Source organism: Lithobates pipiens, unplaced genomic scaffold, assembly GCF_037356315.1.
Source record: "Lithobates pipiens isolate NorthernLeopardFrog02 unplaced genomic scaffold, aLitPip1_a1.2 Scaffold_19, whole genome shotgun sequence".
In the NCBI taxonomy this organism is placed as follows: domain Eukaryota; kingdom Metazoa; phylum Chordata; class Amphibia; order Anura; family Ranidae; genus Lithobates; species Lithobates pipiens.
The window spans coordinates 170,833,828-170,978,006 of NW_027507764.1; the positions used below are offsets into that span (position 1 = coordinate 170,833,828).

At 41.1% G+C, this 144,179-nt stretch overlaps 1 protein-coding gene across 1 annotated transcript; it reads right to left on the reverse strand.

Annotated features, from left to right (window-relative positions):
* Window positions 1–10,815: 10,815 nt before the first annotated feature.
* Window positions 10,816–117,352, reverse strand: TRIM71 (tripartite motif containing 71). Its single transcript, XM_077491470.1, has 4 exons — window positions 115,672–117,352; window positions 40,622–40,789; window positions 15,194–15,328; window positions 10,816–13,494 (listed from the first exon to the last, which is right to left on the reverse strand). The coding sequence occupies exons 1-4, from the start codon at window positions 116,461–116,463 to the stop codon at window positions 12,043–12,045; spliced, it is 2,547 nt and encodes an 848-aa protein (XP_077347596.1). The 5' UTR covers window positions 116,464–117,352; the 3' UTR covers window positions 10,816–12,042.
* Window positions 117,353–144,179: the final 26,827 nt, after the last annotated feature.

Sequence of the window (144,179 nt, forward strand, 5' to 3'; positions counted from 1 at the left end):
TTGGGGAGAGATTTCTCACCCAAGCAAAATGAAGTTCCTTAGTGTTGTAAAGCATTTCTATAACATTACTGAATTGAAATGAAGAAATAGTGACTGTTCATCTGCCTAAGAAACATTATTTTGAAGACATCTTTACATAAAGTATCTCAGCATGTTCTGGCTGCCTTTGCTGTCAATAATACAGTCAAGAAGAGTTAAAAACGTACGTGCCCTATATTAAAGGTTTGAGCTTCATGACATTCCGCGGATGTGTTCTACTTACTCCTTTTTCTTATTTTTAAATGAAGTTGACTTTTCCTGCTCAATTACAGTTATAACTCCAAAAGTTAAAATTCATGGGGGACAGGAACAGTAAAGATGGTGCTCATAATCAAGGTCTACAGTAAAAGCCTTTTTGAAAGAAATTTAGGTAATAGTAAAAAGCATAAGTACATGTTTGCACCCCCAACCTTTGCATCATATTCAGTAATACAAGTATACACTCTTTGGGGCATCAGTGAGACAGAACAAAGCTTTCACTGTCCAGGGCCAAAGTTTTAATTTGTATCCTTTGAAACTGTACACATGTACTAGGCCCAGCCAGAAAAAAAAGTAATGGCTCTCCCGGTCCTAAGCTTAAGGCACGTGTCCAGAACAGCCATTATTTTCTATGGCCTAGGCCTGGCACATGTCTGCAATTTAAAAAAAGAACAAACTGCATTGAACCTGGTCATTAAGCTTTCCACTTGTCTGAACCTGAGGACTGTTTACTTGGGCCTTGCTTCTTTTTCTTAATACACCAGCAGGGAATCTGGCAAGAGGGTGGCTGGTCTGTGTCTGCTCATGCATAGAGGACACAGACCGAGCCTGCTCTCCTCTATGGGCGGTCGGATGTAGAATGGACCACCTGTGTTTACACTCAACTTTTTAGCAGACAAGATCAAATTGTCCATTAGAGGAGACTGATAGAGAATCAGTCTTCCCATGTGAAAGGGCCTTACTTATAGTTCTAAAGTGGTCACCAGATCAAAACGTACTCAGTGGTACATCTCCTGTAATGCATAAGAAGAATCTGCCAAGAAAGCGACTGAAAGCATTCACAGTATTCTACTATTAGGCTTTTGGTCAGCCTAATGCAGGCAGAAAAGTACCACAAAACAAGATGAATATTTATCACAGTTAATGTGTCTTGTGGAGGAAACTTGTTTCTGTGTAAATAGATTGAATCACTCCAGGTTGGCACAGCTTCTATCACCACTATAAAGGAAGACTCATTCCAAGGATGAGCAATAGTATCTAGCTAATCCAATAATGAAGCATCAGACTTTTCAAAATTTGACACAATATTAAGGGCCACTGAACCAAGTTAGAGGCCTATTCCATAATTACAAATTTTAAATCAGAAACTCATTGAGTTACTTTGAACCCGATTTTAAATTGGTCTAGTAGTAATGGCAAACCTTTACCACAGCTGGCACACAGAGAGCTCTCTGTGGGCACGTAGGCCAAGTCACTGCCTATGATTGGTGCACTGAGCTAGAAGCGGGTGGACCGAGAGTGAGTCAGAGTGTTCAGTCCAGCGATCGCAAATAAAGAGATTCTCCAGCATGTCCCCTGGCCGGGAGCTTTGCTACAGCTGACAGCCATCACCAGCTCTATATAACAGGTGGGCGGGAAGGAAGGGGCAGCGCTGTGCTCAGTGGAGAGTTTGCGCTAGTAACGGCTCTGTGGTGTACCGAGATTTACCATTCAAGTGACTTTGGTTCTATAATCTCATGCCGGACGGCTTGGTGTAGTCTGAGCAGTGTTCAGTGTCAGTTCTGTCCCTGGAGGATGGGAAATACTAGGGGGCTCAGAGTGAGGTGTACAGGAGAGAGGGGAGGGGGCATTACTGTAGCGAGCCATATGTGATCTCCTTCTGGGCATCAGACATATGGTGGGGTGAGCAGAGTTCTGCCCCCCTCCATTTGGATGCAGTCAGATGACCTCTGACACACGGCTCGGTACACCTGTTGCAGTTTGGGCACTCGGGTTCAAAAATGTTGGCCATTGGTCTAGATGTAGCTGCTAATATGTAGAATGACGGCTACTCTTTAGTAAAAGTAGCGATTGCCATTCTACTGTGAGTTTGAGAAAAGCTTGCATTTTAGGTGGTGTTCTTCTAGAGGCAGTACGAGATGGGTTTCACCTATCCACCCCAACTCCCCCATCCTTAGTGACCCTTGAAGCAATAGTTCAGTTATGTATCCTTTTGTATACACTGTTGATATCACAGGTAGGACTTGGGACTAGGGGACAACTTATTGGCAGGTGTCCAGGTCAGTATTTTAGTGTTGAATTACATTTCTGTGATGTGATTTGAAATGAAGCACTGTTAAACGTTTTCTCGAACATTCGTACAGAAATTCAGAACAATTTTTCAACATAGCATTTGACCTTGTCATCTAATTTTGTTTGAAGGCCCTTCAAATTTCATCCAGACTTGCTACTTGAATGGAATCCTTGACATTACAGTAGGCATGATTTCACCCAAGCTAAAACCACATTCACAATTAGAATTTTTAGAAAAAAAATTCCATGCTGCGCCTTTTCTTGGCACTATGGTTGGAAACCCATCATCGATTTGACCCTGACTCCAACAAACAATTTGAAAATATTTTTGGAACATTTTTTCAATTTCTAATGGTATGTGGCCTGCTCAACACTATGCATGTTATAATCTATGTAAACAAACATCTACAGATCATAAATAAACTTCACTAATATGTGGTGCAATGTTTCAAAAACATTCAGCACCGACTCAGAATCAAAAACACTGCTTCTTGGTGCCCAATCATTCAACATCTAAAACGAAGATTTAAAAAACAAAAAAAACAAAAAACAAAACAAAAAAAACAAACAAACATTAAAAGCAGAACTGCACAACAGGCAGCTAACTTTTCTGGCTGGATTGTCAGACATTCATAATACCACCAGCCAAGAAAACCTTATAAAAAAATAAAAAATAAATCCCCCCCACAAAATCAATGCCAGGAGAGAAAAAAAAAACCCACAGGCAACCTGACACTGTCGTTACAAGCAGACAAACGCACACAGAAGGTAAAAAAAAAAAAAAAAAGCCACATTAACAATTTACATTCTTTTATTAAGTCCCCTCTACAATTTCATGCACATGATTCAGTCTGTAGAGGAGCAGATGCCATAAAAAAAAAAATAAAGAAAAAAAAATAAACATTTTCTACCTGAGATTTATGCAGTTTTAATACAATCATTAAGATAAGGTCTAAGACCATGCAGATACAAAAACACACCCAAAGCTTCTTAATTTATGTTTTAGAACCATAAGCGGTTACCCCTTTCAGTGCAGGCATGTTAAGGTTTTGAAAACCGAGTTTCAAAGTGGTGTTCTATAATGTAAATAAATAGGCTATATGCTGCATACATGCAGATGAGGCTAGTCTAACATGCATCACAGATGGCAGCTAAATGGCCATCTCGACAGCCTTGGTTCTGACAAAGTCATGGCCAGCACTGGACTGATAAAAATTAAGATGGAATGTGTCAATCTGCAATTTTAACCCGTAATTAAAATATATATTTTTCTCTCCCCTAAACAACCTTTAAGGGTTTTTAGAGGAAGGTCAATAATAATAATATAAAAAAAAAAAAAAAAAAAAAAAAAAAACACCCACATCCCCTCCTTGTACCATGACCACCATTTAAAAAAAAAAGAAGAAGAAAAAAATAAAATAAAAACGAACGTTAAAAGCTGGAAAATATTGGAGACGTTTAACTATTCTAGTACTATTGTAGAATGCTTTCATCATTTTCACAGCAAATCTCAGAAAAGTTAAAGATAGCTGGGTACCCATTATGCAATGATTATGGTCAGATAATGAGCCACAAGCTGAAACATAGTGAGGCCCCACAAACACAAGTTCTCTGAATGAACAATTGATATTGACCATATTACAATATTCCTGCAGCTCAATGGTTAGGCTAGGTGACATGATTGTTCCGTGAAGGCCTGGTCTTTATGGTGAAAGAGTGAAAAACATTGCGTTACAAAATTAAAAAGATACAAACAAGCTTGTGTTAGCTCAGTTCTCTTCAGGGATCCCCCCCAATGCAAGGAGCCACTAAAAAGTTGCTGCAGACTTTAGTTTTTTTTTTTTTATTATTATAAGGCAGTATATTTTGCCAGGTTCCCTTAGACTGGACTAACTGGCTGCCTAATTTTTTCTTTTTTTGTTTCTTCTAGGACAACATACAATGGACATAAAGTTGCAAAAGCAAACTGTGGTCATGGCACAAAAAACAAACATAAAATCAAATACAATCAAAAGGTCAGATTAGTTTGATCCCTTCACACAGAGTGATGACTTGTGGTTCTGCAATATCAAACTTGTATAAAGTATATTTTAAAGCATGCAAACTGAACTCTCCTGTGATAAAAAGGTTCTGTACACAAAAAATTGTCCTAACAGTAGACTGGTAAAGCTAGAAAAATATGTGAAGGTTAATCATTTGCACACCTTATGAATACAATGAATCTTTACTATAAAATTTGCACTATTCCTGAGTACCTATTAATAATTTGGTCTGATGTACATAGAGCGGCTAGAAAAAACAGCCTAAAACACAACGCCTTTCATTCAATAAAAAAAAAAAAAAAAAAAAAAAAGGGGGAGGAGCACTGCCACACAATTCAACAGTGATTATTGTTTTTTAGATAAACAAATCATATTGTTTTCTGGATTATTTGCTATATGAAAAGTCTTAGAACTGATCAGTGTTTAATAGAAAGAGTTGAGGTAGACCATTTATACCCTTCAGTGTTCTGAGTACTTTTCCCAGAAACAACATAAACAAACTGGACAACTTGAGGTAGATACAACTAAAGGTTCTAAGGGATGAATCTGAACAAAAAATGTGCAGTAGGCAATGGGGAAAATGTCTAGATTATCGTACAAGCTGGACTAGTGGAAATAAATGGTTATCCGATTATAGATGACTGAACATTGTGTTTTCTTAATCTTGTAGCTAGTCTTAGGAAGGTCATGTCCAAGTAAAAAATACAAATGGCTGCAAAATTGCAGGCTATTACACTGACCCACACAATTCAATAAAGTTTGAATCACTAACCTGAAGTATGCACAACAGGAAAGTCAGGTGTCTCCATTTGTATCCTTTTCAGATAAGTGTAAAATAAGGAATCAGGGAACTAGCATGTTTAGAATGAGAAATATCAGTGGTAGCCTCTAATGCCCGCCATAGACTCTTCGAATTCTTACGGAACCAACCCAAATTCGATCCGTGTATAGGCAAGCTGAATGTGTACCAAGTTGATTGATCAATCAACTTGGGTACAATCAGCCGGCCAGATTTTACTTGGAATTATCGTCAACGGCTGCTACAGCTGCTAGCAATAATCATTGTCTTCTCCTGGCAAGGGCGGCTTCCCACTCCCACCTACCGGGAGAAGACAATATCTCGGCAGGAGGGATTCCCCTATCACCACTGAGTTGATGGGGGAATCGTGCGAATCTCTTGCATCTATGGCCTGCCCAAGTTTCTCTCAGGAAAGGTTCATTAAGCCAGCTGTCAAGAGGAGTCATCTGAACCTTGTCTACTCAGAAAGGGACCTCTAATCTAATGCTGCAACTAAATCATTCCCACCTAGCAGAATAATACTTTATTTCACAAAAAGAAAATACTGACTGTTTACTCATTTATTTAAACAAAAAGAAAGAACGCCATTTACTATATGTAATGGTGGCTTCAGAAATTTGATGTTTTTTGAAGATCAGATCTAAAATTAATGTCAAATTACATTTCTGACACCTTTTAAGATGTCTGAAAACTTTGGCAACAAAATGGTAATGCAAAACTGGGTAACAAGAAAGAAAACCCTTAAAAGAGGACATTAAAAAAAGGACTTTAAAAAAAATAAAAAATAAAGTACAATAGCTGCTCTACAGAACAGAGTAGTACATTTCAATTTCAATATGACTAAGAAGTCTGTGCAGATAGAGAAATACAAAGACTGAGGTATCAAAAGGTTCAGATAACTGCAGTTACATACTTCCCTTCGACGGTTTTCTATAAAGAACTGTTTAGGTCCTTTCTGTACTCTACACAAACCCAAAAAGTCTTGTCTCGAGTTTACCGTTAAGCCAAAAGTTTAGGTATGGACTATTTTTGCAAAGATACATGGGTCTAGTTTGGACCAATGCAAGTATGCATGTGATCCAATTTGAGGCGCTGCAGATTGTGATGTCATTGCCTCGCTTATCCACCTCATCCAATCAAAAAAATTGCTTTGCATTTATTGAGTAATGGTGCTCAGTGCCAACTACAGTGATTCCCAGCTTCCACAGGGATCACACATACATACTTGCATCATTAGTCCATACATAAACTTCAGCCTCAAAGGATACCTGTACATGCAAGACAGGTAAAGCCTATAGATGCTCACAGGTTGCCACCACTGTAACACAATAAAACACAAGTAGGGCAATGAAACTAAAAACTATGATTGTAACGTTTCCATTGAAAAGGGATCACACTGATGTACACCAAATCGGAATGATGCAGAGATACAGAACTCAAACAAAACCATGCATTCATGCTGTAGGCAGCCAAAATTTTGCGTCAAGGTTCAAATGACCTGTTATCATTGCAGGCATGGATACAAAATGTCCTTAATGCATTTCTCTGTAAACCTGGCCTCGCATGTTACAATCAGATTGTACAATATAATTTTTAGGTTGAATTGTAAAAAGGTCTTAAAATATGCTGGGCTAAAGTATTCAGTTAGATCCTAAAATTGAATGAGGTTATCAAAAATAGTGACTGGATAACGTTTTTCTGATTATCGGTATATCCAAGCAGATTTCAACATGAGCGATCATTATTGTTCAGTTAGAATTTGTGTATGCGTGAGGGTCATTTACATGTTTTTGTAATTACCAGTCGCCTATAAAATTGTTACTGTTTGAGTGGAAACAATGCACAAATATATTTTACAATCAATATAAGAAAATTTGTTTGTAAGTCCAGATTGAACATGTATAATGAGCTTACAGAACAGGTTTTTTGACACAAAAACTGTTGTGGTGAAGAAGCCTCAGTACATATTCATAAAACAGACACGAGGCAATAAATCACCATCTTTCCATGTTGTTGCATTGAGACACGCTTGGATGGTTTGTTAAAGCATCTGAGCAATGCAAACACCAGCAGTGTATTTTTTCTTCAGTTACCATAGATGGACTACAACTCCTAGTTGCCTAGACATATGTTGACCACCACCTGATCCTGGCAATTCTTTAACATAAGCATTCAGGCAGCATGCAATAAACGGCAATTTGTACCAGCCACCAAAGATCAAACATGTGGTGGGTCACATTACATAAATTAATTTAAAAATCTTCAAGTCAGAACTTTAGAAGAGGAAAGTGGTAAAACATCTAAAAATGCTCAGAAGCTGTGAAAGGCAATGATTATCGCATGTTTTTTTTTCTTTATGTAACATTCTCCAACCACCACACTTAATTTTTAGTGTAACATCTACTACAGAAAATAAAAAAATGTTTTTTAAATAGTACTCCTAAACATTCTGAACTACCCCCCCCCCCCCTCCCTTACATAATTACGCACTAGATCATCCTTTGAAATATTAGGTTTATTGTTGCAGAGCTTTAATTGGCACTGCAACACTACAAGTCAGAAAAGTCAATCGAACTTAAAGCCCATTTAACTGTTCAGGGTTCATTTCAAAGAACAGATCCTATTTCTAATGGTTTGATACCAATGGGCCCAGTCATTTTCTTATTCTACACTTATCACCCTGAAGGGAAGAGCACTTACATAAATGGGTGTCAAGGCAGTTTTATCTTTGGTTTTTAGAATTCTTTGTAGAAAGCATACTCCCAAGGGGAGATATAGGAAAGCATACAGACACATACATTCACTGTCTTATACAAGTAGAAGTTAGTCATTAAGCCATGCTGTAAAACATGGCTGTAACATTCTACTGTGGATAAAGGTGCAGACCCAAAAATACATTCATATATTTACAGCAAAAATAAGGAACGTAATATGACGAGAATTTGCTGCGTTATTTTGGAGCAAAGGAAAAAAAAATTGAAGTCACCAGTTTAGGCAATTAAAAAATGTGTAGCAACGCTGGCACGTTCTTCTATCAAATTAAAATTAACCAGTCATAAGATGCCAAATTGGAAAATGCCCCCATCTCCTCTATAATTTCTGTAATTAGGAAAGGTTAAAAATAGACATATTACACTGCACCAAACAAATTAAATTTTCTTACTAGAGTGTACTAAATGCATAAGCTTTAGGTTTTCCAATGCTTCAGTTGATTTAATATTTTAGCCAGATTTGCACATTGGGAAAAAAAAACTATTTCTCACTTTAAAAAGAGTAACATTTGGCACAAAATCGGATTCAGAGTTTCTGAAAATAGATCAGAAATATTTTAGTTTTTTTGGCTAGATCCAATGCTTGAAACATATTCAGAAATTTTCCAGGGAATTTTCTACCAGTGTCCTACCAATCATTGGCTATTTACACAACTGTCCCTGTTCACAAGCTATTTCTTCAGCTTTATTCCAATATACACAAAGGGGCAATGGTTTTAAAGCCATGAACACGACTTTCAAACATCCAAGGGTAATGAGTCAATCACTGTCATTTAAATATAACAGGTACCTGGAAGATTCAAATGTAGTAAATGCCTGAAGATTATCAGATCCAGTGCTTGATAAATATGCCTAAAAGGGCTAAGCTTAGGCCAATGATCACGTGGTCAAATGAACACAAAGGAGGGGTTATAGTCTTCCCCAGTATTTTTAGTTAACGTGCCAAGAATAGAGCAATCTGCAAAAATTACACATGAACGTTTTTGAATGGGGAAACAAATCCAATCAGTCCATTTTTTGTCTCATTTAACCTCTCAGATTCACAAGAAACTATGTAGGCCCACCTAAACAAGCTACCAATATTACAGGACTAAAATCCTTAAATGCTGATCCATTTTGTTAATCTAACATATCAAATCTGAAACCAAAAATTGGATTGTGTGTTGTCAGCATTTAAAGTTCTAGGTATTTCATATGCCTGTCCAAAAGAAGATTGGCAGGAATACATTTAAGTCTCTTAAATGGATGAGCAAAAGATATATATTTGAGCTTTCAAGCCAGCAAAAAAAATATCAGCTTGAAAATAATAATCACAGCATATGTGATATGGCTGTGCTATCAAGGTGTGAGGCCTAGGTTGATAAAAACAGTTACTGAGGTAAAAACGAGAAGATATGTGACCATATGGCATATATAAAACTTAGTGTGAGCAAATCTAAGTGGACACAACATAGTGTTTATACATGCCATATTAATCTAATCGGGAACTGAAGGATAAAAAACAAAGAAGCCAATGCCTCTGATTTTTAGCTCCGATTTTAGAGAAAAAAAAATAAAAAATACTAGCCCCAAATATAGCTGAGCTGACTTAGTGTAGCTATAAACCTTATTCTCTTCCATAAAAAGGTGGCGTCATTGCATCTCTTAGTAACACAAGTTAAAAAAGCCACACACACATTTTAAAGGGTCAGGTTTCTCCCTTACTGGCTCGAGAACATGAAGTGCAGCCAGAATATAAATTGGAGTGAGCGATATAAAATTTTAATATTCCAAAAATAGAACTGCTGTTAAACAGATAACCCTTACATCTGCCTTCTTTAAGGAGATCAGGGATAGTTAGGATTAAAAATATACAAATGAAATAAAAAAAAAAAAAAAAGTGCAAAATTGGGAAAATATGCTCACAGCCTGCAAACATGCAGATCAGTTCATATAAATGCAACTTATTTTTTCCAAGGTAGGAAAGGAAATCTTTGGCTGGGGGGGGGCTTATCAATTTATAAAGATTTTAATTCAAAAATGAAATTTGCAAAATACACATGCTGTTTAAAATAAACTCCTCACACTTCTGGACATATCAAATGGAAGATTAGAAGGTTTGCCTTGAAATTGCAAAAAACAAAAAAAACTTTTCCCATTAGCATGAGTGCCAACTTGTAGTGTTATTTTAAGTGATCCACCAGGCCGTGTTGAAAGCACAAAGGCTCAATTCACAAAGCTTTACACAAGGATAATCTTAACATTGTTAGCCATGTGACTAAAATTTGCAAAATCGTAGTAGACTTAAAACTGTTCTCTGGTTTTACGTTCACTTTAAATAGTTTGGGCCAAAAACGCACCAACTTATGTACCTGCCAAGCGCCCTGTATAAACTGTATGTAGCCTCAGCTACATACAGTATATAGCACTGTGTTCTGGGTGTGAGACATGATCTACTCGCACCTGAAAAACAATTGTGCCAGTCATGGGTGTTCCCCATCAATGAATAAAAAGGATTCTTCTGATTGGCATCATTGTGACATCAGTCCACCTCTCTGAACTCCACCAATCAGAGGAAGTTTTGTATTCATTGAATACAAAGTTACTGGCTTAGTGCCACTCAGACCGACACCATCTTGTTCCGGGTGCGAGACAGGAAGGTTTACAAGTCTACATACAGTGGGCACACTTTAGTGAAGAAAATGGTACATTTGGACCAACTTGGCCCAAACAAACTAAAGTGAAAGTAAAACTAGACATCAATTTTAATTGTGGAGTCAAAAATAACCTACTTTTTTTGAACAAAGGTATTCTAATCCTGTTTTTTTTTAGTTAAAAAAAACCCACATTTAAAGGCACTCACTTGACTGCAAGAAATATTAGTGTAATTATTTTTATTTTAAATCAGCATGGTTTTTACAATTCTAAATTAAAAAGCAAACTAATTTGAACCTAAGCATCTATTTAGTCTTCTCTCTAATAGTGAAAACTATTAACATTGGTTTCGGCTATAAACATTCTGTCTACACTTGAGTCTTATCAATCGATGTGTCAGTGTTTTCTATAGTACTGTCCAAACAGACTGCAGGTAGCTACTGTTTAAAACAAAAAAAAAAAGAAAAACTATACTGTACAATACAGTATAATGTTTAGCTACATTACAGCAGAACTACAAAACAGCCTTCTGACTCATCTAGGCTCCGTAGAGTACAAGTTTTGTCCACCACTAGTGTAACCCCCTACAGAGATATACCACCACAACGGTCAGATCTGCCTAAATGTTGCTTAAATCCTGTTATGTACAGACAAGAAAATAATTTGACCTTTACAGGTTGTGCTTCATCTTACTATTCATCCCCTATAGGCTAATCAACAGGAACATATGTCATCCTAGTAACACACTCACACATTCATGCGTCGGGTGCCAAATGGAATTTGGAAAATTAACACAATTTTGAAGAAGCAATGGATTCAGACATTCAGCATCTACTACACTAAGCATCACATTACTTAAATAGGACATAGACATTGCAGATTTTAGAAAATTATTCTCAGTTACTGAGGTATGTGAAATTTGATCAGAATAAAATAAACACTGATGAATTTGCATACAGAGGTATCTTCTGTTCTGAAACGCACTGAGGTAATATACAAAGTGTCCTCTGTTGCAGCAGCACAGGTAAAGGAGGAATTTAAAAATTTGGTTATAGAGGACACAAGTGTTTTCTCCACAAAAAAAGGCAAACAAAAAAAAAAATATATCAAAAAAGTAAGTTTCAATAATATTCCTGGTATTTGTCTTTAAGTTTATAGCCCTTTTTGGCTTTATTCACAAGAGACATTCTCTTAGGAGGTATAGTCTTGTCTGCCTTTTGCTTGTTGTTCATATCTGAGGTAAGTTGAAATCAATATTTTGTGCAGGATAAGAAAAATAAAACACCTCTCCTTCTAAGAGGTTTTGAGGTAGATTTTCCTTCCCAAGTTTTGTTTTTATGCTTCACAGGCTCTACTTTTGCAGATTACAGTTTATGTTTGTAAGAAAAAAAAATAAAAAATAAAAAGGAGGTAGGTGCTCAATAATGTTGTATATTATATACTTCTTGAAAGTTTTTCCCTGAGACAGTTTTGTGTTGAAAACTGATTAGAAGGCAAGAATCCGATTATTACCAAAGTCGACCATGACAATTGTGCCATCAGGTGTAACAGCTATACCAGATGGGCGGTCCATCTGGCCAAAGCCACTTCCTTGAGTGCCAAACTTGCATAAGAAGCTTCCATTTGGCTCAAAAATTTGTACTCTGTGGTTTCTAGAATCTGCCACAATGATGCGTCCTTCCTGATCTACTGCAACACCTTGAGGCCGCAGGAACTGCCCATTGCCTGTGCCCTCAGAGCCCAAGAAATGTGCTGACTGGCAGTCTGGCTTGATTATAAGCAGACGATGGTTATTAAAGTCAGTGACAACTAAGTATCCATCTTGACTGAATGCCACACCACGGGGAGAGTCAAAGTGCTTCCAGAGAGCACCTTCAAACCCATACTTGTTCAGGAATGTCCCATCTGGACCAAATAATTGGACACGGTGATTTCGGGTGTCAGAGACAAGGATCTTCCCCTCCGAATTGACGGCAGCATCCCAAGGGTAATTAAACTGGCCATTCTTGGTCCCCTTTTCACCAAATTTAAGTAAGAACTGGCCCTCAAAAGTAAAAACTTGAACACGATGGTTGTCCTTATCTGCTACCACAATCCTACGAGAACTGTCACAGCCAACGCCAGCAGGGCGGTCAAACTGACCAGGTCTTGATCCTAAACTGCCAAACTTGTGATGAAAAGTACCGCAGGGCTTGAAGATTTGAATGCGGTTGTTGCTTCTATCAGCGACAATAATATATCCTTCCCTATCCACACAGACACCCCAGGGACGGCAAAGCTTTCCATCATGATCACCCTCTCCCCCAAATGAAAGGGAGGGAAGCCCAATCCCCAAGTAGCAACGACCTGACTTTACATTGACTTTAAACGGGCTGTTTTCAATGTGCTGATTGCATACCATTACAGAGATAAGGTGTTCTCCTTCAAGTTGTGGCCTATAACTAACCAAATATGTACCATTCATCTGATCAGTGACATCAGCTGCAAACAGATTCCCATCAGGGCCCATAACCAGCACAGTTATAAGGTCACCACCTGATAACCGTGCTTCACCATCATGGTCATAGCCAATAACAGTGAAGGATGCAACTTTGCCCTGAAGTGCTCGTTTTAGGCCTTCTCCTGTGGCTTTTGTTAGTGCTGCAAAAGCACCACTACTGACTAATCCCATTGATTTGATGGCAAGGTACAAAGCCTGGTCAGGTGGAGTGAACATAATCCTATCATCTTCTTGAAGTTGTAACAGACCTCTAGCATTTTTTAGATCTTGCACTTGAGCTAATACACGATCGCGGGCAATAAGGATATCCATTGTGCAGCCTTCTTCCAAGACCTGCTGTACTGCATTGATTGTGCTGTCTAGTTTGTTTAGAGCCTGATGAAGTTTATCAACCTGATGGTAGAGAGACTTTGCTTTCACTTGACGAATCTTTTCGACCTATGAAAAGGTAAAAAAAAAACAAAAAAAATAAATAAATAAAAAAAGGGTAAGAAACTTACCATATTTTGAAAAGAGTGCAACTTCGATAGGCAAGTACAAATCAAGTCTACCATTGACTAGTAATTTACAACTATGTCACCGGCTCACCCTCCAGCTTGCCGATTGGACAGTGGAGCATTACCACACATAAAATGATCTACTCCCTATGCTGCCTTTGTCGGCAAGCTCCTAGTGATAAAATTACAGCACTTTATAATGTCGCCAAGTCTGGCTGGATCATTGTGCAGCTATTCCAATGCAGGACTATGCAACAGGTTCCCTTTAATGCCAGCCCCCCCCCCCCCCCCATCTGCTTATAATTACTTTTCCTTTTTTCCCCATTGCCCAGCTTAGCAAAGTAACATGCCTGGTACTTCCTTTTATAAAAAAATATGCAGCTCCCTTCCCTTTTTTCCAATAGTACTGGTGCTTGATAGAGTGGAAAGAAGATCCCCAGCCCTCTGTAGTCTAATGCCGCATACACACGATCGGACTATCCGGCGGACAATCCAACGGACTTTGCAGCTGAGGTCCATCAGACTTTCAAGTGAACGGACTTGGCCACACACAATCACTCCAAAAGTCTGGCGGATTTGAACGAGATGACGTAGAATAAGGAAGTTCATAGCCAGTAACCAATAGCTACCCTAGCGTTGGTTTTAGTCCGTCTGACTAGCACAAAGCCTGATTGTCCGCTAAAAGCAGAGTCCAGCGGACAATTTTGAAGTCTTATTTCTAGGTCCGCCGGACTTTTGGGAAGAAAAAGTCTGCTGGAGCCCACACACGATTGAATTATCTGGCGGACTCTGGTCCACCAGATAGTCCGACCGTGTGTACGCGGCATTAGTCTCAACTTGGAGCTTACACAGTCTCCTTCCTACCACAAGGGAACATGGTGGCAGAGGAGTGAAAGGAAAGCCAAATATAAGCAGTTGTAAGGGCCTTCATTAACCATTCCCCAACCACGCTATAGCTAAATGACAGATGCAGCATGGTCAGTCAGTTCTGGGAGGGAGACTGATAACATTGTGGCGGCCCTTTACCACGTAATCAGCAGTGTCCAATCACAGCTGATCGCAATGTAAACAAAAGCTGGTTATTTGCATTGCTTTCTCTGACAGCACAAGGAGAGCCGATAACCAGCTTGTGTGAAAGGGACATCTACACTGATTACCAGTGCAGCCACAACAGTGGCCACCAGTGAAGGAGAAAAATTACCGGTTTGCAAATTTTGATACAAACCATGAAAAACTCTTCAAAATTGAGTCTTTATTTAGCAAAAAAACAAAACAAAAAAAACAAGCTATTTGTGTGAAAAAATTCAAACAAATGTAAATTGGGGACAGTGTAGCATGACCGTGCAATTGTCATTCAGAGTGCGGCAGCGGTGAAAGTTGGCCTGGTCAGGAAGAGGGGTAAAACTGCCCAGTAGGCAAGTGGTTAAAATGAGCCTGGTGCATTGCAGTGCATGGTCAAAGCAAGGGTTCACTCAACCTTCTCTGGGACAGAGACCAGAGGGTTAATGGTTCAATACTGTTAACACGATAAATGCTAATTAATTTAAATATGTGCTCTCTCTCAACAATTTATATAAAATCAGAGAGAGAAAAAAAAAAGGGGCGAGTGTTCTGTTGAACCTGAACAAAATGTTACCAACCTTCCATAGCAGCTCACATTCCCTCTCCTCGAGTGCTTTCTTATGCCTGGAAGTGACTGCTTTGATCTCAGATTGCGCTACTTTGGCTTTCATCTCAACTTGCTCTGCCAGTGCTTGGGCCTGCTCAAGACTCAGCTGCAAAATGAAACAAGAAACCATGTTCACAATTAAAATGTGCATTCTGTTACATGCTCCACATCTCTCCTAATGTCACACACACTGGCACCAGTACATAGGTCACTGTGTTCACAGGACCCTTCTCCTACACAACACAAAGCAGCAAATGGTTATACTACAACTCTTTCCGGTGGAAATCTTAAAAGTCAGCACTAGAAATGATACATCACGCTCTGCACAATAAGATGCAATTGGCAATATATTTAATGTGGAGCGTTGGACTTGACTTTCGGTTCATTTCCTAGTTGATCACAGGACATGAGAAGTATGAAAAAAAACACCATCTTTAAAAATGATTTGGGCAAATCAAGAAGTGCCAAATTATTTATTTTTTTTACAAAACCCACACAAACTTTTCTATAAAATATATGTTTCACAGTATGTTGAAGAAAAATGCATTATGATGTGTTGATAACTGTCTATATTTTGGTAAATGTTGTTGCAAATTAAATCAAGGTTGAAAAACAGATGCTTTTGTAAATTGCAGAAAGTTGGTATGTAGTATTAATACAGTTATAATGTGAAAAACAGAATTTAGATTGAATGGGTTTAAAATGTAACAGCAAAAATATATTCACACGCTATCAATATTTAATAAAGTTTTATTCAGAAGTATGAATAAAATATTTTAAATATAGTTGTATCACATGCACTTCAAAGCTCAACCACTGGGTGGCACTGTCAAAATATACGGGCACAATAAATCTATTATATTAAAAGCATTTCTCTAAATTTCATAAACACTCTAATACAATCACCTCCTTGACATTAAAATAAAAAGGATTCTGCAAATAACAGGAGTAATTTATTTATTTTTATTTTTTTAACATTGAACTGTAAGCAGCCAATTTGACATTATTTATATGCCTTAACCCTTCATTGTTTATGCAGTGCAATAATAGTAACTTAAAAGGGAACTTGATGATGGGACTGACAAAAAGCCATTCATCTACATAGCCGTTGTGTTGGAAGCAAAGCTGTGATCTGTGAGTGAAAGCTGGTTAAATATTAAACAATTACTACCTAGATCAAATTGTGAATTCTGATGCCAGCATGCATCCAGATGGACACTAATACAATGCTATTAAAGTACAACTTAAGGCAAAAATCTTTTTTTCTTTTTTTTTTTTGGTAGTTGAGTGGTTGGTTTTTATAATTGTCTGTACCCAGATTAGGAAAATCCACCTTCTCAATTTGTCATGTTCGTTATTACCACTGAAAGTGAAAGGAAAAAATAAAAAAATAAAAACAAAATCACAAATTTTGGGTTGTACCTAAAAGTAAAAGATGGGAAATCTTCCAAATGGGACGGTGGTTCTGATAAAAACCTAGGATTCCTTCATTTTCAAGAGATTTCTTTCCACTTGCTGATTTGGCTATGAAACCGAAAGTCAGGGGGAATTTCCCTAACAGGACTACTATAAATGTGAAGTAGACAGACTTAAAGTTAAAGCTGAACTCTGGGCACGAAAACATGTATTCAAAATATACTTAACTACAAAACATAGAAAATCAACTGGTAAGCATAAACTCCGAAAGCCATGGTGCTCAACCTGTAGCCTTTCGCTCCCTCCAATATGCCCCTCGGCCTCAAACGGAATACAGGCATGTTGGTGTGCTTTCAGAAAGTGCACCACACCCACAAGATATCATAAAAGTATATGGCAACGTGCAGCCAACTCACAGGAGAGCAAGAGGAGCACTGCACCTGTAGGTAAACTGCAGCGTATCAGTGGGAAAGTAGCCTTCTAGGGGGCTCAGGACAGTAAGTTCTCATTTACATTTGCGGTTTAGGAGTTACGATGGTGACCCCTGTCCCATGCTACATGGGGCCCACTGTGGCTTACTTGTCACATTCAGTATTGCAATTGGATGGGAGGGCCAGCATATACAGGAACGGGTCCTCTCCATTTTGCTCCTGCAATTGCTGAAAGCCGACTACTCTTCTCCATCCTCCCAGCATTTCGCGGCTGCAGGAAGAAGGGGCGGCGACAAGACCAGTCACCTTCCAGTGGGAGAGGAAACAGGCAGAAGTGACTGGTCTGTATTACAGAGGTAACATGGCAAAATGTACTACTGCACAGATATGGAATACACAAGTACGCCCAAACTTAAACAGCACTTGTGTGCAAAAAGAAAGAAAGAAAGAGAAAAAAAAAAAAAAAGAAAGAAAATAACAGTCTTGGATTAGAATTTGCTTTAATTCAAATATTTGTTATATTGCATCATAATACAATACAGAAATAAGGGCTCATTCACACCGTGTGCAGGAACCTTAAATTTTCTACATCTACAAAGTACAGGCCTCTGCTAGTGCACATGAAAAAATATTGTTTTCTATGTGACCCATTCACACCCAAACACTGGAGTGATGTGCAGCATGAAAACCTGCTGCATTTGTCACCACTGCACCAGGAGCCACTGCAGACATGAATGGATTGGTACAATTCAAAAAATATATATTTTAATTTTCCTTTAACAGTGCAATGTGCTAAAAACAGCGCATCACATGGCTCCCCAATTGCCTGGAAAAACTAAAAAGCAGCCCTAAAATTTAGTTTTTTGCATGCAGGCACAGAGTACCCTGGTTTCCTCCCACACTCCAAAGACATGCTGGTAGGTTAATTGGACCCCGTCTAAAAATTGTCCAAAATATGTGTGTTTGTAAGTGTGTTGGGACCCTATGGGGTAAAGGACCCCGCCATACCACAGATGTGACACAGGTGGCAAAGCGCCCTGAGGCGATTCAGTTCGCATAGGTATCGCTATACAAGTCACTTATTCATTCATAAAGCACTAGTGAGCTCGGCAACATAAAAAGGCCTGGATGTCCATGGAAGACAGTGGTGAATGATCGCTGGATCCTCGCTATGGTAAAACCCATTCATAACATTCATACAAGTGAAGGACACTCTCCAGGAAGTGGGTGCATCATTATTAAAGTCTACAATCAAGAGAACATTTCATCAGAGCAAATAGAGAGGGTTCACCACAAGGTATAAACCATTGATAAGCCTGAAGATTACAAAAAGCCAGATTAGACTTTGCCAAAAAGCTTTTGAAGGAAAAGAAGTGGAATATTCTGCAATGACCGAGTCAGTCACCTGATCTCAGCCCAATTGAGCATGTATTTCACTTGCTGAAGGCAAAACTAAAACAACTGAAGACAGCTGCAGTTAGAGTCTGGCAAAGCATCAGAAAGGAGGAAATCCAGTGTTTGGTAATGTCCATGGATTCCAGAATTCAGGCAGTCATTGCCAGTAAAAGGATTCTCAACAAAATATTAAAAAAATTAAACATGATTATTTATAATATTTGTGATTATATTAATTTATACAATTACATCTGAGCCCCTGAAAATGAGGGGACTGCGTGTAAAAATGGTTACAGTTCCTAAAATTTGTACTTGATATTTGTGTTCAACTCCTTGAATTAAAACTGAAAGTTTGCACTTCAAAATTCATTTGGATTGTTTTGTTTTAAATTGTATTTTGGTTGCATACAGAGCCAATAGTATGAAAATTGTGCCCGTGTCCAAAGTTATATGGACCAACTGTATTTAGATTGAAACTAAAAACAAAGTGGGGGCAAGTACTTATGTAGTGTGGCAGCAGGCACCTAGAAGCTCAAAATCCACAAACCTACGTGGAGAAGAAATTTTATTGTGAGCAGTGCAGTCCACCTCTAGGATTACTGGAGACATTTCGGTAATATGATGGTGGGCAGCAATGTCGTCAAAAATATGAACTTCACACGCACGCACAGGCAGAGAGGGAGTAATCACTAACACTAGGGGGACTTCTCCACCAATGTAAACGTGATCTTTACTTAGACCTAGTTTACACTTGCGATTGAGGGGTGGTAAAAGCAGGCAGTTTTTCCATCAAAAATTCCTCCACCACAAGCCGCAAGGGTAGCTGTACAGGGGTATACACATGCCGTGTCAAATGATTTGCCCCCCGCCACAGCATTTTGTCGCAGGCTTTTAGTGTTTAAAAACAGGTAGTGAGGAGGTGATCGCACTTCAGAGGACCAACACAAATGTAAACAAGCCATTACTACCAGAGTAATTGATCACCAGTGCACTGATGCATGTCTAATCTGGCTGCCATTGCAACAGCATGCTTCTTCACTAACCAATCTGCCTAAAATCCAATGTACTTCTAGCTTCCCATGTGGGCTCACAAGACAGTACTGAAATCCCAAATCAGAACCAACTTAGAACAGGAACATAGCGAAGGAATAAAAAGATAAAAAAAGTTTCATATTCCAATGGTGATTCAATTACCGTATTTATCAGCGTTTAACACACACTTTTACCCCTTAATATCAGGGGAAAATCATGGGTGTGTGTTATACGCCGATCCCCCCGCCGATCTGCGCTGTCTGTGGAGCGGCGCCGACATTTACCGAGCCGAGTGTATTGTGTATTCGGCTCCGCTCTGTCACGCCCAGTCCCGCCTCCTAGCCTTTACGTCCCACCATTGGCCCGGTGTTGTGTCCATCACAGGAGCCAGTACAAGGGGCGGGACGGGGGCGTTACTGCGAGTACCCTCGGCCCGGTCTATGTCGGCGGCGGGAGGAAACGAAGATCGCGGCGGCGGCGGGAGGAGCCGAAGATCTCGGTGGCGGCGGCAGTAAATTTAAAACTAAACCATGCTGCAATTTTGGGGAAGCCTGCAGGGGGACAGTGCAAGGCTACATTGATGGGCATTTAAAATGTAAGTTTTTTTTTCCTTAAACTTGCCTCCTAAACGTGTTATACTCCGGCGCGTGTTATACACCGATAAATACGGTAGCTGCTGAAAGTGCTTAAAATCTGAGGGTTTAACCACTTCAGCCCCGGAAGATTTTTTTACCCCCTTCCTGACCAGAGCACTTTTTACAATTTGGCACTGGGTCGCTTTAACTGATAATTGCGCGGTCATGCGACACTGTACCCAACGTCGCCCCCCCCCCCCCCCAAATAGAGCTTTCTATTGGTGGTATGTGATCACCTCTGCTGTTTTTAAAAAAAAAGTGACAATTTTGAAAATTATATATATATATATATATATATATATATATATATATATATATATTTATTTTTTTTATTTTTTTTTTACTATAAGAACATATACAAAAAAAAAAAAAAAAAAAAAAAAAACACACACCCATCAGTTTAGGCCAACATGTATTCTACAAATTTTTTGAAAAAAAAAAAAAAAAATCACAATAAGTGTATATTGATTGTTTGCGCAGAAAAGTTATAGCGTCTACAAACCATGGGAAAGATTTATGGCGTTTTTAATTTTTTTACTAGTAATGGTGATGATCTGCCCTTTGTAGCGGTACTGCAGCGGACAAACCGGACACTTGACACACTCTTGGAACCATTGACATTTACACAGCGATCAGTGCTATAAATATGCACTGATTACTATATAAATGTCACTAGTAGCCAAGGGGTTAACACTAGGGGTGATCAAGGGGTTAAAATGTGTGTTCCCTCAGTGTGTTCTAACTGTATGGGGGATAGGACTGACTAGAGGAGGATTTGTGTGTGCACTTAGTACACACACAAATCCCAGTGCTAATCGTGCACATGATCACGCGCCACCAAACGCGACTGCCAGCTACGCGTACCGGGTGGGCCCTATAGCGGTTCTTAATAGGTAACCCTGTACGTGTACTGGGTTTCGCACAGGTGTGCCATTCTGCATCCGTAAAAAGACGTGAGCCGGTCGGGAACTGGTTAAGCAGTATTCAACCCAAAAAATTATTTTGCAGCTTACCAAAATATTAGATGTGATGGCTGCATTAGTTCCTTTTTTAGGTTTTTCCTCTTTTCACCTGGGGATATGACCAGTAACACAGCTCCCGTGTTAGGGCAGCCATACACGTTCAAATCTATTCAAACTGTTAATAGGCAGGCTGAATGTACCAAGTTGATCGATTAACTGTATTGCTACTACAATGTATTGCTAGTGGCTATAGCACTTGCAAGCGATAATCTTCTCCCGGCAGGGGGAATTGCCAATTCACTTGTCTTTCAACAATGTATGGCCAGCTTTAGTGAGTCCAGATCATTCTGGATGAAGGAGGAACAACAGGGAAGGGATTGTTCCATGAATTAGCACATTTGGATACATTAACAAAGTGAAACCAAACTGTCTAAAAAATAAAATCATAGCCATCACCTCTAAGCCCTTGTACACACGGTCGGAGAATCCGTCGGAATGTGTCCTATCGGACCGTGTCGCCGGATAATCCGACTGTGTGTGGTATGCATCGGACTGATTCCGTCGGAATATCCGTCGGACCCAATTTTCCAACATGTTGGAAATATTTCCCGACCAACTGGCCGATCGGACATACTCCGATCATGTGTAGAGAATTTTGATCGGACCAAGTGCCATGCTTGCTCAGATCAAATTCCTACATCAAAGCTATTGGCTACTAGCCTGAATGTAGTCCCATCGTAACGAAATTACGTCATCACGTTCTGAAAGATCGGATTTTTCGCCAACTTTGTCCGACCGTGTGTATGCAACAGTTTCGGACAAGATCAGACGGACAAAATCCGACGGATTTGGTTGTGGAAATCTCCGACCGTGTGTACAGGGGCTAAGAATTGGTAAGCTGCAATATAATGAATGTTTGGGTTTAATATCAATATCCATCATACAGATAATAAATTAAATTATTGTATATATTAGACATATCCTTTGGTCTGTGGAAACCAGCCTGACATTTTTTGGCTAGGTACTTTACTGATAAAAATAGATGCACTGGAAAACAGCAACATTCTACATCTTCGAGTACCAAGACCAAGTTCTCTGCATGAGCACCTGACAAGAATAGCAATAATACATTGTTACTATTGGAATGTCTCCATTAACTATATGAAAGCCTTACCAAACTAGCTACACAGTGGAGTTGATTTACTAAAACCGGAGAGTGCAAAATCTGGTGCAGCTGTGCATGGTAGCCAATCGGCTTCTAACTTCAGCTTGTTAGAATTAAACTTTGACGATAAAACCTGGAAGCCGATTGGTTTCTATGCAGAGTTGCACCAGAATTTGCACTCTCCAGTTTTAGTAAATCAACCCTATAATCTCACATATAGCTATCCATAATAAAAGCAGGCTAGGACACCACTATTGTTGCCACATAAATCTTGTGTAGAATTTCCAATAGTAGAGGACAGGGGTGGTAGGGCACATTCAACTGGGGCATCGTTGGTAAAGCCGCTATTTTTAGTGGATGCTTTATTGTTGTTTTAGCTGTGCTTTTACCCCCCACTAGCAGCCGATAAAGACTTAAAAGCGCCGCTGCCCAATGATTTCAATGGCAGGGACGTTTTAGGAGCGTTGTGGTCGCTCCCGCAACGTCCATAAGATGCTGCGTGCAGGACTTTTTTTCCCCCCTGTCCTGCCACCGCACCAGTGTGAAAACACTCGGCCTTTCACACTGGGGTGGCAGGGAAGTGTTTTATGAGCGCTATTTTTAGCTACGGAAAAATGCATCGGTGTGAAAGTAGCCTTATGTTTTTGCTTGAATTGGTCGCTAAAGAGCGTATTCTTACTATGCCAGTGCCCAAATTAAGGTTACAAATTAATATAAATTTCACTTTAGAGACAGCCGTGTTAAATATTCTACAAATCTGAAACGTTAGGTATTTGTAGATTCCTGCAAACGTGATGAAAAATTCAACCCTTCTTTTAGTTAAACGCTTGGCAACCACATCACTTACATGTACAGCAGCAAGGTATCTCTGCTGCGCAGGATCACGTACCTAGTACATATGCCTGCACTTCTGGGTCAGGGGCGCGAGTGCACACCACCGCCGTCGGCCAGCTCTGATTATACCCAGCAGAAGCCAATCTGCTGGTACTGTGGACTATGGACTATGTCCACCAGCACCCGCCGATTGTTGGGTAGAGAGCCAGAATGGCGATCTGCTTATGTAAACATAGCAGGTTGCTATTCTGTCAGAAGGGAAGGCATAGATCCTGTGTTCCTGCAAAGCAGAAACATGAATCCATGCCTTCCCCCTAGTAAATTCACCTCCCTCACATTACACCAACAGTTAACCCTTTGATCGCCCCTGATGTTAACCCCTTCCCAGCCAGTGTCATTTGTACAGTGACAGAGCATATTTTAGCACTGATCACTGTATTAATGTCACTGGTCCCCGAAATATAGTCAAAAGTGTCAGTTGTCTGCCACACTATTGCAGTTTTGCTATAAGTCGCTGATCGCCGCCATTACTAGTAGAAAGTAGTAGTAGCAGAAAGGAAAAAAAGTTTTTTCCCCAAAATGATTTTTGTTTTGCGTGCCAAAAAAACCCCCAGATCAAATACTACCAAAAGAAAGCTTGGTTTGTGGGGGGGGGGGGGGGGTATAAATAATATATAATATAAACATCGTCACATGACCGCACAATCAGTTAAAGAGAAAGTTCACCTTTACAAAAAAAAATTAAAATCTGTAAGGCAAACTTTCTGTAAAGCTGAAAAATCGTAAACAGCATTTGTTTAATGATCTGAATCATTTAAGTGTGACAAATATGCAAAAAAATAAAAGTAAAAAATAAAAATCAGAAAGGGGCAAATACTTTTCACACAAGTGTATAATATACAAATACACATATATATACACATATACATACATATATATATATATATATATATATTTTTTTTTTTTTTTTTTTTTTTATTACACACACACACACACACACACACACACACACACACACACACACACACACACACACACACCTCTCCATCTACACGTATTGCGGTCAGCAAGTGGTTAAACTTTTTGCTTTTTTTATGTAACTTTATTGCCATCACAAAGGGGTGAACAAGCCCCCTTGTGATAGCTTAGGGCAGTGAATAGTACACTTTATGGCGACATAAGGGGTGTATTATTCCCCGATGATTCCCCTGCCCTCCAAGGCAGCTGACCAAACACTGGAGGAGAAAGGCAATTTGTGTGGAGGGCAAATTATGAAAGTGAAGACCTTGCTAGGAAGGAAGTACCGAGGACGACTTTTGTAGATACATGGCAGTGGAGCAGATGTTACAAAAAAGCACATCACAGTCCTCGTAAATGACAAAGTGTACAATAAAAAGCCACTACTGAGAAAGCTCCATGGGGTTTACACCTAAATAGATTGGTGACTTGTAGGAATTTACAGCTATTGGCCATTTTGTGTATTATCTGAAGAAGAAAAAAAAACAAGCACAGAGCACTGCTTATCTGATAGCCAGCCTTTTCTATACATGACAGGATGCAGAGTGGAGTTCAGTGAATTCATCTGCACATAAGTACAAAACATTTTTTGTGTGCGTGCCCTAATGACCTTTCTGCACAACCAGCCCTGTGACACTTTGATGTGGGAAGATAACAGAATTACTTCCTCTGTGTTCTGCTAATGAGCTGCCCCACTAACAACCTTTACAAAAGGAGGAAAAAAAAGCCACTAGCCACCATGCAGAAGGACAGCCTACAGGGATGCAGGGGGTAGAAGGTGCCAAATTACCTCATTTACGGCATCCTTTTCAAATTTGTGTTTACTCTAAAAGAGATTTCCTTCTAACTCCAAGAAACAAGGGTGAGAAAAGCGGCACAGAACTGGCTTTTGTCTTTGCTGCGCCTCTAATGCTAATGGAAAAGGCCCGTATAGAGCTCACAGATGGCCCAAACTATCACGGGTTTACATCGCATAGACTAATTATAATGATCCAAAGTGTAACAATCAATCCTATTAAATTGAACAGGCACAAGAGACTTTTGTAAGTGGATGTGTGCCTGTATTTAATTCTCCAAGCTTGTATACATGCAAAATATCAGTAGGGGGTCATGTTTTATGATGATTAGAAGACAGGGACCCCAAGATTCGAATGGAATTTTAAATTGTGCATCCGTTCTAATGTAGATCACTGACTAGTAACACTAGACTTTTATAGATTAGTATTCATTCTTCTCTGCTTTCGCATGCAACAGGAGAAAGCTAATTTTTATTACAAAGCATGGCAATATGAAGTCCATTTTTTGAAACCAAAAGATCTACTACTAACAAATTAAATAGTGAAAATGGCTGTAATAATCCACAATATATGCCAAATGAACGCACTGGCAATTTAATTTAGGAAGTACATAATCCATATAACATAGTTGCAATGTTACCACGCTGAACTTCGCCCTAAAAACGGGACAGTTGCAGCCCTCCATGTCAGAGACGCAGATTACCCTTATCCTTAAGCCCCATAAGGATTTTCTTCTTTGTGACTCACACTTAGCAAAATTAGCGAATAAACTCAGATGTAAAGATTCTAGCCAAAGTGCTTGCCCGACGATTGAATACAGTAATGCAGGTGGTTCATGATACCATGGCCTCTTGGGCCATTTTGGCCCTTGACGCTTACAAGGCCTTTGATTTGGTCGAATGGCCGTATCTATTAGAAGTCTTGGCTAAATTTGGATTTGGCAACACTTATCAGATGGGTACAACTACTGTATCATAAAACCTACAGCTAGACAGAGTGAATGCTTCCATATCCGATCTCTTTCTAATAAGGAGAGGCACCAGACAGGGGTGTCCTGTACAACAGTGTAAATTTGCTGTCCCCTCAAAATAACTCAACGCAGCCATTAATGTCTAAACTGCTGGAAACAAAAGTAAGTACACCCCTAAGTGAAAATGTCCACATTGGGTCCAAAGTGTCACTATTTTGTGTGGCCACCATTATTTTCCAGCACTGCCTTAACCTTCTTGGGCAAGGAGTTCACCAGAGATTCACAGGTTGCCATTGGAGTCCTCTCCTCCATGGCCACATCACGGAGCTGGTGGATGTTAGAAACCTTGCGCTCCTCCACCTTCCATTTGAGGATGCCCCACAGATGCTCAATAGGGTTTAGGTCTGGAGACATGCTTGGCCAGTCCATCAACTTTACCCTCAGCTTCTTTAGCAAGGCAGTGGTCATCTTGGAGGTGTGTTTGGGGTCATTATATCCGGAGACTGGGCCGCAGGGCAGTATTCTAAGAGAGGGGATCATGCTGTGCTTTAGTATGTCACAGTACATGTTGACATTCATGGTTCCCTTCATGCGCTCTAGCTCCCCAGTGTCGGCAGCACTCATGCAGCCCCAGACCAGGAAACTCTTACCACCATGCTTGACTGTAGGCAAGACAATCTTTGTACTCCTCACCTGGCTGTCGCCACGCACCCTTGACGCCATCTGAACCAAATAAGTTTATCTTGGTCTCATCAGACCACAGGACATGGTCCCAATAATACATGTCCTTTGTCTGCTTGTCTTCAACTGTTTGCGGCCTTTCTTGTGCATCATCTTTAGAAGAGACACCCTTCTGGGACAACAGTCATGCAGACCAATTTGATGCAGCATATGGCCTGAGCACAGACAGGCTGACCGCCCACCCCTTCAACCTCTGCAGTGCTGGCAGCACTCATACGCCTTTTTCCCAAAGACTACCTTGGAATAGGACGCTGAGCATGTGTACTCAACTTCTTTGCTCAGCCATGGGGAGGCCTGTTCTGAGTGGAACCTGTCCTGTTAAAATCGCAGCTCAGTTTCACGGTCCTGGCAATCTGCTTATAGCTTCGGTCATCTTTATGTAGAGCAACTATTTTTTTTTTCAGATCCTCAGAGTTCTTTGCCATGCGGTGCCATGTTGAACTTCCAGTGACCAGTATGAAAGAGAGATAACACCAAACCATAAAACACACCTGCTCCTCATTTACACCTGAGACCTTGTAACACTAACGAGTCACGTGACACCAGGGAGGGAAAATGGCTAATTGGGCCCAAATTGGACATTTTCACTTAGGGGTGTACTCACTTTTGTTGCCAGCAGTTTAGACATTAATGGCTGTGTGTTGCGTTATTTTCAGGGGACAGCAAATTTACACTGTTATACAAGCTGTACACTCACTACTTTACATTGTAGCAAAGTGTTGTCACAAGAAAAGATAGAATAAAATATTTACAAAAACGTGAGGGGTGCTACTGAATGTACTTGTTTGTGTATAAAAAAAACAAACACACAACATTACCACGCTGATTCTGGAGCTGGCTCGGGCACTGATGATCACTGTGTTCGGAACAAGGAAAGCCATGGGGAGGCACCCACCTCCAAGGTCGCAGGGATGGAGCAAGCCACTAAAATTCCAAGCCGGCGTGTGTAGATGGCATCACAGAAGCACCTGGGGGAAGCGCGGTACCCGAAGGTGCTTCCTGCACCTCCCCCCATGGCTTTCCTTATTAGGGACACAGTGATCAATCAGTGCCCGAACCAGCATGGAAACATTGCAACTATGTTATATGAATTATGCACTAAACAGCAGCACAGTAGAGCTGTGGATCATATACACTCCATAGGGGAGGGGGGGGTCATTAAAGCTAGTAGCACCTGGAACTCAGTTTTTTCGGATCCACTACTGACCTAACCCCCCCCCCCCCACCACATCATCGAACCTAAAGTTTACCCAAAAACAAGAACGTAGCATATTGTAGTTCACCAGCCCTTGGCTGTGCATTAATGGTTTTCCTTATTTTTACCTGGAGATGCCGCCATCTCTGGTTAGTACCGATAACGTTTTAGAGTAATCGAAGCTTACTGCAGATCACTAAGCCCTGGATAAACACTGATGCATTCCAGAACGCATGGATTCACCTGACAAGTGAAATTACAAGATTTTTTAATGAAGGCTGTTCACATATGCAGTGTAATTTTAAGATCCTGTACGAATTTGAATCCGTGCAAATTCTAGCTACATTGATTTGAATGGTAACTGCATGTAAAGACTTGTCCTAAGATAACAGGATTCCAGTAAGTTTTCGGGGTGAGACAGATAAAAAGGGGTTTCTGTACTAAAGCTTAAGTGTGCAAAATCTGGTGCACTTCTGCATAGAAACCAAGTAACTGCCAGGTTTTATTGACAAAGCTTAATTAAACAAGCTGAAGTTAAAAGCCTATTGACTACCATGCAAAGGTGCACCAGATTTTGAGTGCGCCAATTTAGTAAATTTACACCAAAGAGACAGAGAAAGATAGAACAAGAGCCTGCAAGTGAGCTCGAGCAGGAGCCAAGGAAAGAAAAAAATCGCAGCTGCATCCAAATCACATCCAAAACTGATTACACTTGTATCTGAAGCACATCAACTGGCAAAGCAGCTGCTCCTTAAAAAAAAAAAAATAAATCACACTGCTAAATGGATTCAACTTGCATCGCATCAGTATGAACCTAACCTTAAAGCTTACTGGATTTCCTGAAGGATTAACATCTCTCTTTCTCGGTGTACACTCAGCTATCCTCCCTGTATGCATCAAGGTTTCACATTTCTATTTTAGCCAAAAGTCTACCTTTACATATGACAGCCTCAGAGACTTGCCCATCAATACTAGTTAAAGGAATTAGCCTTCTAAAATGAATCTATACAATTATGCACAGTAGCCACACTGAGCATAAACACACAAAAAATTTATTTGCAAGATCAGTAATATACGTTTTCTATTTCTTTACTTGTATACATAGTTTTAGACTCATGTGAAACATATCAAAAGGAAAACCGGGACTTGAAAAGATATGATAATCAAATGCAGAAAAGTGCCAACAGGACACACACTGAAGAATGAAAATGAATCCTACTTCTGAATGGTGTTCCATATGGCATGAGTCTGTTTTACAAACATCCCCTAAAGCTTAATACACAACCGTTAGTTACCATTAAGTAGATAGACTCCGAAATGTCCTCGAAGGGCTTTTTCGGCATAGTGTGGAAGAAAAAAATAAAATAAAAACCACGGCAAAACACCTGTGTAACCGTTATATTAAAGAAATCATGGATTTATTTTATGCTATTCACTTGGAGCTTCCAACAGCTTGTTTTCATAGGTCTCAAAGATCATATAATTATAACATTCAATCCATCGTTTGAAAATCCGAGTTAAGAGTACTACATCCTGAACCAACTCCATCCAAAAAAATTATAAAATAAAAAGTGTTATCCATCTATCCGGACATCCATTCATCAATTTGCCGGAGACTAACCAAAACAATCTAGACATCCTTCTAAAGGAAAACAAAATCTGACTATGCTGACATCTTCAAGTGTCCAGAAGCTAAAGTTTGCCAAACATGACTCAATATTTGTCCAATTTGTGCCAAATTGGGTGAAATATGAGCTGTTGGCACCACCTAGCTCCCCCAAAAAGTAAAAACTGAACGAGTTGGTCGGAAAATTATTGACCAAACAGTGACTGCATCCAATCAGTTTATTTCTGTATTCAGACAGCACTCCAGATTCCTACATTCACCCTGTTTAGCAAGCTGAACGATAGAAATCTAAAAAGTGTATATTATTGGAATTGAGTTATTAGCAAACCAACAAAATACTTAAAGATCTCATAATTGGATCTGCAAACATACATCATTTTACCTTACAAGAGTACATTGGTAAAGAACAGCAGCACCACTTATTTTAACAGATAAAAAAAAAAATTATATATATATATATTATATATATAAATTTTTTTCCTTTGAACGATCAAACATTTGATGTTGTGTTCTAGGAATATTACATTTCTCACAAACTGCTAGATAAAATTTAAAGGTATCAAGACAAATCATTGGTTAATTTGTGTGTAATGGTAGCCATCTAGTAAACTGATTAAGATTTAAAAAAAATTGAATTGCTCAGTTAAAACATCCATGTAAAATGTGTATTGCTGAACACCTGCCATTTTAAAAAGGTTTGAATGACAACTGGGAAGTGTAAATAAATTCAATGGGCTGTCTTGGCCTTGTCGAATTCTCTTTTGTCTTCCAGTGTTCACTGGGTCACAGAACATCTTCATTTGATTTGGAATTAGGCATCAATACAACAATGCTGAAAAGTGTGGCAAAGATTTTGGATTTCGACAGTTGGGTAATCATGAGCCATAGGTCAAAGCCATTTATTTAAAAATGTTAGTTTTGAATCAGTCAGGAAAGATTAAAAATCTGTGCAATTTTTTATGGCTTAAGATATCCGCTCAGTAGGGGTCGACCGATATAGTTTTTCTCAGGGCCGATAAGATACAGATTTTTCGGTTGCCTTTCAGGTCGATAGCCAATATTCTGTAGATTTAAACTTTTATTTTTACACAGTCTTTTTAAAAATACTTTTTGAATTTCCCCTCCTGCTGCTTGTAATGAGCCGCAGCAGTTGTTATTACAAGGAAGCCGATCGTCCGCTCTGAAGAACAGTTCCCCGGGTGATGCCTGCAGCATTCCCCCCCCCCCTCCCCCCGGTGCAACCACTTGAAGCAATATTGGCAAGTTTGTGCACAATACCGATGCTGCAAAAATCGGGAATTTTGGCTGTATTGATAAAATCGGTCGACCCCTACCCTTCAGTTCCTTTAGCATTGCTACAACTGGGAGGTATATATAAATCTTAGTGTCCTCACTTCGCATATTGCCTATTCTAGTGCCAACCATTTCATATTTCAAATAAAATTTTAATATTTTGGATTTCCAATCTCTTTCTGTCCCCGTGATAGTCACAAATAAATAGAGTGAGCAAATATAATGGGTAGGTACACATACAGCAATAAAATCATGCAAAAGTTTTGAAATTGACAATTTCTCAAAAAACGAAAACATTTTGGCTATAGGCGCGTTTCAACATTTTTCCCGCCACAGCACCCTTTCGATAAAAAAAATAATAATAGGTTTGCACAATCGTGAAGCATTCCAATTAAAAAAAAAAAAATCAAAATTTGTACTTCTTAATGGGAAACCTGAACTTGGGATTTTGCACACAACAACCTTTTTGAAGATTAATTTCACAGCAGAGCCTCCCCCTTATAAACATCAGAAGCACCCCCCCCCCCCCAAATCACATCAGAGTCCTCTAATCACAGCAGACATGCTTTAAGGCCCCATTCACACCAGAGCGTTTTATAGCTTGAAGCCTGAAGCCACAAAATGCTGGAGAGGAAAAAAATAAATTATTCTCTATGGAGATGGTTCAAATCTACACTCCAAAACGCCAGAAGCTCCAAAACGCCTGCAGCTCAAACAAGTTCTGGAACTTTAGGCAGATTTGGGAGTTTTTCTGCTTTTTACATTGGTGACCTTTTGATCTGTACAAAATCATGGCAAAAAACGCGACTTTCTGCCTGAAAACCCAACGCTCGGGTGTGAATGGAGCCTTATGTGTGATTAAAGCTGCATAGTGCGTTATTTGAAAGACAGGGCAGCAATAGAGGAGTAGATCTAACACCGAATAATGAGAATAAGGAGGTGTGCTCATCTCGATTGAAATCACGTGCTGCTGAAGCGGTCTCAGACTTTCTTCTTTATTAAATTGTTAAATTGATATATTGACAACTGTATCTTAAAATACTTTTTTTTTTCTTGCAATAAAAAAAGTTGCACAGGAGGTTTTAGGGGCCTAATAGGTCTAATTACAGTGAGGGGAAAAAAGTATTTGATCCCCTGCTGATTTTGTACAGTTGCTCACTGACCAAAGGAATGATCAGTCTATAATTTTGATGGTAGGATTATTTTAACAGTGAAAGAACAAAAATATCCAGTAAAACGCATTTCAAAAAAGTTTGAAATTGATTTGCATTTTAATGAGTGAAATAAGTATTTGACCCCTTCGCAAAACAGTACTTGACTGCAAAACCCTTGTTGGTAATCACAGAGGTCAGACACTAGTTGGCCACCAGGCTGCATACATCTCAGGAGAGGATTCTGTCCCACTCCTCTTTGCAGATCCTCTCCCAAGTTAAAAGGTTTCAAGGCTGATGTTTGGTAACTCGAACCTTCAGCTCCCTCCACATATTTTCTATGGAATTAAGGTCTGGAGACTGTCTAGGTCACTACAGGACCTTAAAGTGGTTGTAAACCCTTACAAACCACTTTGACCTACAGGTAAGCCTAGATTAAGGCTTACCTGTAGGTCCAAGCAATATCTCCTAAACCTATATGGTTTAGGAGATATTTGCCCGAAAATGGGCACCGCTGTCTACGGCGCGCAGGCGCACTAAACGCGGCAGTTCCAAGAATGGAGCTGCCGCATTTGTTGACTCGAGTGCGCATGCGCGGGAGTGACGTCATCGCGGCTTCGCCGAATGACAGCGGCGGAGCTGCGAGACGCGACTCCCGTGCGCATGCGCGGGAGTGACGTCATCGCGGCTTCGCCGCTGTCATTCGGCGGAGCTGCGAGACGCCACCAGCAAGATGGATGCGCCGGACTACAGGGGACAGCGGCGACTTCGCTGGCTCCTGTGTCAGGTAAGTGACACATAATGGGCTACTATGCGATGCATAGTAGTCCATTATGCTTTACCTTTGCAGGGAAAAAAAGAGGAAGTAAACTCATCAGGGTTTACTTCCTCTTTAATGTGCTTGTTGAGCCAATCCTTTGTTGCCTTGGCCGTGTGTTTTGGGTCATTGTCATGCTGGAATACCCATCCACGATCCATTTTCAATGCCCTGGCTGAGGGAAGGAGGCTCTCACCCAAGAATTGACAGTACATGGCCCCATCCATTGTCCCTTTGATGCAGTGAAGTTGTCCTGTCCCCTTAGCAGAAAAACACCCCCCAAAGCATAACGTTTCCACCTCCATGTTTGATGGTGGGGATGGTGTTCTTGTGCAGCATTCCTCCTCCTTCAAACAGGGCAAGTTGAGTGCCAAAGAGCTCGATTTTGGTCTTATCTGACCACAACCCTTTCACCAAGTTCTCCTCTGAATCAGATGTTCATTAGCAAACTTCAGACAGGCCTGTACATGTGTTTTCCTGAGCAGGGATTTCAGTTTGTGGTGTAATGCGTTACCAATTGTTTTCTTGGTGACTATGGTCCCAGCTGCCTTGAGATCATTGACAAGATTCTCCCGTGTAGCTCTGGGCTGATGCCTCTCTGGTCTCATGATCACTGAAACTCCATGAGGTGAGATCCTGCATGGAGCCCGAGACTGAGGGAGACAGACAGTTATGGGTTTCTTCCATTTGCAAATAATTACACCAATTGTTGTCAGCCTCTCTTCAAGCTGCTTAGCGATGGTCTTATAGCCCATTCCAGCCTTGTGTAGGTCTACAATCTTATCCCTGACATCCTTGGGACAGCTCATTGGTCTTGGCCATGGTGGCGAGATTGGAATCCGATTGCTTCTGTGGACAGGTGTCTTTTATACAGGCAACAAGCTGAGATTAGGAGCACTCCCTTTGAGAGTGCTCCTAATCTGAGCTTGTTACCTCTATAGACACCTGGGAGGCAGATATCTTGCTGATAGATAAGGGATCAAATACTTATTTCACTCATTAAAATGCAAATTGATTTATGTTTTTGAAAGGTGTTTTCTGGATATATTTGTTGTTATTCTGTCACTGTTAAAATAAACCTACCATTAAAATTATAGGTGATTTTCAGTGGGCAAACATACAAAATCAGCAGAGGATCAAATATTTTTTGCCCCACTGTATTATATAGTCAGCATTGAAGATGATCAGAACTATTTATGGGTATCATTAGAAGGAATGATCACGGACACGTTTTTTTTTTTTACTGAACACAAATAAGTAAAACACTGGTAAGGGGAACAGAAAGAATAAAAGATGCTCACAGCTCCTGAAGAGTGAACTATCCATCCTTCCACAACGAGATTCCAAAGAAACTTTTATGACTGAAGTTAAATGCTTGAGTGATTGACTCATACTCACTCTGCATGTTTGGTGGTGAAATTCCTGAAGAATAAGATGTCGTTCCCAGCTCACTTGGTCATTCTCAGACTATACTGGCTGTTTTACAGGTTTTTCTTATTTTACTCCTAAAAAAGCTCAGTCGCAGTCACGTACACATATGGTGCATCATGACAGCAAATATATAGTGAATGTGAACACAATATTCAGAAGGTAAATCGTTAGGTAGCCATATTAACCCTCAACTGCACAGCTGAAACTATGCATTTTTTTGGAGGGGGGGGGGAGAAGAAAAAATAAATAAAAAAAATAAAAAGAAGTTTACTCTGGCATGTGGATACCAATACTTAAAAGGGGTAGTAAACAAACTTTGCCTATTTTTACCTTTAGGTAAGCTTATAATAAAGCTTACCTGTGGGCAAAATGAATATCTCCTAAACGTGGACCATTTAGGAGATATTTCAGCGAGCAGTAGCCGGTGACGTCACCGGCACATGTGCTCTAAACGGCACGTGCTGTCCCTGCAGAACGGACCAGCTTTAAGCTTTACTACTGCTTTAAACATAGTGCCAATTATTATTAACAATTGGTCTCTGAACAATCCTTTTTGGAAAGTCAAATACAACATAGATTTCGGCTTAGCCTTTACTTAATCGTCATTCTTTCGCAGAGAAATGGGGGGGGGGGGGTAAAGCGTGACAAACTACTCTTTTATTGGCTATACCAGGGTTCAAATTCATCCAACCAAAGAGCCCCTGAAAGCAGTTGAAGGACATCTCACCTCTTTAAAAAGCTTGACGAACCCATCCCTGCTGTCAAAATACAATGGTGTTGGCTAAAAAAATAAAACCCACACAACTGTATAACCAGCTTTATTTATACAGTAAAAATGAAACCACGACTTAAAGTAGTAGACTTCTAGATCACAGTTAAAACATAAATGCTGCCCCTTTGGTGGTAAACTTTTGCAAAATTTGAAAAGTCAATATGGCTTACTGAACTTGTGCTGTAAATAGGTCTTTTACAGATGCCTCTCAATGCAGACTAAGGTATGGAGAGCAGAGGTTTCAGCAGACGCATCTCACTGTGTGCAGTCTGCATGTCCTATTGAACCAAACCGAATACTTCTCACCAGTCAGACACAATAACTGCTTGCCGACTGGCTCACAGTGATAAGTCGGCAGAATGGCACTCCTGCGCAAAACGGACGTACCTGCATGTCAGTCTGCAAAAGCAAGATAGTGGGGGTGGAAGCATGCCTGCGAGTGGTCCCATGTCCGCCGGTGGCCCGTGATCTCAGCGACAAGGCAGAATGAGGCATTTCCCTGTTCTGCCTAGTGACGTGATCCCCATCATCGGGAACAGTCAGTGGTAGCCCATCCCCCTACAGTTATAGAACAGGGGGGACACTTAACCCCTTGATCCCCAATAGTGTTTAACCCCTTCCCTGCCAGTGATTTATACAGTAATCGGTTGCTATTTTTAGCTTTGATTGCGGTATAAATGTCACTGGTCCCAAAATAGTGTCAAAAGTCTCCGATCTTATTCGCATGTACACCAGAATAGACTACTTTCTGATCTCACATGCCCAGCTACATGCGATAGGGACCACTTCTATAGGGGTTAGGACGTGGTCAGACCACGCACCCATTTTCTTGACTTACAATATATCGGACGTTTCCACACCCAGAAGGTGGTTTTGGTGACTGAATGAAAGTCTCCTACAGAACGCAGAAGTGCTAACAGAGGTGACCAGAGTGGTGAACCTCTACTTTCAGGAAAACGGCCAACCAGACTGTGACCCCGGGATCTTATGGGAAGCCCATAAAATGGTCAGAGGAATCCTTATCAAACATGGAGGCCGTATTAAATGGGAACACAACGAGCAGCTATCCCAACTACTACAGAAACTGACCGCAAATGAAGCTAGATACAAAACATGCTCCCTCCCAGTCAATGGAAGCCGACCTCGCGATTTGTAGGAAACGGATCGCTGACCTTCACTACAGAGCCAAAGCTGCCCTACAGTTCTGCTGGAAAGCGACCTACGAGTTGGGGGACAAATGTGGTAGACTACTTGCGAGAATGGTTAGAGAACATAAATCCGCCACATACATTCCTCACATTAACACATCAGGGGTCAAAAGGCAGCCCTTCCCAAACAAATTACCCAAGAGTTCGAGAATTTTTACTCCGGTTTATACAACTTAATCGCCAATAGTACCAACCCTAACAGAAATGGAGGAGTATGTTGCATCCTCCCAAACACACTACCTCCCCTCGGAAGTACGAGCGGACTTAGACTCCCCCATTACCCTGCAGGAACTTCAACGCGCGGTTGGAACAATGAAACCAGGAAAACCCCCGGGTCCTAACGGCTTTACATTGCAGTATTGTAAAACGTTGCTCCTGATCTTGGGGCCACATGTGATCACATTGTTTAGCGCAGTGGGAGAGGGTAGTCTGTTTGCTAGAGATACTCTGGGAGCCCATATTTCGGTGATTCACAAAGAAGGGAAAGACCCGATGACCTGTAGTAGCTACAGACCCATATCACTACTAAACGTGGACCTTAAGTTGTTTACTAAGGTCCTAGCGGCCCGGCTGGCGCAGCACCTCCAACAGCTTGTGCACCTTGACCAAGTGGGTTTCATCCCCTCTAGAGAAACAAAAGACAGCACCACCAAGGTGCTCAATCTGCTATATATTGCTTGGCCCACAAATACCCCATGTGTGCTCTTAAACACTGATGCTGAGAAGGCATTCAACCGAGTAAACTGGTTATTTATGTTTGCAGTACTCGAGTAGGTCTGGGGGAGGTGATGTTCCGTCGAATAACTGGAATATATACAAATCAAACAGCCCGAGTAAAGGCAAATAGAGTTTTGTCTGACCCTTTCCTAATAACAAATGGGACACAACACGGATGCCCCCTATCCCCCCTCCTGTTTGCCCTCTCCTTGGAACCCTTCTTATGCAAGATCAGACTGAACCCTGACATACAAGGTGTCACAGTTGGACAGACAACAAAAGATCTCAGCGTATGCTGACGACTTGCTCTTTTCGCTAACCATTCCAGGGGTGTCCATACTCAGAGAATTCGAGATATATGGGAAACGGTCTAATCTAAAAATACATTTTTCTAAGTCAGAGGCATGGGAATCTCGATACCGACTCAATTCTATACAATCGAGCTTCCAGTTCAGATGGACGTCCTCCGCTCTAACATACCTAGGTATGAAAATCCCACCCGACCTCTCACGTATTTATGATAGCAATTTCCCCCCGCTGCTAGCAAAAATATGGGAATCATTAGATTCCTGGCACAAGGGTCTGCACTCGTGGTTTGGGAGATGCAACTTACTGAAAAGGAGTATACTGCCGAACTTTTTATACCTCTTCCAAGCATTACCGATTAAGATATCTCTCACTTACTTCAAGCAGGTGCAGGCCCACCTTCAACTGCTTTGTTTGGGCACACAAAAAAAAAAAACATGCATTCCCAGATCTCAGCTCATTTTACCAAAACACCTAGGAGGCCTAGCGTTACCAGACATTAGAAAATACTACCAGGCAATTCACTTGGGCAGAGTAAGACTGGACTCGCCACCAAAAACGTAAGTTATGGGTACAAATTGAACAAAAATCTACCATCCCCCTAAAGAATGCGCTATGGTGTAGTGACTTCATACCCCAGGAGACAAAAAATCGCACCTCGATATGCAACACCCTGCGGCAGGCTTACCAGGCTGCTCTCCAGACCTCCCCGACAACTAAAACATCGCCCTTAACCCCAATACTAGGTAATCCCAGATTCCCTCCTGGGTTTTCACCTACGCAAATTTCAAACTCTAAGAACCTCTAACTGCACAACAGCCCCGGACTTTGTGACATAGGGTAGGTGGCCTTCCGTACCAGAGCTAATGGACCCAGCGGGTGCATTCATGCTCTTGTTTTGGAAAGCAGTACAGATTCATCATTTCCTCCAAACTATCCCAAACTCTCCAAATTATACTGCTCAGAAACAGTACCGCTCTCACAAACCCTTTCCAAAATGTACGCACTCTTAAATACGCCTCTCCAGCAACCTATCCTGACATGCATAACAAAGTGGGAGATGTACCTTGGCCGCACTTTCACTACAACACAGAGGCAGGGCATGATAAATTTCTCCCGCAAATCCTCAATATATACTAAAATTCAGGAAAAGGCAATTATAAAATTCTGACGAGGTGGTATTTAACACCCAGTCGCTTACATATCATCTTTCCTGATACACCAAAAACACTGTTGGCATTGTGGTGAGGATAGAGGGACTATATTGCATCTGTTCTGGTCCTGTAACAAACGGACACCAAACTCGCACCATCTCTCAAAAGTTCACAGACTTTCAGATCCCAAACGATTCGGCTTTCTTTCTTCTTCATATATCTTCTATATCCCCCAGAATCTAAAAAAAGTCTATACTTCGACACTTAACAAATGCAGCCAAATCCTACATCCCCCTGCTCTGGAAGCAGCAATGTCCACCGACCATAGCAATGTGGATACGAAAAGTAGAGGCTAGAAATAAGATGGAAGACTTGATAATGACGGCCCAGGACAGACATGAAACCTACAACAAAACTTGGACCCTTTGGAACACGTTCATACACTCAGAAGAGGGTAAATCCCTTTTGAGAGATGGCCCCTCCCAACAAATCTAAGACGATACCACCACCACATTAATCTACACCATAGAGCAGTACACACTGAAACGTCGCCTGTCCCAGCCCTTCCTTCCCTTTCCCCCTTACCCCTCCAGCCCCCCCCCCTTTCTATGCTTCCCCCTCTTTTTCATTCTTACCTTTTCTTTTTTCTTCCTCTGCCGGTCGCTGCCCCTAACCCACCCACTCTACTCTGCAGGTAAATAAACCATGGGAGATTGGAGACATGGATTACAGACTATCTTAGACACCTATACAGGATCGCACGGAGACTGGTCACTCAGGACACTCCCAATTTAAGTATGACTTTAGAAAATAAACGCTACTTCATGTTATGTTATGTTGATAGGAGGCTGCGACCTTCACTTTTCTATGTTTCTACCGTTTCTTTTTTTAGGGGCTTTGCCCCATGTTGAAAATCCAATAAACAATATATTGGGAAATGTGTACAGTATTCCTTATCTAAACAATAGAAGAAGCGGCGCTGAATATAAATCCACACCAGTGAATTCAAAAATATTAAAGATAATAGACCCAATCCAGTGAACATGAATTACTAAATGTTACTACACTGTGCAAGCCCTGCCCCGAGCATACAGAAAATAGAAAAAAAATGAATAGTTTGTATCGAAATTAATTAACACAAATTATTATATAGTACATATTACCAGAAGAATAGTGATAACAAATATATACGATCTGTTGAAAAAAATATCCTGTGACTAAATATTATTCAACACTAAAAATAAATAAACAAGTAACGAGAATCAAATGAATTGTTTCAAGTTCTATCAAACAATGTCCACTTCCCAAGAACATTGTTACCAACACCACTGTGAAAGCTCCTGAGAATATAATGTATCCCAGTAAAATCATAGTCCATACGTTGAATCTTCAGATCATAATCCAAATAATGGAATAGTGAAAAAAGCGTTTAACCAGTGTCTCTTGAATAAACAGCAGATTACATCTACACTCCTCCACCACACCGCTCTAGATGTGACTCCTCTCCCCTTATGTGATTACACTCACCCGCTGTATATGCCTCACACTTTCGTGTTTGGCTGGATGTGCTTTTTCACAATAGATGGAGGGAAAGAGTAAGTGTGTCCTTGTTTTACAATATATTGGGGAAAAAAAAGAAAAAAAGTCTCCGATCTGTCCGTCGCAGTCACAAAAAAATAATAAAAAATATGCAAACCAATCAATATACGCTTATTGTGCTTTTCGCTTTTTTTTTATACCAAAAAACATGTAGAAGAACATATAATCAGCCAAAACTGAGGAAGACATTTTTTGGGGGGTATTTATTATAGCAAAAAGTAAAAAATATAGCTTTTTTTTCCAAAATGGTCACTTTACTTTGTTTATAGCGCAAAAAATAAAAACCGCAGAGGTGATCAAGATACCATCAAAATAAACCTATTTGTGCAGAAAAAAAAGGTCACTTTTGTTTGGGTATAGCGCCGCACAATTGTCAGTTAATGCGACGCAGTGCCGGATCGCAAAAAATGCTCTGGTCATTAAGGGGGTAAAATCTTTGAGGCTGAATTGGTTTAACTTGTAACAAGCAAGGGTGGGCGGGCAAGAGAATATAGTGAATATTGCTGGCAGCTATAGCCGCTGGTGATAATCCCATGCAAACATCTGACATGCTGGTTGTAACCAAGTTGATCGATGAATCAATTCGGGTACAATCAGCCTGCCCATACATGGTTGAAATCTCGCCTCTGCTGAACCGGTGGAGATTGAAATAGCCTATGGCTGGCTTAAAATGTGCTGGGTTGAATTCTAACACATTGTCAAGGCAACACATTAGAAACATGAAATTTGCCAACCTGGATTGCTTGACGCCCCTGTTGAGCATCTGCCAGAAGCTGAATCGTAAGTGTCCTTGAATCCTGAAGAGCATCTTGGAGGTAGACAAAACTGTGTCCAGCATGACGTCCCATAGTGCACTCACGACATATAGGGATAGAGCATGAATCACAGTAGAAATGTAGAACCTGTAACACAGCAACATAAACTGAAAGTTAGATGGTCATTCATAAAAAAAAAAAAAAAAAAGGAAATATAAATGATATAGAATAATATTATATACATATATATATACACATATACACACATATATATATATATATATATATATACATACATATACACACACACATATATACATATACATACATATAAATAATATACACATTTTCTAGGTGCTGTAAGAGCATTAGGATACATTTAACCCCTATTTATTGCACTCAGCTTGCATGCTGACACTTTCCATTCATTATACCACGGATACTTCTTTTGTATCACTTTACAGAGGATAGCCAATCATTCACATCTGTCCCTGCCCCACATAATAGGTTACAACCCATCGGGAGAGATTTACTAAACCTGGAGCAGCTGTGCATAGTAACCAATCAGCTTCTAGGTTGCATTAACGCTTAATTGAACAAGCTGAAGTTAGAAGCCAATTGGTTACTACCCACAGCTGCACGAGTTTTTGTGTGCACCAGTTTAAGCAAATCTCCATCTTTATCACATTCAAACAAATGTTCGCTCAACTGTGCCAATTTTGGGCAAAAGTCAATTAGCACACCAATGTAACCAGCTGCAGTCTCTAGTCTAGGTGTACTAGACATAGACATAAAAAAGGTCATCATTGTACACAGGGTGCGTCTAGTACATTCAGTCCTTCTGCCCTGCTACAGGGATCCCACCCATCACAGTACACGGCAATTTAGTTCTGATGAATCATAGCTGCATTGTTGAGTACACAAAGATCCATGCAGCAGGAGCTGTAAAGAAAAAAAAAACAAACAAAAAAAAATAAAAAAATAAAACACACACACACACACACACACACACACACACACACACACAGCAATCTGGCAATGTTTACCAATAACTTTGCTCAGCTGCATATACAGAAAGATAAAAATGAAACATTTTCATATCTTTCAGTTTATTCATTTACAAATCAAAAGGGATTAACTTCTGAAGATGAAGTCAGTGAGGCTGCCACTGGGGCTACTTCAAGTGGAGCACCATTCAGTGCAATGGAATCCTTCTAATCAGACTTCGAAAAAGGTTCCTGCACTACTTGGGGGCGACTTCTGAATGGCTTGCTTTGACTTCTATTAACCCCTTCCCGACAAGCTGCCAGAGTTATACTGCGGCAGGAGGCTCTCTTAGGAGAGCCGTCGTACCTGTACGCCGGCTCTTTAAGACATTCTAGCACATTGTGTCCCCAGAGCGGATAACCACCAGGCACCCGTAATCGCTTGCGACAGAGCAAGAACAGGGATCTGTGTGTGTAAACACAAAAAACCCGGTTCTGTCAGGGGAGAGGAGACAGATCGATGTTCATACAAAGTATGAACAATGATCTGTCTCCTCCTCTAGATTAGCCACATTCCTCCCTCCCCACCCCCCCCCCAGTTAGAACGCATCTAGGGAACACAGTTAACACCTTGAGCGCCTCCTAGTGTTCATCCATGCCCTGCAATTTATACTGTAATCTGTGACTATGCTTTGTAGCAAAATCATAAAAATATTGTTTTAAAAAAACAGGACAAATTACAGAATAAAATGCATTTTTTATGTGCAGCAACACGATTTAACACTGCTCAAAAATAAAATAATAAAAGAAAAATTTAATTGTGTTTAGTTTTATCACGTTTAATTGTCTAAGGATTGTGGGAAAAAAATGAATTTATCGGCGTATAACACGCACCTTTTCCCCTTAAAAGCAGGGGAAAATCGCGGGTGCGTGTTATACACCGATCCCCCGCAGTTCTGAGCCTCTGGGGAGCTTTCGGCCACCTCCGGCGGCCGATAGCTGCCGAGCAGAGCCGAAGGCCACCGAGAACTACCACGCTCCACCGAGATACACCGGACATCCGGCTCTGTTTCTCGGGGGCAGCATTTAAAAAAAAAAGGAGGCAAATAAAACAAGGCTGCAATGGTGGACAAGGCTGCATGACAATGCTGCAAATGACACCGACAAGGCTGCAATGATGGACAATGACAAGGCTGCATTGATGGACATTTAAATGTACGTTTTTTTTTTTTCCTTAAAATTCCCTCCTAAACTTTGGGTGCGTGTTATACGCCGATAAACACAGTAAATAAAAGTTGCAGGACAATATTCAGGAAAACAAAGCCTTGTTTGTCTGTCTTTTTTTTTTTTTTTTTTTTTTTTAATTAAAAGAATAAACCAAGTTGGCTCAAATGTTAAAAAAAAAAAAAAAAAAAAAAAAACACAACAGTTGTAAAAATTTGAGCCGACTTGGTTTATTATACACACATACATACACATATATACACACACTTACACACACACACACACACACACACACACACACACAAACGTTATCTCAAGAAAATGACAAAATGATAGTCGATATAACAGGCTCCCTACATTTCATCACCTCCTATACATACATTATACAAGTGAACATACCACAAAATATACCCAAAGTTTCATATCTGTCAACAAACCATAAATCTTTACATGGTTAAGTTACACAGGAAATGCATCACAAGTTCGATTTTTAGGATGTCGAAGAGCACCACAGCAGGTCCGGTGTTTTCATACAGTTCATAGAAATCAGAGATGACCCTTAATATAAAGGCTTGTGGCACACATCTGGTTTCCTAGATCTGAAAAAGCTGCTGGTAAGCCACTTTTGACTCCTCCTGTGCACAGATTATATAGTAAGGCATACAAGCCACAAAACCGCGTCAGCAGCTGCTCAATTTCTTTCAGTAGTGGTTTTGTCAAGGGGAATATCTGCTCCAGACAACTGCTGCCATATTACAGACATTGCACGTCTCTCCCCCTATCACACCCAGCTAAAGATTCACAATTTTTAAAGAGTTCCACCCAACGTTACAAGGTGGTCTTAAACTAAAGAGCACCCCTAGTTTTTGGATAGAGAATAGATTTTTTTTTTCTCTCTACGTTTTAACCACTTAAGGACCAGACCTATTTTTCAGATGCGTTGTTTACAAGTTAAATCTGTTTTTTTTTTTTGCTAGAAAATTACTTGGAGCCCCCAAACATTACACATTTTTATTTCTAACACCTTAGAGAATAAAATGGCAGTCGTTGCAATACTTTGTCACACCGTATTTGCGCAGCAGCCTTACAATCGCACTTTTTTGGAAAAAATACACTTTTTAAAAAATAAAAAACAGTAAAGTTAGCCCATTGAACGATTATGTTACGCTGAGTAAATTGTTACCCAACATGTCACGCTTCAAAATTGCACCCGTTCATGGAATGGCGACAGACTTTTACCCTTAAAAATCTCCATAGACGAAAATTAAAGAAATTCTACAGATTGCATGTTTTAAGTTACAGAGGAGGTCTAGGGCTAGAATTATTGCTCTACCGATCACAACAATACCTCACTTGTGGTTTGAACACAGTTTTCATATGCGGGCGCTACTCAAGTTTGCATGCGAGCTCGGTGGGACACGGCGTGTATTTTCTTTTATTTGAGCTTTTATTTTTACACTTCAAAAAAAAAAAACCTATGTAGATGGGTGGGGGCCATCTTCCCCTCACTTGTCTCCATAACCAGCTAGTGACCGGACCCAATCGCCGCTGCCGACTGCTCCGGTAAGCGGTGGAGGGCACCGGAGCGTGGCGGGAGGGGGGGGCTCTCCCGCCGCTGATAAAAGTGATCTCGCTGGGAATCCCCCACAGGGACCACTCTTATCAGAAACTTGCCAGCTGAAGAAGATGTTACCAGGGTTATTGCAGCTAGCTGCTGCCATAAAACAATATCCTCCTTCAAAGGAAGTATATCGTCCCGCGGCGGTCCAGAAGTGGTTAAAGTGGTTGTAAACCCTTACACACCACTTTTCACTACAGGTAAGCGCATAATAAGGCTTACCTGTAGGTACCGTGAATATCTCCTAAACTTGCACCGTTTAGGACAGGGGTAGGCAACCTCGGCCTTCCAGCTGTTTTGAAACTACAAGTCCCATGAGACATTGCAAGATCCTGAAAATCACAGGCAAGACTCCTAAAGGCATGATGGAATTTGTAGTTTCACTACAGACGGAGGGCTGAGGTTGCCTACCCCTGGTTTAGGAGATATAAACTGTATCTGCATGTGCCGACGTCATCGGCACATGCACACTGAAGAAATGGCTCACTCATGCCATTTCTTTAGCTGCTGCACAGTGACCGGCGGCTCCCGCGTGGGAGTGAGGTCATCGCAGCTCCAGCCAATCACAGTGCCGGAGCCCGGGAAACAACTCCAGAGAGACATTAACGTACACAACAGTGTATGAGGGCAGCTGTACCGGCTTCAATCTAAGGCAGTGGTTCTCAACCTTACTAGTGCCGTGACCCCTTAATAAAATTTCTCAAGTTGTGGGGACCCCAAACAGTAAAATTATTTTCATAGCATGGGTTGTCAGCACCCAAGGCAAGACAATTTGCGCCCCTAACCCACGGACATTTACCGCTCCGAGTCCCTTCCACTCGTACAATATTAAAACCCCTTATGGCACATTTTAGGATGTACCATGCTTGGTTCTCCTTTCTTCCCCTTTTCTCTCTCTCTCCATTATAATTTCTTGTTTTTGTTCCCCATTCCTCTCTCTAGCCATCTTTCTTTTATTCTTTCTCTCCCTTTTTCTATGTTCCTCCGCCACTTTTCCTCTTCCTTTCCATGTATTCTCTTTTTATTCCTTCTCTTACTCCTTGGTGGGGGGATAAGATAAATGGCAGTGCTGGTGAGGGGTGGGATCAGTGGCAGTGCTAGTGGGGGGGGTGGGATGAGTGGCAGTGCTGGGGGTAGTTCTGATCAGTCAACTTAGGTGCTCTTGATCAAATGTCATCTGCTGATCGGAAAACACTAGTTGGAACTTTAATGGAAACTATAATCACAGATAGTGTTACTCACTGTGTCTCCGGCTTCACTGTGTCTTGCAGTAGTGACACCTATGCTGAAATCAGGAGAGAGGGTCTCCTCCAGCCCACCTCACTTCATATTCCTCACCAGTCAGCTGATTTCTAGTCTCTGCCCCCCCCCCCCCCCCAGCCATGCTGTGAACTGAATAGGTGGCTGCGAAGAGGCTAAGTGGGTGGCCACGGGCTCCAGGAACACCCCAGCTGGGTGGCCTCGAAATGGCTGGGAGAGAGGCGAGGGCTTCAGGAACAGCCCAAGATTCGGTGACCCCTGGCAAATCACCATTCGACCCCCATGTTGTGAACCGCTGATCTAAGGTAAGATTTCATAATGAGCTAGTATGCTATGCATACTAGCTCATCCCTTTGTCTTGCAGATTATTATTTTTATTTTTTTAAGGGATTACAACCACTTCAGCCCCAGAAGATTTTACCCCCTTCCTGACCAGAGCACTTTTTGCAATTCGGCACTGTGACGCTTTAACTGACAACTGTGCGGTTCTGCGACATTGCACCCAAACACAATTAACATTTAACATCTTTTTGTGGTATTTGATCACCTCAGCGACAATTTTGAAAATTATAATATATATATATATATATATATATATATATATATATATATATATATATATATATATATATTTTTTTTTTTTTTTTTTTTTTTTTTTTTTTGGTGTCCCAGAAGACGGCGGCCATTCAGAAAGTGATGCGCAGTAGGAAACCAGCTGTGAAACCTGAAGGCTCCACTGCCGGTTTCCCTTAGCTGCAAAGGCGGTGCCTGCACCTGAGCAGTTGGATAAAATCGGACTTGGGGGGCCCGACGTCACAGGCTTTTAATAAGTGTTCTTATTAAAAAAAAGGCAACAGTTACAATACTTTTAGCTGCTGACTTAAACAAAACAAACAAAAAAAAAACCTTTTGAGGCTGGAACTCCGTTTTAAAAATCTATGACTGGTTTAAAGAACAACTTCAGAACTTTATAACCTATTAACATCTGTTTGCAGGTTACTAGCTAGGCATGTGGCTAGTATTCTATGCTCATAAAACAGACTTTGATAATTGTGCTTTGTCACTGTGCCCGCCACCAACAGACAAGGACAAAATGCTGAAGATGAATCACCACACCAAAACTTTGTTGATTGCAATACATACAATAATTATTATTCAATCATATGCAAACACACACACACACACCTACATTTTAATACTAATTATTCATACACACAATTTTTATCCCGTTTGCACTATTATGTTGCGTCTTTCGCACTCTGTTTGCAGGTCTAAGGCAGTTTACCGCCCCTCATCTGCTCACTGGTAATTTAACACTGCCAGAGGACATATCCTCACCTTTCCACGGACACATTGGGGTTGATTTACTAAAACTGGAAAGTGTAAAATCTGGTGCAGTTGTGCACGGTAGCCAATCAGCTTCTGACTTCAGCTTGTTCAGTTAAAAGGGCAAGTTGACCTTTACAGAAAAATCTGCAAGGTGAACTTGCACAGGATGCCCACCTTACAACCCCTCCCCACCCCCCACATCCCGCTGACCTGGAGTGCGGCGATCACCCGCACCAACACATCGGGTCGCCGCCTCATCGGTCCGGGGCTTAGAAATTTCCTGCAGCTTAATCTCCAAAACATACCTTATCAGAAGGTACGTTTAGGAGCATTCTAATTGGTCAGCGCCGACCAATTAGAACTTGCATAGCCTGTCCTGACGCCCAGGGCGAAGAAGAAGGAAAGCCACAGTGATTTCAAATCCCCGGACCGGTACTGTGGCGATACGAGCTGTGAGTGCAAGGGATTGCCGGACTCCAAGTTAGCGAGATGGGGGGTCCAGTGTAAGTTCACAGTTACAGATTTTCTGTATAGGGGAACTTATACTTTAAGGCTTAATGCACACGGGACGTTTTACAACCTCTCCTGAACGATTTAACTTGACAGATCGTAACCGATGTTTAAAACGTTGGTTTTGCCAGGTTTACATGCCTTTTTTTTTTTTTTTTTTGAAGCGTCAAAAATTTAAAACGCCTGTAGATCAAACTTGGCTAAACGAGAGTTACCGTAATTTACAAGCCGATGTTCAGAGGCGTTTGGCATTCAAATGCCTCTGAACATCAGTTCTGAACGCATTTAAAACTTTATCTAAAAAACGCTTCTAAACTCAACCATGTACTGATAAGATAACAGAGGAGGGTTCAGGGGTAGCTGAAAAAAAAAAAAAAAAAAAAAAGACCCAGCTGTGCCTAACATGTCCGTTGACCAGCAGCAATGTACGTGAAGCCTTAGCTTTGACAAAAAATAAATAAAAACCTGGAAGCCAATTGCTTTCTATGCAGAGCTGCACCAGATTTTATACTCCAGTTTTGGTATATCAACTCCATTGTGTCTTTTTTTTTTTTTTACAGCATGTCGCTTTTGGCCAAATTTTCCCTATAAATGTGAATGGGACCACGATGAAGCCATTTCTATATCTTCCCCCACTGCAAAAAAAAAAAAAGGCCTATAGAAGAAAGAATATCACCTCCAGTCTGACAACTGACCCCAAAAAGCAAACTGCAGATTTTTTTATAAATAAAATCTGAAAAGTAAATAAAAGAAATAAAAAAACCCATCAGTGTGAATGAGGCACAAGGCCTTGGGTTTAGATTCTCACCAAGGATATTGTTTGCATGAAACTGATATGTTCTCCTAGTGTCTCTAGGAGCTTCCTCTGGGAATCATACTGATAGGTAAATTGTCTAATGGCTTTTACCCAAAATAATGGGTGTGTAGTAAAGATAGAATTTGATTCTGAGCGACATAGGGCAGGGGACAGGGACTAACGTGAACAGTTCATGTGGAACTTCTGACCAAAAAAAAAAAAAAAAAGTTTTGGGGGGGGAAAAAAAAATAAAAATAAATTCACTTTGGTAAATCCATAAACCCCTGTTAAATATATGCAAAGTTAGCATTAAAACATATGCATGCATTGTATTAATGTGCGGTAAGAACTGCAGCTATCATCTGCAGCCTCCAGACAGATTAAAGCACACCGATACACAAGTTGTTTAGGGGCAAATTTGGAGGGGGGGGGGGGGCTGGGGGGGGGGGGGGAGAATGAAAATCTTATGAATAGTCCCTTTAGTGTTTATCCTTCAGATACAAATAAATAGAGATATATATCTATCTCTATCGATCTATAATTTTATTTAACAAATTAAAGAGCTTTAATACCCTATAAATGCACAATTAAAATGTTTGTGATTTTTTTTTCCTCCTCTGCATTATCAGCCAATTTGCAGGCGCAGATACAGATTTCTACAATCTGGAGTGGCTGCAACAATCAGACTACAAGTCACCAAACAGGAAAGAAGCTGTAAAAGACATTGCACAACAGAGGAAATTCCTGGGTGGCATCAGCCCTGGCTACTTTCTTGTCCATCTGCTCCCTCAGGAGGGGGAGCTGATGGATATGTCCCCGGGAAACATGTGGCAATCCATCAACATGTGATGAATGGTCACTAGAGTTAAGCCCTGACCTGACGCTGTGACCCTTCTTGCATCACTAAAGTGTTTTAATCCATCCCTCCTTCCAGCATAAGCTAGATAGCCAGGGGCGGAAAAAGAAAAAGCCAAAGGCCGTCATATGCTGCCCTCTCAAGTGGATGGTAACAAAAGTGGAAGGCTTGTCACACCAGTACGCTGGCTGCTGTACTGTGTATATATAGCATAAAAACACATTTTGCAGAAAACACAGCATCAGGTCATATAATCATAAAAGGGTAAAAAAAAGTAATTTGGAAATAATTCTCTTGTTGCAAAACTACGTACACTGAACAGCCAGCTAAATATCATGCAACACAAAATACATCTGACCTAATAAAATATGTACATCAATCATACAGTATTGCCTGGTTTTCAGTGCAGGAAACTTTAAAGGGGTTGTAAAGCTTTGGTTTTTTATTTTCTAAATAGGTTCCTTTAAGCTAGTGCATTGTTGGTTCACTTACCTTTTCCTTCGATTTCCCTTCTAAATGTTTTTTTTTTCTTTGTCTGAATTTCTCACTTCCTGTTTCTCCTCAGTAAACTTCACACCATCATCCAAGCGGTGTTTAGTCAGCCAGAACAGCTTACTGAACAGCTTACTGAGGAGAAACAGGAATTGAGAAATTCAGACAAAGAAAAAAATAATTTAGAAGGGAAATCAAAGGAAAGGGTAACTGAACCAACAATGCACTAGCTTAAAGGAACCTATTTAGAAAATAAACAAACCTTTACAATCCCTTTAAGGTGTAAGTGTACATTAGTGAACACCAAGTCCCAGCTCCCACCTATACTTACCTCTGTGGATGAGCTGTCAGCGTCCTCCCAGCTGCATCACAGTGGTCCAGGGTTTTGAAATCTCTGCCCCTCTACCGCTTACTGCAGGGCTTCCAGGATTGATCAGAGGGATTTATGATTGGTCAGCGTTCGCACAGAGCATCACTCTGATCTGTCCCCGAAGAGAAAAGGGGGGTGGCAGTGGGGCTCCCCTTCAACCCCCATACTTACTTGAACCCAATCTTGATCCAGCACTGTACTCGAGATCAGCGGCGCTCTCCTCACTGGATATCAAATCCATTGAGAAGGTCAAGCCTAGCAATGTGCACACACAAAGCCCATCTCAGGAGCGAGCCCGCAGCGTCTGCCCCACTAGTAAATGGCTTACTACGAAACAGACACAAAAAGGAAGAGTTGAACGCACCGCCATATGCGAGTGAGTGAAAGAAATTCGCTCAATTTTCCCATCAACACAGATCGTGTTGATGCGGGAATCCCTCTTGCCGAGCCATTGTCTTCTACTGGCAGGGGGGTGGGGGCAGGGGAATTTGCCCCTGCTGGGGGAAGACAGCTATTATCGCTAGGGGCTATAGTAGACGCTAGTCATAATCGCAAGAGAATCTGGCAGGTTGCTTGTACCCAAGTTGATCAATCAACTTGGTACATTCAGCATGCCCATTAACGGTTCGACTCGAACCGTGTATGGCCAGCCTTCGTTCAGAACTTATGTCTGGTTTTACATTGTTGTATGTCCCTACTTGGAACATTTCCCCTTCACACCAAGATAAGACCTTCACCAAACTATGAAACACACACACGCACGTTTGTCTTTAAATGCAATAAGCCAATATGCATTTTAGTTCAAAAGCTGCAACAATTTTATAAGAAATGATCCAATACTTAGTTAATAGGAGCTACAAACTCTTAATATAATGTCTAAACCTAGATTATTCAAATTAAATAGATCAATACACTATTAAATATTGTGCGTTGATGAGCTATAGTCACTATTCTGTACCATAAATGTATCCTTTACCAACAAACAAAACCTTTTGATTTCATCCTATTTTCTATGTGTCTCTGAATGTTGAATAGCAGGCATTGGAACTTGATAGCATGCACACGGAACCATAAACATAGGATGGGAGAAGTCCTGTTTTATGAATGAATTTCTGCTCAAAATGAATGTGTTCACAAGTAGCACACCAATGCTAAATCCATAGAAATTACTATTAACAAAAACTAGGAGGCATATTTAAAAGATCCAAAAATGACAAGAAAGCCAAAGTTCATAGGCAGCAAAAGGCCAGTAAACAAAAAACCCAACATGGCAGTTGACCTGCGTTTTTCACGCTCACCTACAAAACATGGTGGCCGCTCATGTTTGTCCGTAGTTTAACTTGCATTACATTTGCCAGCCAGTGCCCAGTTTGCATCATGCACCCAAAGTTTTTCTTTCCAAACAACTGAGCTGATTTACCAAGAGTTGAAGATTATTTCAAATTATCCAATATGTGGATGAAATAAACTGGAATTAAATGCGTGAAGGATCTCGACTCTTAGTAAATCAGTCTCAACATATTTTCAAAAAAAACAAAAGAAAAAAAAACAAACACACAACATCCACACACAATCCATGACCATTTAGGTACTAAAAATCTTTTAATAATGAGATTTAAGCAAAAGCTGTAAATGTTTAAAACAAGATGATTTTTAACAAAGTTTTTTTTAACTGTGCAGAATTTTGCCAATGGTCAAGGAGTATCAGAGAAGAAGCAGACCTGGTTCCAAACACATTTATTATATTTTTCTTTCTTCACATTTGCAGTTTCAGTTCTGGTACTTTACAAACTTGTTGGTAGGCCCCGATTGAAGTAAACGGTTTTAAATTATTAAATTTTATATACGGTTTCTTTTTTTACTTTGGGGATTCACATCTGTCACCTTTTTGACAACAGCATTACTGGTCTTTCAGGAAACAGTACACAGGTCAGATAGAGATTGACACGAGTAGGAAGGTCAGAGGTGATAGCAGTTTTAAATAATCAATAGGCCCAGCTGCTACAAAAGCATGAAACCAACCTGATTATGTAAGGAAGGCTTCATTTTATCATGTTGCAGGGGTAAAATGTAGGTCATTTGTCATTAGCGTAAAAAGCATGGGCAATGCATCCATTAAATGAAAACAGTCATTCTATGTACCACAAGAAGATAGGAGGTATGAGTTTCATCTGACCAGATTGTATAGAACAATACACGATGGAGCATAAGGCACTCTAGCAGAAGCTGAGCTTCTGACATCATGTTTGATCCTTAGCTAGAAATGACACAAAAAGCCACATCTGCCTTACAGGATGACAAAAACAAAACACATTGAACCCACATCTAAAAATAGTTCTGATAAGTGCACTAGATTTAATGCATAGATGTTCTCCATTGTTTAAGACTATTTTTTAAATGTAAAAATGCTCACCGTTTAGAACGATATTCTACGTTTTTTTTCCAAAGTCGCTCTTAATTTACCTTGCAGATCTATAAATAGGGCTGCACACATTTATACAGCCCCAAATCCAAAAAAGATGGGACACTGTGTAAAATCTACATAAAAAACAGAATGCGAAATGATTTGCAATTCTCAAAACCTCATATTTTAATATTGTATACACAATGGAAAACATATCAAAATGTTTAAACTGAGAAAACGTAATTTTAAAAGGGAGGGGGGAAAAAAATGGTAGTGACACGTCTCCAAAAAGTTGGGACAGGGCAACGAAAAGCTGGCAATATAAGTGGTACCAACAAGGGCTAGAGTAACATTTTGCAACCAATTAGGTTAATGGACAACAGGTCAGTGGTTCATCAATCTAAAAAGCCGCGCCTGCTAGCCCTCCAGTGGATCTATACTGATATTTTACATATAGGCATGTGGATTTTTTTTTTTTTTTTTTTTTTTTATGAAATCAGGCCTTTGCCTATTACCAAATGGGCATACAAGTGAAGACATTAGAAATTATACCTGTATTCTAAATCTGTATAGTACATTGTTTGATACAGGTTACTGAACACTTGCAAGTATATTCAAAATCCTATGCTGCATTCACCTTGGGTATTGGTGCTTAACTGGCCTCCCCGCAGTCCAGACCCTTCATAATCACTTAAAAAAACATTTGGCACATCTTGACAAGAATGGGACATCAGTCATCTCCCAAAACTCAAGCAACTGGTCTCCTCCCTGCCCCAACTCTGAAAAGCGTTGCGGTCATCAATTTCAAAATGTTGAAATTGAGGACAGCAACGCTTTTCAGAGTTGGGGCAGAGGACAAAGATGTTGCCACCTCACAGGCGGCCATTTTCTTGGTTAGTTTCAGAGCGGAATAACGATCTCTGCTCAGAATATTGTGCACCGGACTCCATTCAGTTACCAGTGTTGTGTCTAAACAGCAAATCGTCAAAATCTGCAATTCTTAATGGTTTAAAGAAAACAGAAGTGACACAGGTTGTTCATTTTGCCAGGTTTGACATTGTCAGAACACAGACAGCAGTAAAAAAGAAAAAAAAAAGTCAGTTTGGCAAGTGTCACAACATTCCTCAGCTGCTGAACCAACTATTAAAACATTGTAAGGTTTTAGTCTTTAGATCAAAGGAATGAACTTCAGCCTGTAAATGAGGGAAGTTTAACCTTTAAAAGACGAAACCTTTTTCTGACACTTGTTGGGTTTCAAGATAAAATCATAATTTTTTGCTTGAAAATTTAGAACTAGGGTTGCATCGATACCGAGTATTTGCAGAGTACTTGTACTCATGCAAATGCTCTCGATACCTGGACATTCAGGGGATGATCGACTCGGTGGCAGGGGACGTTATCGCTGATCTCCCTGTGTAGCTTTCAATAAAGCAGCTGACAACTGCTTCTCCTCTTCTCCCCTCTGCAGCTTTCAGCTGCTTTATTGAAAGCCACAGGGAGATCAGCGATTTTACACTTCCCCCACCGCCGCACAGATCAGGTACCCTATATCCTCCTCCAGGTCCCCTCTGTACTCCTCCGGTTTCTCCCCCCACCCCATCCTCCTCCAGTCCCCCCTTTCCCAGATCTTTCAGGATGGAGAGAGGTGGAAGGAGCCAGTAAATTTTATGTACCGGCTTCTTCCTTTTCTGAATGGACAGAGTCCACTGACCATCCATTCATAGCTGAGCATCATAAACTGGTTCAGTTTATGAATGGAGAGAGCCGCTGTCTCTTGTCCATTCAGCTTCTCTATCCTCAGTCCCTTTCCATGTCTCAAAAGGGGAGATGTCAGGGGTCAGTTTCTGGAAAAAAATTAAATTATATTATATACAATAAAATTGTAAAAAAAAAAAAAAACAAAAAAAAAAAAAAACTGTCAGTTCACGCCTCATCAGTGCTGCATATTAATGCCATTGTCGCGACATATATATAAAAAAAAAATATCGGTAATCAGTATCAGCAAGTACTTGAATAAAGGTATCGGTGCAACCCTACTTAGAACCCCCAAGCATTATATATTTTTTAGCAGAGACCCTAGAGAATAAAATGGTGGTTGTTGCAATATTTTATGTCACTCTGTATTTGCGCTGGGGTTTTTCACCTTCCTTTGGATCAACTGTGGGTATAGGATTAGTTATATGGGATTGTATGACATTACTTTTTTTTTATGGTTGAACTAGATTGACTTGTGTCTTTTTTCAACTCTATTTACCTATGTAACTTGTCTACTCTGGGATCTGTGTGCAGAAAGATGTATGCATATCATGCGCATAATTTAGCGAGTATTAAAAATACATGGGTAAGCCAGGGTAGGATGTAAAAAACAATCCAAATAATTTTTACTAACTGTGAAATCATTTATATTGGACCTTTGATTTTTTGGAACATTCCTTTTTTTCAAGCATATTTGTGCCATTTGAAGAGGAATTTGCCACAATGATTAATGGTTGCCAGGCTCCATGGTGTCATCACGTGCCCTGCAGCTGGAAAGCCTTCCGGACACTACATGAGCTACAGAAGCACAAAGGAACCCATTGTCCTGCAATAAAAGTACAAAGTGTCTTATGAAACAAACATGAAACTTGGAACGAAAACAGGGATGAGGCCTTCCAAACGTTTTCTTTTTAAATAACTGTCCTGGCAGCTGGTTTAAAGTTAAAGAGAAGATCTCTGAAATTCCATTGGGGTCAATAGTAGTTGGCATAATGATTTGGGCATGACATTAATGGGGTCATTAAAAAGATCACATACGGCATTTGAAAACCATGTCCTAATTGATGTCACAATACATTTGTACACAGTTTTTCTTTCTACAACTCGATGACATCTAAAAAATTACAAAGAGGTTAGATACACCATAAATAACTATTTTTCGCCTCCGTCTATACAGTGCATGCTCGGTCCTTTACTTTAATAAGTTCCAAGTGGAAAATTTCAATATACAAAACATTTTCAAATGCTAACTGTGTAGCACTTCCAATTTGTGACTTCATAGCAATGCAGACATTTAAGCGGGCCATACTGTCCACATTACAATGGGAATATGCAATCTCTATTGAAATTTACACGGACCGCAGCACTTTGTGTATGGTGTTCATTCAGGTTTAAATTTTTGTTCTGTAAAGGTGAACATTTTAAAGAGGAACTTACACACAACAGAGAGGGGGTTAGGAATGAAATGGAAGAAAATGGCTGGGGGTGATGAAGATCTACTTTAAAAAAGCTAATATACTGAAGCTTAGAATTACTTAGACATGGCGGCTGTATCATTTTCTGCCAGTATCACACTTCCTGCCTTGCAGCGATGATGCTCACTCACTATACTGCATATTTGAAGAAACCGCATGGTCACCTTAGGACAAGACTACAATAATCTCCGCCTCTGCATACCATTGAGGGCCTTGTCCTCTAGTCAGATAAGTGGGAACATGTAACTGGTAAGAGTGCAGCAATACTTAAACTTCCAAAATGGGACCACTAAGCATAGTTACAACAGTAAATTTAGATACCTTGACAGGTATGCTGCTTGTTTTATTATTATTAAATTGTTATAGACATACAAAATCTTCCATATCATTCCAAACATATAAATAAATAAAAAAACACTCAAAAAAATACATAAACACATACAAGTATAAAAAGAATGGATACTACACCCTTAACTTTCAAACCTCCCCCCCCCCCCCAAAAAAAAATCTTCCTTCCCTTTCCCTTTTTTCTTAATACTACATTTTTATATTCAGCCCTTCGACCCCCCCCCCCCCCCCCCCCCAACTCTTTTACCGTGAAGTGCCTATCCCCCCATTCCTCCCTCATTTTACTCTAGCCAAATTGTTTCTTTAGTGGATACATCTCCCCATTCCTTCCAAATTTATTACGTGCTCTTAACAAATTTCATATATACTGTATAATTCATATTTATTACATACACACACACACACAAATTAATCTGTGACCCACCCATGCCTTTTATATTTATTTATGTGGTGGAGAGTGTCATCTCTCTACCACCACTATATGCCCCTAACAATCGTGCAAAAAAAGGAGAGGAGAGAAAAAAAAAAAAAAGAAAAAAAAGAGAGAGAACGTTCAGGTGTGCCTGTCAGTTTTTTAGGCGACCTGAAAGGGACACTCCATAGATGTGGTGACATGTCCCCTGACATCCGACCTGCTCCAATCTGAAAAAGTGTGATGGAGGAAAAACCTATTTTCCATCCGTCTGCAGATTGGGTGACGACGGACTCTACGGTCCGTCTTCATCCGATCCCCATAGGGAAGAGTGGCGCTCTGACAGGTCGGCCTCTGCACAGTGTGCAGAGACAGACCTGTCATCTGCCTGCTCAGCTGGGATCGGAGCAATCTCCCACTGAGCAGAGCGGGCTCCGTACATGGACACGTCCGCGTGAAGGAGACCTAAGACTTTATTTTTCATTGCTTCAGGCAATGCCTGATTCAATTCTATTTCCCAACATCCAAATGGACACATGGACACATGGACCCGTCATCCAATTGGGACATCACTTCCGCCTTTGATAGACTTTCCAAAAGCTGGCGATCTAGAAAACAATCAATTATCGAATAAGAGGAGTGTACTTGAGAATATATGTGGAGTCCCTCCCCCCTAGGATGCATAATTCTCCACTAATTGCTGCTGATAGAATTTTTGTTTGACAGCTTAAAGGTTTTCCCCCTTCGGAATGGAGGGATATAGGTTGGGTATCTGGGGTTGGCTCAAGCAGAAAATAAAATCTTGTGCCATAACCACTTTCCCCTCCCTAAAAGTGAGTGAGTATTAGGGCAGTAAACATTAACAAATGTATACTCATCATTAAACAGGGATCCCTTAATAAATAGGTACCTTCCTTCTGAGTCAGAATCCATTGCTTTTAAAGTAAATGGTGTATTCCTGTCAAAACCTATTGCTATTCCTTTGGATCTCTTATTAGGAGAGTATCCACGATACCAAGCTGGAAAACTCTGAGCTTAATCCAACCCTGGAAGACCACTTGAGTTGAGTCTCTTGCAGAAAACAATATTTGATGGCCAGCTTTTCAGTTCCTGCATTATTATAGCCTTTTGTTGGGGCTATTTAAACCTCTCACATTATAGGTAACTTTAAAGGCTTCATCTCTCAAATATGTGGGGCATGAGTAACAAAAAAAATAATTAACCATAGGAGGAAAATATGATTCTTCCACTTCCAATAGGATGATCCATTCAACAACAAAAAAACCCACTAAAAATACATAACTCACCTACACAACCCCATATATTTTCCCCCATTCGAGCTTCCTTATACCATTTCCCGCTACCCCCTCCCACCCCTGCATTGAATATCAATAAAATACGCCACCGGGCTGTCACCCAGATTATAGGCACCCCGCCAGACAGGGCCTCCCTTGGGGGGGAGGGGGTTGTATGCCTGCGTGAACCCTCAGACCTCATCCCCTATCTGGAAATGGTTCTGAGGGCGCAGGCAGGCATTGCCAAACCCCAATGTGGCCCTGAGCGAAACTCCCTTCCTTATCGTCTCATCTCCCCCTAACCGCATCCGTCACCGATTATCTATTATCTCCCATTTTATTTCTATTATTTGAGCTCTATACTTTATTCCATGATTGATGTTTTAGCTTCCCCCATTCTGTTTTTGTTTTTTCCCCACATTTCCAAGTTATCCAATGGCAAATCTAGTTTGCTACAAAATTCAAGTTTTCTGGAAATCTCAGTGTAGCCGAGACCCCTTGATTTTTCGCAATTAGACAAGCAGGGAAACCCCACCTATAGGAGATATTTTTCCCTTGTAGCTGTGTTATCAAGGGTTTCAAAACCCTCCTGCAGCCAAGTCTCATAGTTTCATAGTTAGTAAGGTTGAATAAAGACACAAGTCCATCCAGTTCAACCTGAGTGAGTGTCTACAATAGACCATATCCCTGTACATTGCACACTCACATTGGTCCCTACCCTCAAGGTGCCCACAATCCAAGGTCCCCATTCATATACTAGGGCCAATTTTGGACAGAAGCCAATTAACCTACCTGCATGTCTTTGGAGTGTGGGAGGAAACCGGAGTACCCGGAGGAAACCCACGCAGGCACAGGGAGAACATGCAAACTCCAGGCAGGTAGTGTTGTGGTTGGGATTTGAACCAGCAACCCTTCTTACTGCTAGGTGAGAGTGCTAACCACTACACCACTGTGCCGTCTCTTGTGATAAGTCTGTGAATATCAGTATTTCAACTCCATTAAATTCAATCAGTGCAGCACTTCTTATAACATATGAAACTTTTTGCTTTATTTCATAGTGAGAGAATCTTGCTATTACATCTCTTGCAGTGTCTGCTGATGCGTAATTATTTTTTTATTCTATGTACTCTTTCAAAGCACATAGGGGACGATAGTTCTCTTTTCAATATTTTGAACACCTCACGAACCGTTTTCTCTAGGTCGGTATTTTTCATGGACTCTGGCAGGCCCCAAATTCTTAAGTTGTTACGTCTGTTGCGATTTTCTTGGTCTTCAAGCCTATATCAAATATTCATGCCAATCCAGTTCAGCTCTCTCCCGCAACTCCATAACTGCTTTATGATCATCTAGGTTCTTCTACCCTTTCTATCACATTCTGTAAATTCATTCTTGTAGCATACAAATCTCCTTTAATTGTGCACTCTAAGCGAGACATCTCTACCATCTTGCTTTGTAGGGAGCCATCTGTTTCGGTTTCTTTCTCCATTCTCTGTTTTTGATCTGTGGAACTCTTTCTCCCAGATCAATTTTATTCATCTGCCCCTCTGACCCGTGGATTATTTCCTCAGCACTCTCCACTGTCTGTTCCGTTCCTTGGTCCGTTTTAGACAGCACCATATAGGTCTTTATGGAATTACAACTCCCGCTTTCTGCTTGATTGGTTTTGACTCCTTTTCTCACCATCTATCAAATTATTTTTACTCTGTATGTTCATCACCCAAAATATAGGCTCTTACCAAACAAGCGGGTGCTTACACAGGGGGAAGGCTATACCAGAAAATTTTCCGAAAAATATACAAATAATAATGCAAATGTGCGGTTACTCCATGCATATGTTTAGACCTTTCTACACATTTTATATTAAGGCGGGATGGTGCCCACTCAATATGTAAATTAATAGGCCCATATATAAGCATTCCAGTTAAATCTCCACATAAGTAATCAACTGCCAATGAATTACAAATGAGTAAGTAAAATATTCAGGTAGCTATACAAATCTATGCATGATCCGTATACAGCCTGTATCTAAGTAAAGATTCAGGAGGACAAAAAAATAAAAATAGAACTACAGGGGGACAGAAATACCAAAGAGTAAGTAGGCAATTGTTTTTTCAGATGTTCAAATGCGTTCAGATCTACTCAACTTTATAAAAATGTTAAACTGCTAATATATATATATATATATATATATATATATATATATATATATATATATATATATATATATATATATATATATATATATATATATATATATACATATATACATATATATATATATATATATATATATATATATACACACATATATACATATATATATATATATACACATATATACACACACACACACACACACACACATACACACACACACACACACACTCTAACAGAACATGAAGGCAGATCAATATATATATATATATATATATATATATATATATATATATATATATATATATATATATATATATATATATATATATATATATATATATATATATATATATAAAATCTACCATTTCTTAAATATATCTCCTCAAGTGATGAGAAGAAAGAAAAAAATAATAAATTAGAAATAATAATAATAAAAAAAAAAAAAAAAAAAAAAAGGTAAAAAAGCAGTTGCAAACTTATGAGTTCAAGCAAGCTGAAGCAGTCCAAAGCAGTCCTCCTACAAGCGCAAGATAATCCTTCCCTTGAAATAAGGCCTCGCCAGCTAATTGCCCGATCAAAACTTTGCATTAGATATGCTTCCGTACTATATAATAGTTGGTCAGCCAAAAAAAATAAAAATAAAATAAAAACACCCCCCCCCCCCAACAATTTTTTACTTTAAAGTGATTGTAAACACGTACAAACCACTTTTACCTACAGGTGAGCCTATAAGAAGGCTTACCTGTATGTACTGGAAATATCTCCTAAACCTGCATGGTTTAGGAGATATTTACTATATACACTTGCGCCATTGTCGTCTGTGCATGCGTACTGAAGAAAGGGCACAGATGTGCAGTTTCTACAGGGCCCATGCCGTGACCTTCAGCTTCCACTCGCATGCGCGGGAGCGATGCTACAGGACTCCGGCCAGTCACAGAGCCGGAATCCATGGCCCCGGTGGGGTGAAGATGGCCCGGCCACCAGCGGGGACATTGTAGGCTTAGGTTTTAGGTAAGTGGCACATAATAGACTAGTATAATTCGCAGGGAAGAACATCAGGGTTTATGCTCCTCTTTAAGCTATTCCAGTCTGGTTCAGGGAAATAAAAAATAAAAAAAGGGGGGGGTTAAAGTGGAACTCCAGGAATTTCCTATTTTGCATATTTACATTGGTGCAGCCTGGCTCAATGAAAGTATTCATATTTGTCATCTAAGCGGCCACACTGTACTGTAGCAATTCGTGCTGATAGCTGTGGTCTAAGTGCTTCTATAGCAGCTTTCCATCTGCACCCTGAACACGGGGTTGGTCGCTTGCTACCAACACCATGCATTTCCTTTCCATTGAATATACGGAGGTGGGGATTGTGCAGTAAGGTCTTACATTCACTGAAAATGAATACAACGCCAAGGCTCGACAAATCCCAGGCACCAGGTCACCATTGCGACCAGAGGTTTCGACCTAGCGCCTGAATTCTGCACACCCCGCCCCCCCCCCACCCCTTGGTGCCACTGGGTGGGGGGGGGAGGGAGCAGACATGTCTACTCTCCTCCTTTTTAGCTGTTGACCTGGAAGCGACCTAAATTTCTGAGTCCCCATTGACAGTTTCCTTGGCCATCAAGGGCGGGAAAGAATGTAATGCCGTGCACTGTGCATTACGTTCAGTAGAACACGGGGGACATGCAGGGTCTTTTTTACAATAAAAAAAAAAAATTAATTAAAGTTACACCCAAGCACATAAAATCCACCCCCCCCCAAAAAAAATTCAGGCCCCCTCACCCCAACATATACTCACGTAGAAACAAATTTACGCAGCGGGGTGCCTACGCCTGAAAACATTGATTGTGATACACATTATACATCATGCGTGCCTCAGAATGAAAGCAATAATTCTAGCACCAGACCTCGTTTCTAATGCTAAACTGATGACCTATAGGAGGCATTTAAAGGGTTGCCTATGGAAAATATAGGGTACCGACATGTTGGGTATCTATTTACACGGTGCAACCTCGGCTTTTATAAATTTTAACAAAAAATTGGTTAAATCATTGCATGTTTGTGGCCCCTAAAATTAACTTTTAATGTGTTTTTTTCCTGAAATGTACCTTTTCGGTAATATTGTGTCACATAAAAATTGGAACTAGCGCCATTTTATTCCCTAGGGTGTCTGCTTTCAGAAAATATATAATGTTTGGGGGTTTTATGTAATCTTCAGGCCAAAAATGTTTTTAAACATGTACAAAAAACACGAAAAATGGCTAGGCTGTAAAAAGGGTTAAAAAAAGGACAAGCTTACTTTCGAGTACATGTTAAATCTGTAAGATTTTGTTAGTAAAAAAAAATAAAAAATAAAAAAACGGTCCAATTTTTTTTTAGCTAGCTCAGATTCAAAGCAAATATGTCAAGCCCCGTACAAGGCACTCACCAAGTGAGCAGACCTATGTTTTTGCAGAGAAGACATAGAAGCAGCACCCGGAAGATCATCACTATCACTGTATGAAGAAGGTGGTACACATTGTAAGCATCTAAACAAAGATACATCCATGCATTTTATCTGAATTTGTCTTGATCGGGAGAAAAAGACAACTCCAAAGTAGTGTGCACTAAAGACCATTTTTTTTATGGGCAAGAACCCTACCAAGCAATTAGCAGTAGAGGATGGATTTTTAAACACACTGTACCCAGCACAGAAATAAACTGCCCTCATAGAAAAAAGGTTTAATCATTTATGAAGTCCTCAGCTCATTTCCCAGCAAGGACACCATCTGCATGGTAGGATACTTGCAGGTAGGTTAAATGCCCAATTATGTGCAAAATTGACCCTATTATGTGTGTGCATATGTATGCAAATAACAGGCTAAACGAGAGAAATCTACACATGTATAGCCAACTCCGGGCTCAACAAGAGATAAACTGATCTATTCCTCTAGCCACAGTAATCAGTGTAGATGGGTCCCCCCGCTGCCTGCTATTGTATTCAACAACCACTGCTCCAACAGATTCTGAATAGTCTTGCAGTTCCTGCATCTTTTTTGAAGGAGCTGGCCACAAACTGTTTGGATGCAGGCACTATTTAGCCAATCAAAAATGATCCAAAATTCAAGTTCAGTTTGAGCTTTGGAGGGCTAACAGGCCCTCCAAAGCTCAAATTCCAGCAGATTCAGCAAGATCGGCCAAATTTTGAACCATGTATGGCCACCTTTAAAACCGTAAGCTTCTAGATGGCAGGACAACGGATATGAATGTACGGTATTGAAAAGTGTCGCGTAAGGTTTTGGTGCTAAAGTACTTGTAATAAACACATTTGTGGTTTTCAGTGATAAAATGTATGTGGAGTGCACAAAAAATAATAAACTTTAACGTCATTATCTAAAGCAACTTTAATATAAAACAAAATCAGCTGTGTATATTCTAAGAGATGCAAAAATCGATTTAAAGAAATCCTTAACATCTTTATGGTTTGTGTAACCTTGCTTTTGCTAAGCCCATTGAATTATTATGAAAAGCAGGCACCTATAGCAGTGAAAAGGTTAAAGAGGACAAGTTTCTCCCTGGAAGCAAATTCCAGTGTTAGGCTAGTCTTTGGGTTAAAAGAATTTCTTGTTACCATTCTAAGCTTCCCTTGACATCCCCTTGTCTGCATATTTAAGTTCTGGGCTAACAAATCCCCATTTGTTCCCCGTATACGCTTCATTTATACTTACACTCCAGAATCCAGTCCCCTTTCCACTACTGAAAACAATCACCATCCCTTTGAAGGATCCCAATACTTCAAATGCCAAAAAAGCATTCCCCTCTTTCCTGTGCTCATTCAGGGCTGAGGTTCAAAAAGTGCCTCAAAAGAAATCTCAATATCTGCAAGAACATTTGTGATTCCTACAATATTTGAGCCAGTGCCAAAAAACAAAGATATCACATTTAGCATCTTCAGTCAAAACGTAAAATTCATCAGTGGTTTAAAAAACGTGAGGTGTTCACATAGTTACGCGGAACACCTAGTCCATCAAGATTTTCCATGGCGTCCAGATCATTGTTTTATACCATAAATTGGTTTATTTCTCTGGTCAGGAGACATGTTATTTTATATGTAATTCATTGGCTTGTACATTATCCTCCCCCTAGGAAACAATAGTGTTAGCATTAATACCTTTCTTTTCACATAGTTAGGCATATGCTAAAGCTGAAGTCCAGCTTTTGATATACTTTAGTTTGTTTGGGCCAGCTTGGTCTATACAAACTATGTCCCTCACCAACATGTAAGGCCACTGGGCGTGCGGTATAAACTGTATGTAGCTTAGGCTACATACAGCATGTTCGTGTTCCGAGTTCAAGCCGAGACTTCCCATCTCATACACCGAACACAATAGTCTGAACGGTGCTCAGCCATTCAGAGAAAGCAATATATTCTAGCATGTTAGTGAGGGACATAGCACTTTTGGGCCAACTTGGTCTAAGTTACAAGCACCGATCTCCCTGTGTAGATTTCAATAAAGCAGCTGAAAGCCACAGGAGGGAGGAGAACTGGCTGGCAGCTGCTTTATTTAAATCTATGCAGGTAGATCGGTGCTTGTAACGGTCCCCCACTGCCGCGCTGATCATCCCTGACTGCCCAGGTATTGGATTAGGCATCGGAGCATTTGCACAGTACAAGTACTCGTGAAAATGCTTGGCATCAGTGCAACCCTACTTACTACACATACAGATTTATAATTTTGTCCGTTGTTTGAAGCCAGTTCAATACTTCTAGTTCCTCAATAGCAAAACAAGAGATGTGCATATGTAAAATAAAGAACACCTTAAAAAGAGAAGTGTGGTATTCTAAAAAGATAAACAAACATACTCACCCTCAGAGTCCATTCACACAGGGGCACATTTGGAATCCGACCTCAAGTCAACCCAAGTTGCCTCAAGTCGTGCAACATGATAAAATCAATGTAAGTGAATGAGAGCCGTCTTAATGCACATTACTGAAGTTGCTCCGAATTCAGAAAAGGTTCCTGTACTACTTCAATCTGACTTCGAGGCAACTTGTACCCATTGATTTTAAGTCTGATCCCCTGTCTTAACTGAAGCAACTTTCCAGGAAGTAAAAATTGTTTTCTAGGCAAACCCCTCCCACAGAGCTGATTATTATGCGATTAGCCACTGGAAAAGTCCCCTGTCCTGGAGGAAACTTCAAGTTGCTTGTAAGTTGCCTCAAGTCGTGCTGTGATTCATACTCAAGTCGTGTCCAAGTTGCCTCCCAAAGTTTCACTGGAACTCGTGTTGCCCCTGTGTGAATGGACTCTCACTGTCCCTCGCTGGCTCGAAGACAGAGAACTGAGCGATCTCATGACCGCTGATCACTCAGCTCTTGGCCCACTCTTAGCAGAGAGCAGTGACTGTCAGTCACCTTTCTCTGGTCCTCCACTAGGACTGCACAATCGTTAAAAAAAAAAAAAAAATAGTGATCACAATCCAAACACCCTCTTGATCTTAATACAGCAGACAGCATTTCTTTGATTCTCTGCTCAGAGCTGTCTAAAGAAAAGAAAAAGAAAAAAAAAAAACACAACTCGGCAAGCAAATGTTTAAACAATGATAAAAAATAAAAATACATCTCTCTGTTCTTTTAGATGAACAGGATGATCTTTGGTCTGTAAATGAGGTCAGTTTAACCACTTAAAGACTAAAAAGTAGAGTAAAGTTAGCCCAATTTTTTTTTGTATAATGTGAAAGCTGTTATGCCGAGAATCGTGATCAGAACTGGTGCTAGACCAGTTCCAACCTGTCCGTTCCAGGATAGCTAGGAAAGGCCAAAAACATGAAATCATGATCTTTACATACATTCTATGCAAAACAAAATGAACCACCATATTGGGATAACATTTCTGTACAATTCTAGTGATAGTAAAACTGTTGTTTTTTTTTATTTTTATTTTTTTATTTTTAGGGAAAAAACATGTTATACTTGATTGCTCTGTTGCAGTGGATTTGCACAGAGCAGCCCGGATCCTCCTCTTCTTGGGTCCCTCTTCTGTGATCCTGCCCCCTCCCTCCTGTTCAGTGCCACCCCAGCAAGCAGCTCGCTATGGGGGGCACCCAAGCTGAGTCACAGCTCCCTGTGCCCATTCAAACATGAAGCCCTGACCTGGCCCCTTCTCACCCCTGATTGACTAGCTGACTCAGCCAATCGGGAAGGAGAATCTAGGATGGCTGAGACACTCGTGGACATAGCTGGACAGGGGGGGGGGGCCTTAGGTAAGTGTTTAGGGGGGCTGCGGCACACAGGCTTTTTATCTTAAGGCATAGAAAAAGAAAAAAGTAAAAAGTTAAAAAAAACTCTGCCTTTACAACCCCTTTAAAGCGGAGGTCCACCCTAAAATGGACCTCCGCTCATCGGAATCCCCCCCCCCCTCCGGCGCCACAATCGGCACCTTTCAGGGGGGAGGGGGGTGCAGTTACCTGGATAATCCAGGTAACTGCACCCACTTCCGGGCTAGCGCTCTGCGGAACGAGCGTAGGTTACGCCTCCGTTCCGCAAGCGCCCGCCCCCTTCAGCAAGTGCCCCGCTGCCTGCTGGGAAACACACAGCTCCCAGAGGCAGCGGGGACCGTCCGGATTGCGCCGCGCGGCTCGCGCATGCGCAGTAGGGAACCGGGAAATGAAGCCGAAAGGCTCCATTTCCTGATTCCCATACCCAAGATGGCGGCGGGACCCGGCAGCCGAGCGAGCGATCGGCTTCGGGTGCCGACATCGCGGGCGCGCTGGACAGGTAAGTGTCACTATTTAAAAGTCAGCAGCTGCAGTATTTGTAGCTGCTGGCTTTTAAAAAAAAATAAAAAATCGCGGAGTCCCGGTGGACTCCCGCTTTAAGGAAATACGGTTTACGTCTAAGGTCTGTGTGGATGAAGCAAATGCTTTTTGCAGTAACTTAACAAAACAAAAAAAAAAATCTCTCCAGCCATAAGAATGGAGGTAATCATGCACTTGGAATAAATGGAATCTAACCAAATAACCATAACAATTAGTTAAAAAAATAACCTAAAATATATTTAAAAAAAAGGAAACAAAAAAACGTCTAGACCAGGTTTTTATTTATTTTTTTTAAACTAAAGGAATTTATAGCCCCATAAAACGACCTTGTGATGGTATACTCAGTTTGAAAGCAATGATCAATGCATTAGGAGTGAACACACAAAAAAGGAACATAAAGTAATGTTTTAAATATATATATTTGTCGGGAACCGACCAAGATTCAAATTGGGTACAACCAGCCTGCCAGATCCTTTTCATTCCTATAGCCGCTAGCAATAATCAGCGTCTTCTCCCGGCGGGGATGGCTTCCCCCGCCAGGAGAAGACAACTGCTGATTCCCTAGTCCACACTGTGTGTTAAAGTGGTTGTAAACCCAATAAAAAAAAAACCTGCAAGACAAAAGGCTTACTTACCTTAGATTGAAGCCCCCACAGCGTTCCTCGTTCACTACACCAGCTGGCCACATTTCTCCCCGGAGTTACTTATGGGAATCGCAGCTCCGGCTGGCCAGAGCCGTGATGATGTCACTCCCGCGCATGCATGCGGAAGCCGCCAGTAACAGTAGTATAACTGAAGCAACGGCACGTACTTGCCGTTGCTTCAGTGCACATGTGCCAATGATGTCGGCACATGCAAATATCTCTTGAACTCTTCAGGTTTAGGAGATATCCAGGGTAGCTACAAGTAAGCCTTATTAAAGGCTTACCTGTAGCAAAAAGTGTGTTGTAAGGGTTTACAACCACTTTAATTGTGGTTGCAGGAAAAATTCCCACCGTATATGGCTGGCCTTCGGGTGTAAGCATGACCTTCATGTATTTTTGTGTATTTTGTAGAAGATGGCTCCTTTGACTTTTACTGCTCCTTATACAGATACAAATCAAACACCTTAGCTTTCCTAGCTTCTTGAAGAAACCTCAAGCAAATGAGAATGAAAGCTGAAGACATTCAAAGGGTAGAGTTACAACCCCCCATCTTAAACCACACACACACACACTTACTCATGGGGGATAAGAACCTGTGTCATACTGGAGATTACTGGAAGTTAGCCAGTTCTTTTCAAGTTGATCTCCCCCCTCACCCTCCCCTCCCCCCCTGACAAGTGGCTTCCAGGAAACCCTGCAGTGAGTCACACTCCATAGCTTGATCTCACCAAAGCTGGGTGCCACAGAATATCTGAATTAAAGCCACTCAGTCCTACATTTCCTGCACATTATGTATCCTGATTGTTTAAATATCACGAGGAGTTGCGTAAACTAACATTCTATAAGAAACTACATGTGTCCTAAAATAGTATGGTTCCAAATATAGTGTCCGCTAAGCAGCATTAAAAAACTCAGATGTAGTCTTCTTGTAATATTAGTGCACTGTCACCCCAAAAACACCGTGCATGCAACGTTTTCAAAAACCCTGAAAAAACACCAACTCCTCTATGAGAAATATTTGATGAAAATCAATAAGTACAAGGGTGTGGCCAGCCAGCATCCAAAATGGCTGCAAACCGACCAAGCACAGCCTGCAAGTGACACTGTGGCAACGCTGTATCCTCAGGGCCTCGCTTACCAAACTCCAGCACCTCTGCTCGCTCTTATCGGATAGAAGAAATAAAGACTTCTAAAATTTAGAAGTTCAAGAAAGGTCTTGTACAAAAGTTGCCATATTCACACTTATTTTACAGCAAACAGATCTGTGTCAGATGCGATCAGATTCTAAACCTGTAAAAATGGTTTGCAAATTGTTGCTTTTAGAACATGAATTCCTTTTAGCCCCTGTACACGCGGTCAGACATTCCAACAACAAAATCCATCAAATTTTGTCCAAAACTTGTGTTGCATACACACGGTCGGACAAAGTTGTCGGAAAATCCGAACGTACGTAACGTGATGACGTTATTTCGTTACGACGGGACTACGTTCACGCTAGTAGCCAATAGCTTTGGTCTAGGAATTTGATCTGAGCATGCATGGCACTTTGTCCGATCCAAATTCTCTACACACAATCGGACAAAGTCTGATCGGATCATGTTGTCGGAAAGTTTTATAGCCCAGCTCTAAAACTTTGTCCGTCGGATATTCCAACGGAAACAGTCCGATAGAGCCCACACAGTCGGATTATCCGACAACATGGTCTGATCTGACATTTTCCGTCGGAATGTCCGACTGCGTGTACAAGGGCTTAGAGTTAAGCCTCGTACACAGGATTGGATTTTCGTCCGGGAATTGTGTGATGACAGACTGTTTGCCTAAAATCCGACCGTTCGTACGCTCCATCAGACAACTGTTAGCCAACTTTCTGCCAACAAATGTTGGATGACAGGCTAGTAAATTTTCAGCTGACAACAATGTCAGATTTTCCTATTGTGTGTACACAAGTTCATCACACAAAAGTACAAACGTGCTTGCTGGGAATCAATGCTCACCAAACACGACATTAGCATAAAGGGTGCCCAAAAGGGTGGTGCTCAAGAGCTGAAATGCCTCGTAGTATGTCACTATGTTCGTGTTTGTGGGCTGACAATTGTGCACCATTTGTATGTATGCAAGACAAGTTCCTGGCACACGCCCTTCAGACAAAAGTCTGACGCTTTGTCTGCAGAAAATCTGATCGTGTGTACGAGGCTTTAGAGTTAAAGGGGATGTTTCACCCACAGCAAGCAAAGTAAAAAAACTAAAAATTGAAGTACAAGGATTGTAAAATTTGTTGACTAATGAGAACGAAAGAAATGTGTAATTGTTTCCTGACTTTTACACTTTAACCAGTTGCCGACCGCCGCACGCCGATGTACGTCGGCAGAATGGCACGGGCAGGCATAAGGGCTTACATGTACGTCCCGGTGCCTGCGGCGGTCGGTTTTCGTCCGGGAGCGATCCGGGACGAGGGGGCGGCCATTCATTCATGGCCACCCCCTCGCGATCGCTCCCGACGAATAGAAATCCCCCGTGACATCACTTCCTCTCCTGTAATGTAAACACAGGAGAGGAAGTGATGTATTCTCTCCTCCGTGTCGGTATTTTTCGTTCCGACACGGAGGAGAGCGGATCGGTGAGTTGCACCAACACTCTACACACACAGTAGAACATGCCAGGCATACTCACACCCCCCCTTTACCCCCCGATCACCCCCCCCCCCAATTACCCCTGCCCCCCAGTCACAGTGACACCAATGTCATTTTTTTTTTTTTTTTGCATTGGTGTCATTTGTGACTGTAATAACTAATTACAGTAACTAATGTTCTAATGTACCCCCCTAACCCCCCCAATAAAGGTTTAACCCCGTGATCACCCCCCGTCGCCAGTGTCACTAAGGCTGGGTTCACATTGCAGCAGTTTATGAGAACGAATGTGATTCGCACCGCACTGCAGTGCAAATCACATCCGATCTCTGTGCGATTCGAGTTCAGCCATTCGCCGCACCCGCCGCAAATTCGCACGGGACCCTTTTTTTGGCCCGCAGCAGAATCGGATCGCATGGGTGTTCACACCATGCGATCCGAGTTTGCAGATCGCACTGCGATATGCGAACTGATCTGGGGGTGTCAGTAACATTTCACTGACACTCCCAGCAGTTCGCATAGGGCAGTGTGAACTGCCGCCGGGAGGCATGCGATGCGGGAACCCGCCGCGGATTCGCGGCGTTTCCGCATCGCTCCAGTGTGAACCCAGCCTAATAAGCAATCATTTTTCTGATCGCCGTATTAGTGTCACAGGTGACGCTAGTTAGGCAGGTAGGTATTTAGGTTCGCCGCAGCTTTTTATAGCGCCAGGGACCCCCATATACTACCGCATAAAGCCCCCTGATTGCCCCCTAGTTAACCCTTTCACCAGTGATCACCATATAACTGTTACAGGTGACGCTGGTTGGTTAGTTATTTTTTTATAGTTTCAGGGCACCCGCCATTTATTACCTAATAAAGGTTTAACCCCCTGATCACCCGGCGGGTGTCATTTGTGACTAATAACTGTTAGGGCAGTTAGGGTTAACCCCCTTTAGTTCTAAGGTACCCCCCTAACCCCCCCAATAAAGGTTTAACCCCGTGATCACCCCCCGTCGCCAGTGTCACTAAGGCTGGGTTCACATTGCAGCGGTTTATGAGAACGGATGTGATTCGCACCGCACTGCAGTGCAAATCACATCCGATCTCTGTGCGATTCGAGTTCAGCCATTCGCCGCACCCGCCACACCCGCCGCAAATTCGCACGGGACCCTTTTTTTGGCCCGCAGCAGAATCGGATCGCATGGGTGTTCACACCATGCGATCCGAGTTTGCAGATCGCACTGCGATATGCGAACTGATCTGGGGGTGTCAGTAACATTTCACTGACACTCCCAGCAGTTCGCATAGGGCAGTGTGAACTGCCGCCGGGAGGCATGCGATGCGGGAACCCGCCGCGCATTCGTGGCGTTCCCGCATCGCTCCAGTGTGAACCCAGCCTAATAAGCGATCGTTTTTCTGATCGCTGTATTAGTGTCACAGGTGATGCTAGTTAGGCAGGTAGGTATTTAGGTTCGCTGCAGCTTTTTATAGCGCCAGGGACCCCCATATACTACCGCATAAAGCCCCCCTGATTGCCCCCTAGTTAACCCTTTCACCAGTGATCACCATATAACTGTTACAGGTGACGCTGGTTGGTTAGTTATTTTTTTTATAGTTTCAGGGCACCCGCCATTTATTACCTAGTCTCACTAGTGTACCCCTAAATTTAGGGGTGTCTACTTTCCAAAATGGGGTCATTTGGGGGGGGTTTGTGCCATCTTGGCATTTTATGGCCTTCAAAACTGTAACGCCCTTAGAAAGCCTGAAGGCGGTGCTTGGTTTTCGGGGCCCCGTACGCGGCTAGGCTCCCAAAAAGTCCCACATATGTGGTATCCCCGTACTCAGGAGAAGCAGCAGAATTTATTTTGGGGTGTCATTTCACATATGCCCATGGCATGCATGAGCAATATATCATTTAGTGACAACTTTGTGAAAAAAAAAAAAAAAAAAAAGTTTGTAATTTTCCCGCAACTTGTGGCAAAATATAAAATATTCCATGAACTCAACATGCCTCTCAGCAAATAGCTTGGGGTGTCTACTTTCTAAAATGGGGTCATTTGTGGGGGTTTTGTGCCATCTTGGCATTTTATGGCCTTCAAAACTGTAATAGGTAGTGAGAAGTGAACTCAAAAATTTACGCCCTTAGAAAGCCTGAAGGCGGTGCTTGGTTTTCGGGGCCCCGTACGCGGCTAGGCTCCCAAAAAGTCCCACATATGTGGTATCCCCGTACTCAGGAGAAGCAGCAGAATTTATTTTGGGGTGTCATTTCACATACGCCCATAGCATGTGTGAGCAATATATCATTTAGTGACAACTTTGTGTAAAAAAAAATAAAAAATTTTTTTTTTGTCATTATTCAATCGCTTGAGGCAAAAAAATAAAATATTCAATGGGCTCAACATGCCACTTATCAATTTCCTTAGGGTGTCTACTTTCCAAAATGGGGTCATTTGGGGGGGTTTTGTACTGCCCTGCCATTTTAGCACCTCAAGAAATGAGATAGGCAGTCGTAAACTAAAAGCTGCGTAAATTCCAGAAAACGTACCTTAGTTTGTAGATGTGACAACTTTTGCGCAAACCAATAAATATACAATTATTGACTTTTTTTTTACCAAAGACATGTGGCTGAATACATTTTGGCCTAAATGTATGACTAAAATTGAGTTTATTGGATTTTTCTAATAACAAAAAGTAGAAAATATAATTTTTTTTCAAAATTTGCGGTCTTTTTACGTTTATATCGCAAAAAATAAAAATCGCAGAGGCAATCAAATACCATCAAAAGAAAGCTCTATTTGTGGGAAGAAAAGGACGCAAATTTTGTTTGGGTACAACATTGCATGACCGCGCAATTACCAGTTAAAGCAGCGCAGTGCCAAAGTGTAAAAAGACCTCTGGTCATTTACCAGCAAAATGGTCCGGTCTGAAAGTGGTTAAGCCTGGTACACAGTTTTTTTTGGGTTGAACGAAAAAAAAAAAAAAAAAGGAAGGAGGAGGAGCAGCAGACAGCAATCTCCCCTCATCAGAACACTTCAACCCGCGCGTTCTGCCATATTGGCTGAGAACGCTGGATGGGACCTGGTCGACTGCTGTGCAATGTTTTCCAGCATGCTCAAACAGCTTTTGTCGGACAAAATGACATACACACAGGCCGAATGTCAGTTGTTTTTTATAGAACCGGCCTAGACATTAATCTGAACATTCTAACAAAATTCTACAGGCATAAGGCCGCCATAAAACGTAAATGACTCAAGCATCTTACTCGCAGTTTGCTAAAGTCTTGCAGTGTTTGCAAAGGTTTTCCATAGTGATGTCCACTGCATAAAACATAGGTTGGAAATATACTAACAACTTGGAAATGCAGCTAACAGGCAGATTTTACAGCTTGAGACAGGCAGAGCGTTTAGAACGCCATTACAAGATGTAGCCTGCCATATACTGCAGGGCAATTTAGATCTGTTAGTGTATTTAGCTGTCCTTTGGGTTTCTTTTTTACAAGCTTATGTCCAGCTGACATTTTAAACAATTTTCTTCAAATTGCACAGAAAAGTTTTTGGGAGGCAATATGAAAAGGCCACCCTTCAGATAATATATAAATCACAGGAGTGGATGTTGGCTACGGATATCTAGATCACAGCAATGGCTCCGAGGGTCCCATCTAAATAATTCAATTGAAACAGATTCCTCAAACTATCATTAAATACTACTAAAGTATTCTGAATCTGAAAAGAGGAATCAAAATCAGAGGTTAGGGGAAAAAAGGTCTCCTCAAAAAGATGCCTAAGCTACTACCATAACATTGCCCATTTCTACTTCTATGGCAACCAAACCAACCCTTTAGGTGGTCTTACAGTTTGCGAGGTCTCATCTTTTTAGTAGAAACCTAAAAAGGCACGAACTGTAATGTGGTTTGCGACAGGGACAAAATGGGAGCAGCTAAAACACTTCCCTCCTTGGAAGGATTAATCTATATCTGGGGTAGGTAACCTGGGGCCCTCCAGCTGTTGCAGAACTACAAGTGCCATCATGCCTCTTGGAGCATTTGTAACTGCCAGCCTTACAATGCCTCATGGGGAATGTAGTTCAACAGCTGTAGGGCCCCATGTTGCCTACCCCTGGTCTACATAAAACAAGTAGGAAAAATTCTGCATCAACATGTGCTTCTGGCAGTCTTAACCAGTAAATCACCCCCTTCGGGAAGCTTTCCATTGCCTGATCCTTGTCCAAATATCGCACAGTTAAGAATTTCCTTATTGTAGACCATGCACGGGAATTTTGCAGTAGTAGTGACCGTGTATGGAGCAATGCATTGAAGAGGGACATTCCACTGGCTGCTCCGACGTGGCTGTGGGAGCAACAAGTTTGTAGTGGTCTCCTCAGTTTGAGTGGTCTTCAAAAAGGGCATTGATTTATGAATGAGGAAAATTTAAACATAAACCGCACTCCATAGGTTACCCTGGAACGCATACACACCATGGGAGATCCATACTAGGGAAACAAGGCTTTGTGCACATATAAAGGATCTGAGTATCTTAACCCAGCCATACACTATACAATCCCCCCCCTTTCAACTACATGCTGCCCATAGATGCGTGGAATTTCAGCCAGTTCCTGCTGAAACGGATGAATTTCAATCTGTCTATGGCTGGCCTAGGAATAGACACAGGCTATATGGATTCTACCTTCCTTGTAGGACTGAAACAACGAATCGATTCTGAAAATAGTAATCGCTTAATTTAATAATCAATTAATCGGCCAGTAACATAATTGGGTTAAAAAAACTAAAATGACCCCTTTATAGTACAAAAAGAGCAAATAATCACTACTGTAAATATTACTTTCACTGTTCTACAGTAAAAAAAATTAACCACTTACAGTAGTGATTATCTGCTTTTTTCTACTATAAAGGACTAATTTTAGTTTTTTTAACCCCATTATGTTACTAAACATCTTAGACCTGGTTCACATCTATGTGTTTATTGGTGCTTTTTGCAGAAACGCACTACAGTTCATTTACATGGTTTCCTATGGGACACGTTCACACGGATCCATTTTCAGATGAGCATATTCAGACGAAAAATCTTTGTACATTCGCTGAATGAAAGAAGTTTGTTCGAAATTTTCACTTGTTTTTAACATTCTGTTTTTTAAAATGAATGTCATTTCTGAACGAAAACCACATACACTGCCTGAAAATTCCTTTGACTAAGAAGTTTTCTATTATTTCCAAATTGTCCCGTGACTGTGGTTGAAAATGAACGTCAATTTGACCCACTTTTTTTTTTTAAAGGTTATTAACCGATTAATCGAAACAATAAATCTGCCAACTAATCGATTATATAATAATCGTTAGTTGCAGCCCTTGACATCAAATATTACTTTTTAATGTAATAAAAACTTGGACGGCATCAAGCACTTTGTGGATGTGAGGTGGTTTGGTTATTCACTTAGATGTATGGTTATTTTGTTTGGTGTAAAATGAATTACTATTGTTATCAGTTCTGCAAGTCAATACTACTATAAAAAGGAGGATTTCCACTCGTTTGAAAGTTTATTGAAAGTCAACAGCTACAAAAAGTGTAGCTGCTGACTTGACACTCATCTGTCCCACGATGCAGCCACCCAAAGCCTTGCTCCTCTCCCCCACGGCACCATCACTGCAAGTGTGAGCACCCGGCTGTGACAGCTTCATTGCTGGGTGAGCAAGCGATGCGATCTTAGTGGCCAGGCAATCTTCTGGGACCTGCGACATGTCCCAGAAGATTGCAGAGAGGGAGGGGGAGAAGAGTCGGCTGCGAGGCAACAACAGGAAGGGAGAGCTGGTACCTGGCATAACTAGGTACCCACTCCTCCCCTGAAAAAAATAAATGACATGCCAAATGTGGCAAGGAGCGCTTAAACAGAAGTTCCACTTTTAGGAGGATCTTCTCTTTAATAATCAATGCTATGAAATGTAGATCAAAACCGCAGACAGACATTCACTAGAAGAAGGAATTGTTCTTATAATAAAACAAATCCCAATTATAGTAATTTCAGAAAACTATCTGAGTCCGTCTGCTAGATATTTCAACAAGCAGGATTATGAATTGCAGCAATATGTAGTCATTTCTCCTGAGCATATAACAAGGAAGGAGGGTGGGGGTGGCAGTAGGGTTGGGGGGAATCAAGCCATTTACAAAAACCTATCTAGAGCTTCTTTAATTGTGTAACTGTGTGGAAAAGGTGGGCACAGACAAAACTTTCGAAGGTACTGGGTCTTCAATGGCATACTAGCTGCTAAACAAAAAGGAAGGAAAATAGCCAAAATTGTTAATTTCTTCCATTTAGCAATTTATGGAAAAATAAGTACCGTATATACTCGAGTATAGGCCGACCCGAATATAAGCCGAGGCCCCCAATTTACCCCCAAAAAAACTGGCAAACTTATTGACTCGTGTATAAGCCGAGGGTGAGACATGCCTGTCCATCCCTGTGTGTGTGTCCGTCCATCCCTGTGTGTCCGTCCATCCCTGTGTGTCCGTCCATCCCTGTGTGTCCGTCCATCCATCCCTGTGTGTGTGTGTGTCCATCCATCCATCCATCCCTGTGTGTGCGTGTCTCCATCCATCCATCCATCCCTGTGTGTGTGTGTCTCCATCCATCCATCCATCCCTGTGTGTGTGTGTCTCCATCCATCCATCCATCCCTGTGTGTGTGTGTGTCTCCATCCATCCGTGTGTGTGTGTGTGTGTGTGTGTGTGTGTGTGTGTCCAGCCTACCTGTGTCCCGAGCCTTTGTCCCGAGCCTCCGTCCCGTGTCGTGCCTTGCCTTCGTCCCGTCCCGTCCCGTCCTGTCCCGTGCCGTGCCTTGCCTCCGTCCCGTGCCCTCTTCGTCGGCGGCCATTGTAAAATTCAAAAGCCGCGCCTCCTCCTTCGCCTGTGATAGGCGGAACACTGAATTTCCCAGCAGCCTGTGTTCCGCCTATCACGGACGTCGTATCATCCTCGTCCGTAGTACGAGGATGAGAAGATGCCCGTGATAGGCGGAACACAGGCTGCTGGGAAATTCAGTGTTCCGCCTATCACAGGCGAAGGCGGAGCCGGAGGCGCGGCTTTTGAATCAGAATGGCCGCTGTCTGTCTGCTCGACACGCTGATCGAGCGGGCAGACAGCGATGACTCGAGTATAAGCCGAGGGGGGCACTTTCAGCCTCAAAAAAGAGGCTGAAAATCTCGGCTTATACTAGAGTATATACGGTAGTCTTCAGTGTACTATGATTTCTTTTTTTTAATTTTAAGTAATTTACAAAAATTTTAATTGCATTAAATTGTTATTTCATAGTTTGCATATAGCATAAAAATTTACAGATTGGTAAAGTAGCCAATAAAAGTGGGGTGAATTAGCTATAACAAAGATATCTGCTGTTGAAATAGGTAATCAGCTTAATAGAAAGTGCATTGTTTTTAATGAGCTGGCCAACTGAGCAGGAATACAAAAGCACAGGCACGGTGTAGAACCCCAAAGCCGTAAGCAGGGTCTTATGCTAGCCATAGACCATTCCAACCATGTACGGGCAGACTGAATGTACCAGAGTTGATCAAGCAATCAACTTGGGTACAACCAGGATTATACATGCCCTTACTGTTAGTGGCTATCATAGTCACTAACAGTAATAACTGTGTTCTGCAGATGGGGACGACTCCCCATGCCTCCTGCCAGGAGAACGCAATGGCTCCGTGGTTGCAGGAAAGAAAATTACTACAAATTATGGCCTGCTTAATAATGGATACACACGATACAGGAACCGGCCTACATTTGTACAGTGTGCATAGTTGCCTGTCCAACGACCAGTTTTCGTCGAAGAGCCATGCAGTGAAACTAGCATCTGACCTGCAGCTGGCATACAACGGCTGTGAGCACCGATAGGCTAAATAGTAGGGGGTGGGCAGTCTTCCATCTCCTCTCTCCCCCCATCAGAACATAAATCGCTCAGCAGGGGAGATCGATACACTAACGTCGTATAGTTAGCAGGGCAACCAATTTTTTTGCTTATGGGTTCACCCAAGCCATTTACTGGTCTGTATGTCCATTCAGGCACAGAACTGTGGTTTGGCCCCACCCCCTCTCTCTCCTGATTGGCTGACTAACAGCAGTGGGAGCAAATGGTGCTGCTGCCTCCTCAGCCAATCGATAGGGAGAGTCCTAGATGGCAGAGACACTCGTGGACAAATCGCTGTACAGAGATGGAGCTCAGGTAAGTATTAGGGGGGGCCTCTGTACACAGAAGGCTTTTTATCTTAATGCGTTAAGATAAAAAAAACTTCTGACTTTACAACTACTTTAACGGGGACACAGATGGCAATAGAAAGGGACAAGCATTCCGATTGCTATCTACACTATCCAAAACAAATAAAAAAAAAGTTTGGCCTTTGGTTATAGTTGAATGGCTGGATCTCCAGGGGAAAAAATACCTAAAAGGCAACCAAACACATTTAAAGGAATGGTAGACTGAAATACAATTTGGTTTTAAGATTTAATACCTCTTTAGAAAAAAAAAACAAAAAACAAAAAAAAAACAGGGGGGGGGGGGGGGGGTTGGGGGTCAAAGAAGTGCTAAACATTTCTATATATATTAATTGAAAATTAATATTCCAAAGAAATGAAAATGCGATTGTGTGCAAAAACCAAAACGTTACAATGTTAAAAAACAACTCTGTATGAGAGGGGGTTAAATATGCGCTCCCAAGAATTAATGTTCCTTATCTAAAGCAGGAGGGGTATAAAAGGAGGAGGTCAGAATAGGGCCACAACATTAAGCTACAGGTTTTTAATTGAATCAATATTTTAGGTCTGGAGGAGGGAAACATACTAATTTTAAAAGGGGAAATAGCTGCCATTTTTTCCCTTCTCTGTAAAGCCACCCCTTCTGTTATTTGTTAGAAGAGGGAATCACTAGCTTGGGGGGGGGGGGGGGGGGGTTGCAAGTACTTAGCTAAAGAATACATGCTTTCAGAGGGGAATGATGTGGAAAAGATGAGAAAAAAAAAAAAAAAAAAAAAAAACAGAACACTATTTAATTGCAAGAGTTAGCATGTTAATTTACTTAACACACTACTTGTAAGTATCCATTACTAGCAACACAAAGCAATACATTTTTTACAAAAAAATAAAATAGCTACCTAAATACCATACTGTCTTTAGCAGATAGCTTTATACATACAGAAAAGAAAAAAAAAATAATAAAAGGGGAGGGGACTATAAATTTGACTAGATATAGGACACTCTTTTGCCCAACACAAAGATTCACTAAACAAATGATACTTCGGAGAGATTTACTAAAACCGGAGCACCGTTTGTCGTGCCAGTGTGAACCCAGCCTAAAACCTGGAAGCCGATTGGTTACTATGCACAGCTGCACCAGATTTAGTAAATCTGCCCCTTTATTATTTTTAGTACAGGTATTTATATAGCACTGGTAATTTAAACAGCACTTGAAATACTCACATCAGTCTCTTCCATCAAGGAGCCTACAATCCACATTTCCCATCAATACATACAGACACACACACACACACACACACACACACACACACACACACACTACATCCAATTATTCTACCAGTACATCTTTGGTGTGTGGGAGGAATCTACAATACCAGAGGAAACCCACGCAAGCACAGGGAGAACATGCAAACTATGCAGATAGTGCCGAGAATAGGATTGCAGCAATGCTGCAAGGCAGAAGAGCCAACACAAAATTATTCAAAAATAAATACAAAACACTTAAAGTGATTATTTATTTTTTAAACAAGATTTAACAAACATGTTATGCTTACCTGCTCTGTGCAGGTTCCTCTTCGCTGCTCCTGGCCTTGCCCTCCTGTCGAGTGGCCCCCATAACAAGCAGCTTGCTACAGGGGCACCCGACCCAAGCTGCAGCTCTGTGTGTCCATTCAGACATGGAGCTGCCGTTCTGTTCCGCCCCCTTCATTTCCCGGTTGGCTAACTGACTTGATTGACAGCCGCGAGAGCCAATGGTACCGCTACTGTGTTTCAGCCAATCAGGGTGGAGAGTCAGGGATGGCTGAGGGACTTACGGATATCACTCAACAAAGAGGGGGCTTGATGCATTGGTCAAAGGGGGATACCTGCACATTTTACTGCTCCGTATATACAGAGGTATTATAGGAAATGTTTATTTGAAATGATAAAGTGGGCGGTACTCTGTTTCGGACTTTATGGCAGAACAATATGTTGTATTTTGCCTTACGGGTTTGTGTTCACTGTTCTATTTGTATTGTTATGTCAATTGATTCAATAAAAAACTTATTGGAAAAAAAAAACAAAGAGGGGGCTCAGGTAAATATTAGGGGGTGGCTGAGGAGATGGTCTCACACAAGTTTTTTTTTTTTTTTAACCGCTTGCCGACCAGCCGCCGTCATTTTGCTGCGGCAGGTCGGAACGATCCCACGAACCGTTGAAGCTATACGTCAGCTTGTGGGATTAGGATAACTATGGCAACCTAGGGCCTATGGTGCAGTCGGATGGAAACAAACTGTCAGCTTCCATACAATTGTCATCCAATCCACTGGACGAATAGCGAACGCATGCCATACGTCTGTTTTTAGGGGGTTTTAAACAGATCGAATGTCGGTGGGTGTCAGCGGACAAGAGTCCGCTGACATCTGCCGCTCCATAGAGAACGGGTGATTCGATCGGATCCGCCTAAAAAACGGACAGGCGGACCCAATAGGTCTGCAAGTGTGAAAGGGGCCTTAATGCTTTGCTTATTCCCTAAACCTATTTTTTTTTTTTTATACAAATAAAATAATAATTTCATCCGTGAACTATTTTAAAACTAAAAACATTAAACAACCTACATCTAGTTACCTAAACTCAGTTAACAGCAAGCCATTTTTGATTTTTTATCCAAAATGTATTACTTTCTGGAAAAGGTTACAAGACAGAGTATGTCAAAGCATATACTGATTATAGGGGTAAAATGAATATAATAATATACACACACACACACCAAGTTATACTCTTAACATATTAACCGCATGCCGACCAGCTGCCGTAGTTATAGTGTGGCAACATGGCTTGGCTGCGCAAATCGCTGTCACGGTACAACGGTACCATAGACGGCCACAAGGTGGGCGCATGCACCCCCTGCTTGCCCACGGAGCCCATGCGAATGCCCGGCAGTCACGATCACCACCGGGCTCCTGCGATCGCACGGGCACACGGGAACTGGGATCCTTGTGTGTAAACACACAGTTTCTGGTTCTCTCAGGGGAGGACAAATAGTCTGTTCATACACAGAGTATGAACAGCTATCTGCCATCTCCCCTGCACAGTCCCCTCCCCCCTTCAGTTAGAACACACTTAACATACATACATACATACATACATACATACATATATATATATATATTTTTTTTTTTTTTTTTGGGGGGGAGGGGGGTATTATAGCAAAAAAAAAAAATTGCTTTTTTCCCCAAAATTGTGGCTTCTTTGTTTATAACGCAAAAAATAAAAAACACAGAGGTGATCAAATACCACCAAAAGAAAGCTCTATTTGTGGGGGAGAAAAAAAAGAAAGAAGGTCTACACACCCCTGTTAAAAGGTCAGGTTTATTTGATGTAAAACAAATATGAGAGACAAAGATAAATCATCTCAGAACATTTTCTACCTTTAATGTGACCCATAAACTGTACAACTCAATTGAAAAACAAACTGAAATTTTAGGGAGGGAAATAAAAAAACAAAATAATGTGGATGCATACATGTACACACCCTCTTGTAACTGGGGATGTAGCTGTGTTCAAAATTACGGTAAGCAATCACATGCAAACTCATGTTAAATAGGGGTCATCATTTAAAGTGCCTCGGATTAACCCCAAATAAAGATCAGCTGTTCTAGTAGGTCTTTCCAGGCATTTTCTTAGTTGCATCCTACAGCAAAAGCCATGGTCTGCAGAGAGCTTCCAAAGCATCAGAGGGATCATTGTTAAAAGGTATCAGTCAGGAGAAGGGTATAGAAGAATTTCCAAGGCATTAGCTATACCATGAAACACAGTGAAGACAGTCATTCAAGTGGAGAAAACATGGCACAACAGTGATATTACAAGAACTGGACGCCCCTCCAAAATTGATAAAAAGGCAAGAAGAAAACTGGTTAAAGAGGTTTCCAAGAGACCTAGAGCAACTTAAAAGGAACTGCAGGAATATCTGGAAAGTACTGGCTGTGTGGTACATGTTACAACAATCTCCCGTATTCTTCATATGTCTGGGCTATGGGGTAGAATGGCAAGACATCTCCCAAAAGCATGTGGGAAAAGGTTATGGTCTTATGAAACCAAGGTTAAACTTTTTGGCCACAATTCTAAAAGATATTTTTGGCGCAAACACACTGCACATCCCCAAAAGTACAACATACCCACCGTGAAGCATGGTAGTGGCAGCATCATGCTTTGGGGCTGTTTTTCTTCAGCTGAAACAGGGGCCTTAGTCAAGGTAGAGGGAATAATGAACAGTTCCAAATACCAGTGTAGCGGCCATAACCCTCAATGGGGCGGCCTTGACTTTTGGGCTTAACGGTTAGCTTCGCTTGGCTTGTTCTTCCAGGTCTAGGGGTTCCCAGGGTTAGTACCCAACGACTTTGGACGCTGACACCATAAAAGTCCTTTAGAAAGGTTTTTATTTGCAGGGGTAACATCCAACAAACACAGTCTTGTATGGGAACAGAGGGCAAGGGTGAAGAAACTCAGGCACCTTGAACTGCTAGTCATTAGAAAGTCTCTAATACAACCCAGAGAGTAGCCACTCGCAGCTGGGCGCTTCAAAGCTGAACAAATCTCTAGCCAGAGATTATGGCAGTCAGCACTTTAATACGGAACTTGCAAAGTCTCTGACCTTGAACAAATTTGCAACCAAAAGTGAACAGGAACCCTTCCTCAGTACCTGGAATGTTCCCTGTCTCCTTGGCAGTACTGGAAAAACGTGGATTTGTTAATGTCCTTGACAACCCAGCAACCAGGCACTTCTTGGGATGCCATCTTGTTGGCACTCCTCCGAAGAGTCCTCCCCCGGTCGATTACACAAGCTGCGGTGCCCCTCCAAGTTGAGAGCACACCCGGACATCTTGAATACTCCCTCAGTTACTGTGCCTCGGACCAGCTGGTTCCGAGACTCGGGAACAGATGGCTCCTTACCCCAGACCATGCAGGGCTAATCAAACTGACTGTGTTGCGGAGCGGAATACGCTCCCTTGACCGGGACCCCTCGCGGGGCTACCGCGGTCCAGATTCAAGAACAGGCAGCTCTGGCCTAACGAGCGAACAAACCCGTGACTTCAGCCTCTTAAATACCCTTCCCCCAGACTCCTCAGCGGGGCCAGACTCACCCAACGATTGGCTCCGAGGAACGCCGATACCTAAAGCGTCCAACCAGGCCTGATTCTGGTCCTGTCATGTGCACCTAACTGTACACATGACCAGGGAGAACCCCAACACAGCCCAGCCAAACTGAGGCCAAAGTTAAACCTGCACAATCAACCCTCAGAACCCCTTTACTGTTCTGAGGAAAAACTAAATTTGTACATAGCAGACACTTTGTCAAAAGTGTCGCCGCTACACCAGTCAATATTGGCACAAAACCTTCAGGCTTCTGCAAGAAAGCTGAACATGAAGAGTAACTTCATCTTTCAGCATGACAACAACCCAAAGCATACTTCCAAATCAAACAATGGCTTCACCAGAAGATTAAAGTTTTGGAATGGCCCAGCCAGAGCCCAGACCTGAATCCGATTGAAAATCTGTGGGGTGATCTGAAGAGGGCTGTGCACAGGAGATGCCCTCACAATCTGACAGATTTGGAGTGTTTTTTCACAGAAGAGTGGGCAAATATTGCCAAGTCAAGACGTGCCATGCTGATACTCATACCCAAAAAGACTGAGTGTTGTAATAAAATAAAGTTTGCACACTTATGCAACCACATTATTATTTTTTTTTTTTTTTTTACGTCCCTCACACTAAAAAGTTTGCAGTTTGTTGTTCAACTGAATTGTACAATTTAAAGGTCACATAAAAAAAATAAAAAAAATAAATAAATAAAGTATATACAAGTTGTGAAATTATTTACATCACATTAACAGGTGTGTGTAAACATACATATATATATATATATATATATATATATATATATATATACACATATATACACACACATACATATATACACACACATACATACATATACACACACACACACACACTTGAGTACAAGCCAAACCCAACATAAGCCCAGTTTAACCACAAAAAAAAAAAACTGGTAAAACTTAATGACTCGGGTATAAGACTAGGGTGGGAAATGCAACAGCTACTGTAAGTGGAAAAGAGGGTCAACAATTTTTCTCCTATTGTGGCCGTTGCCATCATGATTGTGGGAATGTGAAGCCCAATTGATATTTCTTCCTGGATAAGCTTAGGAAGGGTGCATATTTTGCATGCGCGATTCACCGGCGGCAGTAGTGCCAATTGTTTCTAAAGTTGTCATAACAAAGGGCAGCGACAGAGGAAGGTCCTGCCTCATTGTTATGGCAACATAGATAAACACTTATCGCCGCTGTGATCTGCCTTAAATCGTGCCATTTCCTGTCAGGAAATGACGTGATTTTTGACCACAATACTGCCCACAGACTACTGGGAAAAGATGACACAATTTCCCAGGAGCACAGGCGAGGGAGGAAGTGACAAGGGGCTCCGCGGACCAGGAAGTGGAGATTAGGAGGACTACATAGCAACAAGGCGATTCTGGCAAATATATATATATATATATATATATATATATATATATATATATCTCCCAAAAAAAAATTTTTTTTTTTTTTATATGTTTAGAGGAGTCAGATTATGAAAAAAATATTTTCAGGGTGGAACTCCTCTTTAAAATCTAAACTGCTGGCAACACAAAAGGTCCAAATGAGCCAATTTTTCCTCCCTGGTATCATGCGACTCGTTAGTCCTACATGGTCTCAGTTGTGAATGGGAAGCAGGTACGTTAAGTTTCAACCTCTCATACTGGTCACTGGAAGTTTAACATGGTAACTCATGGCAAAGAACTCGCTGAGGGTCTGAAAAAAAAGAATTGTTGCTCTACAGATTTATATAAATCATTCAAAATCAGTGAAATTACCTTGGAGCGATGTTATTGATTTTACACAATTTAAACCGATTCTATAACAAGGATTCTGAAAACGCATGAAAATAATTTTCAACACCCTTTCAAATTTCTGGTTATTAGGACACTTAGATCTGCATTTATTTTGAAGGGCTTATTGATCACAAGTGTAAATAACGAAGGTGAAAAATAAAAATGTGCATTTTAAACTGATTTTAGATTTTTTTGAATTAGTACAATACACAAACTTTCAAGACACTCTCAAAATAGTCCAAACAAACAATAAGATATGATTAACTTATACCTAGCACAAGGATAGCACACTTAAGACACAATAAAAGTGCAACAAAACATATATCATCCTAAATTGACATACCTGTGCAAATAAAGTCCATATATAAAAAAATGCAAGAAAAAAAATTCTCATAATAGTGAGGCTATAATAATCTAAACGGTTTGAAATAAAGTAGAAATCATGCAAATGAAAGTCGATGACAACCACTATTTATGCATTTTATGTTAAGAGAACAGAAAGGAATAAAATATTACCCAATTCTTAATCCTCACCAGATCCGCCAGGGTATACACTGTCTTGCGCTCTCCAGATTTGCAAATCTGTTTAAAAGGGGCCCCCGCCAAAAAGAAAAGATTAAAAATAGGTCAGAAAAAAAAAATGATATATATTTTTGTTTGCATCTTTCTTAAAGAGAACCTGTGCCCAGATGCACACTGACGTATTTAAATATTCTGAACAAGCAGTAAAAAGCACTTTAAAATAAGCCAGAATTTTTTTATTTTATCTATAGGCAATATGGAAAAATTAATTTTCAAAGTTTACAACACAGGCAATGAAATCTCATTAAAAAAAAAAAAAAAAAAAAAAAAAAACACTAAGAGCAGGTTTTGGCAGACTGCCAGCTCGCTAATATAGCAGCCAGCTAATATACAGCGCAGAAGTTTCTACACTGCTAGAAACCAAATGAAACCCCCGACTTGAGCCTTTGTTGCGATCTTTGAGCATTCACTTACACCAGCACTGTTGGGATTTGCTGGGCAGTGTGCCCTGTACAAAAAGAAGGTAAACTGCCCTCAAGTGCTACAGCTTCAGGTTTACGCCAATGCACAGGAATTTTTTATTTTATTTTTTTAACCACCAACATGCCATACTCACCTGCTCTGTGAAAGGGTTTCGCACAGAGTGGCCCGATCCTCCTTTTCTGGGGCCCCACGGTGGCACTCCTGGTTCTTCCTCTTCATTGGGTGCCCTCACAGAGGGCAGACTCCCATGGGGGCACCCGTGCGGGCACTCTCCCGAGTCCTGCTGCATCCATTGACAGAAAGCAGGACTCAGCGCCGCCCCCCCATGTCAATGGAATTGATTGACAGCAGTGGAAGCTGGTGGGCTTGTGAGTGCCACTGGAACGATCGAGTTTAGGTAAGAAAAAGGGGGCCTCAGGGGGAGGGGGGCAGCTGCAGCACTGAAAGTTTTTCACCTTAATGCATAGAATGCATTAAAGTGGTTGTAAACCTCTCTGTCACTTGTACCTATAGGTAATATAATAAGGCTTAAAGGTACTGTAAACATCTACTCATTCGCAGTTTAAGAGATATTTGCTGTATACTGCGCCGATTATGTCACCGGCGTATGCGCTGTGAAGAAACTGCCATCCGTGCCATTTCTTTACTAGCAAGTGCTGTGACTGATGGCTCCCGAGTGCATGTGACATCACCCAACTCCGGCCAGTCAAAGCCTGGAGTCCACTCCCCCCGGAAGGAAGAGGGGCGAAGATGGATGCGGGGACAGCGTGGGCTTCGTTTGCAGATAAGTGCCACATAATGAGCTAGTATGCGATGAATACTACCCCATTATGCTTTTACTTTGCAAGGGGAAAAAAAGAGGAAGTTAAAGGTTAAATAACCCTGGAGACTTTAAAACTCCTTTAAAGAAAGAAATAAAAAGCAAGAGCTGCAATAGGTTATAACAATTCACACCACACATCAGCTCGTGGTGTAAATGAGCCCCAACAATTACTTTACAGTACATGCAGCTAGAGGCAAGTGACGGCTTGTTTTAAAGCTTTTTTTTTATTTTACTCTTGTTAGGAAAATATAAAAAATTGTTTCAGTGCCAGTTTACACCACAAAAAAAGCCCTCCAGATCAGTTCTAGATATGTTTCTGCATGCAAGTTTTTAACGCTTTGATGTTTTGTAGCACGTTAGTACAGTCCTGAGCAGGGGTTAAAAAAAATAAAAAATGCAGTGTGCTGTACTTTTCTGGAACTGAATAGCATTAGAATGCACTGAACTAGAGTGAACTACGCCATTGGAACCCACATATAACCTACTTTTTAATGCAGAAGAGGGAGGGGAATTGTTTTATTTTTTTTTTAATGCACGTGGTGTGAACAGGTCCCAATTCCATAATCTGGCCACAGGTGCGCTTTAGGATGCCAAATACACATCTTCAAAATACAATATATGGCCTGCCATTATTTACACTTCTTTATACGGCCAGTCAAAATTAGTGCTACAACCCACAGCCATGTATTGAGAGAGATTTCCCAACAACCAAAACACAAATAGGAACTCGGTCTGAGGAGATGTGCTCAAATGAATAGTGAAAAAAATGAATAAAACCGTAGCTACTGTTGCAAAGGTGATAAACCTTAAAAATAAATAACAGAAAAAACTGCGCTAGCAGGATAAAGTGCTTGTGCATATAAAGTGCTATAACAAGTGACAAGATAATCTTATGAAACCATAACATAAGCGCTGGCAAACATGCTTAAAGTGGTTGTAAACCCTCCCCCACAACTTTGTCCCATGTAAATCGGCATAAAAAACCCTAATAAACACTCCTTTTTGTTCTTTAGACTTAGTCACTGAGCATGCCCAGATCTCCCCTGATTTACGGCACACTCTCTATGTGCTTATCTGTTATCAGGACTTCCTGGCACACCAGTGAACTCCCAGGAGACTTCAGAATCATTCAGAGCTTCCTCCTACACACCATGTGACCAAGTGACATGACATGCAGTGTAAACTTGGCCATTACTGCAGTCTTATCAGCTGAAGCTAATAAGACTGACAAAGGGAAACATTAGACATCGGCACAAGTAAATTCTATGAAATAAAACAAGTCAGCTATGAACAGGGAAGCAGGGTTGCCATAGAAACGCTGGATTGAGTTAACAGTACAGGAAGTGCTCAATGTAAGGGCGGAAATGCACTCCACTGTGGACTCAGAAAACAATACTTAAGATGGTGCTGCCTAACCCCGGGAAACAAGTTTTTTAAAGTTTCTTTAAACCGCAAGTAATATGCGATTTGGGCTGGATTACAGTGGCTATAGTCTGATAATTACTTATTATAATGGACTAAATGAAGAGAAGCATCAGAGTGGGAGAGTTTACTTCCTCTTTAAAGTGGAAGTAAACTTCCCTATCGTTTTCAGCCAAGGAAGCTGCCATCTTTGCCTCTCTGTTTAATCTTCAACTGCTATGGTGCTGCACATTTGATTCATTATGACACCAGCCATTGGATGGTTTGATAGTTTGGCTGAGAGCACAGCCAATGTGCAGTTAGCATTCCCGGCATTTTTTTTTTTTTTAAACTGTTTAAATCGATGGGTTTACTTCCATTTTAAATAAATAGAAATGCTAAGTGCTTTCGATGATGAAAAAAAAACTCTATTCCTTGAGGTGATGATCCCCTCTGGTAACCCCCTCACCAAAATTTGCTGACCTCAATACGTGCAGTTCATGCAAGACAGCCCAAGAAATTTACAGGAACTGGAGGCTTTTTGCCAAGAGGAATGGGGAGCTTTACCATCTGAGAAGATAAAGAGCCTCATCCACAAAAGACTTCAGGCCGTCATTGATGTTAAAGGTATTAAGAACTGGGGTATGTAAACTTTTGCTCAGGGTCATTTGGATCGTTTATGTTGCCATTATGGTTTAAAAAGAGTAAAACACAGTTGATTGATAATAAATGGCTTCAGCCAAACAATAACCATGAGTGAAAGAAAAGTTTTTGTGTTATTCTTATTCTCAGAAAAATGGTCAAGAAATCATAAATTCTGCCAGGCTATGTAAACTTATGAGCACAAATAAATAAAAAATTGTGTGTACATAGTATAAAATGTAAAAAAAAAATTATATATATATATATATATATATATATATATATATACACATACACACACACATACATATACACACACACACATACACACTTATATTCCCTGATCCCAGCAGTTGAAGAGGAGCAAAGGAAATGTAAAGAAATGTAATGGGCTTTGCTTTACCAAATACAGGTTTGCTGTAATCAGGACTAGTGCTAGAACCACCGCAGTGTTGAGAGTCTGATTTGTAAGAGAATGTAATGATGGCAAAGCCAGCAGAGGGTAACCCCATAGGCAGGTCTTGTGTTCCAATTAACTCTACAAAACAGGGAAGGCAATGTAAAAACAAGATAAGAGTTTAATTGGATTCTGCTTTACATTTCAAAGCTGCCACTCAGACAAAGCTTTCCCACCCATGTAACTTGAAACAATCACAGGTAATTAAATTAAAACAAATGACTGTGGCTGCCAAATGTCACATATTTAAATATAATGAACAACATTTTATATATTTTGCCCAACTCATCCCCCCCAATTACTTGGAATTTCAAAGTACACTGTATTCGGAGGTAATCCTTTTATCTCCAGTAAAATGGTTAGACTTCGCCATAAACCTAACAATAAACAACTGGACACCATAGCTAAATTGCTATAGGGCCCACTGGCCATTTATCTACATTAGAATAGGGATTGCATCAAAGAGTCCTAGTAAAAATGGCTGAATCATATACGGATTTGGTTTAATTAGCATTAGAGCTTAAGTACACACACATACTGTAAACGATCATTTAAATGACATTTGTAACTAGAATTTAAAGCCCATACAGTAGTATTTCTTGTGAAAAACATTTTACTGACAAACATTGCACCCATTTGTGGCTCAAGCGGAAGTTCTTCCTGAACCTTTAAAATGAACTCCTAGAATTAGGCCAGCCATATACGATTCAAATCTTAGCTGGTTCAGCAGGAACTGGCTTAGATTGGAATGGGTAATGGGAAGGCTGAATGTACCAAGTTAATCAATCAACTTAGGTACAGCCTGTTGGATTCCCTTTCGATTATCGCAAGCGGCTGCTATAGCCACTAGTGATAATCACAATTGCGCAGCAGGAGGGATTTCGCTGTCAGCACTGTCTGTGTTGATGGGGAATCTGAATTTCTTTCCTGCAACTCTTGGTTGCAGGAAAGAAATTCACAGTCTATGGGCAGCCTCAGAAAAAATAAAAAAAATAAAAAACACACAAAAATAACTGGAGAAGTTTTAATTATTGTTAACATTAAATGCAACTGAGCATTTAACAGACATTCTTCGCTCTTCTCATTACCAACTATTGGAACTGGCTATTGATCAGAACCCAGCTATTCACATTTAGGAAATAAGAACCATGACCATGTGCAATTTTAGGAGAGTCTTGAAGATTGTTGTAGATGCAATTTAGTTGGCAGATTCATCTGCTGGCTTTTTACTGAAAGAGTAGGGCCCCCTAGTAATGGCTATAACAGGAGAGCAGACGTGGAAATGCAAGTATAGAAACCACTTAGTTTGTAGTGCGCCGATCATGCAAGGCCCAGTCATACCATAGCATTGCACCAAAGTACATGCATTTTAGTAATGTACAGCATCACAATCTAGGTGTGCTGTATTATCACTCAGTCTATGGCACCTCAATACACCTACCTAGGAATGTGCATTTTCTGGTGCACTGAAGAAAGTTTTTTTTTTTTTTACAAAAAACAGCCCACAATACACTTTTAAGGGCATAAACACAAAGTGTTGCACTGGGGTGTTCAGGTGACAAATTTTAACAGCACACCCCAAAAACATTAAAACCCATGCTGTTGTAACACAATGCCATGGTGTAAACAGACAAGAATGAAAGGGGGGGGGGATCCATGGTTACCCAGCTAAGAAAGACGATTGTATGCAGGTCATGTGATGCCAGCATCCTGTGCTGGAGGTTCACAAGTAGAGATGAGCTCCGTTTGCATGCCGCACGTGCACAGCCCGCCAGGAAGTCGGCGCAGCGCTGCGCTAATCACCTTATTCACAAGGCTTCAAAGGCTGGGAGGGCAACATGAAAAACTTGAAGAAAGCTCTTTTTCTCTGAAAATATAAAAATGCTAGTTCCAAAAAGACTTTACACATGAACAGGGTCGGCCCTACCATGGGTCCTGCTGGGTCCATTGGACACAGGCGGAGCTTTGAGAGGAGCAGCAAATTGACACCCAAGATTATTATTTTCAGCAGTTGTGTGTCACCCAGGGGCGGACTGGGCAAGGTGAAAAAGGCTGTGGTGCTGCCCTCAACATGCATACTAATTTGTTGGGCGTGAGGGTGCTCGCACACAGTCTAACACCAGCTTTTAAACACCCCAACACATATGAAGAGCTCAGGTGCGTGTGCGCTTCCGGGGGTACGGTACCAATAGGTCGACAGACCAATGAAAGATCCGTTCCCCACCGGCTCAGCCAGCAGCCGATGTTCAGGCGCAGCTTGTGTTTCTATTGGGTGGAACTGAAGAAGAGGGTGTGGCTGGCCTCGAACCCAGCCTGCCTTCTGCTCTGATGCATGCATGAGGCTAGGCACTGAAGACTGTGGGAGCGAGCAACAGAGAGGTAATATAAAGTTAGTTGTGTGTGACAGGACACAAAGGGTGTCCATTTTTCTAGTAGTGGCTGCTGATCAGCTAAATTTTGCATAACCTGTCATGCTCAAACATCACTATACAGCCCTATCCTAGTGGCATATCATCCATGGGTGCATGTTAACTGCACACGGGCCTTGAGAGTTGGGGAGGCCCCATTGTGCTGAGACACACTGCACCCATGGATGCCCTAGGGCAGTGGTCATCAACCCTGTTCTCAGGGCCCACTAACAGGTCAGGTTTTATCTATTACCTTGGGGAGATGTAGACTAGAATACTGCAATCACCTGCGATGTATTTCAGTTATCTTGCAAACCTGGCCTGTTAGTGGGCCCTGAGGACAGGGTTGATGACCACTGCCCTAGGGCATCAAGATGGAGGAGCAGTAACATGGTGGTATGTCATAATTTTGCATATAGACAAGGTGCTGTTGCATGTAAACATGACTTCCTGATAAATTAGCATTTTATTCTTGGATCAAGGCAGCACAATGTCTTGGGCCAGCCCTGCACATTAAATTCTGACCATGTGTGAACCACACATTGCCAAAATATAAGGTTTAAGAGAGTCCTAAACCAAGATTAGTCTCAACAAAAAGGAGGTGAAAGTGGTTGTAAGACCCCATTCACACCTGAGTGTTTTGTAGCTTGAAGCCTGAAGCTACAAAACGCTAGAGGGGAAAAATTCTATTATTCTCAATGGAGATGGTTAACATCTCCACTACATGTCGCCTGAAGCCGAACGCCTGAAGCTCAAACAAGTTCCGGACCCTTTTTTGTCGCTCGAATTGAGCAGATTTGGGCGTTTTTCTTCTTTGAACATTGGTGACCTTTTGCCCTGCACAAAATCGTGGTAAAAAAACGCCACAAAAAACGCTTGAAAACGCTACGCTCAGGTGTGAATGCAGCCTCAAAGGCTCATACCTTCATGCATTCTATGCATGAAGGTAAACACCACCTTTGTGCAGCAGCCCATTGAGCCGCCCCTAATACTTACCCAAGTCCCACTGAGATCATGCCTCAGTTTGTGAATGGACATACAGAGCAGCGGCTCGGGTGCCCCCACTGCAAGCTGCTTGCTGTGGGGGCAATCGGCAGAAGGGAGGGGCCAGGAGCACCTGCGGGGGACCCAAGAGGAGGATCAGGGCGGCTGTGTGCAAAACCATTGCACAGAACAGCAAGTATGAGTGTCTTAAAAAACAAACAAAAAAAAACAACATTGCCTTTAATTGAAACTTTCCATCTTTTTGCAAGATATACCAAGCTGGAAGAATCCTGTGATCGCCTAATCAAAAATAATTAACTTTCTTGTCATCTGGTGCTGTAGCCTCGTTATAACAACATGTATGTAACTGAGCGAAACCAAAGTTTTTCTTCATAAAGAATAACCTTTAATTCCACATTCTTAGCAATTCAACTGTAATTTCAGTGTTTGTGGTTTCCTAAGATTAGTGGTCAAGTATTTGATCCTGTAAGAACAGTGATGACAGGATTTCCATTACAGGGTAGAAATCATTGAGCAGATCAAGTACGTTAGAGCTCTGCAGCTTAGGAGTAACCAGTTTAGTATTATTGTGATTAAGTGGCATAATAAAAACTTACAGTACAAGAGAACACATTTAAAAAAAAAAAAAAAAAAAAAAAAAAAAAGGAAAAAACCCCACTGATTAAAAACACAACTTACAGTACACATATATGATCACCAAAATGATGAAATGTTGATAATAAATATAATTTGAGGACTTGTCATTTTAGTCTGCAGCCAGCTAGTTTTTTTTTTTTTAAGCCGTCAACCCACGCCTTGGTAACTGGCACACCCGCTCTTCCCAAGACAGGTTGTGAAATTAAGGGCAACATCAATCACATCCTACAAGATTCATCCAGGTCAAGTGCTGCACACCTTAAAACTGGTACCAAAGGGCCCAATGGTTTTTAGAATTGCATAATGAATGTAACAGAAAATCGCAGGTGTTTTCGGCAGCCATTAAATCTCCACTTTTTTTTTTTTTTTTTTTTTTTTTTTCGGTCCAGCACAATGCTGAAAACCCTATTTTCGGACAATGATTTCCAGTGCATCACCAATTTCTAGCTGCAACCATCTGGCAAATGAGAATGTAGCATTTACTTCTAATCCATCTGCCCTTGGCTCAGGCATACAGCCCTCATCCTGGAACACAGCGAGTGTAACCGATGATAGTTACATAGTTAGTAAGGTTGAATAAAGACACCAGTCCATCCAGTTCAACCCGAGTGTCTACAATTGTCCCCATCACTGTACATTGCACACTCACATCAGTCCCTACCCTCAAGGAGCTCACAATCCAAGGTCTCCATTCATATACTAGGGCCAATTTTAGACAGAAGCCAATTAACCTACCTGTATGTCTTCTGGAGTGTGGGAGGAAACGGGAGTACCCGGAGGAAACCCGCACAGGGAGAACAGGCAAACTCCAGGCAGGTAGTGTCATGGTTGGGATTCGAACCAGCAACCCTTCTTACTGCTAGGTGAGTGCTAACCCCTACACCACTGTGCCTTCCACTGTGTGAAGTCAGAAATCAGAAGCCATGATCATTTTGTCACTTTCAGTTTCAGTCTTATGTAAAAGAAGTAGTTACTGGCTTGTGAAAGCATCAGATCAAACGGTTTGATCAAATGCTTTGGAGGCTAGAACAGAGATATGGGGTCCGGAAGCTGTCCTGTAAGGGTGCTTGAATCCTGGGCTCTGAGCTACCAGGCACTTTTGGGGACATTCCACTCAAGATATATGGGCAGATCCATGATGACCCGCTCCACCAAAGCCCGGGGGATTCTCGTATCCCCTGTTGGGCTCCTCCTCGGACCTCTGGGGCTACTTCACATCGACTAACATGTAGCAAGGAGGAGCGGACAAGATGGCGCCCGAACAGCTCTGCCCCTCTGGGCTCAATCAACACACTGGGCACCCACTGACCCCCCCTGCTGGTGATGACGGGGGGGGGGGGGGGTTAATACACCTCTCCCAAAGCACCTCAAAGAAGATGCTTGCAGGACTTTAACGTCCTGCCAGTGCAGCACCCCAGTGTGAATTCACACTGGGATCGCAGATGAGGCCTTTTTTTCAGGCACTATTTTTAGCGCTAAAACAGTGGAAAAACACCTCTAGTGTGAAAGGGGTCTTAAGTTGCAGAAGGGGTTATTAACAGGTCGAGTCCTCAGGAAGGTGGCCTGAGGGCACGACGTCCTCTAGATGGAGCGCAAATGAGACCACCTCCAAAAACAGGAGTGGTTTTAAAGGTGGATGCTACTGACATTTTTGTTCCCCCCCCCCCTACTCATCTTTTCTGACTGTTTTTCACTAGTTTTGCATTTAGCTAGAGTCAGTGTCATTACTGATAGCATGAGAAGATACCTGGATCCTATAGAGCAGGGGTTGACAAATTTGCTTGGAATCTAGGAGCCAGCTTAAAAAGTTAGGAGCCAGGTCCGTGACGGCGATCCGGACCTGTCCCTGGCCTGACATGGAGACGAGTGAGGGGAAGATAGCAGCGCCGCCGTCGCCCCCCCCCCCCCCCCAAGTCATTGCCCATAGCTCTTAGAGGGACATTTTTTTTTTTTTTTTTTCAAATGACAATTTTTTTTTCAATTGCATTTTAGTGTAAATATGAGATCCGAGGTCTCTCTGACCCCAGATCTCATATTTAAGAGGACCTGTCATGCTTTTTCTATTACAAGGGATTTTTACATTCCTTGTAATAAGAATAAAAGTGACAACATTTTTTTTAAAAGAACAGTGGGAAAAAAAAAAAAAAAAGTTAAAATAAGAAGAAAAAATAATAATTTTTAAACGCGCCCTGTCCTGCCCGCATATAAAATCGGTGTTCGAACCACACATAGGAGGTAGCGCCGTGATCGGTAGAGCGAGAGCAATAATTCTAGCCCCAGACCTCCTCTGTAACTCAAAACGTGCAACCTGTAGAATTTTTTTAAACGTCGCCTATGGAGATTTTAAAGGGTAAAAGTTTGTCGCCATTCCATGAGCGGATGCAATTTTGAAGCGTGACATGTTGGGTATCAATTTACTCGGCGTAACATTATCTTTCACAATATAAAAAATAATTGGGCTAACTTTACTGTTGTCTTATTTTTTTATTAACTAAATTATTTTTCCCAACAAAAGTGCGCTTGTAAGTCTGCTGCACAAATACGGTGTGACAGACAGTATTGCAACAACCACCATTTTATTCTCTAGGGTGTTAGAATAAAAAATATATATAATGTTTAGGGGGTTCTAAATAAAGGGAAGAAGAGGCAGGTAATATAAAACAGAGGAAGCTTCATTAACATTGCTGGTTTGTCATACCAACGGCGACCACAAGAGGGCGCCAGATTCCATAAGGAATCATAGGACCGCAGAAGGCCTCAAAGCCGCGGCCTAAATTTTCGGCCGCCGGCGGAACAGCCCGACGCGATCACGCTGGGGGGTCCACAGAGACAGGATACCCCCAGCTGTGCTGCCCCAGGCGCGAGGTCGCTATTTCTAGTCGCCAATGCGACCTGGCGCCCGGGTTTTGTCGAGCCCTGCTATAGAGGTTGCACAGGCAGTCCAACTCCTCCAGGATGGCACATCATTACGTGCCATTGCCAGATTTACTGCATCTCCCAGCAGTCTCAAGAACATGGAGGAGATTCCAGGAGACGGGCAGTTACTCTATGAGAGCTGGACAGGGCCGTAGAAGGTCCTTAACCCATCAGGACATCTGCTCCTTTGTGCAAGGAGGAACAGGATGATCCCTAAAAAGCCCTAAAAAAAAATGGTGCGAATGTCTGACCAAACAGACTTCATGGAGGGTGGCCTGAGGGCCCAATGTCCTCTAGTGCTCACTGCCTGGCACCATGGAGCGCAATTGGCGTGTGCCATTGAACACCAGAATTAGCAGGTCTGCCACTGGTGCCCTATGCCTTTCACAGATGAGAGCAGGTGCAGCCTGAACAAATGAGCGACGTGAAAGGGTCTGGAGAAACCTTGGAGAAAGTTATGCTGTGTGTAACATCGGTCAACGTGACTCGTTTGGTAGTGGGTCAGTGATGGTCTGGGGAGAGACGCACATACCTCTACAGGCTAGACCAGCCATTCTCAACCAGGATTCCATGGAATCCTAGGGTTCCTCCAAAGGTTGCTAGGGGTCCCTTGAGCTGTGGCCGATTGACCCATCTTAAAAGTGCCTGAATAGTTCTGGGGTCAATGCCATTTGGTAGAGCCAGTTGCATGAAGCCAACAATCTTTTAAGCCATCTGTAGGGATTGCATTCTGACCACCACTAACTGCTGCCTCATTCCACATGACCACAGATTTAAGGGGCATTATTTTTACTGACCACCAATGAAAAAGGGTTCGAGACTAGAAAATTATTTCAAGGGTTCCTCTGGGGTAAAAGGGTTTAGAAAGACTGGGCTAGACAATGGCACCCTGACTGCCATTAGTTATCAGGATGAAATCTTTGGACCAATTGTCAGACTTTACGCAGGTGTAGCGAGTCCTGGGTTCCCTCCTGGTGCACAACAATGCCCGGAGGATGAAAGAATTGATACCATTGAATGGGCCCCATGCTCGCCTGACCTAAATCCAATAGAACACCTCTGGGACATTATGCTTCGGACGGTCCATCGGACTCGTCAGGTTTCACATCAGTCTGTTAGCTACACCATTTGTTTGAAAGTGTTTCCATGTCATGATCTACACGCTTCATAACAATTCACTTATTTCAGCGCTACATTTTTAACTCTCAGTATGTTTAGGAGCTCAGTGATGCTCTGGTCCAGATCTGTGAGGAAATACCCCAGGACGCCATCTGTGGTCTCATTAGGAGCATGCTCCTACATTGCCAGACATGCATACAAACTACTAAGGACCATTATGAGTTGCTGCAATGAAATTTCAGCAAAATGGACTAGCGCGCATTATTTTTTTACTTTGTTTTGTTGGGGGTGTCTTTGAATTCAACCCTCTCTAGGTTGATAATTTTCAGCAAAAGATGTGGCATCCTTTCGTTCCTAACACATTACCCAGTCCATATCAGTATAGATATCTAGCATGATATTTTTCCCCATTGAGATCTGATGTGTTCCTTTCACTTTTTTGTGACATACAATATTTAAAAGCCACTTGCTGTAAAGAAAAAATAAGTTTTTTTTTTTAAATCTTTACTAACAACCCATTAAAGATGGCAAGTAGCTGAGCACACACACAGATTCTTGCTCATAAAATCAATATAAAATAAGGAAAAAAATAAATAATAAAATAAAAATTTCCATAGTACCAAGAACCACAAGATATCTCCATATTCACAAGAATTTAAATTTTTTGGTTTATTATTAATCTTTTGAGAAGATCATTGTGAAATCCTAGGTTCACTTTGGACCGATTTGTCACGCGCTTTGAGAGATCAAATCGCAGCCTATTGGCACTGTTTCAATCGCTTTAGACGCCGATTTTGCAGCGCCACACCAACTCTCAAAAGTAGCTCCTGCACTACTTTTCCGATTTAAGGTGCACCTTCAATAGACATCTATGCATGAAGCCACACAGATGTCTATCAAGTAGCACCTGAAATCTGAACCAGGGTGAAAACTTGCTTGAAAGTCATGCATTCACAAGGTATTAAGCCAGTATCAGGATAGCAAGGCAGTAATGGCAGAACCCATATTTATATTTTCCCAGGCTCCTGTAAGTGCACTTAAAACTACACCCATCACAAACCTGGCTAACTAAGCCTATGATGAAAATACAATGCACAGTCGAATGAAAACTGCTTGTCAAAACAATCAGTAGATTCAGGTGCACGGGTATTTTAAAGTTATAAACAAAATCACACATTTCAGCACATATGGGGAAAAATAAATATATACACACACACACACACACACAAAGAGGAAGTAAACCCTTATGGGTTTTCTTCCTCTTTGATTCCCTGCAAAGGTAAAGCATAATGGACTACTATGCATACGATGCAAACTGACGTTTTTTCCGATGGAATTCCGCTGAAACAGTCTTGCCTACACACGATCACACCCAAGTCTGATCGTCTAGAACACAGTGACGTACAACGGGACTAGAAAAAGGAAGTTCAACAGCCAGTAACCAATAGCTGCCCTTGCGTCATTTTTGGTCCGTCGTAACAGCAGACGGACGAACAGTTTTCCCCAATAGGATTTGATTCCGTCGCAAATATTTACATGTTCTATTTCTAGGTCCGTCAGAATTTTTAGTTTTTTTTTCAAAAAAAGTCAGAGGAGGCATACACAAAAGCATAATGGGCTAGAATGCATCGCATACACTAGCCCATTATGTGCCACTTACCTGAAAACGAAGCCCACGATGTCCCTGCATCCATCGTCGCACCTCTTCCTTCCGGGGCTGTGGAGTCCGGCTCTGACTGGTTGGGGTTGTGTGACATCACTCACATATGCACCAGGGAGCCGTCAGTCACGGCACTTGCCACTGAAGAATCGGCAGAGTGCCGTTTATTCACAGCACACGTGCCGATGACATCGGTGTACTACAAGGTAAATATTTCCTAAACAGCGTACAAATACCTATAGGTAAGCCTTATCTATAGGTACAACTTCAGCATTGGGGGTGTACAACCACTTTAAGAGAGACTAATAAAAACTGATTCTTTGCTTACATGGCAAAGATTTTTAAAAAAATATATGAGTGTTCAAGTGTGAAAGATTCGAGTTCAGTAGTACCAACTAAATAAGTTTTTCTTTTGACGATAAAAGCCATCTTTGTTCATGCATTTTTCAGGCTAAAGTATCAATTTCCTGGATGTAGATGATGGTTCAAAGATGATACAAACCTGTGCGATTCTTGGCCATGTTCACAATCGTCCAACACAAATCAGCCCCAGCTGCAGCATTTGACCTTGTGACTTGATGCAAAGTTACAATATTACAAACAAATTGGAGAGAGGCATGGATTCCTCTGGCCTGCAGCCCACTGAACAAAGACAATGGGCTGGAGCTCTAGGACTGATGATATTTAAAATTAGATATCTATCTATCTATCTACACATACATATACACACACACGCTCTGCTTCATATTATGTACATATGACCACTAGGGAGGTGGCTACAGTGCCTTAAAGTATTCACACCCTTTGAAATTTTCTACATTTTGTCACGTTACAACCAAAAACGTACATTTATGTTCTAGACCAACACAAAAGTGGCATATAAAATTGTGAAGTGGAAGGAAAAAATGATAAACGGTTTTCAGAATAAAAAAATAATAATAATAATATTATTATTATTATTATTATCTAAAAAGTGTGGCGTTCATTTGTATTCAGCCCCCTTTACTCTGATACCCCTACGCAAATACAAAGCACAGTATGCAAATAAGTGTAACGTTTTCTAGGCATGCGACTGACTGAAAGGAATTTATGCAACCAACTCACTCCAAAAGAGGTTCAAATCTTCACATCTTTAAAAACCTGGTTAATAACCCCAAGGAAATGAAACCCTGCAGGAATTTATTGACTCTAGGACAATGGTGTTAGAGCTCATTACTCTAAATGCAGAGACACTGCCCATGGAATGTTTGGAAAACAGACACACTGGTGCCGACTATCACAACAATGAGGGCTATTCCTGGCCTTGAAAGAGATCCCACAACCTATGTAGCCTCCACTAACAGATGTGAAATTAAAAAGTGTTGGCTGGTCTGTCAACTATATATTAGAAAATACACAGATTAGTAACCAATATCCATTAGAAAAATATGCATGGAATGAAGGGGTTACAATAGTTTTTTTTATTGTAATATATAAAAAATAGTTGCACAAAAATACACTTGGAAAAAAATAAAAATATATGGGATTATTAACAGCGAAGAAAAGAAAATTAAAAACATAAAAAGAAAAAAAATTACCACTGCCCCTACTATTGCAGGGCAAAAACCAGCTCAAATAAAATATCCAATGTTGTAGGCCTGCATGAGGTTTGTAGTTAATAAGGTGCTTGCAAAGGAGACATGTGCTCAAGTTTAAACCACCATTGAAGAAATCTCCCGATGTGTCTTACTATATTTAAACGTATGTGCGGTTTCCCTAAGCAGTACTGAAAAAAAGCTTAACTTGACCATTTCCATAAACTTTCATATTGTGATGAAGACAAAAAGTATGGGACCATGGACTGCCATGAAATGAACATTTCACCAGGAGCCACCAAGAGCTCCTGATCCCAACCTTCTGTCCTTATGGAGGTGTAGCACTACCCCACTCCTGCACAGCCAGGCAACAAGTATTTCCCATACTTTCTCCAGACACAAGGAACAGTATTTGAGCTTAAAGAGGGATTCCACCAAAAAAAATAAAAAAATTATAAAAAAAAAATTAAAAGCCAGCAGCTATAAATACTACAGCTGCTGACTTTTAATAAATGGACACTCACCTGTCCCGGGTTCCAGCGATGCCGGCAGCCGAGGCCGATCGATCGATCGCTCGGCCCTCGGCTGCTGCCGCCACCATTCTAGGTGAGGGAATCAGGAAGTGAAGCGAATCAGCTTTACTTCCCGATTCCCTACTGCACATGCGCGAGTCGCGCAGCGCAATAGGAATTCTCCGCACTGTCTCTGAGACCCGTGTGTGTCCCAGAAGACAGCGCAGCAGGACAGGAAATGGCGTAGACTCCCACGGGAGTCTATGCCCGGAAGTGGGTGTAAATACCTGTCTTTGACAGGTATCTCCACCCCCCTCCCCCCTGAAAGGTGCCAATTGTGACACCGGAGGGGGGGGGGGGGAGGGATCCGATCAGCGGAGGTTCCACTTTAGGGTGGAACCCCGCTTTAAGTTTTATTAAAGGGAAATAACTTGAATGGGGAATATTAATTATGGGATGTCCAACTTGATGGCAACAAAACCAGTGACAAACTTTGTCCCCACGTACAACTCTATACTGATCTCACTCCCCACCACTGACAGTCTCATTGAAAAGATGTAAAAGCCGCTTAAGGACTAGGAACTCTCTGTGCTTTCGAAAATCAAGTGTTGTAGACTGCATCCCCCAGTGCCTCCAACTCCCTTGTAGTCCCAGCTCTACCAAATGCAGGAGATGCCAGTCCACCCGGTTTCCTTCTCACCAGCCCACCCGGCTGCTCCAGAGATCTCCCTGGGAAAGGTTAACAATAGATTTTAGGTACAACGCTGCCTTTCAGAAAGACGTGCTACATGTGGCAGACTTTCCTCTTCTTAGTCCTTGACCGTGCAAACGAATTCACACGGCCCTCCTTGCTCCCACTTAGGAAAAGATTCCTTTCCAATTGCAATATGATCAGGATCCTCCCAAGCCAGCCCGAGGCAGGGCCCCCTCCCCGGCAGGGGTAACCCTCAAGAGCCACCAACGGTCACCTAAGCAATCCATCTTCCACCGGACTCCCCAGCCAGCATGACTCAACCATATTTAAGGGCTGGCTCAGACACCATGCCAGGCTCACTGCCTTGGGGTTGGCCAATCTTCACCAAGTATGCCGATCAACCCTCTTGGCCTACGCCCTCCCTCTAGCTTCTAGAGGTTTCCCCAAACTACCAGAAATCTGCCGGAATGAATCATCCAGCCATCCATCCATCTAGCATGCAATGCATACTAACGCATTATGCCTTTACCTTGCAGAGAAATAAAAAAAAAAAAAAAAGGGTCCAGCAGTTTACAACAGTTTTAAGATTGTCAAAACAAACCACTGAGCACTACACGGGACCCAGGAGATCGTCACTCCCAAGTATGGGTTTCTTAAGTCTAGTCAAATGGGCCAAATGTTGGGCGGCATCTGCCAGTTCAATAGAAACCACTGGAAGAGGCATGAGCAAAAAAGCTCTGTTGATCAGCACCCTCAACCAATGGAGTAGAGCACTGACCTGAGTGTTCTGGCAGGGTGTCAGAACACAATAGGTTAGCAAGGGAGATTGATGTAATAATGTCAGATAGTTAGTACAGCGGCTCCTACTAAAATTAACCAATCAAAAAAAATAAATAAAAAAACCTCCACCGTTTGACAGTTATTATAGAAAAGGGTTGTGCCACTAGGTGACCCAGACCATGCATGCCTATATAAGAACTGTCAAACGGCAAGCCTTCACAGCAGATAGAGAGATTTGGTTTGTTCTTTTGGATCCAGTGGCATTGTGATTGATGATGAATCTACATCGGGGGACATTGCAGGACAGACACCAGTCAAACACCCTGCAAATATCCGGGTGTTCCCCCAATAGACAATGTTCAACCTGAAACATTCGCACAACACTATTGCAAAATATTCAAAAACTGATATAACAAGGATTTAAAACAATTTTGCTGTCATGGAATTCTTTAAAAGTGACATAACACCTAAATTGTTCAATAATTTTACAGCTGCAGCTTGTTCTGTAACAAAAGCATGTAGAGTCTATTATAACAAGAGAAATACAGAAGAAATAAACTGGAGGGGGGAGGGGAACCCAACACACAAATAGTTAACATCTTAATTTGTTTTGATTTAGGCACTGGACTATATCATTCCACTTGATGAGTTTGATTTGCGCTCTACAAAGTCGCTAGTAATGTGCTGAACAGAAAAATTTAGTTTCTTCGTTTTCTAATGAAATCCAAATTATCAGAATAATGCGAATTGTGCAAGAAGAATATGAATTTTTTTATTTCTTTATTTTTTTAAGGAGCAGGCCTGGAAGCCAGCCACCATGTCCTTAAAGCGGAGGGCCGGTTATAAAAAAAAAAATAAAAAAAAGTCAGCAGCTGCAAACACTGCAGCTGCTGACTTAATAAACACACTCACCTGTCCAGGGCGCCCGTGATGTCGGCCGCCCGAGGCCGACCCGTCCCTCGGGTCCCGGCGCCGCCATCCCTTGTAAGGGAAACAGGCAGCAGAGCCTTACGGCTTCACTGCCCGTTTCCTACTGCGCATGCGCGAGTCCCGCAGCTACTGCGCATGCGCGAGTCCCGCAGCGCTTTCTGAATGGGACGCGCTGTGTTCTGGAACACACAGTTCCCAGAACACAGCGCGACTCATTACCCAGAAGACGCCGCAACGAAGAGAGAAGACAGAAGATCTCCGCGGAGGAGGAAGAGGAAGATTAGGATAAAGTGCCTAGCAACAGGCATTTCTGGTAAGTAAAAAAAAAAAAAATTTTTTCATTTTTTTTTTTTTTAGATTTTTTGTAATTTTTAACATTTTTTTGTTTTTCAGGGTGGCCCTCCCCTTTAACAACCAATGACTTCTCGGCTGTCAGCTGTAACTGGTGAAACCTGCCAACAGCTGATGAGTCACTGGTTGTCAAGCACGCAGCGGCCGGCTTCCCGGCCCGCTCCTCAACAACCAGCCATCTTTACACAGAATTGGAATCATTCTGAAAATTTGGAATTAAAGGAAACAAAATGCACATTTAAAAGTTGCATGTATATCACGCAGGTGCTACTTTAATGCAACTTTTGAGGGCTTACATTAAAGTCTATGGCCCTGAAGTCACACGAAAGTCAGACCAAAAGTATTGCAGAAAGGACTTTAAGTCACAATATTATGAACAGTACTCAGGAAACGTGGGGTGCGACTTGCACTCTTATGTAATTGGTTATCACATGACACATATGTGGTGTCGTCGCTAACCTCAGAATAGGAGCAATAATTCTAGCACCAGACCTCTGTGCAACAATAAACTGGTAATCTGTAAAAGGCTTATTTTTTACTGAAAATCTGCATTTGATAAACTGCTGCATATAGATCATGTGACAAATAAAAATATGCAACACCCACCATATCCTCCAGGGACTTTTGGTTTTAGGGAATATACACTTTATGATTTATCGTACGTATTTATATTGTTTTGCAGATTTTTTACATGTAATGAATTTATTTTTATTTTTATCATGTATGCTAGATTTGGGAGTCACTACTAGTCAAAGTGACCTTTTTTTCCCCCCTTATATATAAATAGATAAAATGTCCTAGCAAAAAGCAAGATTTGAACTGTAGATCAGATTTGAGGAAACAAGTCAGAAATACTGTTTTTACTACACTATATACTTTCCATACCCATCATATGAGAACAGCTGATGAGTATTAGAAGATTTGGATGATGACCCTCAAATCCTGGATCTAAGTTAAGGCTGACCAGCAGCCAGCAAGCACTTTATTGATCTGGTGAGTGCTGTATTTATTGGAACGTGATGGAACACTTTTGGGGTTTTAAAAGAAATAGCCACCTTTCATTCTTTTTAAATGATGGATATGGTGATTGGCAATGACATATCCATCTATGGACTTGAACAGGTGAATTATCAGTAAAAACACTTTGCAGCAGGACAATATTTATAATATTACCAGTGACTGTTACTATTCATTCACTGTGGGGTCATGGTTTATATATTTGATATTTTTCATTTATTCAATGGTTTATGTACATAAGACGAGCGCCCAGAAATTACGGAATTATACGTGAAAGCAAGAGTACTGAATCTAATGAGAATCACAATTAAAAACAAAAAATAAAGATGCAAAAGGTTTGATTTACTAAGGTTGACTGTCTTTCCCCAGGCATTGACTGCTTGGTATGCAGTAAAAATAGCTCTCCGTTTATTTTATTTTTTAAATAAAAGAAAAACACACACACACACACACACACACACACACACACACACACACACACACACACACACACACACACACTACCCAGGGCCATGTGCATGCAAATTCACTGTCGTTGACCTTCCATCCCCATGAATAAGATCCCATTCTGTCACTACATTTGCCTACCTCACAGAAAGCAGCAATAGGAAAGTTTACTACTGAATAGCGCATTACCTTTTTACATCATTTTATTCCCCCCCCCCCCCCCCCACTTCAAAATTAGATTTTTTTTATTCCATAACAAAATAAATGGTCTAATAAACACAAATAAAGTATATGTATAAGAGTTAATGCTTAGATGCTCCAAATATAAAATTGGGATTGAACAGATTAGAAAACTAACGTTTCTGGCACCTAAAATATACCAGACAAGGGGGGGGGGAAAAAAATGTGTGTGATTATGTATGTATATATATATATATATATATATATATATATATATATATACATACACACACACACACACACACACACATACATACACACACTTTTTTTTTTTATAATGAAATACAGTTCATTTTAGTTAAAGTCAAAAACTAGTCTTTTTTTTTTTTTTTTTTATTTAAAAACGAGAGAAAAAAACTAATATTCAGCATACCACATCAACCCTCTACCACATGCATGAAGCTACAATTAAAGTAGCTCAGAGCCAGCTACCTCTTGTCCAATACTGTACATGATTAGAAGAAAATTGGAGAAGGATTTTTATTTATTTTTTTAATGTGAATCAACATTTGTTGAGTTTTATTGATACTCTTTATTGGCCAATTTACATAATTAAAGATGCAAGTTTAAGAATATTTAGGTTATAACCTGCTGTCAACACCCTTCTACATGTATTTTATAAAATATTCACTTTGTTACTGGATCATTTATGAAAACATAAATCACAGTCTGGGCATTATCATGGAAATGCATGTGCAAGCAAACAAGACATTTGGTCAACGAGAAAGGAAACTGCTCCTTAACTAAGCAACCGGTAAATACAACATTAGTAAATCATGACCAAAGACTTGTTAAAAAAATATATATTCAGGGCCGGATTAACATAGGGGCTGATGGAGCTGCAGCACCAAGCCCCTGCCTTAAAATAGGCCCACCCAGCCAGCAGCATAAACCCGATTTTTTTTTTTCCTGTCCATAAACTTCTATGGGACAGGAGAAGTGTGTGTAAATGTAGGGGTGTCTGGCTGCATCTGTGTTTGCTCACTGTGGTTATTACAATGTCACAGTGCACAGTTCCCCCCCCCTACACAAATGGGAGAGGCTGAGTCGGCTCTGCCTTTCCCCTCCCCCTCTGTGAAGTCTGTGCAGTGAAGGAGCCGTGTGGGTGGGAAACACCGGCAGATAGAAGGTGAACAGGATATCTCTGAGTGATGAGCCTCCAGGGACTGTCCACATGTGAGCTCAGTGACTGGTTTCTTATATCCCTTTCCCTCGTTTTTAACTTTTTTCTCCAGCAGTAGCTGTTATAACTGCAGCCAAAGTGTTTAGAACTGTGTCATCAGCCTGTGGCAGTGCTTGGTGGTCCCTTGTGCTTTTAGGTGGTTCACACTGATTTGCTGTGTTTTGGCCCATTGCTGGTGTATCCACAGTTTTCCTGCGTTTTACCCCCAGTCCTATAGATTTCTATTAGGTTGTTTGTTTTTTCTGCATTTTCTGAAAGCGCACCAAAATTCCTGCATGCTGCATCTTTGGCACACTGTCAGAAAATGCAGCAAAAACCTGCAACCTGATATAAATCAATAGGACTGCAGCTAAAACTGCAGATACATGAGCAGTGCAGCCAACTGCAGCACACCAGTGTGAGCCCAAAAGCTTGCACACACAACCCTGTACAACTTGGTCTAAACAAAACTCCTGGCATACAGCCATACCATCCCAGCTCAGGAGGGGTGGGGGCTCCAGGGATTTGATTGACTATGCAGGCCCTGTCTCTTCTATCCAATTGGGGAGAGTCTTGGAGGCAGTGGCAGGCTGCTGGTGGTAAGTGGCACACTGTATCTGGTGACAGGCTGTGGGTGGCGAGTGGCACACTGTATCTGGTTGCATGCTGGTGGCAAGTGGCACACTGTATCTGGTGGCAGGCTGCTGATGGAAAGTAGCACACTATCTTGTGGAAGGCTGCTGGTTGCACACTGCTGCTGGTGGCAAGTAGCACACTATCTGGTGGAAGGCTGCTGATGGCACACTGCTGGTGGCAAGTGGCACACTGTATCTGGTGGCACACTGCTGGTGGCAAGTGGCACACTGTATCTGGTGACAGGCTGCTGGTGGTAAGTGGCACACTGTATCTGGTGACATTCTGCTGGTGGCAAGTGGCACATTGTATCTGGCATGCTGCTGGTGGCAAGTGGCACACTGTATCTGATGGCAGGCTGCTTGTGGCAAATGGCACACTGTATCTGGTGGCATGTTGCTTGTGTCAAGTGGTACACTGTATCTGGCATGCTGCTTGTGGCAAGTGGCACACTGTATCTGGTGGTACACTGCTGCTGGTGGCAGGCTGCTGTTGGCAAGTGGCACACTGTATCTGGTGGCATGCTGCTGGTAGCAAGTGGCACACTATCTGGCATGCTGCTTGTGACAAGTGGCACACTGTAACTGGTGGCAGGCTGCTTGTGGCAAGTGGCACACTGTAACTGGTGGCAGGCTGCTGTTGGCAAGTGGCACACTGTATCTGGTGGCATGCTGCTGGTAGCAAGTGGCACACTATCTGGCATGCTGCTTGTGACAAGTGGCACACCGTATCTGGTGGCAGGTTGCTGGTGGCAAGTGGCATGCTGCTGGTGGCAAGTGGCACACTATCTGGTGGCAGGCTGCTTGTGACAAGTGGTACACTGTATCTGGTGGCAGACTGCTGGTGGCAAGTGGCACACTTAAAGAGGGATTCCGCCCAAAAAAAAATATTAAAAGCCAGCAGCTATAAATACTACAGCTGCTGACTTTTAATAAATGGACACTCACCTGTCCCGGGTTCCAGCGATGCCGAGGCCGATCGACCGCTCGTGCCTCGGCTGCTGCCGCCACCATTCTAGGTGAGGGAATCAGGAAGTAAAGCGAATCGGCTTCACTTCCCGGTTCCCTACTGCGCGAGCTGCGCCGCGCAATAGGAAATCTCCGCGCTGTCACTGGGACCCGTGTGTGTCCCAGCAGACAGCGCGGCAGGGCAGGAAATGGCGTAGACTCCCGTGGGAGTCTATGCCCGGAAGTGGGTGAAAATACCCCCCTCCCCCCTGAAAGGTGTCAATTGTGACACCGGATGGGGGGGGGGTTCCGATCAGCGGAGGTTCCACTTTAGGGTGGAATCCCGCTTTAATCTGGTGGCATGCTGCTGGTAGCAAGTGGCACACTATCTGGCATGCTGCTTGTGACAAGTGGCACACCGTATCTGGTGTCAGGTTGCTGGTGGCAAGTGGCACACTGTATCTGGTGGCAAGTGGCACACTGTATCTGGTGGCAGGCTGCTAGTGGCACTGTATCTGGTGGCACACTGTATCTGGTGGCAAGTGGCACACTGTATCTGGTGGCAGGCTGCCAGTGGCACACTGTATCTGGTGACAGGCTGCTGGTGGCAAGTGGCACACTGTATCTGGTGGCATGCTGATGGCAAGTGGCACATTGTATCTGGTGGCAAGTGGCACACTGTATCTGGTGGCAGGCTGCGGGTGGCATCTGGCAGCAGGCAATGGTGGCAAGCGACACACTGCATCTGGTGGGAAGTGACAAGCTCAGGTTCCCACTGATAATGCATCATGGTGAGTTGAACTATTTCACTATATATTACAATGTAGTAATAGAAATAATGGAATTTGATCATCCCGATGCCATATCAAGCATAGCGTCAGGATGATTTTAAGTGCTAAGTGCCATTTGCCTGAAAAATCACCCCCCGCCACCTATTTCCCCATCAACCCGAGACTACATCCCCCCTCTTTTTTTTTTTGGGAAGGGGGGGATCTCCCTGAATGGCAGTTTGGAAATGTGGTCTCCTATGTTGCTGCTGTTGAGAGACCGCATAGCAGGTGGTATTGGGGGTGTTCCTGCTGCTCAAAGGCTGCACGGCCAATATTACTGGTGAAAGTATATTTAATTTGTTTTAGCAAAACATTTTTGCATTTTCATTTTGTTTCCGTAAAAAAGGCCCACCAAAATCCTCAGCACCAGGCCCATGATGCTGTTAATCTGGCCCTGTATATATTATATATATATATATATATATATATATATATATATATATATATATATATATATATATATATATATAAGCACAAAAGCTCAATATGCAAAATATTTCTTTAACCATGGTGGCAAGTTATAAAATTCTATGGATTAATTAGCATAACCAGTATCCCCTGCCATTTATTTTGCAAGTATATGAATTGGCTCTTTTTTTTTTTTTTTATAAGAAAAAGGGGGAAGAAGGGGAGTGGTGGAAAGAAGAAAGACCTAACAACTTGACTGACAATGAGTATATATTATTTCACAACCACTAGACAGTACAGCAAAAATTGCTGTCTTGAAGTTTGAGAAACTCTACATTGACTCATTACCACAATGCCTGGTTTAATATATGCTGTTCTAAACATCTCAGTGCAACGTGATTGAATCATCTTCTGAGAATGTTAATTATTCAGAGCTACCAAAGGGAAGAAAAAAAAAAAAAAAAAAAAACATATACACACACACATACATACATACATACATACATACATACATACATACATACATACATACATACATACATATATATATATATATAATTACACATTAAGAAGAGCAAGAGGGTGCGCTTTCTCCCTTTGTCCTGACCACTACTTTGTAGTATATGAAAAGCAGCTGAATCACCCTTATCTGGTAATCTCTCATAGTTTTGAAGAATTGGAAAGGTATACGATAACGACCACAAGTGAAAGTCATTTTAAAATTATTTCATTTTTTAAACATTCAGGCAAAAACGAAAGTCACTCTTTTTCTTAAAAACAAACTTGAAACTGTTTATTAGCAAAAGAGAATTCTTTCACCAGCCAAATACAATGAAAAAAAAAATTAAGGATATAAATTTGATGAACGCACATTAAAAAATAAATAAAAAAAAAAAGGGAATGCATTCTAATTCTTCACCAACCCAGGTAACAGTGAACATCACTTTTTAAGTAAATGTCCCGAACATCCCGACTTTGCGCTAATACACAATTTACATTTTTCCACTGTACACAACTTAAGCTGGCCATACACTATATGAAAAAGCAGGCAAACCCATTTTCGAAAAACAAACATTTGGCCAAGAGCGTAAAAACGATAGTGCCATAATGTAATTACCAATAGATCGTTCAGTGGACATAAATTAATGCATTTTTGGTTTTTAAATATACCTAGTTCAGACAGGAAACACATTAACCTTTCAATTTATCGCTCGTTTGGCAGAAAATTTACAAACTTGTCCTATGTTTTTTTTCGCTTGAAAAACATCCAACGTTCATCGATTTTGTGCCCATTAACTGGCTGAAAAAGAATGATTGTCTAAATGACCGAATTTCAGTCGAATTTTCGTATAGTGTATGGCCAGCATAAACATCCACCTTCATGTATAAACTGATACAGCTAACAAAATAGTATTCCTTACAGAATGGTAATGAATACGTTGAGAGCTGCAGTGTGTTATTGTGCTGGTAACGTGCACGGTTCTTAAATAAGATATGCTCATTCCGTGCAGCTTGATTTTATTATAAATGACATAATACCCACTTCTGATATCAGATGTATTTTGTGAGCAAATAACTTCAGAGCCAAATATTTGCCACCGATTTGCTTTTAACGAATCTTTAAATTCAGTCATATCTACTGTACAAAAGGTTCAGGACTCTAAATAATCTATTTTAATTTCTTATTTATAAAAGGGGTAAAAAAAAAAATAAAAAAAGTCAAAAATTAAAACAAAAAAAAAAAAAATATATACATTCCCACAAGCAAATATCAGTATGACCAGAGTCCTTGTCCATCATTCTTAAAAATAAAAAAATAAAATAAAAAGTAGGAAACAAAAATGTAAGCAACTTATGTTAAAAGAACAATTTTTTTTTATTTTTTTTACTGCAATAGGTAACCTGTGTGTAAACTTTAAAGCCTCCTTTAAAATAAAAGCAATAGATATTTGTGAGAGGCAAATATTTGTAGTAGCCAAATGAAGCTTGTGATTGATTGAGGAAAGGAGGGCTCAGCAAAGCCTGAAGACTTCACCAGCTAATTGTTTTCAGTATTGACTATAAAATAAGACAAAAAGGGATAATGAAGAGCGAATTCTGATATAAATTAGGTTATATACGCTGCATAAAAAAATAAATAAAAAAAAGCAAGCAGTGTTACTGAAATGGAAAAATAAATAAAAAAAGTGTATTCTGAACTATTAGAGATTGCCCAAATGTACATGAAGAACCTCTATTTTACTAATCGGTGAATGCCATTATGGGGTTGATTTACTAAAACTGTAAAGTACAAAATCTGGTGCAGCTGTGCATAGAAACCAAGTAGCTTCCATTTTTTATTTATTTTTTTGGTCAAACATTAATTGAACAAGCTGTTAGAAGCTGATTGGCTACCATGCACAGATGCAGATTTTGCACTCTCCAGTTTTTTTAGTTGCACTAGATTTAATTTACTAAAACTGCAGTGCAAAAAATGTAATGCAGCTCTGCATAAAAACAGCTTCCTGGCTTATTTGTCAAAGCTTAAATTGTACAACCTGAAAAGTTAGAAGCTGGATGTGCAGAGCAGCCAATCAGCTTCTAACTTCAGCTTGTTCAATTGTTTGAAAAAAAAAAAAAAAAAAAAAAAAAAAAAAAAAAACACAACCTGGAAGCCGATTCATTTCTATGCACAGCTGCACCAGTTTTTTGCACTTTAAAAAGTTTTAGTAAATAAATTGGGAACAAAACTAGTAGTATACACCCAAGACCTGAATATTAGGGACATTTCCAGATGAATCTGACATTCACTGCCGGTCAAATTCCTGACTCCATCAAAGAGCTATATTAATAAAAAAAAATAAAAAATAAAAAAAAAAACGGAAAACTATTTCTCTAAAGAAACAGAAGGGTTTTGCCTAGCAGACATTCGTTTCTCATCAAGGTTCTAGTTGTCTCGCGGCGATAGGAAACATTGCTCTGGTAGCAGAATTTATAAATATACCCCAAATGACAAGCCGTATCACACGTCCTAGCAGGTGACAATCTGCACCACACCAGTCCCCCCCATTTCTTACGCGAGTGTCACAACAGAAGAAGACACAAAAGACACAACATTTACTATGCAATTTAACATAATCACAACTTACGCTAAACGACAAACAGTGCAGAAAGGAATGTGAGCACGTGGATGTTGTAACAGGCAATCACGGATGGAGCAATAGTGCTTCAAATCCATAAGCACTGCAGGTTTGCTTTTCACCTTTTCAAGGAACAGGTACTTGAGATAACACACTGGAGTGTACTAATGTAGTAACAGACCAGTTAATAAAGGCAGTACAACGCGCAACACAGATGTCCAAAGTGCAGTCACTTCTAGCAACCTGATGTTGGATTTACTACAGTCCCAACAGCAGAAGGTGTATTCTGGTTGCTATGGGCTACTGCATGTTACACCGTTCTCTTAAAATTTAGGCTCCATGCACACTAGGAGAAAAAAAAAAAGGAAGAAGGCGGCTCCTATCAGCAGCTTGAGCATTTTTTTCTGCTTCTAGAAGCAATTAGGTATTTATTTTATGTGTCCATGCACACTATTTTAAATTTAGTTTATGAAGTTTCGTCTTCTAGGAGCAGAATTATTTTTTTTGCCAGAAAGCTGTTAAACGTTCTCACTTAAGCTGCCACAAAAACGCTATTATAAGTGTTTTCATCCAGCAGTTGTCTGCCTTTTTTAGCTTATAGTGTGCATGAAGCCTAATTCAGAACTCAACCAACAATTCATGTCTGCTTCAATGCAATGCATTTGCTTACTAAAAATCACAATTCAACCTTTGGCAACTGGCTGAAGTACATCTTCCTAATGTCACCAAACGGGATGGAAAGATGTCCTCCTAAAAAGGTCACAAAACTGGATGGAAAGATGGTGTTCTGATGTCACTAAACTAGATAAAATTGTGTCTTCCTAATGTCACCCAACTGAATGGAATTGTGTCTACTAAGTGTCACAAAAACTGGATGGAATCAGCTCTTTCCAATGTCACAAAATTGAATGGGAATTAGTCTTCCAAGTGTCACAAACCTGGATGTTTCCCAATGTCACACCTAGATGGAAAAAGGTGTCCACCTAATGCCCTAAACTTGGATGGAATAAATGTTTCCCAATGCCACACCTAGATGGAAAAAAGGTGTCCATCTAATGTCCAAAAACCTGGATGGAATAATTGTTTTCCAATGTCACAGCTAGATGGAAAAAGGTGTCCACCTAATATCCTAAACCTGGATGGAATGATGGAAAGGGGTCCACCTAATGTCCTAAAAATTGGATTGAATTGTCTCTTCCTGATGCCATGAAACTAGATAGGAAGGTATCCTCCTAGATTGACAAAACTGGATGAAATGTGTTCAGCGTCACATATTTTGAAGCAGACTAGGTCTTAAAGAAGCATTAACCAGTTTATTGCTGTGTCACCTTTTCTACAGTATATATATATATATATATATATATATATATATATATATATATATATATATATATATATATATATATATATATTTTTTTTTTTTATTTTTTTTTTTTTTTTTTTTAAACAAAAACATTTTTTTTGTGAAATAAACACTATTCACAATACAGACGACTTCAGTGAAAAATTATAATAATTTCACAACAAACAAAATCCAAACTCAGTTTAGGGTTTCCTTATTTCCCCTTTCCAACTAAAACAAACAATCAAACCACTAAAAGAATCAAATCTCAAAAACAGAGAACAGAGCTTGTCCCTAAAAACAGAAGTTGGTGAATACTAATAGTATAGAAAAGTTACACAAATGTCCCACAATCTGAAACATTTTCTGCTCCACATAGCAAAAATCCTTCTGAAACCATTTCTTAGAAACAAAAACTTTACAGTAAAAAAAAAAAAAAAAAAAAAAAAAAAAACACACCCTAAAAATGATAATGGAAGTGGACAATGCAGATTTTCCTTTAAAAATGGAAGAGAAAAAAGATGACATACATATATATTTTTTTTTTTTTACCACGTTCTGCACAAGAGTGGTAACGTTCTTTCAAGGATAAAATACACAATTATTCTGCAATAAAGTTGATGAATTGATTTTATGTAGCTTATCAGATTTCCATAAGTAAAAAACAAAAAACGCCCTGCCCCACTAAGGAGCTCTCTGAACCACATTGACATGTTTAACTGGAAAACAAAAAAATTCCTTGCCAACGTAAGAACTTTCTTGGAAACATATTGACATAAAACAATGTTTTGTGCTTATCGCAATCTCAATTTCTTTTTGCAACATGTACAAACGCAGAAATAAAATATTTACCACAATTAATCTTAACTTTCTAAACCTGTTTCTTAAAACATTGAGGGGAAGTTATCAAAAAAAATGGGAGCAGCTTTGCATGACAACCAGTTTCTATCTTCAGCTTGTTCAGTTAAGCTGTAAAGATAAAAGCTAGATTTTGATTGGTTGCCATGCACAGCTGCTCCAGTTTTGATAACACCCCCCACCAATTCCATAACAACATCAACAACAAAAAATATTTGGACAGGGCACCTATGATTTGATAAAATAAGGGAAGGCCTTCTTATTGAGGAAATACATCACACTTTGCTGAGACTTGTAGTTCTTCAGTTAAAAAGCCAGTTTGTACAAAGCAAAACATTTAACCCTTCGCCTGCAAGCTGCATTAAATGCTCCAAAGTAAATAAAATCCTAATTCTATTAGGCTACACCAACACTGGTGTTGCTCTTAAGTACAGCCAATGGAAATTCTGGTTTCATTTTTCAGTAAATTTAAAGAGAAGTCTAATTTGGTCGCTATAGGCAAAGGCCTCATTTTGTGCTCCTTTGTGCCATTTAGTGAATCAGCCTGAGGGGAAGAACATTGATAAATTAAGTGGCATCATGGACTCACCTCCTCATCATGCTGCTGACAGTAGGCCAATCTCTCGGGGTACATGGGCAGAATGGGGAAGGCGTTTCCCTGGAAGGGCGATGAGGAGGATGAGGTAGTGGCAGCGCTGGACGCCGCAGAGTTGCAGGGGGACGCTGTGCCGCTGATACACCCAGGTGCCCTGCTTCCTGGTCCAGTGAAGCGCTCGATGAAGTGGTCCTTGGTAAGTCGCACCCTTTGGTGGGCCCGTAGGCAGTTGTCGCATAGGTTCTCCTGGCAGTCGAGGCAGTGTGAGCTCGCCCCGTTACCCTCGTCGCAGGAGGAGCAGCGCGGTTCCGTCTGGTTGGGCGGCACTCGGCGCAGGAGGCTGGATGAGGAACACGAGGCCGAGCGTGGCCGCTGTTGACGCCGGGGGCCGCTTCCACCACCCCTGCTTCCATTGCTCTGCTGCTCCTCCGAGGCCCCCACCACTGCGTCCAGCAGGTTGCTGAGATGAAGGAAGGTTGAGGAAGGCAAGGCATCCATGCCCGCCTCTGACATGAGCACCTTGTGGTCGCAAACGGGGCAATGCAGCTGCATGGAGTCGCCGGGGCTCCGGTGGCCCTCCAAGCACTGGCGGCAGAAGGCGTGGAGACACGGCAAGACGTGCAATCTTCGGGGGGGCGCGCCGAGGTTCCCGCTCCCTCCGGTGCTGCTGCTGGAGGTTTGGGAGGAGGATGAGGATGAGCTGGAGGAGGAGATGGGGGCAGAGGACACGCACATCTCCTTACACAGCGGGCACAGCTGGAAATCAGACTCCGGGAATGAAGCCATTTACAGGAGGAGAGGGGGGCGATGGATGGAAAGGACACAATCAGACCATTTACAGCGGGCAGCTCTCCTCCATTCACCTGGGGCTGGTGGGGCACAGCGGGGCTTTGTTTACACTGAAGAATGGACCTCCCAGGTGAGATCAATAACACAGCAGGAGCTCAGCATTGCCCAGGTCAGCAGTCCTCCTGGAGCCTGATCCCTACCATGGAAGGGGGGCACAGTCCTTCTGGAGCCAGATCCCTACCATGGAGGGGGGGCCCACAGTCCTCCTGGATCCTGATCCCTACAATGGGGAGGGGCACAATCCTGATCCCTATAATGGGGGGGCACAGTCCTGTATCCCGATCATGGGGGGGCCACAGTCCTCCTGGATCCTGATCCCTACGATGGGGGGGCACAGTCCTTGATCCCGATCATGGGGGGGCACAGTCCTCCTGGATCCTGATCCCTATAATGGGGGGGGCACAGTCCTCCTGAGCAGGGTGACAACTTGTACTACACAGCAGCACAGAGCTGCATGCCGGACACACCCCCCTCTGCCCGATCACACCATGCACACACTGCAAGCCGCCTTCAATTATTCACCATTGGAGGATCACCTTTCCCCGGCCATCCTCCATGCAGTCACATCATCCCGGACCGGATTCCTGGACGAATCAACAGCAATCCACCAAAAGAGACGACGCGCAGATCTACCGAGAGGAGCCACTCAGTACCGTACAGGCAACAATCCGTCCACACATGTCCCCCTCCTCCCCATTTGCGGTGTCGCTCACATGTTGTCAGCGAGCGGTGATCTGCTTCTGTTTGTACACCCAGCTCTGCACGGCGCGTGCTGCCAATCTTCCCAGCCTGCCCCTAACACTGCACTTCAATGAGCAGCGCCGCACAGCGCACTTCCGCCAGAGCCTGGAGGAGGGGGGCGGAGCCTGCACGGAGGGGGAGTGGTGGGAGCCAACTGGGGGAGGAGGAGGGGGGAGTGCTGAAAAACCGGAAACACTGCCATCTACTTTACACCACAAAGGGGACGATTTACTGGAGAAGAGAGGAGAGGAGTTCTTATCGGTCTCATTAGAAAAGGCAGAAATTAATTGTTACATTTTTTGTTATGTAACTGACCCGGACAATATTTTCCACTTGTATCCAAAATACTACTGAGAAGAGCACTAATCCAGAAAAATCGATTTATTGTATTTTCTATTATTTTTATCTTTTTATTACTATTTTTCTTATTTACATGTTTCCCCAAGTTTTATTGTATTATTTTTATTTTACTTTTGTCTTCTTTTGAACATTTTATTTTGCATTATTATTTTTCTTAGTTAAATGTTTTCCTAAGATTTATTGTATCGGGTTTTTATCTTTTTTATGTGTTTTTTTTTATTTTTTACTATAATTGTAATTTCTATTATTTCAATCGTTTTTATCACTATTTTTTCCACTTGTATCCAAAATACTACTGAGAAGAGCACTAATCCAGAAAAATCTATTTATTGTATTTTCTATTATTTTTATCTTTTTATTACTATTTTTCTTATTTAAATATTTCCCCAAGTTTTATTGTATTATTTTTCTTTTACAATTATTTTCTTTTCTTTTGATCATTTTTATTTGCATTATTATTTTTCTTATTTAAATGTTTTCCTACATTTTATTGTATAATTTTATATGTGTTTTTAAAAAAAATAAATAAAGAATTATCAAAATAATGGAAAATACATTGATATCTTCTTATTACTTTTTTTCTTATTTAAATTTTACCAATTTTTATTGTATTTTTTTAAATGTTTCATTGCTTTTAAAACATGTTATTGCATTTGCAATTATTTTAATCATTTTTATTTAAATGTTTTCCCAAGTGTTATTGCATTATTTTATTTTACTCTTATTGTATTTCCCTTTCATTCGTTTTTATTTGCATTATTATTTTTCTATGTAAATGTTTCCCCCAATTTTTATTGTCTAATTTTAATTTTTTTCCATTTTAAACATCTTATTGCATTTTCTTTTATTTTGCTCTTTTTTTGTTAGCTTATTTATGATTCATTTTTCTTTCTAATATATTTAAAAACAAACATGTTTTCAAAGCAATGAAAAACTTAAAAAAGCATACAATAAAAATTGGTAAAACATTTAAAAATACAATAATAGTAAAATAAAAATAATACAATAAAACTTGAGGAGACATGTAAATGAGAACAATAGTAATAAGAAGAATAAAATGACGAACTAATAGAAAATACAATAACATTAAAAAAAAAACATAAAAAATAATACAACAAAACTTTGGAAAAAATTTAAATAAGAAATAATAGCAACAAGAAGGGAAAATGATCAAAATAGAAAATACAATAATATTTAAAACAAAGAAATATACAAAAACCTACAAATAACAAAATAAAACTTGGAGGAACATTTAAATAAGAAAAATAGTGATAGAAGATAAAAATGATGAAATAATAGAAAATACTATTTATTTATTTCAGGTACTTATATAGAGCCATCAATTTACATTGTACATTCACATCAGTCCCTACCCTCAAGGAGATTACACTCTAAGGTCCCTAACTCACATTCATACATACAGTATACTAGGGACAATTAATAATAATAATACAACAAAACTTGGGAAAAATGTAAATAAGAAAAATAACAACAAGAAGGTAAAAATGAAAATGATCAACATAATAGAAAATACAATGACATAAAAAAAATGTAAAATTTAAATGATCAAAATAATAGAGAATACAATAACATAAAAAAAAACATAAAAATAACACAATAAAACTTGAGAAAACATTTGGGCTGGGTTCACACCAGTGTGAATTGGTTTCCCCGCATCCAATTTGCATGTCAGGAGATTGTAATTGGCTCTCTATGGAGCCGGTTCCCATATCTCCAGCACGGCTCCGGAGCGAATTGCACAAGAGTCCTGTGCATTTTCTGGTCCATTTCAGGTCCGAATTCAGGCAAAAATTCAGGCTGAAATTGGACCTGAAAGGGTGAATGGAGACGCACTAGACGCCCCCTGCTGTGAGCCGCTCCGTTCCTCAGTGTGAACCCAGCCTTAAATATAAAAAAAAAAAATGCCAATGAAACGATAAAAATACAACATGATTAGAATAATGGAAAATACAATAACATTTTTTAAAACAATAAAAATAATACATTAAAAATTGGCAAAACATTTAGACAAGAAAAATTATAATAAAAAAAATGATAAAAATATTTAAAAAAGCTAATTGCATTTTTATAAACAGTTAAAAAGAAAATAATACAATAAAAAATTATGGGAAAAGGTAAAAAAAAATGAAAATTATGGATATAATAATAAAAAATACAATAAACCATATAAAAACAATAATAAAATAAACAACCTGAATACAAAAAATAAACTAATTTTATATATATAATTTATTTTTTTGTGTTTTGATTGGTTGTTTATTTTATTATTGGTTTTTATATGGTTTATTGTGTGTGTGTGTTTACATGTTTACATATGAGATCACCTCTCATTGGACAGGCTGATATTTAACCAACGTTGATCGTGTATCAACAGGGGGTGAGAACAGATATTAAATCTCTGAAAATTCCAGGACTGAAATCATGGACACTCATGAACAATATTCATGCACTCATGAACAATATTCATTAACCGCTTCAGCCCCGGAATATTTGGCCGCTCAATGACCAGGCCATTTTCGTGCACTCGTGAACAATATTCATTAACCGCTTCAGCCCCGGAAGATTTGGCCGCTCAATGACCAGGCCATTTTTTGCGATTCGGCACTGCGTCGCTTTAACTGACATTTGAAGCAGTCGTGCGACATTGTACACAAACGAATTTTTTTCCCCACAAATAGAGCTTTCTTTTTGGGGGATTTGATCGCCTCTGCAGTTTTTATTTTTTTGCACTATAAACAAAAGAAGAGTGACAATTTTGAAAAAAACACAATGGGGGTTATTTACTAAAGGTAACTCCACGTTGCACTGAAGTGCACTTGGAAGTAAAGTCGCTGTAGATCCAAGGGGGAAATGCAAGGAAAATAGAAAAAAACAGCTTGCACATGATTGGATGATAAAATCAGCAGAGCTTCCCCTCATTTCAGATCTGCCCCTTAAATTTACAGCGACTGAACTTCCAAGTGCACTGCAGTGCAAAGTGGATTTGCCTTTTGTAAATAACCCCCAACATCTTTTACTTTTTGCTATAATAAATATCCCACATTTTTTATCAAAAAAACAAATTTTCCCTCAGTTTAGGCCAACATGTATTTTACATATTTTTGGTAAAAAATTGTAATAAGCGTATATTGATTGATTTGTGCAAAAGTGATAGCGTCTACAAAATAGGGGATAGATTTATGGCATTTTTGTTATTTCTTTTTTACTAGTAATGGCAGCGATCTGCGATTCTTATTGGGGCTGCGACATTATATGACACATTTCTGAAACCATTAACAATTATACAGCAATTAGTGCTATAAAAATGCACTGATTACTGTGTAAATGTCACTGGCAGGGAAGGGGTTAACTCTAGGGGCAATCAAGGGGTTTACTGTGTTCCCTATGTGTGTTTCTAACTGTGGGGGGATGGGACTGTCTAGGAGGAGAGATCAGTGTTCATACTTAGTATGAACACACGATCTGTCTCCTCTCCCCTGAAAGAACCGGGATCTGTGTGTGTACACAGATCCCAGTTCTCGCTCTGTCACAAGCGATTGCACTCGCATCAAGGTCAGGCACACATGAGCACCCCTAGTGGGCAAAAGGCAAAGCGCCGTAAGATAACGTCTTTTCGCCCAGCCGTGCCAGTCTGCCGCAGTAAAACTACGGTGGCTGGTCGGCAAGAGGTTAAACATCAAGATTCTTGAGGCCTGTTCTTCACACCTATAAGTGTCTCCAGCCATTAATAATAAATGAACTCAATTATATATTATGCACCAGTCGTATCTCACACTGGTATGACTGCATGCTATGCATCGCGTACCCACCTCCAATTGTGTGAGATGTAATACCACAAATGCTGATTTACTACATGTTATTTGGGTTTGCCCTGCTATAGCTCAAGGCTGTACACAGGTGACAGATCTCTTGTCCTCTGTTCTGTCAGTGCCAGTACCATGTACTCCTAGAATATGCCTCCTGGCAGGGGTCAAGTCCTGGGAAAAAAAAGTAGGGGAACTCACCCAAGATCCCCCACCCCCACCTCAAAAATACAAAATGTGTGTATATCGCCTTTACATCAGGGTCCGCAGAGTTCCCCCTTGCAGTGTAAGGGGGAATCCTGCAGACTCTGATGTAAAGGGGAATGCCGGGAAGTTTACCCTCTTCACTCTGCCTCCTAATGTTTTCTGTATCCTTCACTCCCCCCCAAGTAATGTCCTTTGTCCCCTTCACTCCCCCCCCAGTAATGGCCTCTGTCCCCTTCACTCCCTCTCCCCCCCCAGTAATGTCCTCTGTCCCACCCCCCCAGTAATGCCCTCTGTCCCCTTCACTCCCCCCAGTAATGTACTCTGTCCCCTTCACCCCCCCCCCAGAAATTTCCTCTGCCCCCTTCACCTCCCCCAGTAATGTCCTCTACCCCCTTCACCCCCCCCCCCCCAGAAATGTCCTCTGCCCCCTTCACCTCCCCCCAGTAATTTCCTCTGCCCCCTTACCCCCCCCCAGTAATTTCCAGTTCCTGGAAGAGTGGGGGCTGGTGAAATCTCAACTGACCTGTCAGTGAGGTGGTGAGCTGTCAGCAGTGTGGTGCTGTTCCTTCATTGACCATGAGGTGGCAGCGGTGGCCCCATAGAGACGAGGCTAGGTGGTATGGGTAGTAGTGGAGATGTGTACGGCAGCGGGGTGAAGGAGGAGGAATTGGGAAGGAGAGTGGAGTGGGGCACACCTGTGACATCACACACCAGGCATGCCGATTCTACGAGGTTTGCCATCACACTAGAACACTCACAGCCGGTGTTTGGGACCTGGGAGTTGTAGTTCTCTCCTGCGCTGCTCAGTTCTCTCCAGTCTCTACCCACGGCCACCAGGAACTTGAGCTACAACTCCCGGAATGCAGCGCAGCAAACTGCCCTCTCAGCTTAGCCCGCCCCTGTTCAAAGGCCAGTCCTGTTTTGTGGTCAGGAAGGCCATCGCGCTCAAATGGATTCTGCCCGGTCCTTCGTCTGTCCGAACATGGATTCAGTTGGTGAATCAGGCTTTTCCTTTTGAGAAACTAGTGTACAAACCTAGAGGTTGGCCTAAGAAATATAATAAAATATGGGATGTATGGTGTTCCTCCACTATTACGAAGTCTGGTCCTTAAAGTACAACTAAAGGCATCCTTTATATTATTAGTGAACCATTAACAAAGCTCATGAAAATTACACACATTATTAAATATAATGATTAAAATAATTGTTACCTCATTTTACACTTACAAATGCTTGCTCTCACCCCCTCCCTGAGCCTGTACCGCTGGATTCAGACAGTGCTTCTGGGAGGAGTCTTGCAGAGATAGCACGTCATTGTCCCCCACTATACTAGCGTCTGTGTCTTGCATAGGGAACTACAGTTCCCATGATTCAATGGGCAGTGGACAGAGGCAAAGGCGGGGCATGGGAGGGGCATAGGCGAGCTGAATGTGAGAAGAGTGGGCTGATTTTCTCCCACTTCCTATTTTATCTATGGGACAGGAAGTGAAGGGAAAGCTCCCCAATGGGGAACAGATGGCAAAAAAATAAATCAACAGGGGTTATAACTCTCCATTACTCTATCCAAAATGAAAAAAATTTTTTTTGCCTATAGCTCTACTTTAAAATCACTTTAAAAATATTATAGATCTAAACATGGTGGATTTTTCTTGGTTCAAAAATCTTTTTTTTTTTTTTTTGAAAATTGGTTTCTCTAGGTTTACAAAGGTTTATCAACTATATAAATAAGTTAAAGACTTCATGACCCAATATCATCTGCATATTACATGCAATTATTTTAGCTAGCAAATCAATGGAACATTTAAATGTGGTTTTAAAGGGTCAATCTATTCTTGGCAGAATGTAATTTCCAAAAAAATGCAGAAACCTAAATGCTCGTAAAGAAAAAGTATAGCAAGCAAAAATACACTACGTGCTATAATCAAACTTGAATCTAGGGAATTTGTTGTTCAGGAAACGTCATATGAATGTAAATGGAAGAAGGATGCAAGAGATTAATGAAGATCACACAAGTATTAAATACGGTGCAAAGCACATAAGAGGTGTAATATAAATGCAATGTTCATACTTAAAAATGCTTTATACAAAATGTATTTGTTTCAAAATGACCAACATGGGATTGCTTAAACAACATGAAAATAAAAAACATAAAGGGTAAAAAAAAAGTATTAAATAAAAAAATTATACGTTTATTTGTATTTCTGCTATTTGTTTTATAGGCACCAACATGTTAAAAAGGGAATACTATCAATACAATATATTTATAAAAAAAAAAGAAAAAAAGTGCAGGCAACCTTCATTGCTGGTAGATTAGTATTTCTGATTTATTTAGGTATATAAAAATTGCTGTCAGAATCTTATTGGGGAGATAGCACTTAATTTCCTGTTCCAGAGACACATCATGATGTTAGAGGAAATCTCTTCAAAGTGAAGAGCAATACATTCTGGATTTTTCTCTATTCCTGTTTTGATAACAACTGTAATATTTTTGATTTTCCTTCATTTGCGGTCCAAGTAACAATTGTTTCTAGGACAAATTGTAAGGGCAAAAAACCCCAGCAGACACAGCAGTAAAAATCAAGAGGATTTAACAATAAATAGGGTTTAGCATTTCACTATTCAATACTATAAAAACATTTGTGTTTAGAAATGTATTTCCACTTTTTCAGCCTTTTTGAATTTGTTTGTGTTCTCACTCACACTTTTGCGTCTGTTTCCATGGCAACAGAGATCCCTTGGGTTTTGTACCAGCGGCTCGTGTGGACTTCGCCGTGCGGTGTGTGCTGTGATGCGGCTCCATACACTGAACGATGAGCAGGATTGATATTCGTGGATCGTTCTCCAGAGTCCATGTGAACAAGCTGTTCTTTTTTGTTCCTTATGTGATCTTCTATACGAGTTTGGAGTCACTCACCATTCCTGGTTTTTGTTGGAGTTGAGCCTTTTTTTCCGTCCATTCCATCGGGACTCTGGAGAAACAGGCATCTTGGGGACGATACGGATCATTCCTCCTATAACCAAAGGACCTCCGGTAATCTCAACGGCTGGTAGACCTGCGGAGATCCACCTATCCTTATATGCTCATATGACCTCATGGTTCTGGTAAGAGTACCCATCTTGTTTATTTTCACTGAGAATCCACTGCTTCAAGATGTCTTTATGATCACTTTCCAGCATTTATTTTATGCGATTTATCACAATTCTTGTCCTGTGAGGACTCTAAAGACTTTTTGTACTCACTGAATATTTGGACTTTCATTTATATATTTTCTCTCCTTTTTCACTATTTGTCACATGTGCTTCTCACAGCCTTTTTTTAGCGCTACATTATATTGTTGGAGTTTTATATATGAATTTGGTTATGTTCTTATGTAGCTGCTGGTCTATGCATTAATTTTTGCCTTTGGGGTTAGCGCAATATATTTTTCCCTTTTTTTATTCTCACTCACGTAGTATAGCCTAAAAAAATCACTTACTTTTTTAGATGTTCTGTTCCGGAAATTCCAGTTCTGTCAAATTCTATTAGTTCTCTTTCTTTATGAGGGGCCTGGGCAGACATGTTTGCCATAATTTACCCAGACAGTACTGTGCTGGCAGATCCTAATTATCAGCTGTAAACTAGATTTTTCCTAAAAAAAGGTTAAAGGTTTAAGCCAGGCACACACGGACTGAATGTCGGGAGACGATGGGCGGCTCAAAAAAGACATTCCGTCGGTGTGTATGTCGGTCTGAGCGACAGAAGCAGGCTTTTGTTGGACGAGAATGCTGGAAAACCAGCATCAAAGCAAATACTGATCCACGCTCCCAGTCAATGGCAGAGTGTTCTGGCCGGGGGGCGTCCCCCTGTCAAAACATAACAGCTGAGCGGGGGAGATAGCTGAACTAACCTTGCATGGTTAGTACAGTGGCACCGACCAGAGCTGTAATTTTTTTTTGCGTTCAACTCGTTGCATTGAACGAAAAAAAAAAACGAACGATACTTTAGAAGCTAGGCTTTTTGCATTGTATGCGAAGAGACTCAGCCTGTCCTTGGGACTGTGGGACACTTTTATATTGTCCAGAGAGAGAAATGCGTAATAAATAATAATAATAATAAAAGAGCAGGGTGGACATAAAGCGCAGATCACCCATCTAAGTCCTGATGCACTCCCTATGTAGCAGCTGCACATCCTGCACCATCAAAGTCTTTTAGGGACAGATTTAAATTATGATTCTGATAAAGGAGATCCATTCACATGCAAAAATAAAAAAAAGAAAGGAATGCCTTGCGAATAGTTGAAATTGCTGAATCAGCTCCATTGGGCAGTGGAAATGGCCTAAGGCATTAAATGATAACTGCCTATCCTTGTCTTGCTAATCCAAATCTGCAAACACTTTTGTCCAGCAAGTTAACAACTTACCTCAACTAACCAGACTGAACTGAGTGGGAAAGCAGTTCTAATGTGTTTTATATGCAGAAGAACAGATTGATTCCATAACAGTAGCGAAATTACATGACACGTTGAATGCAACTCCTTACCAAAAGCGATAATTTTATGCAAAGTCATTATGTCTTAAACTCCTACTAAGAGTTTTGATGAAAGAGTGTGGAAGCAACCAATTTGATACATGTCATATAAAGGCCAAAAAAGTTCTGCAGAGTCCTCAAAGGAGAAGCAACCAATGACGTACATAATGCAGGTTGTTTCATCGAGGGAAAATGGTTTTAAGGACATTGTAGGCCATTGCTCACTTCTGGGGTAACAGGTGTCCTGAAACACTGGAAACAAGGCAAACAAAGCATCTGCTAATAAATGTTTTGCTACCCTAAACATGTCTTACTTTAACCTAAATATTAAATGAAGAACCAGGAAGAACCATATATCTTAGACAATTAATTGCATAAAAACGCTATTCTAATGCCGCGTACACACGACTGGACGTTTCGAGGGACTAGGTCCAACGGTCTTTCCGACAGACTTTTGGCGGAGTTCCAACGGACTTTCCGAATGAACGGACTTGGCCACACACAATCACACCAAAGTCTGACGGATTCTAACGTGATGACGTACGACCGGACTAGAATAAGGAAGTTCATAGCCAGTAGCCAATAGCTGCCCTAGCGTCGGTTTTTGTCCGTCGGACTAGCATACACACGAACAGATTTCTCGGTCCGGCGAAGTTCCGGTGGAAAAATTTAAAACATGTTCTATTTCTAAAGTCCGCCGGATTTTTGGCAAGCAAAGGTCCGATGGAGCCCACACACGATCAAATTGTCCAACGGACTCGTTCCATCGGACCTTTGCTGTCAAAAAGTCCGGTCGTGTGTACGCGGTATAACATTCATCAATAAGAGGCTCTGGTGGCTAAACTGCGTGCGCCAAAGTGCCACAGCCACAACCACAGGGAAGAGCCCAAGTGAACAATATTCTTAGGGATACCATGTAAACACAGTATTCTGGTCTATTTGCCAGACCGGAAATGACCACGTTCAGTAGATTCTGTAGACAACTAAAAAATGCTTATATAAAACAAATTCCACCTACCACATAGAGCTAACATTTTGAGTTGAAATAAATTTGCTCCAAAACCAGTAGATACTCTTTTTTACTTCTATCAAATCCAACATGCCAATAAGGGAATTTAAGACCTGAGATGAGAAGCACCCAGACCACTATGATAATGCCTGATACAAACATCAAAAAGCCCAAGAACAACTAAATCACATAAACAGTATACTAGTATGTTTTCTTTTTTTATAGTCCTGGCGAACTCTATACCAACACCAGGAAATAAATGTGGAGCAAGGCAGAACTGTAATTCAGCAGCCAAATGGACATGATACCATCAAACTGGAAGACCAGGAGATCACTTTCCCCATGCTAACTGGATTCTGACTTTGAGAACAAACTTCCTACCAGGCAACAGTGTTTTGCAAAGCAGATTTCTGCAACACTGTAGCAGAAATGCATTGTGATTTAGTTAAAGAAATCAAAGACCTGTACTGAATTGAGAGGAGGAGGAGCATTGGAGAATGCAGATCTCTGTGGCAGAGCCTCAAAGGAGATCATATAGCTACACCAAAAGCCTTACAATGCTTCACTATTGAATCTTCATGTTGCTTATCAAGAAAATAAATTTGAGATGAAGCAAGAAGAGATGACCTGGGACTTAGAAGCCTCTGACCAAAAGCAGAGAATAAACCAAAAAAAATTAATGTCAGATTTGACTAAAAAGGCATCTAACCAAATGATCTAATAACAAAAAGAGCTTGATATACTGTAGGTTTAGGTGTATCAATGAGAATAGACAATCAACAATTAGATCAATAAAGAACATGAACCCTTATGCCGTGTACACAACACCTGTTTTATCGTCTTATCGTCAAGAAAGTGGTGACGGGACTAGAAAAAGTAAGTTCAATAGCCAGTAGCTTCCATCTTGTACTAGCTTCAGAGCATGTGTCGTTTTTGGTACATGTTCTCTTTTTAGATCTGTCAGAATTTTCGACGTAAAAAGTCCGATGGGGCATACACATGATCGGAATATACGATGAAAAGCTCCCGTTTGACTTTTTCTGTTGGGAATTCCGCTCATGTGTACACGGCATTAGGAACTGACAAATTATTCAACCCATTGGATTCTTCAGGAATCACAGCTAGAGGTGATATGAAGTGAGGCGAGATCCTCACTTCATAAATTTATTTTGAAAATGTTAAAATACTATCATGTTTACATGTCATGTTCTGTGACACACTGTGTACTGTATGTGTACGGCTTTACCATCAGATTTGCAGCGCTATTCGGCTGCTGGCAGGGCGGTTTTATCCCCTGATAGCGTCCGAGAAGGGGTTAAAAACCACAACAAAACGCCTCTGCAGAGGTATATCCGCGGTGCCCCATTGATTTCAATGGGCAGGAGCGGTGGAGGAGCAGTAAACACACAACGCTCCTTCACCGCTCCAAAGATGCTGCTAGCAGGACTTTTTTTTACCGTCCTGCTAGTGCAAGCGCAGTAATGCCTGCAAAACGACCCAGTATGAAAGGGGTCTTAGGGGTAGATGTATGTCAGTTAAAGCGACGCAGTGCCTTATCGCAAAAAGTACTTTGATCAGAAAGGGAGTAAATTCTCTCGGGCTCCAGTGATAAAAGCAACACAGTGCCGAACCACAAAAAATGGCCTGGACATTGAGCAGCCAAATCTTCTGGGGCTGAAGTGGTTAAACTGACAGTGAAAAAATTATGCACCATACCTGAGGCCAAGTAGCCATAAAATGTGTTGAAGGTAACAAAATCCAATTCTGGTAAAGGCACTGTTCAAGATCTATTTAAAAAAATCCCTGAAAAAGAACACTCAGCATTAAAGCCGTAGTAAACCCGCAACTTTTTTTTTTTTTTTAAACCTGCAAAGCAAAAGGCATAATGAGCTAGTATGCACTGCATACTAGCTCATTATGAAATACTTACCTTAGAACGAGGTCCCGACATCTGGCCCGATCCACGCCAAGGGAGCTGACATGCTCCCTTGGCGTTTCTTACGGGTATCGCAGCTCCGGCGCTGTGAGTGGCCGGAGCCGCGATATCGTCACTCCCACGCATGCGCGCGGGAGATTTCATTCCGGCCGGCCACTGACGGATTTTCAGGCCCTGAATCCCCTTGTGCGCATGTTCCGCTGCAGTCAGCGGCGCATACCGAGGGGAATATCTCCTAAACCGTACAGGTTTAGGAGATATTTTTTTTACCTACAGGTAAGCCTTATCATAGGCTTTCCTGTAGGTAAAAGTTAAAAATTTGGGTATACAACCACTTTAAATTTCCTCTGACAACGCAAGTTTTCATGACACCAAGACCATAACATTTGGTGTTCTGACTAGGTTTGGGGACCTACAAAGTCTGCATTGAGACGACTGACATATTCGCCACACACACCTTTTTCCCTAGATAAATACAAAATATAAGGATGCACCAAACAGTGAAGCTAGTAGAAAATGTGACAAATAAAACTGATATGCCTAGAATCATAGTGGACTGGTGTTCCTTTCAGGATTCCCTATTTTCCAAGATTATTCTTATGAATCTCATTCCTGCCTCTCACCAGCCACAGGTTTTAACAGATAAATTGGGCATGTAAAGACAATATGCAAACAGATTATTCAATAGTCGTGTATTTTTATTATTTTTACTTGCCTCAATGACAAATACGAAATTATCAAATAGGTTAAATAAAAAAGTAAGCAATATGAATTTTGGAAGAATGTTGATTACCCTTAAACGCTTGCCGACCGCTGCACACAGATGTACGTTGGCAGAATGGCACAGGCAGGCAAATGGGCGTAGCTGTACGTCCCTTTGAATTTGCCATCTATCAGGCACGTGCGCGCCCAACGCACGCTGCGGGAGCGTGCCCGCGGGTCCTGGAGAAACGATGTTTCCCGGCAGCCCACGATTGTGGTAAAGAGAGGCAGAATAGGGAGATGACTTTGTAATCAAGGCATTTCCCTGTTCTGCCTAGCAACATGACAGAGATCCACTACTCCCTGTCATCGGGAGCAGTGATCGCTGTAGTGTCAGTGGTACCCCATCCCGCCCACAGTTAGAATCAGTCACAAGGACACACTTAACCCCTTGATCGCCCCCTAGTGTTTAAGCCCTTCCCTTTCCGTGTCATTTACACAGTAATCAGTGTTTTTATAGCACTGATCCCTGTATAAATGACAATAGTCCCAAAATAGTGTCAAAAGTGTCTGATGTGTCCTCCATAATGTCGCAGTCACAATAAAAATCGCAGATCACCGGCATTACTAATAAAAAAAAAAAAATAATAAAAATGCCATAAAACTATCCCCTATTTTGTAGACGCTATAACTTTTGCGCAAAAAAATCAATCAATATACGCTTAGTGCAATTTGTTCACCAAAAATATGTAGAAGAATACATAGCCTAAACTGAGAAAGAAATTTATTTTAATATATTTTTGGGGATATTTATTATAGCAGAAAGAAAAAAAATGTGAAAAAAATTGTCGCTCTTTTTTTGTTTATAGTGAAAAAATAAAAACCGCAGAGCTGATCAAATACCACCAAAAGAAAGCTCTATGTGTGGGAAAAAAAGGACATCAATTTTGTTTGGGTACAACGTCACACGAACGCGCAATTGTCAGCTAAAGCGATGCAGTGCCGAATCTCTGGTCAGGAAGGGGGTAAAATCTTCTGGGGCTGAAGTGGTTAATGACTGCAAAATGACTTTGTGATAAGTGCATATTATTTGAATCTGATAATATTCACTTTCAAACAATGCATTAGTGTCAGTGTTCTGCAGTAACAGAAAACAATGCACATCTCCAGATTCTATTGTGAATAAAACAATGCTCTGTAGACTGAAGAAACTTATCTACCCATACCAACTGAAGACGTATCTTGCTTTGGCCACTTGGTGACAATAGGCAGACTAGATATTACTAATTAGGTAGAATAATTGCTAGTGTGCAAAGATCTATCTAGAAGGACAAGGAGACAGGTTTTACTTTCCCAAAACATCTTCCAGGACAGCAACATGAGAGATGATTGATTAATTCTTCTACAAGAAACACAAGTACAAATGGAAAATGTCTCAAGGAGGCCATACACGGTTCCTGCTGAACCGGCCAAGATTCAAACCGTTAGTGGGCAGGCTCAATGTACCAAGTTGCTCGATGGATCAACCAGTCTGCCGGATTCTCTTACTTAGCAGCTGTTAGAGATAATCACTGTCTTCTCCCGGTGGAGATGGCTTCTCCCACCCCTCCACCGGGACCAGACAATTGCTCGGCAGGAGGGATTCCCTTGTCAGCACTGCCTATGTTGATGGAGGAATTGTGTAAATTTCTTTCCCGAAACCCATTGTTGCAGGAAAGAAATTTGCACCGTGTTATGTCTGCCTTACTTCCCCCTTGTTCCTCAGTTTAGGTAGTGTTTCCTACTGTCCAGGAGCAGTGCAATTGTTGACCGGACAGCCACTGGGTCAGTGGTTCCCCCCTTTAGTTAAAGATCTGCTCTGGCCTTTTTTCTTAGCCAGGGGGGACCCCAACTTTTACATTTCCAGGATCTTGCCCCTTTCTTCTTGATGGATTTCAACTCTTGAAGCCCCAGGCTTATTTTAGCCCCTACTCCTACACGGCATTGGTGTTCCAGGCCAAGGTTGGTGGAAGGCAGGTGGAAAAGTGTCAGGATAGCAGCATGCAGCTCAGCTTTGTTTTGGAGTCCCACAGCATTACTTCCATCATCCTGGGATATTTTCGCTCACAATGGAATGCAACACTATGAAAGAAAAGCACAGGCAGTTGTACCTATCCTGGCCATAGAAGATGAGACTAATGCCGCATACACATGACCAGACTTTTCGACGGACTAGGTCTGACGGTCTTCCCGACTCACTTTCGACTGAGTTCCAACTGACTTTTCCGAATGAATGGACTTGGCCACCCACAATCACACCAAAGTCCGACGGATTCAAACGTGATGACGTACGACCGGACTAGAATAAGGAAGTTCATAGCCAGTAGCCAATAGCTGCCCTAGCGTCGGTTTTCATCTGTCGGACCAGCATACACACGAGCAGATTTCTCGATAGGAACTGTTCCGGCGAAAAAATTTGAAACATGTTCTATTTCTAAAGTCTGTCAGATTTTTGGACAGCAAAGGTCCGATGGAGCCCACACACAATCTAATTGTCCGAAGGATTCGCTCTGTCGGACCTTTGCTGTCGAAAAGTCCGGTCATGTGTGCGTGGCATAAGAATAGCATGGTCCTACTGAATATTGCGGCCAGAACCAAGGCTGCTGCTTTGGTGTGATCAGGCCAGCATTACACTGTGATAGGGGTTCTTGTGTTAGTTTTTTTTTTTTTATTAACATAAAAAAACATGAAAATTGAAAGTTTCTAAGTTACAGTATATCATAAACTGTCAATAGCAGGGCTTTTTTTCTCAAAGAATAGGTGAAGTAACTCCTACCTTCTTAGTCCCCCCTTGTCTACGACCCTTACCTTCTTCTAAGCACTGTCCCTTGGTTCCACCCCCTACCCACCTCCTAGTACCGCCCCTTTTAGAGAATACAGAACCAAGTATCATTTTGTGGTGTTAAGCAATTCGTATGGAACTTGTTAATGATAACACGAAAAGCAGTAAAATAGACCTCCTGTAGCCAGCAACAATAGACCCCACCCCAGCAACAACAGATCCCTAACACAATTCTTATTAATTGATATATAGGGGTATTGATATATTCACTTATTTGATTAGTGGTATATCCCTACATTATTATTTTTTTTTATATATTTATTTTATACCCCCCCCCCCTTTATGTCGATTAATAAGAAGATTATCGTTCATTTTTGTTCTACGGGTCTTCTATGTTACCTATTTTGACTGATGTCTACAATGTATATTGCGGCAATGGCCGTAATGTCTATATGGCCATTGTCTTCAAGAAAATGGCCGCTGATCAACTTCCTGTCCCAGTATATAAATACGTTCACTTGAGATCCAATCCAGTTTCCCTGATGAAGTCTTGTGACGTGACATAACGCGTAGGGCGTGGCTAGAGTGAGTCATGGACCGGAAGTTATGAGAAAGGCATTATGACGCTGTTGTTTTTATTCCATTGCACTTTTAATTAGTGTTTGATGGAAGCTTCCAATTGTCTTTTAATAAACCATCACTTGTTTGAAACTATTTACACTATGGGAGGCATTTATTTCATGTTTACATGTAATCTGGAACCCTGAGTGATACAACAAGAGCCAATAGCGATCTCCATCCTCCTGGCTCTAATCAAACACCTATATATGTCCCTAAAGCTGATTCATCACTGCATAGAGGTAAGAGTTCTGTGAGCACTGAGCGGTTGTGCGAAGGCAAGGGATCATTGTTATTGTTTGGTGGAAGTTCAACTTATGAGGACTTTATATTCCTTGGATGGTCATTTTTGGACTCATTGATTTTACACTGTACACTTTATATGTATATTGAGATATTTAGGAATCTGATTAGTCACTTCATTCAACGACATTTGGATGTCCGTTTTTGGATTTTTTAAATATTTATATATGTGATAATTGAGAAATTGTGGCGATCACTTTTTTCTTTTATTGTTATTTCGTGTATTGTGAACACTTCAGATTCAGCAGCAGTTTCACATTTCATCCTGTTTATAGACTTCAACAAATTTATTTAGCTATGATTTTGTCAGAAACCATGAAACAGACTGAGACAGAAGTACAATCAAATCACACTTGTTTATACTTGTTTATTTAATAAAAAATAAAAGGTAAATAGAAAAAAGTGTAGTCAAGCATAGCCAGAGTCCAGTAGCCAGATCGGGTAGTCAGCCAGTCCAAAGTTCATTAACCAGATCGGGTAATCAGCCAGGCCAGAAGTCAGGGATCCAAGGAGAGCAACTGCAAGCAGGATAAGAAGCCAGGAGGGATGTGAGCAAGCCACTCTTGAAACAAACAGCAGGAGATGGTTGCTTGTGATGTGACCAACGCGAAGGCAAAGGAAAAAGTGAGCTGGAAGGCTTTAAATAGGCAGGTCAAACGAGCATCATCTGGAACAGCTGGTAACTGTGGAAAGAGAAGAGAGCTGGCAATTAGCCGACAGCTGAGTGGCCAGCCCAGAGGAGGAAGGGCTAAGCCAGCCCTGACAGATTTACCTGGTAGCATGGGGGACTACTATTTTTATCTGAGAAATCTTATCTTGTAATTATGAGAAAATGTGTTTGTCTCATGAGAAGCTTTTTTGTAACGATTCACTGTAAAATTTGTAGCTGACAACATATGAGACTTTTGCTTATTGAAAGATTTTACTAATACTATGAGGACAGAAAAGGTCCTTTTCAGTCTTTTACAGCAGTACTTACAGACTATTTGTCTTCAGTCTGGTCCTTCAATCCTGTTTCCACCTCCATACCTGAGTAACTCTGTTAATGCAATTTCTCAGAAGGAAGAAGAGGTAGACACAAATTCTAGTCAAGGAAGAGCGATCCTTAGACCCTAGTAATGAGACAGGGGAAGAAATTAGATCCTCTAGACAGTTTTTGTCTTTGATTAAATATAAAATTTGTTATAGGCCATTTACGCAACTGAACAAACCTGTAAGATTATTTTGGCACAGAACAAAATGTTTAGAGGATTGCAAAAACGAGGCAGAGTTTTCCATCCCACCAAAACCTTATTCTAAAAAAATGGAAACCAGAAAGAAAAAAATCTTTTAACATTAGGTCCTGAAAAGGAAATTCCCCTTAAAAACTTTTTTTTTTTAAGTGCTTTAAGTTGGATGCTACCTTGTCACAGGTTTCCAGAAAAGCAGACCTCTCCTTTGAAGGTTCTGGAAACAAGGATCAGACTGCAAAGCTTAAGCATCACTTAGAATAGCCTGGAAAGCAACACATCTATGGTACTAGTCTTATGGTCCATACACACGTCCCGAAAATCGGATGAAAAATACCACTTTGCAGTCGATCATACAGTAATCGGATCATTAGTACAGAGCTTTTAAGAGCTCATCACAACAGTTCATCCAATATTATCCGATCGGACAAGCACAATTTTTTTTCTGGTATGATACCAGATCATACGATTTTAATTTAATCAGTACAGCTGTTGTCCAAAAAGACAATACAAATACAACACTCGTAACTTTAGTAACCTCTACATTTTTGATCTGCAACTAGCATGCACAAAAAAACAGATGATCTGTCATCTGATTTTCGGACCGTGTATACAGGCCATTAGCAGCAATATGTGTAGGCAGAAATGTTGGTGTTTGAATAGAATGTGTATCTCAGCATCTTTATCAGGGTAGCTGATGCCACTGTAAAGCCTGTCAATGCCTCTGCTAGATCTGTTGCATTATTACATACTGCTAAAAGAGCCATTTGGTTGAAATTTTGGAATGGAGATTTAATCTCAAAATCCAAATAATGCAGGGTCCCTATAAAGGCTGCTGCTCTGAAGGACCGAATAGATACCATTTAATTTTACTTCCATATGTTTATTGTTCATAAGCATTTGAGAAAGTGCCAAATAATTATCAATTTAAAGAAACAGAACAAGTTCCTGGTGTACAAAAAATTAGGATGGAGAATATCTACACAGAGCATAAAACCTTCTTAAAGGTAGTGTTTATGCTCACCTTAGATTTACAGGATGCATGCTTTTTTCAAATCATCCAACACATCCAAAGGTTCATACATTTTGCTGTAATGACAAAACAAGGGATTTTTTATTGGCAGTTCCATGCCTTACAATGTGGTCTCTCAGCAGCACTAAAAATCTTCACCAACATTCTGGCAGAAGTTATGTCTCACCATCTTCTTCAAGGAATTTCTCTCATTCCTTGCTTAGACAATATTTTCCTCTATGCATCAATAGAAGAGAAGGTCGTGGAAGACCTCCAAAAAGTCCTCCCTATTTTGAACAACCTGGGATAGCTGATCAACAAAAAAAAAATGATTTTTCTTTGGTTGCTATATCAACTTGGGGGCTCATCTCAAGGACCTCAACTCATATTAAGAGATGAGAGTTAGGCCGCGTACACACGCAGGGACTGTTCGCCCAACTTTGTCCGCTGAACAGTGTTTCGGCAAACAGTCCGCTCGTGTGTGGGCTTTCAGCGGACAGTTTCAGCGAACAGTCCGCTGAACAAGGTTTTTCGGAAATTCCGAAAAACTGTCCGCTGAAACTTTGTTTCAGCGAACAGTCCCCTCGTGTGTAGGCTTGTTCGTCAAACTAAGTTCCGCGCATGCTCAGAAAGGATTTACACGCCGAAAGTTATAATGCAGTGTATAGGACGTCGTATTTTTCGTCCCGTCGTACGTGCCGTTCACGTCATCGCGCACGGTTTCAGCAAACTGTTCGTTCGTCGTGTGTGGCCATGTCCGTCCATGCTAATTTTGAGCGGACTGTTTGCCGAAACTGTTTGACGGACAAAGTTGGGCGAACAGTCCCCGCGTGTGTACGCGGCCTTAGAACTCTCAAGCAGAATCAGAGGGGGAGACACATTTGTTTGACTTCTCTCTGGTTGCCCAGTTTGTCAAAGTAACCAAGGAAGTGATTGAGCCACAACTCCAGTGGTCCCATGATCTAGGTGGAGATGCAGGATTTTTCAATACAATCTTCTTTTGTCAGTGGAAATGCCTGTCGTTGTTACAGGATTTATCTTTTCCTTATCCTGTATCAAAGTCCTTACAATTGTTAATGAGGTCAAGTGATTTGTCTCCAGGTAGGTGTTCTGACAAAATAGTCAACTTGGCAGAATATCGAATCACGTCACTTCCGGTTTATTTAAAACATGATTAATTGCAGATTTCGAAGTAATTTCACGTGATGAGGAAAACGTGTTTTCACACAAGCGCACCAACCGAATGTAGTCCGGTGCATGGTATTATGAGCAGAGATTGTTACCCCACTCCAACACTAACCAACAAAATAGCCACCTCCGTGGCAGTGACAACTTCATCCCTGTTAGCCGCTGTGCTGTGAAAACACCCAAATGTTGACTGCATTTGGTTTCTACTGTTGTGTCCAAACACAAATTCATCAAAATCTGCAATTACTGTGGGTTTTAAGAAACCGGAAGTAATGTGGTTTGATATTCTGCCGAGTTGAGTATTTTGTCAGGACACAGGCTTTTTCAGTCACCCTAGCAATCATTCTAACAACAGATGTTAGTCAGATTGTCTGGGGAGCACACTGTTTAGGACAACAGATTCAGGGCCATAGGCAACATGAAACTTCAGCTTATTCCTTGCAGATAGAGATAACAGAGATTCTGGAGATTTTGAGATAATTCAGAGACTATGGGCAACCAGTGAAATTTCAAGACAATAGAACATAGGTTGCCTTTATTGCAAAAGAAGAAGGTACCAAGATTTTGCCACTTCTACAGATAACACCGGAGATCTGCATTCCCTGACAGCATCTTATCGTCTAGGCGCAATGCCACTATGGACAGGCCGAGATGAAGCTTTCAAGATCATAATGAATGATCACTGAACCAGTGTTACAGAGGATACATTTGGGGAGTCCCAGAGGTGAACCTAATGGCTTTGAAGGCCAACACATGGCTTTTGCTCTACTTCTATCATTTCCATGATCTGGGGCCTGGGCCAGGGCACTCTGGCAAGGACATGGAAGTTTCAATCGGTGTACATTTTTCCACTGATCTCTATGATTCTCTAAGTGTGCCTCAAGATCCATCACAAAATAATATAGGTGATAACTTTGTATGATAAATAGTAATGGTGCATATGGGTTTGATTTTAAAATTCCAGCAAAGACCTCATTAGAAGAATAATAGAACACCACACATATATATATATATATATATATATATATATATATATATATATATATATATATATATATACATATGCAATACAAAATCAATACAAAATCTGAATGACCATGCAAAATATCCAATAGAACTGATTGAAAAATGACCAGATATTTAAAGCGGCCTTTTAATCTACTTATATGTTCCCTTCCTAGACTCCCCCCCCTTTTCCCTCTCATCACTGTGCAAATTACATTTTTATATAAAACCTTTCAGTCTTCATAACATACCTTATGCTCTGTGGTGCTCAGTGTAATGCTGGCAAAAATGTCTGGTGGGATGGCAGGGTGTTGTATATCTTTCTGAAAACATCACTGCACTTTACTTTGGTATACCTCTCAATACTGTAGCCCTTAGCCCTGATGTAAGCAGTGGGCTGGTTCTTGGGTAGAGTTATAAAAATAATAAAATGCCTTGGTATCAGTCTGTGGGAGTGAGTGTTCATAGGCAGGCAGCATTTGCATGCAGACTGCCCTAAATAATGCCCACATATGATGCCAAGCATTCAAGATTGAAAAAATGAAACACAATTAATAAAAGAGGCAGATCAGTAAGATTAAGGCTGGGGAGAAAATGATTAGATAGTGTGGGATTTACTTCAACTTGTAAATAAGACAGACTATCTGACTTGCTGCAGCTTCTAAGCTGTGAAAGGAAAAAGCTCATGTACAGTGAAATTAAAAAAGGTAATTTTAGTACATAAGAGGAGGCTGTACGACTGTTCAAGACTGAAGGTAAGGCTGGAGTTTATCATTAAACTGTAACCTACATAAAGTTTTAATTGTCTTTAAAGTTGAGGTTTATTAATCCAAAGTATAGCCTTGCTTACACAAATATGTTGTTTGAGAAAGTGTTATAAAAAAAACTTTACTTGCAATTTCATGACATAAATATAAATCTGAAGCATCCAATTCAACAAAAGCATTTGAAACCAAATGGTGTGATCCTATAAAACAAAAACATAAATCTTTAACTATACGACTAAAAGGTACAATTGGAGAAAAAGAAAAGCTCCGACATGCTTTCAGGTTATGTGGCAGGTTACAGAAAAAAAATATGCAATGAAGGGAAAAAATAATGTTACCAATTGTCAACAAATCCCGTAGACTAATGTCCAAAAATGAATGAAAACTGATGTTATACAGAGGCTGGACATAACAACAAGACAGTGATCTAACACACCTAAGAATCAACAAAAAAAACAATGATTTTGGCTTGGCCTTCACAGTTCCCAGACACATATACGGTAATATATCTGTGGGAATATCTAAAACACACAGTGCAGGCTCTTTTAGATACTAGACAACCTAAGAATATTTATAAAGCAAAAAAGCCTTTGATAAGGAGTGAGAAAACGAATAGAAAGTATTACTATTAGCTGGTTACAAGAAACATTTGGAGGCAGAGATTTCCAATAAAATGAATAATCCTAGGGCCACTCAACACAAACCCTTCCTGTAACCCTAACACAAACCATCCTCATAAGTCCAGTCTTATAACTCTATATTTAAAAACTCTATATTTAAAAATATTACATTTTTTTTTTATATTTTTGCATATTCACCTCTCAGGCACCAAGATCTACTATGCTGCAGAAGAACTTTCCTGCTCTGAAGTCCCAGCAGTGGGTCTCTAGTTTAGTTGGTACATATTTTATGTTTTAATATTTCTAGATTTTTTTAGCATGGATTTATGCTTCAACATGAGTGTTTTCATATGACTTTGGAGTATCTTTGCAGGCTTGAGCTTTTTTTAAATTATTTTCTCTACTGCAGGTAGTGATTATCTGCAGTGGCAAAGCAGATGGGGAGGAAGTCGAGAGGAAACTAGTTCCTCTATGGTTTCCTTAGCTACAGGGAGACAGCTATCCAATTGGATGCTGGCACCCCATGTGACTTTGGTGACAATCTTGGGTCAGGCAGAGTCTATATTAGACCCTGGCTCTCAGACTGTCGCACATTTTACACATGGCTAGTGTAGGGACAGGTCACCTGTCTGACAGGGACAGTAATTAGAGCCAGGAAAAGGTGCTGGGGGAGTAGGGGAAGCGCAGGGACCATGCCAACCCTCTGGTAAGCTTCCCTCTTTGGGTATGAATGGGCCAGGCTGCATTTTGCTCCTCATGGCAGATTCTGTTGGCATCTCTGGGTCTCCAGTTTACCATCCCATCACTGTTACATTTTGTAAGTGTTCCTGGCTGGGTTTCCGCCCCGTTGGGCCTGTAGTCAATCAGCTTGTTCAACTAACAAACAAAACCTAGAAGCGTATTGGTTTCTGTCCACAGCTGCACCAAATGTTTCACTCTACAGTTTTAATAAATCGACCCCTGTGTGCTTTCAACCTGCCGCATCACACTGCATCTACCTACATGTGCGTTTTTGACTCTTTATAATCCTTTTAGTTTGTAACAATGTGACAACACTTTTTGCCTTCTATTGCCGCGTACACACAATCGGATTTCTCGTCAGAAAAAGATATGATGGCTTTTTCAACGGAATTCCGCTCAAGTTGCATACACATGGTCACGGAAAAAGTTTGCTGAAATTCCGACCGTCAAGAACGCGGTGATGTACTGCACTACGTACAACACTACGACGAGCCGAGAAAATTAAGTTCAATGCTTCCGAGCATGTGTCGAATTGTTTCTGAGCATGCGTAGGAATTTTGCACGTCGGAATTGCATGCTCTCAATCTTTTGCTGGCTGGAATTCGGCCAGCAAAAGGCCGATGGAGCGTACACACGGTCGTGTTTCCCAACGAAAAACTCTCAGCGGTCTTTTGCGGGCCAAAATTCCAATCGTGTGTACGCGTCATTAGTCTGTGCACAGAATAGCATGTTTTATTAAAATTACTGTAATTCTATACAAAAGAAAGTGAAAAATTGTCATCTGTCAGAAATAAAAGTTGCATCTAGAAACAGTAACTGACCAGCAAAATAAAAAAAATCTTCTTCTTATTGCTTGGAGGTTTTTTCAGTGGAACGCAACTCAAACTATTCAAGAGGGTTGGAATACTGGAAATGCTCAGAGCTGCTCTAAAACATCTGTTTGGCACGTGAATGAGGTGACTGACCCTTACCACCAGGCCTAACTTCCTTGGTTAAGAGGGTTCCCGTTTTTTTCCTGCTTTGTTTGTTACTCAACATTTAAAAAAAAAAAAAAAAAAAAAAAAGAACAACTCACTGCACCACAACCTATAGATGGCTGTTCACACAACCAACTGAGTTTGCAAATACCCTTTAATTCTTTGTTTTATTTAGGTTGGCCTTATTGGTAAATCTAATGCTGGCTACATATGTACCAATCCAAATGTTGAATGAAATGATAATTTACAAACCTTTGATCAAATCTGTCAGTTATTTATAGTTTTTTAATATCACTGATCATTTTTCAATGCTGTTGTTTTTTTTTATTATTTCGTTTGGAAAATTTTGAATAGTTTTCAAAGCAAATTTATTGATTCTGAAAAGAGTTTTTTTATTTTTTTTTTTATTTTTTTTTTTTTTAACAATAAGCCTTCAGCATTAAAAGTGATTGCATTGATGAAAGCAAATTTGTGTTGTATCTGATGACTGTTTTGAACACCAATCTATTAAAATGATCAAATAGGGTAGGAAATATTTGAAATGATATGTTTCCTCCTTTTATACGTACTACAACACAGGACGCAGGACATTGTTTCTTTTCATGTGAAAATTACTTAAAAACATGTTTTCGTTTTTCAGAAAATGTTTTGGCATCCATATGTCACTCGCATATCCATACAAACAGACCACAAAATCACTTCCTCCTGTGATCGCAAGAAACACATGCTTAATTTGGAATCATTTTACAATGTAACTGCCAAGCTTGACAAATCTCAGACGAAGGGTTGCTAATGTCCCTATAATGTCCAAGCATACAAATGCATCAAGTCATGAAACACAGTGCATTCACTATTTGTATTCTTATGCGCTATTTGCTAAATATAATATCAAACTATATTACCGTTAAGAACTTAAGCACTTAAATTACTTCCTGAATGCAATATTATTATTTTTCATTTTTTTTAAATACAAAAGTAATATTAACCACTTAAGCCCCAGAAGGTTTTACCTTCTTCCTGACCATAGCACTTTTTGCGATTCGGCACTGCGTCCCTTTAACTGACAATTGCGCGGTCGTACCACGTGGCCCCCAAACAAAATTAACGTAATTTTTTTCCCACAAATAGAGCTTTCTTTTGGTGGTATTTGATCACCTCTACGTTTTTTTTTTTTTTTGCGCTATAAACAAATGTGAGGGGTTTGCTCGGCAGCGGGTGTGTGTGACCCCCTGGATGGGTTCACAACACAAAATCAGGCACAGCAGACAGCGTTGTAGGTGCAAAAAAACAAAAGATGCGGTTTATTTATGCTAAATGCAGTGAAACGTATAACAGCCAAACAAGGATAAAACATGAAAATAAATCCTGGTCAGCTTGACCTCTAACTACACACTTAGATTCCCTGTCTAACAACTGAGTGCAGCCTTGTGCTGCACCAGTCCCTGTCTCTGTTGTAGAGGTTTGCCACACAGGCGTTATCTCACCGCACAGAACAGGTGTCACACTCCCCAGTCTATACAACACAAAACTGGTTTCAGGATGGAGCATCTCCCTAAGCATGCTGGGGTTTTTTGTAGAGGTCTTAATGAGCCCACTTACTTCAGCTGGGCTCATTAACTCTTCCCCTCTAGTTGTAAAAGTCTGCATAAAGCCTGAATCTAGGGCACACATATTTCCCATCCTGGATACAACCAGGTGACTTTACCTGCGTGCTGCCACATACCCCCCCCCCTCTTGTTTCAACCTTGGGGTTGTAACACAAGCAGTCAGACACGCATGTATCCGAGACAAAGCATCCACATTCCCCATTTTAACACCAGGGCGATGCTTAACTGTAAAGTTAAATTCTTGTAGGGCCAGGAACCACCTATTTACCCTTCTATTGGTCTCCTTGTTCTGAGCCATCCACTTTAAAGGAGCGTGATCAGTCACCAGGTCAAAGTGCCTACCTAGCAGATAGTACCGAAGGGAATCTAGAGCCCACTTCACTGCTAAACATTCCTTCTCAATCGTGGCGTAATTTACCTCATGGGACTTCAACTTCCTGCTGAGGTAAATGACTGGGTGCTCTTCCCCATTCCAGACCTGGGATAACACTGCTCCTAACCCAACGTCTGATGCATCAGTTTGTACAACAGAGTCCTTAGAGAAGTCTGGCGAGTACAACACTGGCTGGCTACATAAGGCTGTTTTTAAGGACTGGAATGCTTCTTCAGCCTCTGGGGACCATTTAACCATGACAGACTCTTTCCCTTTTGTCAGGTTGGTGAGAGGCACCGCCTGAGAAGCAAAATAGGGAATGAATCGTCGATAATAGCCAGCGATTCCCAGAAAGGCTCGTACCTGTTTCTTGCTGTTGGGACGTGGCCAACTCTGTATGGCCTCGACTTTATTTACTTGGGGTTTTATCACCCCCCTCCCAATAGTGTACCCAAGATATTTGGCCTCCTCCTGTCCAATGGTACACTTCTTTGGATTGGCCGTAAACCCAGCTTCCCGGATAGAGTCTAGGGCTGCTTATACTTTTGGCAAATGTGAGACCCAGTCTGTGCTATGGATAATCACATCATCCAGGTAAGCTGCAGCATATTTCTGATGGGGCCTCAGAATCGTATCCATTTTCCACTGGAATGTTGCCGGTGCATTCTGTAACCCAAACGGCATTCTCTTATATTGGAATGCCCCATCTGGGGTTACAAATGCAGTTTTCTCCTTGGCCGACTCGGCCAGGGGAATTTGCCAATACCCTTTGGTGAGATCAAGAGTTGTCATATATCGGGCTGTTCCCAGCCGGTCAATCAACTCATCTATACGCGGCATGGGGTAGGTGTCAAATTTTGTAACTTTATTTAATTGTCGAAAATCGTTACAAAACCGCCAGCTCCCATCAGGTTTGGGCACTAGTACGATAGGACTGGACCAGTCACTCTGGGACTCCTCTATCACATCCAATTCCAGCATCCTTTGAACCTCCCCACGTATTGCCTCCCGTCGGGCCTCTGGTATTCTATAAGGTTTTAGTTTTACCCTTTCTCCTGGCGGGGTGATAATGTCATGCTCTACGCCAGATGTTTGTCCCGGAAGCT

Bases quoted from the DNA above. Each gene is read 5' to 3' on its own strand.
- TRIM71 (XM_077491470.1), bottom strand. From the start codon at position 116,463: ATGGCTTCATTCCCGGAGTCTGATTTCCAGCTGTGCCCGCTGTGTAAG. The intron at 15,329-40,621 runs GTTGGCAAATTT...TTCATTTTGCAG, and splicing joins AGGGGCGTCAAGCAATCCAG to CTGAGTCTTGAGCAGGCCCA. The intron at 13,495-15,193 runs GTTGGTAACATT...ACCTTTTCATAG, and splicing joins AATGTGAGCTGCTATGGAAG to GTCGAAAAGATTCGTCAAGT.